General features: G+C 53.0%; 6 protein-coding genes across 7 annotated transcripts; 3 read left to right on the top strand and 3 right to left on the bottom strand.

The window, feature by feature from the left end:
• The first annotated feature begins 20,624 nt into the window (after positions 1-20,624).
• On the top strand, positions 20,625-66,010 carry FAT2 (FAT atypical cadherin 2). Its single transcript, XM_066197450.1, has 23 exons — positions 20,625-23,889; positions 24,304-24,618; positions 31,050-31,111; positions 31,934-32,245; positions 32,901-33,111; positions 35,373-35,512; positions 37,424-37,699; positions 38,112-38,322; positions 39,258-43,310; positions 45,725-45,921; positions 46,554-46,707; positions 47,785-48,018; positions 48,815-49,204; positions 49,975-50,189; positions 50,808-50,945; positions 51,828-51,971; positions 52,220-52,417; positions 53,496-54,303; positions 55,030-55,175; positions 58,258-58,699; positions 61,128-61,281; positions 62,971-63,563; positions 64,354-66,010. The coding sequence occupies exons 1-23, from the start codon at positions 20,625-20,627 to the stop codon at positions 64,884-64,886; spliced, it is 13,191 nt and encodes a 4,396-aa protein (XP_066053547.1). The 3' UTR covers positions 64,887-66,010.
• Positions 66,011-69,937: 3,927 nt separating this feature from the next.
• Positions 69,938-88,431, bottom strand: LOC136297382 (proton-coupled amino acid transporter 1-like). The gene is made up of 11 exons (XM_066197252.1): positions 88,372-88,431; positions 84,886-85,033; positions 84,122-84,212; positions 83,449-83,537; positions 83,124-83,219; positions 82,315-82,399; positions 80,026-80,244; positions 79,685-79,783; positions 78,091-78,257; positions 73,016-73,185; positions 69,938-70,277 (listed from the first exon to the last, which is right to left on the bottom strand). The coding sequence occupies exons 2-11, from the start codon at positions 85,026-85,028 to the stop codon at positions 70,009-70,011; spliced, it is 1,428 nt and encodes a 475-aa protein (XP_066053349.1). The 5' UTR covers positions 85,029-85,033; positions 88,372-88,431; the 3' UTR covers positions 69,938-70,008.
• Positions 88,432-90,480: 2,049 nt separating this feature from the next.
• On the bottom strand, positions 90,481-94,357 carry GM2A (ganglioside GM2 activator). The gene is made up of 4 exons (XM_066197207.1): positions 94,087-94,357; positions 92,086-92,238; positions 91,070-91,252; positions 90,481-90,953 (listed from the first exon to the last, which is right to left on the bottom strand). Exons 1-4 carry the CDS (start codon positions 94,201-94,203, stop codon positions 90,798-90,800), a joined length of 609 nt encoding a protein of 202 aa, XP_066053304.1. The 5' UTR covers positions 94,204-94,357; the 3' UTR covers positions 90,481-90,797.
• Positions 94,358-98,885: 4,528 nt separating this feature from the next.
• On the top strand, positions 98,886-106,659 carry CCDC69 (coiled-coil domain containing 69). The gene is made up of 9 exons (XM_066196977.1): positions 98,886-99,134; positions 104,149-104,218; positions 104,621-104,781; positions 104,979-105,054; positions 105,230-105,303; positions 105,538-105,639; positions 105,803-105,922; positions 106,139-106,236; positions 106,381-106,659. The coding sequence occupies exons 1-9, from the start codon at positions 99,087-99,089 to the stop codon at positions 106,547-106,549; spliced, it is 918 nt and encodes a 305-aa protein (XP_066053074.1). The 5' UTR covers positions 98,886-99,086; the 3' UTR covers positions 106,550-106,659.
• A 1,924-nt stretch (positions 106,660-108,583) lies between these two features.
• Positions 108,584-113,573, bottom strand: LOC136297507 (cationic amino acid transporter 2-like). The gene is made up of 11 exons (XM_066197449.1): positions 113,201-113,573; positions 112,941-113,096; positions 112,531-112,699; positions 112,142-112,278; positions 111,556-111,778; positions 110,981-111,117; positions 110,520-110,622; positions 110,247-110,389; positions 109,733-109,899; positions 109,068-109,176; positions 108,584-108,811 (listed from the first exon to the last, which is right to left on the bottom strand). Exons 1-11 carry the CDS (start codon positions 113,571-113,573, stop codon positions 108,657-108,659), a joined length of 1,872 nt encoding a protein of 623 aa, XP_066053546.1. The 3' UTR covers positions 108,584-108,656.
• Positions 113,574-117,182: 3,609 nt separating this feature from the next.
• Positions 117,183-133,383, top strand: ANXA6 (annexin A6). Of its 2 annotated transcripts, XM_066196839.1 has the most exons (26): positions 117,183-117,285; positions 119,623-119,683; positions 122,313-122,397; positions 122,655-122,749; positions 122,911-123,024; positions 123,108-123,198; positions 123,313-123,392; positions 123,469-123,525; positions 123,675-123,768; positions 123,851-123,946; positions 124,191-124,249; positions 124,526-124,648; positions 124,853-124,911; positions 125,332-125,407; positions 126,301-126,382; positions 126,597-126,691; positions 127,148-127,261; positions 127,685-127,775; positions 128,208-128,287; positions 128,394-128,447; positions 130,233-130,250; positions 131,078-131,174; positions 131,469-131,564; positions 131,833-131,891; positions 132,605-132,727; positions 133,025-133,383. In XM_066196839.1, the coding sequence occupies exons 2-26, from the start codon at positions 119,666-119,668 to the stop codon at positions 133,082-133,084; spliced, it is 2,016 nt and encodes a 671-aa protein (XP_066052936.1). In that variant the 5' UTR covers positions 117,183-117,285; positions 119,623-119,665; the 3' UTR covers positions 133,085-133,383. The 2 variants fall into 2 exon arrangements, with proteins under 2 accessions (XP_066052936.1, XP_066052937.1); XM_066196840.1 differs by lacking the exon at positions 130,233-130,250.
• The last annotated feature ends 4,960 nt before the right edge of the window (positions 133,384-138,343 follow it).

Below are 138,343 nucleotides of genomic sequence, written 5' to 3'. Positions count from 1 at the left end.
AAACAAAACAAAAAAAAAAAAAAAAAACCAAAAAAAAAAAAAAAGAAAAAAAAAGAAAAAAAAAGAAAAAAAAAGAAAAAAAAAGAAACCCCTGAATTATGGAATGGCTCAGCACCAGGTTTGGTCCATGGGTCAGAAGCATCTGTCAAACATGCAGCCAAAAAGGATGGAGAATGCCTTTGGAGTCTTTGCAAAGTTCCTGCAAAGCACCTAGTGGGAGGATTTGCATCTGCTGAGCAAAGAACTGTGCCTGGAGCTGTGCCCCCAAGACCCAGTGGTCCCAGTGGTCGGGGTTGCTCAAGCTCCAGGGTTCACCCACTCTGCTGGGAATGGGGCAGGAGTGCAGGGCGGGGGAGTCACGTTCACACCCTGGCTCCCTCCAGAACACTCACGGATGGTTTGGAGCAGGATGCCAGAACCACCCATCATCATACTTCACTTTTTTCCTTTAGTCTTTGCCTTAATCCTTTAATGAATTAAGTGGAGCAATTAAGCAAGATTTTTTTTCTTTTTAAAGTGAACGCACATGAAAATGGAGATGGGTATTTTTGCCGTTTGAACACTCAATATGATAATTAACGCAAAGCCCCTCAGCTTTGGGGATTCTCCACACCTCTCACCCAGGCCTTTTTCTGTTTATCTTTCTGGCAGGATGTATCTTTCTCTCATACTTATTCCAACGAAGGCTGTCCCTTCCTCTTGCTCACACTATGCCTGAACTGCACAGATCAGGGGAGAAGGGAAGGGTGGATACTCAGAGCTGCTTCAGGGCAAAAGCCCCAGCCAAGCATCGGGGTGGAGAGTCCTGCCATAGCAGAAAATGGAGAAAATGGAGAAACCTCCTTCCTGGGGAAATTCAGAGGGGACCAACCTTGCTATCTGACAATGCATCCAGCCCTCACCTCAGGCAGCTGAGTTGAGCCCTCGTGCCCAGCTCACTGGGGAAGGGTTTGTTGGACAGGGTGATAAGGGAAGTGCCTTCCCCAGCCCTGACAAAACAGGAGGTTTGCCTCTGCAAGGGAGGCTGGATGGGCTCACCTCCCAAGGCAGCATTCCCATATCCTGTATCTTCAGGCCCCACAAAACCTTCCAGTCCTCAGGTCCCTGCTCCCTTCCTCTGCTTCCCCTCATCCATCTACTCCCAGTTTGGCTTAAAATATTTGTATGTATGGCTGAACATCTCCATGCCTCAGTTTCCCCCCGGTGAAAAGGAGGCTAACAGATGCCTCTGCTTCCCTGCAAGGATGCGGGCACTGGGAGATGACAATCATTTGAGGGATGCTGTGGGCCCAGGTCAACACAGCAGAGGCTCTTCCACCTCTGTTCTCAGCACACACCTTTTACCAAGAAGACTGTCAGCCCTACAGACATCATTACCCCTCGTCCCAGGAATGAAGGGAAGGACCCTGGGACTGATACAGATCAGAGCAGCACAAGTCCAAAGGTAAAGTTCTCTGATATTTCTCCAAATGGTTGGACAAAGTGCTTCAAGGACAGGGAATGTCTTACTGTAGCTCCATGAGGTGTTACCAAACATGGCTCACTTGAAAGCAGGCAGTGAATCCCACAAAGATCATCCCAACTGGGCTGGATGGTGTCCCCCAGCACTAGGATTTGGTGTTTGGGAATGCCTCTGCAACCTGCATTTCCTTCGTTTTTCACTCATTTTTTTCTTCCAATTTATCTTAAGCTTCTTCCTTTTTTCATCAAAATACATTTCCTGACAAAAAATGGTCTTGGGAAACGTTCTCTGACTCACTGAACTGCCCAAACAGATCTTCTGCCTCCACAGGAACTGGACCATCCTGTTTGTGGGTACAACAGCCACCCCCAGCCGTGTGCCGAGGGCTGAGGAAAGCTGTTCCCATTGTGAAACACTCCCTGCCAGATGTGGGCAAGCCCTCCCTCACATCTGGAGAGCAGTCAGACATTTTGATTTTCTCCCTCAATTATTTGTTTCCTTGTCCTGAGCAGGGTAAGCCTTGGAGATGAGGCTCTTTGCCTCTTTCAGCAAAGCAGTCCACCAGCTTTTTTTTTCCCTGTAGGACTGTGGTTTTGCAAACCCAGAAGGAAGACAAAAATACCCCCTGAAAAGCAGCTTCAGTATTGGGAGAGAAGTTTATCTCCTCTCTTTTGCTAGCTTGTGAGAAATCAGTAGGATTTTGGACAGGGGATTTGTTCAGTAGCACAAATTCATGGAGGTTTGGGCTGCTGGTATTGTGTCCCTTGGTGGCCACTGCCCTTTACAACACACCTGAGACCCAACCTTTTTCCATGCCAAGGCATAGAGAGCTGCAGAGGTTGCAAAGCTTGTGGTGAGCATGGCCAAACAGAGTAGTCAATAAAGCTGTTGACCTTTGCTTGGTTGTCCAGTCAGCCAAAGGAAACACCTTTCCCCTCAGGCTCCTGTACTAGACGCTTCAGAAATTAGGGAGAATGGTCCCATAACGTCCCTGGGAAATCTCAGGGATTTCCATCCATCAATGTTTTGCAGTCTGAGACAGTAGCAACATCTCCTGCTACACTGGTACAAGCCCAGACACTGTGCTCTGGCTTCCTGTAAACAAAAGCTGTTTAGCACTAAATTCTCCTTTTGGCTCAGGCTCCCCTGGTTCAGTGAGGATGGAATCAAGATAATCATCACAGGGATTGTGTTCCTGGTACAAGGCTCCGTTGCACAATGGCGCCTCTTTATAATGCCCTTGGAGCATGGAACTTCCAGGTTGGTTTCTCTGCCAGGCAAGACTGGGTGTCAGGTCTAAGCACCAAGGCAAAGGAGAAGTAGAGAGCAAGGATCTGAGAGGGGAGCATGGAAGTCTGAGACTGAGGCTTAACAGATAAACATTTATGGACTGCAATGCAAAGCAGAGAGTACAAAGCTTTTGGGCTGGAGTAGAACAGAACTTTTTTATCCCAAAGCAAGACAAAGCAGGAGAGGAGTGGTCTTTCCTAGGGAGAAGAGTTAGTGGTCCGGGATTTTACAGGCCAGACCAGAACAAACACAAATTATTTCCCTATTTCAAAATTAACCTCCACTTTGAAGGAGTTTCTGCCCAAGCCAGGCAAACCGGAGACATCTGAGTGAAGCAAGAGTGTGGGCAGACCCTGCTCTGCCTGTGCCTGATCTCCCAGTGCCCATGCAATCCCCAGCACACGATCCAATGCACTGGACTAAAAGTTAAACATCCAGTCCAAGCTGGTTGTGTGGCATCAGTGAGGGGAGAGACTCATCTTCTGGGAATGGCTCATTCTCCCTGGACAGACACCTGAACTATGGAGCTGTAATTTAACTTCTCATCCTTGCTCTACCCTTCAGATAAATTAACTCACTGTCCTCTATCCTCACCTCCTAGTAAGACCCAAGCAATTCCCATGTTGTCCCCTCCTCTATTATTCACTGCCACCCCCACCAACCTCTTACACAAACACCAAGCTGAAGTTTTGGTTTCTCAGCCAGGGTGGTGGAAGAGCACATCTGTGTTAGTCCACCCATCACAGCCCCAGCTCCTTCCTGCAAAACTGAGCCAGGAGGAGGCACTTACTGGGTCCCTGCCCTGGCCAAAAGCCACCATGCCTTGCAGTGCATGGTAGGGAGAAGGGGGTCAACTGCAGCAACTTCACAAAGACTTATGGTGGCCTGGGACATTCCTGGTGCACAAAAGCATGACCAAGCAAAGTCCTGTGAGGGGGACAGGCTCCTGAGCTAGTCACAACAGGAGGGTAAAGGAGTCTGTGATACACGAGGCATCTGGGAATAGCCAGCAATACTGACAGAGAAACCTCCTGCCAGACCTGGAAGCGAGAGCCTGTTCCCTGGGCATGCCAGCAAGGAATTCACCTCATCCCCCCCCCCACCCACTCAAGTCTGGTGGGCAGTTTTGCTTGAGATCATTTCCCCAAGCCTCGCTGGGACGTGGTGACTCCTCTTCCCATGGCGTCCTGTTGGGGACTGGGGTGACATGGCACTCTGGAGTCAGTCCTGGTGGCATGGCCAGCGATGAGCTCAGCCATCCCTGAGCTCAGCCATCCCTAAGCTCAGCCATCCATGAGCTCAGCACCCGGCACACGGTGCAGGAGCAGTGGCTCAGGATGAGCTCTGCATGGACAGACAGACGGATGGAGGGGGAGGAGGAGACACACTGGCTCAACAGCTCATCCCATGACAAGGGCCTGGTACAGCCCACTGTCCTCCCAGGAAAACGTGCAGCTCCAGCCCCTCAGTGGGGCTCTGCTGGCATGGATGCGGGCAGTGGGGCCATGGCACACCTTGGTACTCTGCCAGCGGGTCTGCACTGCCTTCCCCACGACACCAAACCTTCTCCTGGGGTCTGGAGCAGCATCTCACCCCATCCCATCAGGGTCCCATCTGCCTGTAGAGTGATGACATCCCCTCTGTGGGCTGGCATCCCAGCCTTCTGTTGCACTGAGCTTCTGACTCTGTCCTGGTGCCAGATGGCTTCAGAGGCAGATGACTTCATCTCTTCTGAAGGGGCAAGGGATCTGTCAGCAGTGCCCTGTAGGAATCAATGTGCATCATGCTTGGTGGGAAGCCAACATGAGGAGCATGCCACAGCATCCTTATGATCCCACACAGGGCCCAAAGAGGCTTGGATTCCAGTCCAACGCTGCCAACAACCTCATGTCCTTCACTCTTAGCCATGTATCATGTTTGATCTGTCCCAACAATAAGCTTGTGGAGTGGGGGACCCAACTCCAGCAGGAGCTGCATGGTGATGCCCTCCTGAGCGTCTAAGGGCAGGGACTACCCAGCGTTCAGCCTCATGAGCCAAAGATGTCTTAATAGATCCTGAGTGGAGGGGAGTGGTCTGCAATGCACCAGCCTCTATACCCAAAACTATGGATGATGGGTGGCCTGAGTCAAACTCATTCATCACTGGACTCCTCTTGGACTTCAGGCCAGGATAACCTGGAGCTCAAAGGAAATCCCAGCTCAAATTTGTACTGGGTACAAAGGGCGAGCCTCAGAGTGAGAATTAGGTGTGCTCACAGAGATATAATTCAAGGGCTGTGATTACCACTCTGCTGCAAGGAGAGAGATGGATCCAGCCTGTGCCGCTTGGGAGATTCCAAGCAACCCAAATGTCCCTCTCAAGACAGCACCCCCTCATTCCCCCCAGATCCTGCCTGTCTGGGAGCCGCAGGGTGTTTTGCAGGTCTGTAGGAACAATCCTGAGTCATTGGAGCTGCTTCATCAGTGCTGGTCAAGGCGGCTGCAGTCAGACCCAGCTCAGGGAGCCGATCCCAGCCCGGCACTGGATCCTCCCCGCCCCCAGCACATGCTGGGGAAGCGCTGCCGCCATTCCAGGAGGATAATCGCCCCTTCCCTGGCAAGTCCCTGCACGCTGCCTTGCAAACAGACCCACAGAGCACAGCAGCAGATGCCGGGGCTGAAGGGCCAGACACACAGACGCACTCTATTCTCTGAAAAGGGGAAACAAAAGTTGTTTGTCCCTGAGGGAGGCACCTCACAGATCCCAGCGCACCTCTGAGAGGACCTTTGGTGTAGGTCTGGAGGTGGGCTGATAGATCAGGTAAGGCACTGTGGGAGCTGGGATCACTGAGGAAATGCCCACCAGGAGTCTGGCTTCCCCACCCTCACCAACACAGCTGGAGCATTCCAGTTCCCAGCTCACCCAGACCTTCAGGAGGGATGATCAAGGCGGTCACACCATCATGGCTGTTTTCTGAGGGCAGAAGGGTTTGGAGGAAAAAAATCCAGTGCCACATCTCAACAGCACTGTGCTGACCTCCAGGTCCATGGAGGCAACAGTCCAGTGGGGCCAGTTGCAAGTGTTGGCCAGGAAAGGCACATGTTTGGGAGGATGAGCTGGAAGATGGGCCTGCAGGCATGTCTTCAGGAGACAAGCAGGGCTGGTCCCCAGGGCAGGGAGTCCAGCCATTGGCAGGGAGGCCCCTGTAAGTGTTTCTTGCTGGTCCAGAGAGGCCCATGGTGATTTCCCTACCCCAGCCAGAACACGCTGCTTTGCTGCAAAACTCTGCATGCAGGTAACCCACAGCAGAACTTGGCTTTATCACATGGAGATCTTGGGTGGAACCAGGAAATGAAATCTCTCCACTTGATTAGGGAGAAAGAAGCACCCTTGCCAGCCAAGTGATGGAGCTCTGACATTCCCCACACCCTGGAAAAGGTCCCATTGCTTCTGACAGCGTAAGATCCCGACAGTGGGACATGGTGCCATGAAATGTTGACAGCAGCATATGACGGAGCATTGTTGGCTTGTTTGACTGACTGCCTGAGTGATGTGAAGAAGGACAAAGCCAGGCATCATGCACAGCCCCATCTTCTTTCTTTCCTCCTGGCAAAGTTCCCCTAGCCAAGCCAATCCTCTCTGCTTGCAACCACAGGTAATTCTGCAACCCACCCCTTTCTGCATGGGCAGGAGTTGCTCCTTGGGATAAACACAACACTTTTCTTCCCAACCCAGCCTGACATCAAGTTGAGCAGGAGAGCCGAGGAGGCACAGCCAAAAAGTTTTCACCAGTTCCAGGCTCTCACCCACCACTGATACAGAATGAACAGCTGGACCTCAGGAAAAGTTCTCCTCTGCTTCTTGTACTTCCTGGATCACTGGGATAGCAACCAATCCAAATGTGCTCTAGGAGACCATGTCAGTCTTTGTATGGAAGGCCAAACTCCATCTTAGTATCCTAGCTAACTATAATATGAAGATTTGGGGGGGTTCCGTAGCTAGATTGCTGCTCACCCCAAAGCCATGATTTAATTAGGAAAGGTAATGTTTGTTGTTAAACCACCCAAAAGCAGGTGGGATTTTGGATAACCAAGCCCTCCTTCAGTCATGTCATTCATGTTCTGCTGCTCCATAGCCAAGCAGCAGTTTTTTCTGAGAGCTAAGTCCCCTGCAGCCAACAAGAACAGTACCATGCTCTGCCACCTCTGTGGGAAGGAACACCCAGTGCCACCAGCCTGCTGCCAACAAGGTGGAGTTGTCAGTGGCTTTTGCATTCACTGGGTATTGTACATTTTATGTAAGGAGATCAGGTAATAACCAGCTTACACCCAACTTTTCTGCAGAGCCTGACTGATACACAGTTCTTCCATGAGCACCAGCCTCCCCAAAGAGCATTTCATCAATAGAGCGAAGAAAAGGGGTGAAAGAGGAACCCTGTCACCACCTGGGAGAGTAAGAAGACAGTGCAGATAGGGAGAGCTGGCTCGTGGGTGGCACTGCTGAGATCAGCACTGCTGGCCTTGCTAGCTGAGGGTTCACACCTTGCTACACAAGATGAGACCAAGTCCCCACTGCTCCAGATGCAAGCAGAAGGAACAAGGCACCTGTGCAGTCATGAAAGGCTCCAAACACAGGGAAATGCTGGTTCTTGCAGCAATCAGCTGATGCCCTGAAGCCAGAGGTTTGCTCACTTGCACCTTGGTGTGTCTAAATATAATACAAGTATTGTTCTGAGCCCTGCGTCAGCCCTGCTGAAAGCCAGTCACCAATACCTGATTTTCTTGCCTTCCTCAGCTGCGAGACCTGAGACATGCAGCTGGTGTGGAAGAACTTTTCCTTTCCTTCCTCCCAAATGCACCTCCCATTGTCATCACTGGCTGATCACCTGGCCTCCTCTCATGAGATGTCCTTGAAGAGGAGCTAATTTGCAATTTCAAGGTACTATTACTTCTATTGTCACTTTCATAATCCTCAAAACTTCACTACAAGTTCCCCTAGAAACCATTTGAACAAACCAGCTGGAGAAATGGACAAGCTGCACATATAAATCCAACTAAATTTTTGCCCTCTTCCCATTCAGTTCAAACTGTTTCTGAAAGGCCATGATGAGCTTGAAATCAGTCACTTTCCAAGTGGAGTTAAGATGCTGTGAGCGGAGCACCCAACAAGAACATTTGAAGCACAAAAGCTACAGAGATTTCCTAACCCACCAGTGTCCCACAGATTGTTCAGTCTCACCATGATGGGCACATTTCCTCTCTCATTCCTGGTACAAACTCCCGAAATTAAATCTAAATTCCTGACCAATTTTGAATCCCTCAAAACTGCATTTTCTGGTGAATTTACCAAATTGCTCTCACTCATCTCCACCAACAACTCCAAATGGTCCCAACACATCATGGGTTATCTCCTTCACATCTTTTTGGACTTGAAATCACACGGATTTTCCAACAGATTGGTGTCCTGTGATTTAAATTGACAGCATCTACTTTGAGATAAGTTCCAGTTGAGGCTGTACGTGTGGTCAGAGGATCAACAACCTCCTGTCTTGGGAGGCTTGCTGGTGACAAGTTTGCACCAACCACTCCTCCTCCACTGGGATGTTAATAGACCCCGTCTCTCTCCTCCACTCACTCCTGTGCCATCGTTGTACATAGAGCCTCACAAGGAGCAGCCAGGCACCTATTGGACAGTTTGAAGTGAAAATTGTCCAATTTCCTTTTTTTTTTTTTTTTCCCCTAAAACCATACACAAAGCTTTCTGGTAATTTCATCTGCAAAAATGTGCCAGAGGGGGAGGAAACTTCGCCTAAAGCTGAACATTCACTTCCCATGTTGAGAACTACCCTGTTCAAAGCTCACTTCAGTCTAAAGGGGGGGTGTTAATATTTACTGGGGTTTGGGGTGGAAAGGAAGAGGGGAGGCAGAAGGGGACAAAGGGGACTGAAGGACACTCACAGAAACACCCACAGAAGGGTCGTTGTCCTTTCACCTTTGTCCAGCCCTGAACAACTCCCCCCCAGAGTCAGGATGCTCTGTTTGTACAAAGAAAAATCCCCCAAAGCTCCTGCACGTTGTCTGGTCTCCCCACGCTGCCATCTCTCCTTGCTGCCTCCTGCCTTTTCAGGACAGGACCACCTTTTCATCCTCTCTCTGCCTGTGCAGCACGGAGCACCCGGGGCTTACTGGCGGCAGCCGAGGTTTCTGGGGGCTCCCCCAACACAAACAACAACAACAACCTTCAAAGTGCCTCTCGCATGCAGCTGCTCCGAGGGCAGATTCAGGTTTCCCCCACCCCCTTCTACCCATCCCTCCTTACAACACCCACCTGGCAGATAGCTAAAAACAATCTTTGAGTTTTTCAGGTGTGTTGGAGGGATTTACCTGACATATTCCACCAACCCACCACTCCCCCCCCACCCCCTTGCAGTTGAAGCCTTGGATTTCATGGCAATGCTGGTTAATCTAACAGTAAAAAGCGCTGCGATTATTTGGCTCTAAGGCTTGGGTCCTTGCCCAGCTCTGACACACGCACACATACACACACACACAACTTCACTTCGGCAGCGAGGCAGCGGGCGATGCTTCTCCTCCTCCTCCTCCTCCTCCTCCTGCAGCCCGTCACGGAAGGGCTGGCGCTCCTGCGAGCCAGTTCCACCCCTCGCAACTTTCTCCCTCGCTGCTGCCGACCGGCGCCGCCGGAGTTTCAGCCGGTAAAACCCCTTCTCTCAGGAATTTCTCGGAGCCCTCTCCTCTGATTTGCAAGCGCCATGGACCCCTGGCAGCCAGCGAGGTGCTGCTGGGGGAGAGGATTTTCAGCGGAGGGAGCGGAGAGACAGTGAACTTCAGGAGAGGTCTCTCTCCTGTTGCAACAGGTAAGGCACGCTGCTCGCCGGTGCGGGGAGATGAAATGACTCAGGGAGCAGTCTGTACAGGATGGACGAAGGAAGGCATGGAGGATGCAGAGATTTAGTCCTGAAACTGCTTTTGCATGTAACTTTTGCTACCTACAGAGAGAGCTTTGGGATGCAGAGCTCTTCATCTCTTGTTCCCTCATCTCTTCCTCCCTTCTGGCACCCCTAGCACGGGGCTTGTGGAAGGAGGCAGGAAAAGCTTCATTCGTGTTTGCATCTGGCTTTAGCTGGGGCACGTCAGCAGGCTGCAGCCAGTGCAAGCAGGTGGGCTCCAGGTATCAAAGGCAAAAGTGACGCTGCAGAGCAAGGCAGGTGTGGAGGGAGTGAGCAGAGGAGCACTCCAGGTGTCTGAGCAGGGCAGGGTTTCTGCGGGGAGCACGCTTGTGCTGGAGTAAATGGATGAGCTGTGGCAGGAGCAGTGATGGCGTCTGGCTGTACGCTCAGCTGTTGGCCATGTACAGCCCCACTAACCAAGGTGAGGTGTCCAGACTCTGTCCCCACGTGCCCCACTAAGCCACTTCCACTGTCACCTCCAACTGGGCTGTGCCTTGGGGATCCCTGAGTGTGGCCACAGCGCTGGTGTTCCCCAGCCCAGCTTCCCTGTACACTCAGGTAAGAGCTTCTCACCTGCCCTTGTGCCCCTCCACGACGGGCAGCAGGGCCAGGGAGCTGAAGCCAGAGCCACCATTTGTATCTTCCTTCCCTGTCAGGTGCCTTGTGACAGGATGAAACCCCAGAACAAGCCCAGTCCCACTTCAGGGCGTGCAGGAATTATTTCCTATGTACATGTGCAGCCCTGATAAAAGATGTGAAAATACCGGGAGGGTGGCCTGGGCACTCGGAGCCAACGGCGCACTTCCAAACTGCAGTTATCAGCTAATCAGCCTCCCGGGAAATTGAAGGCGGTCTGGTGGAGCACAGCACTCCAGAGGGGCAAAGATCAGCCGTCACGCGACTGGGGTTGCTTCAGAGAAAACCCTTAAAGAAAAGCTCCTGCTCCGTTTGCGTTTGTGGCTGCGGAGGGCTGAGAGTTTGCAGGAGGTGTGGGAATTCAGGCTGTGCGGTGGTACGAGCCGGGCAGGCTCCGCTGGGCAGGCAGGGCTGTGGCCAACGGGATCCTGCTTCGCCCAGGGTGCCCTGGGTCCCGGCAGGGGGACATGGAATTCCCCCTATCCCGGTGCTCAGATGGGCAAAGAGAAGGCTGGGGATGGGTAGGGAGCTGCCGTGGCTCTCCGGGCTGTAAGCTACAGAGGTCTGGGAGGTTGTCGGAGCGTCGGGACAAAAAGCAAACAGTCTGTACTGGGCTCCTGAGGAAGGCTGGGCTGTCTCGGGATTCGGGACAGCAAAGTCTCCGGGCTTGGTATTGTGTGCTTTTATAATCTCCTAATGTGCGGCACACCTTATCGGGAACGGTTCAGGGACATCCCCTGTCTGCTAAGGGGTTGGGGTTCCTGAGGGTCTGTGCAGGGGAGAGGTCTCTAACCCAGCCGGGGGGTTCGGTCTCTGCTTCCCCCAGTCTGCCTGCTGTGCTCCAGGGTACTCTGTAACACTCCAAAATGTGCCAGCTGCCCTGCCTGTGGAGGGGAGAGCGCAGCAGGATCCGCTCGTCTCCCGAGCCTTTCCCTCGCACCATGGATTCAGTTCAAACCCTCGTGTTCCCAAACCAGTGCATCTCCCAGCCCTGCAAACAAACAAGCAGCATTCATGTACGAAGGGAGAGTTCAAAGGAGGCACGACACCTGGAATCAAACATCTGTTAGGAACTAATGCATTTTGCATCCTGCTCTCCTGCCAACTGCTCCAAGGCAAGTCCTGCAGGATCGTTCCAGCTGCCTGCATGCTACAGCAATGGCATTCCCTGCTCCATGCACCTCACTTTGCTTTTTTGCCACGTGTGGAGCATGCAAGAGCAGCTGCACCTCGAGCAGTTAGCAATGGTCTTCCTCCTGTATCATGGACAAACATGAGAGGATTAAATACCCCTGAGCCCTTTTAAATTTTTTTAAACTGGGTTGGCAGCATGGATGCTGCATTGTCTGTTAACAACCTGATCTGCTGAGCAAGCAATTTTTCCTCTAACCGCACTTTTTTCCTTGGCAATGAGGCAGGTTCTCCTTTATTAGCAAAGAAACTTTCTACCCTAATTCTTGGAAGTAGGAGCTTCGGGGAGGGGCAGGCTGCAAGGGCTGCTAGAAAGGTTTGTAGCTCAGAAATGGACAAGGAACAGGGTTGAAACAAACCAAAGGAAACACTTTCTTTTTCTGTACTGAGGGCATAATTAACTGTAGAACAAATTGTCACAGGATATTGCAGACACCAAAAGTTGTATCTGGCTTCAAACAAGGTTTTGATCCGTTTGCGATGGATGGCTCCAGTGAAGGTTTTTAAATGCAACAGCCCAAGATCAGCCATGTACTTGTACTGCTGCTGAAAAGTGGGAGAAGCAGCAGGTGCCTTCTTTTTTATGCTCCTCCACTAAGTAATCAAAACTGGCCATTTTGGGAGAGAGAACAGAGAGGTAGCCAAGCAGGGCTGTTTTGATGCTGTTCCATTGAGTGGCTATTTTTGAGCGGCTGGGTTGCACGTTGGATAGATGGTGTGACTCAGGCAGCCCGGTTATGCCATGAATAGATATTCCATATGGCCCAGGTTGACAGGGACACTCTGTGCCCAGCCTGGTTGTCACAGGTGCTCCAAGCAGTGTCCATGCACCGTTGCTGGCTCCACAGAGGTGCTGCAATGGCAGGAGATTTCAGAAATACGCTTCCAGCAGAGTCCGGAGCAGGAGGGAGTGACCTGTGCTGGGAGCACAACGAGCTGACAAGGACACACTGTGGCAATGAGACCAGCCTGGGCAAACGCGTGTGTCCCGGGGGTTAATCTTTTCTCCGGTGAAACGCCGAGCTCCCCGGGGCTGGGGCTGGCCTTGCAGCAGCTTGTGCAGCACTTTGGACACGGCACAGGAGGTGGGCGGCTGCGGGCAGGTCTGGGAGCTGAAGGTTTTCTATCAGCTTGCAGCTAACCCTTTGCATCAATAAATACCTGCTGCAGGGGATTTTTGTGGCACGGCTGCTGGCATCCTGGCCGGCCATCCTTTTACTTGGGAGGATGGTGCCCTGATTGTCTCATTCATTTTTTGCCCTCTGTGTCCTTAGGCTGCCTCCAAAGGCAGGAAAGGGACGGGAAGCGGCAGTGTGAGGCAGACAGATGGCCACGGAGCGAGAGGGGCTGCAGGCAGAGCAGAAAGCTGCTCTCCGTGCTCCCCTTCGGGCAGCGGAAGGGAAACACCGGCAGGGTGCTGGGCAGGGGAGGGAGAACATAGTCCGATCAGTGCAGGGACAGGTCTGCGGGTGAATGAGGGAAGGGGTGAGGGAGGAGCACGGTGAGCAGGGCAGGCGGAGGCTGAGCAGTCCCTGTCCTGCCGAGCACTGGGGCTCCTCACCGGCATCCTGCAGGGCACAAGGTCCCTCACACAGTTCTTCATGCCAAGATGCTCTTGGGTTCCTTCCCTAAGAATTTTAGCGATTTTAGGACAACATGCATGGTCCCCACGGGGAACCACGGAAAGGGCACTGGAGGACTACCAGCCCTCAGGTGATGAGGGCAGTGCCCTCATTACCAGCACGCAGGTTGAGTTAAGGTGACAGTGAGGACTCGCAGGGCCAGACAGCTCAGGGTCAGAGCCCCTTCAACCCTGGGCAGAGCTGCTGCTCCCACCAGGCTGGGGGCAGCTGAGCCTTTTTTGGGTCCATGGCTCTGGTGGGTCAGATGGGAGTTGTGTGTGGGGACCTTGGCTCTCCCAGCTTTGCAGCACCTCAGTAAACAGCTGTTTTGCGAGCAGCAGAATTCATGAAGCTTGGTTGCCTGGGGCACTCCCTCTTGTGTGGATTCTCTGATGTCTAATAATCGGGTTGGGCTCACATTAGAGCTTTTTCTTCCAGCTGGGAGTCGTAATTTGGATTTCTCTCCTCTGTCCTGCTGCTTTTCACAAGCTTGTGCAAAGTTAACTCCTTTCAAGTCCTTACCTATCTGGTTAAATTTGGCTGAAGGTGGTCAGTGGATCTGAAGGGTAGCAGGATTGACAATGTGGTCCCACACACCCAATTCCCTCAGCAGTCTGCAGACAGGGGAATGATTATCAGTGTAAGATAACTTATCCCAAGCATGAGAAAAATGTGAAAGGCTCAGTAGGAGTTTTAGCAGGAGAAAGCAATCGGAGAAGAGCCCAGGATCCCTTGTGGGCTCTCACAGATAGTTTGCAGTGACTGAGGTATGAGGTCCTTGGTGCTAAAAGGATCCATGGCAGCTGAATCTCAGGGTGAGTGCTGCACAGTCCCAGCAGCAGCAGAGTGGGGGCACACCCAAGTGAGATCCTGGCATGCTCCACCTGGCTTTTGTGCCAACATGCTTGGGCTGCTGCACTGTGGTGCCCAAGGCCCCTCACACTCTTGCTCTAGAATGATGTTGCAATGCCGAGACAGAGGGAGATCACTGACCCTCAGAACTCTACGGGGAGTTCAAGCATGTTCAAGTTGTCCTGTGCCTAACAGATGAGCTTACAACAGTGACACCTCAGCTGCGGAACATATCTGAGCCAGGCCTAGGTGCTGGCAGCAGTATAAAATCCAGCACTGCCTGAGTTCTTCACAGAGCAGACAGAAATGCACAGGTGGAAAGGCAGCCAGAGAAAGCCTTTGGCTTCATGTGGTGCTCTTGGACAGAGGATGGCTTGGATGCAAAGACACACAGCACCTTCTGGCTCCAGTGAAGGGTCAGACCAGGGCAGCAGGAACAGCATCAGGGCACAGCCAATGCCCCAAGGATGGGCAAGGTGTCCCAGGGGGAAGGGGGTGAATGACTGGCTGGAGGAAGCCACAGTAAGATGTCATGGAGCAAAGTGCCTTTGTCAGTCTGGATCTGAGCATCCAGCCTATGAAATCTGCTACAGTGACAAAGGTTGCAAAAGCATCCAGCTGTAAGGGGGAAGGAGGAGATGGACATCAGAGTAACTAAAGGCTTCCCAGCTACCCTTCCCACGTGGAAGGCCATCCTGCCATCTTCTCTCTGGCTCAACTCATCCATGTCTTGCACCACTCCAGGGACAGCATCCCACCCTGTTCCCACTGTCAGCCCTGAATGGTGGTCCTGGTAGGACCCTCACAGGTCCCCTGGCCACGGCAGGCCAGGCCTGGGGAAGGCAGGGCTGCCTCAGAATGAAGCATTTTTACCAAGCTCTGCAGCAGTACAGAGAAAAAGGTTATCTCTGCCAGATCTCTCCAAGTTCCTTGGGGTACCCAAGCCCCTTGGGTTAAAGCACCCGCCTGGTTCAGCTGGAAGATGATGGAAGAAATATCTTTAGTGCTTTAGGACTGTACCTGTTCTGCTCAGGGACACGTGTGTGACCTCCTGCCATGCTCAGCAGGCCAAGGAAAGAGTCACTGCTCTGCATGCCAGCAAGGGACTCGTTAATCCCATGGCTTTCCATGGCTCTACAGCTGAGAACCCTCAGTACAGCCCACCCCATCAGTACACAGGCACTTTACCCCAGGAACAGAGCTCAGCCATGAAATGGTCATGGCACAGGTCTGGCACTGCCACTCATTGCCGTGACAGCAGTTCATGGGACACTCTGAGCAAGGGCAGTCCTTGGTTGTAAAAGGCATGTGCACCAGGTTCTACATGACCAGCCACCTTGCTCCAGGCTGTCCAGCAACCTGGAAATAATTTCCAAAACTCTCTCCAAGCCATTTGGAGATTGGAAAGTCGAGATGGGAAAGGAACAGCCCAAGAGTGCCTGGATGGAATCTGCAAGTCCAGCAAAAAGCTGCACCCACACTGACACAGCTCCCAAGCAGGCTGGTGCAGGCAGTTCTGCAAACATCAGCCCTAAGAAACCATCCACAGGCACTGGAAAACCCCGAGATACATTGAAGAAGGAAACACCGTAACTTCAGGGGCTCTTTTCATTAGTTTTCTGGCTTTGTGTAGTACCTCCAGGATGTGTTTCTTCTGCTGCACTGCAAAACCAAGCAGAGACTGCACAGTCAAGTGCAGGAGCAGGATCTCCAAGGATGGGATGGGTTTGTTTGGCTTTTTTTTCAAAGCCCAGGAAAACTGTTTGAAAGTTACCCATCTCCACAGAGAATGCAAACCCCACGGGGTGACTGTGAGCAGCCATCAGGGAGCTGCCCAAATGGAAAAGGATCCAATTCCCACCAAAATCACTGTGGCAGAGGAGAGGGCAAACATTAACCAAGCAGCACAACCCCCCTGCAGGGTTTTTCAGCTATTTCAGCATTGGCCAGCAAAACATTTCACAGACATGGCCAGCACAGTGTCCATTTAACTCTGTGACTTTGCCACACTGAAGGCCCAGGGACGTCTTTCTGGTTGATCCTATTTGGCAGGCAGCTCTAAGGACATTGCCCCATCTGTAGCTGGACCACTTCTGCTCCACCAAGCCAGGAGAACACTGTCCCATCTCCTATTACCTTTGCCAAAACAGTTTACTCACCATCTTATAGGATTTACTCCCTTTGCTCTCTGTTTCACAATGACCATTGAAATACATTGTTAAATAATTACTTGAACAGCCAAGCTCATCTCCTGTCTTTCCCTGTTCTTGCAGCCTCTGACTAAGAAGTTGATGTGTCTGGGGGTGATTTTGCTTGGTCCTTATCCTGGGGAAGAGGCTGTTTCTTGTATTGAAGAAAAAAGGGACAGAAAATGGAGGGAGGTGAGGGAAGAAAGCAAGAGAGGAAGAAAGAGAAATTGGGATACATGCTGGCAAAAGAGTAGCAAGGGAATAGTTGTCCTTATTTTCCAGTGAAAATGATTTTTCTTTAGTCTTCTGATCTCAAAACGTTGGGCCAAGCCCCCACCACAGCTCATGAGGGGAATGCTGCTCTGGGTGCACTCAGCACTCACTTTGTTTTGTATTTTGGGTTTTTATTGCTTTTAAATGCTCCTCTTGAAGGGAATCAAAAGGTGGGGCTGGGGCCACACCTGCCTCCTGGCAGGCTGCAGCACTTTTCTGCGATATGGCCAACAAACACAGCAGCCCACACGTTGCAGGAGACCCCTGGGAGGGCCCCCAGAGAAGCCCCTGGCTATGCCCCGGCCACTCACCCCAGCTGGCCAGAATAGCCTTTTCCTGCACCAGCCCCCCAAATCACCCCTCTCCATGGTCTCCCCACGCACACACTTTGAATCTCAGCGCTGTGTTTGTTCCCTCATTTCGAGCCGACAGATTTGGGCATGTCTTTGACAGAGGTTCACGATTTGGATGTTAAATTTAGACGCGCGCTCGGGCTCTGATTAGAGATAGAGCGGCTGTTTACTCTCTTTGTGGGGAGTTTGCATCCACAGGGCTGAGGGCGAAGCCCCCCGAGGCTCTCTGATCCTCGCCTGGTGATTAGGAGAGGAGGCTGAATCACCACATAATGATGCCCTGGTATTTCCCTCAGTCGGGAGCGTGCCCTGCCTTCCACACTCCATCCCACCACGGGCTTCCTCCAGCACTGCTGCCCTCCCCATGTGCAGACAGCTCCAGCAGGCCACGACAGAGAGGAGGGGAGCACTCTCAGGAGTGGAAATAAACGATCCCATGAGATGGAGAGACCAGAGGCAGGTGAGGGTGTTCAGGTGTTGAATGCTTGTGGCTGGTCTGGCAGCTCCGCAGTGCGTATGGCCCTTGCCACGGGTCCCATGGATCGTGCACTAATTGCTGTCAGCACAAGGACATGGGGCAGCGCAGTGCAGAGAAGCAGGAGGGATGGTTCTCTTAGCCTGCATGAAAAGTCTGTTTGATTTCACCCAGTTTCCATGTGGAGATCCTTGAATTCCGTGGCAAGGACCCCTGAGCTTGGCAGCGCTCTCCCTCCTTGGTAGCCACCTACATTTGGGAATAAGGGCCAGTAAGTTGATTTCTTTTTGCTGGTTTCATGCCAGGCATAGCTTTCAACTCACGGAATAAAAGTCATAGAAACCACATTTCTCCTGCTGTCATCTTCCAGGGTCTTTCCCAATAGGATTTTCCCTGGAGCCGAGCCAATTCCCCAGATTTCCCCTCTCTTCAGAGCACTATCCCCTGTTTTTCTGTTAAGCTTCACCCTGGCCCTTGGAAATGTCCCAGTCCCAGTTCTGGATAGTTTTGCATTGTGACTGTGTCATAAATGATTCCAGAAGCAGAGGACAGATTAGGGACAGCATCTCCTGGGAGATCTATTACACTTCAAATTGTACTAAAACCATGCTGGTCTGAAAACAAGACCTGCAGAGCATGATTGCTGCCCAGTGCAGCTTACTAAAGCAGAAACTCCAGGCTGCAGGTAATAGGTGATGATTTCCAGGCCCAGGGTGGGAAGTTGGGGTCAAGAGACAGAGGCACTCTGTGATACTTTTCAATTGGGCACGGTCTTGACACAAAGAGGAACTCTTGAAAAGTTGATGGTGATGCCTCCTAGACAATTCTCCCTAAGTTTTGACTGTGTCTTTCAAAGTTTCAGATCATTTCCAGAGGAAATGAGGCTTCTGCTTCATGCCCCAGACGCGTAGTCACTCTCCATCCCTCATAATAACTGCTGAAGCCATTGATTGCTTCCAGTCCAGCTTGTAATTGAGAGCAAAGCTCCAAGAAATATTGAGGTCACAACAGGTTTTGCAAAATAATTATCTGGACAGAGGAGTAAAACCCTGCTAATACAGAGGGGAAAAGCAGCAATGTTACGTGGAGCCCTTCTTAGATGTGAGGAAGTGTACAGGGAAGAGGGAGGTTAAGTACATTCCAGGAGAGATGCAGACGACAACTTGCATCTTGTTAAATGCCAGAAAACCCACTCCTTGCTCAAGGTTGTCCTCCCATATTGAATTGCTGGTGCCTAGGAAGGCATGTGCTCTGGATCCAGCTTCTCTTGTGGTTGGGGAGTTCATAACGTCTCTGCTTTGTGGGTTCTCTGATGTCTTACGAGAGACGAGTTCACATTGCCGTTTCAGTACAATTCAATTAAAAAGTCAATTAGCCCAGATACAAAGCGATCGGCTTCATTAAGCCTGCTGTTGGTGGAGCAGCTCTGGTTTGGTTGCTGGTTTATTCTGCTGTCTTGCTCCTCTCTGGGCTGTGGGGATTACCCTGCTGCTCCCAGGGCTCACAGACACACGTGCGCAGCCTCCGATCGTCTTCTCTCCGAGTTCAGCAGTTGAAAATGTTGGAAGGGAGCAGCTCTAGGCAAGTCCCTACATGCTGCACAGCTCTGAAGCTCTGTTAAGTAACAAGCAACAGGCAGAGCTTTTAAGAACATGGTTTTCAGCTTCTCAGAAGGAGCCACATGCCTTTCTGGGTCACCCATCCCTGCCCTCCCGAGTTTTTCTTTAATTTGGAGTACATTTGGGACTGTGTTGTGTTTCCTAGAAGTGAAATGATGGCATGAAAAAATGGATCTGAGTTTTGACAAAACTGAGTTGTGTTGATTTCTCTCCAACTTCTGGTAGTTTTACTTCAGCTTCAGACCATTTGATTCAAAAAAGAATGACCACAGAGAGATTCTTGGATGGTTGGCGTCTACTTACCAAGGAGAAAAGGATTTGAAGCAAATATGAAATTGACAGCTTTGTATTTATTGGTAATTAGATACCTCAGTGAGAGTGTATGACACATACTGTTAGTTGGGCTCTAACAATTTGCTCCTAACATTCAACTTGAGTTACAAATTGAACTAGTTCTGGTTCTTAAAGAGATGAGTCTTGAAAAAGTGTCTGGAAAAACAAGTCTTCCCTGTTTAAATTAGGAATGTGCCAAATGACTGGCAGGTACTTGATATATAATTTAAATTTAAAACAGGAAGAAACAGTTCTAGATAAAGATCTCCTAGGATATCTAGGGGAAATATATGCACCTATATTTAGCTTATCCCTGGTTTCAACCCCTAACTGCACACACAGCAGCATGCACTTAGCTTTTGAAAAGAACAGGCCTTGATCCTTTAACAAGCTCTGCAAAGCTCCCTAATAAAGTTACATCCCTGCTAATCACATGTGTGCTCCCCAGTTCCTGCTTTGATACACCTTGCTCACAGAGATGAGCCGTGGAGCCGCAGCTGCTCGGGGCTTGTTGGAGAAGGAAGCTGATGGCGAGTGGTCATGGATGGCAGGAATTCCACAGGAATCCTGACCCTGGGGCTTTGCTGTGAGAAGGCAGGAACCAGAGAGATTACTCAAGGGGTGAGGGTGACATGGGCAAAATGTTGTGCTGGAAATGTGCTCCTTCAGTCAACAGAGGAGGCAGCAGGGTCAGGCCTGTGAATTAGAAGAATTCTAATTCAGAGGTTGACTAGAAACTGAGTGAAAGATGCTGGAAAGGCCACATCGTGGAGCTGCACATTCAGAAGGAATTGATGCAACATGTCATGTGTTCCCCATCATTGCTGGGGAAGGACAACACATCCTGTAGCACAGGGAGAGAAGAGGGAAGACAAACAGCAGAGAGGCATGCAAATCAGTTTGTATTTTGACTCTTGAAGATACTTTGCAGAAACTTCAGTGGAGAGAGGAGTTAAGATGGAGAAGGGAGGCTGGATAAACAAAACAAGAGGGAGTTTGGATTGGGGGTGGAGAATTCAGATTTGCTGTTTGACTTAGGAGAAGGCAGAATGAAGGGAGAGCAAGATTGTCCACGGAGTAGCAAGTCAGCCTGATCAGAGCATGTTTCATGACTTTGCATATTTTGCCCTCTGTAAAGGCAGAAACTGAAGTAGAGAAAGTGAAGAAATCTGAGCCAGCATCGGGATGTGGGAGGACTGATCTCTTATTGGGACAGAGAGAAGAAGAGCTGAGCTAACAATTGTATCAATAAAGGTCAGGACAGACAGAGCAGGGACGTGAGGCTGAGCCCTTGCAGGCCTTTTTCTGTAACACGCTGACCTTGATGAAAATTACCAACATTCTTTCTTTGACTCCTGCAGGGTTCAAGGAGACACCGCACCATGGAAGTCTCCATCAGGAGTCACTTCCTGAGTGTTGCTGTTTTCCTGATGCACTGTGTGCTCCACAAGACGAGCTGTGAGAAGGGCAGCACTTCCCCTCTACACTTCACCCACTTCTTCTACAATGCCACCATCTACGAGAATTCAGCCCCCAAGACCTACGTGGAGAGCTATGTCAAAATGGGTATTTACAAGGGAGACCCTGAGTGGGACATCAGGTACAGAATAGCTTCTGGGGACAACACTGGTCTGTTTAAAACAGAAGAGCACGTGATCGGGGATTTCTGCTTCTTGAGAATAAGAACCAGGAGCAGCAACACAGCACTTTTAAACCGTGAGGTCAAAGACAGTTACATGTTGATAATCAAGGCCACAGAGAGCACCTTTGCCTATGAAGCCTGGGCCAAAGTCTTGATCCATATTCTGGACAGAAATGACTTGAAACCTCTCTTTTCACCCCCCTCCTACAAAGTGTCCATCAGAGAAGACACTCCTCTAAAAACTGTGGTCAGCACGCTCAGTGCCACTGACGCTGATGCTGGCCAGAACGCTGAGTTCTACTATGCCCTCAACACCAAGTCCAACCTATTCACTGTGCACCCCACCACGGGGGCAGTTATGGTCACAGGCAGGCTGAACAGCACCCATCGAGGCAGGCATAACCTGCAGGTTTTGGCTGTGGACAGAATGAGAAAGATCACGGAGGGGAATGGCTTTGGGAACTTGGCTAGTCTCACAATCCAAGTGGAGCCATCTGCCAGGAAACCCCCCTCTATCTCCTCGGTGAAGGTGACATCACCTGATTCAGATGAAGACTTTATCTATGCAACTCTTTCTGTAGAAAGTGGTGACTCAGAAGCAGGGATTGATTCAGTTGAGTTTGTGGATGGAGATCCGGGAAGACATTTCAGAGCCATCAGATCCTACTTTGGGAGCACTGAGTTCATGATTGTGTCAAACAAAGAGGTAAACTGGTTACTTTACCCATTTGGTTTCAACCTCAGTGTGCAAGTCAAGGATAAGAGCAAACCACCACTGTTCTCTCCTGTCAGAGTTGTCCACATACCTCCCTCTAAGTATGTTTCTGCCAGGTTTGAGAAAGAAGTGTACCGGGTCCAGCTTAGTGAATTTTCCCCAGCTGGAAGCCAAGTCGTTATGGTGAAGATCGCCCCAGTTTTCCCAAATCTTAAATACATTTTGAGACCTACTCCTGACAGCACAAGCTTTAAGATCAATCCTCACACTGGACTGATAACTACGGTCAGAGCAATGGCCTTCCATGAGCAGTCCAGTTTTGAGCTTGAAGTTACAACCAGTAACAGTCACACATCCACGACTGTTATTGTTGACATCACTGATTGCAACAATCACGCTCCAAGTTTTACTCAGTCTTCGTACCATGGGGCCTTTGATGAGAATGTTCCTCCTGGTACCAGTGTCTTAACAGTAAGGGCTACAGATGAAGATAAAGGAGACAATGGCTTTGTCACCTACAGCATAGCCAACCAGAAATCAGTTCCCTTTGTCATCGACCCCTATTCTGGTGTCATTTCCACCTCCAAGTCGATGGACTATGAGCTGATGCAGAGGTGGTACCACCTGCGAGTGTGGGCGTCAGACTGGGGCTCACCCTTCCGCCACGAGACAGAGGTGTACGTCTCCCTCACGCTGAGCAATGTCAATGACAACGCTCCTGTGTTTGAGAAGGCAAGCTGCAGTGGCACCATCCCACGGGACTTTCCAGTTGGGAGCCCTGTGGCCACGGTCTCTGCAATCGACAGTGATGAGTTGCAGCATATCAAATACGAAATCAAGTCTGGCAACGAGTTACAGCATTTTGAACTGAATCCCATCTCTGGAGTAATATCCCTTCGAATATCTCTGCGAGATCTTCCTTCTGAACAGCCACTTTTCTACTCTTTGAAAATAACTGCAACAGATGGAGAGAACTATGCTTTGCCAACATCTGTAAACATCACTGTGGTCAGCCAAGGTCTCCCCGTCAAAATGCAGTGTGAGGAAACGGGAGTCTTGAAGCAACTGACAGCAAGCATCATACACTCCATTGAGTCTCAGTCCCAAGGCCATGGGCAGGATGATGAAACATCTCTGAACTTGCATCTTATAAACCATAATGCTCCTAAGTTTGATGACAGCTTTCCACGATCTATTGATATCATGGAGACTGTTTCCATAAACTCAACTATTGCTGACCTTTCAGCCATTGATCCTGACACCGGTTTTAATGGAAAATTGGTCTATGTGATCTCAGATGGAAATGATGACAGCTGCTTTACAATTGACCTGGAACTGGGTCTTCTTCAAGTCCTTTCTCCTTTAGATCATGAACAAACCAGCTTCTACATTCTTAATATTACTGTGTACGACCTTGGCACACCACAGAAATCATCTTGGAAACTGTTGGCTGTGAATGTGTTGGATACCAATGATAATACTCCTAAATTCCCTCAAGGTGCCTATTGGGTGGCAATACCAGAACATGTAGCAGCAGGGACAACAATAGCTCAACTGAAAGCAGAAGATGCTGATACAGATGACAATGGGAGAGTAAAATACTCCCTCCTAACCCCCACGGAGAAGTTTGCCATTAACAGTGTCACTGGAGAAGTGACGGTGACAGGTGCTCTAGATAGAGAATTGTGGCCTTGCTATGTGCTGAAAATAGAAGCTAGGGACCAGCCCAAATCAGGCTTCCAGCTATTCTCTGTTGCCGACCTCGTTGTGACTCTGGAGGATGTGAACGACAACACTCCACAGTGCCTCCCAGCCTTCAACAGCGTGAAGGTCCCCGAAGACCTGCCCGTGGGGACCATTGTCCTCTTTCTGGAGGCTTTTGACCCTGATGCTGGCTCTGGGGGGGAGGTGAGGTACAGTCTCGTTAACAATGAGGAGATGATGTTTCATGTGGATAAGCTGAGCGGGGCGCTCCGTTTGGAGAAGGAGCTGGACTATGAGAAGAGGGACTCTTACAATCTAACCGTGCAGGTCAGTGATGGTGGGAAGCCCTTCTCTCGCTCTTCCCTCTGCCACCTGCAAGTGAACGTCATGGATGTCAACGAGAACTTGAACCCACCACGCTTTGCCTCCTTTGTCTTCAAAGGCTGGGTGCAGGAGAACAGCCCTAAGGGCACGTCGGTTATGATGGTCACAGCAAAGGACATCGACAGGGGCAAAGATGGAGAGGTTCAGTATTTCCTCCGAGAGGGCACTGGCCTGTCCATCTTCCACATCGAAAAGGACACAGGTAAGGACATCTTCATTTAATAGTGAACCTTGAAGGCTTAAACTGCCTGCTGTGTTTGGCCTGGCTGTTTACAATGTTCTGTGCATTCAGGCCTTTCTTGATTGTGCAGGGATTTACTAAGTCTATCCCTGGATCTAGGTAGGAACAAACAGGGGGTTTTCTCCTTAAAACAACAGCAAATCACTGTCTGTCCTCCCCCAAAATACTGAGGTCTTCTCTTTCACTAGTGTACCAAAAATTAACCTCAGCAGAAGCAAGCCCTCACCTTCCACACAATCTCACAGCCACGCAAGGTGGGTGCGAGAGTCTGTGTGTGCTGCAAAGAGCAGGGAGCAGACTTGAGACTGCTCTGTCTCAAGGACTGTGCAGTCTGAGTTTCTTAAATCCCTCACAAACACTCTGTCCTTCTCCCAGGCGTCATACGGACCATGGGATCACTCGACCGGGAGGGAACATCTCACTACTGGCTGACTGTTCTAGCCCTTGACCTGGGAACAATTCCTCTGTCTTCTGTGACTGAAATTTATATTGAAGTCACTGATACCAATGACAACCCACCTCAGATGTCCAGACCTGTCTTTTATGCTTCTGTGATGGAGAATTCCCCACCAAACACATCTGTCCTTCAGCTTGATGCCTTCGATCCAGACTCCAGCTCAGAGGGAAAACTAACTTTTCACATCCTAACTGGAAATCCTCAAGGACTCTTCACCATTAACCTCATTACAGGTAAGACTGACCCAGCTCAGCATCTGTTTTTGAGGCTTCCAAGTGCCCAGAAGATGTTACATATTCAGTATAAACAGCCCACATAGCTGCCTTTGTCACACCTTCCTCCTGCTGCAAAAGTCCCAGACTCCAAATTCACTCTGTGGGGAGTCTGAGGATTGAAACCCTCAACCTGAGGGCTGCGATTTGCATCCAGATGGCTCTTAGAATGACACAAATGTGCTGCTTTCAAAGCCCTGAACAGTTGCTTTTAATCTTCCGCCTTATAAACAACTGCCCTGTTGCACAGCCTGAGCCAAGGAACACCCTTCTGGAGGTGACTGTTCCTGACACAGACCCAGGCAGGATTAACAAAAACGAATTCCACTGCATTTAAAGGCTCCACCCATTCTCCAGCACTATTAATGTAGTAAGTGTAGTAAGCCTCTTCTGCCATCTTCCTAGACTATATCTTTCATCTCAGGATTATTTACCAGATCTTTCAGAGCCATCAAAAACCCGCTGATGTTTTGTGTAAACAGCTTCCTCAAACCATCCCAGCAGAGCTGACATTGGGCCAGTCTGGCAAGGAAAGCTGTGCCGAGCCCTTCATGCCATCAGCTCCTGGGAGAAGAGGGAAGGGAGGGCACAGAGCCTGAGTATGGGAGAGGATTAATTACATGACTTTGATCTCCTGGAGATGATAAAAGCAGTTCAGCTGCTGCAGCGGGATGGAAGCTTGCTCTCGGATGAGGAGCTGGATGTATTGAAAAAGGCTAGAGCTGCTCTCAGCTACGTGGTGTAATGGCTCTCTGGCAGTTCTCTACAGCTGGCTAGGAGGGGAATGGAAGAAAGAAATAAATTATTATTATGAAATACTAAAATCTTTTTGTCACAAGAACCTCACAGGGTATATTTACGTGGCACTGTATAAATGCACCTGGAGATGTCAGCTAACTGTGACCACTGCTGCCCACAGCTGTAGCTGTCTGTGCTGCCAGAAGCCTTTTAGCCTGGTCAGGGCATTGCTCTGCATCCAACTTTCCCACATAATCCAAACAGCTATGCACAACCCAGCCCCAGGACGGCTTGCACAATGCAGGGTTGGTTCTGCAGAAATGTTCCTTCAGAAGCCCGGTTGCATAAAAGCACTGCCTTTTTGATGGGATGTGGAACAGTATCAGGACACTTAACTGACTCCCCTCTTCAGCTGAGCAGCCATGCACCCTGCAGGAAATTCAGCCATTTTTCTGCAGGGAGAGCTTTCAGCCCCATGAGTGCAGCCCTGCGAAGTCATGTTCCAGGGCTGTCATGTTCCATGGCAAAATTAGTGACTCTGGCAAAGTCCAAATGTTTGCCAATGAGACACCTCACCTCTAAGCCAACCCATCCCATTTTAGACAAAAAAAGCTCTCCCAGGTATGAGTCATCTCCTCCCCATCTCTCGCTGTACTCAGGTGATTTGCATGAGAAGAGTGATAAGTTTGTCAGTTCTGGAAGAAACCCATGGGCTGATCTTATCTCTTGGACAGTTGCTGGAAGTCTTGTCTTTAAACCCCAAGCTTGGAGGTTGTTTAAGGTCCTGTTCCCAAGCCTGATGAGGATTCAGTTATCCATTATTTTACTTGCATGTCACCCAAAGGAATCTACAATTACTTGTGAACGTTGGCATAAACTGAGCGGTTATACCCTCATGTTTACAGTATCTAAAGAGAAGTCATTTGCTGCTGCTGCCAGAAGGGATATCACAGCTTGTCTAACGGTCAGGGCACTAGGCAGCTTATTGGAAACCCAGTGGTATTTTCATTCTGCAGGCTAGTGGCAATATTAAGTAGAATAAAATAATAATCTTTGGCCTCAACTTGGTAGTGCAACACTCTAAGATGAACTGCTGGTCATCCCCATTAGTGCAGGATTGTATTAAAAAAAAAAAAAAAAAAAAAAGAGTTATCCCACTGCAGGGCAGAAGACTGTGATGAAGACATCTCCTTTGTGCCTATCCCACATGGTCATTGTTATCAAAGGACAGACAAATAAGTCACACTGGCACTGAAATAAGCCAGAGCACAAGAGGGCCAGAGGTCAGTCTGGGTGTCTCCTAGATAGGACCTTCCTGGTAGTGACCTCTTGGCAAAGGGAGAAGAGGAGGAGGAGAAGGAGGAGGAGGAAGCTTGTTCCCATCCCATGTCCTGATTGGAATTAAGGTCCTGATGTACTGCTAAAACACGTGTATCTACACCCATAATAACCCTGCAGAATAGCCCTGGATAACCATTTAGGGCAGAGTGACACACTACTGCAAGTACCCTAATTGGGTTTTTGGTTGTGTGTTGGAGTCAGTACCTTGACCTGGGGTGGATTGGCCAGTGGAGACACAACCAGCAAGGCCCCTTGCCTTCTCCAGAGGCCTTGCAGGGGGACCAGGAGCAGCCATGATAACTGTCCTGGGCTCCTCCAGCACTCCCAAACTATCACAGGAAAGGCTCTAAGATCTTTGAGCTCTCTGTTCTCTAAAGAGGGTGGAGAAAAAGGGGGGAAATACATGAAAGGCTAATGAGAAGAGGGAACAAAACTGTGCACCGAGATGAAAGCTCTGTGCCATCAGCAATGGAATCTCTCCAGCCCAGCCTGGCAGCTGGCATGGAGCAGTGTTTGTGGGAGACAGGGATAGATAGCTACACAGAGAGATGGGCAGATAGTAGGGTTTGGGGTATTCTTCTGCTGGAAAAGTTTTCAGCTTATTTTGTTCAGGGTTTGATATGAGGGGGGTTCGAGTCCAGACAGGACCAGAAGGAACAGGGAGGATGTGGCAGGAAGAGTCAGGATGAAGCCATTCATCCTGCTGAATGTTTGGAGAATCCTTTTAGTTTGGATTGTTTGTCTCCAGCTCTTATCTAGTGCTTGTTCTTCTGGTGTTTCTTCTGCTGTGTCAGTGTCCATTGGCTTCCCCAGGATGCCTGTGGTTCCAATTTCTCTACAAGGAAGGACATCCTACTCTTTAGGCCCGAGGAATGGTGGCATGGCTGCTCCCCAAATCAATATAACACGCTGCTGAGTGTGGAGTAGTGCACAGCAGGGTCGGAAAAAGAGGTGGGGTGGTAGGAGGAGAAGGAAAAAAGGTTAAAGGGAAGCAGAAGTGAGACAAGAGAAAGAGGATTTCAGGAGAACCACCTCTTCCCTGTTCAAGCTCTTGTGAAAGCCTAAGTGCCTGCAAACCTGATTCTGGCTATTTTAACTATCTTAGATTTTCCCCCCTGCAGCAAGGGCAGGGGGCCAGAAACCTCCACCCCAGCCCTGTTCTTGCCAGCAGAAGTTATTATTTTTTTTTGTTCCCTGACAGCAATGCCCTGGTAATTTTGGTGCTCTTGTTCCAACATGACCAGCCTTCCTCTCTGCCCTTTGCAGGCAGCCAGCAGGAGAGAGGCAGACAATCCTTTCTCATTGCTGTGTGTGGACAGGCTGCTGGAGCACAGTCTATGCCTGCCTGCATGCAGGCAACAGAAGACATTGTTTCTGGACCTTTGTTTGGATGCAGAGCTTGGCTAACTGGCCAGGTGCAATTGGGACCTTTGACAGTTTTGTTCAGTCCCTGTAGGATTCAGGAGAAACCTTCAGGGCCTCATTCAAGAACACAAATAAAGGACACCCACTCAACTCCATCACACATCCCATGGGACAGGCTGGATGGGGTTTTCCAGCAGGGCAGGGTACTGATAACTCACACACATGCACATGCACACACAAAACACTCATTAAAACTAAGCAGGAACTTCCCAGGCCTTGTAGTGGGCAGCAGAAAGAACCAGGGAACTGTGTCTCCAGGCCACAAATGCTGATGGCAGTTCCCCTTTAATAACAGCTTCCACTGCCATTGTAGCCCTCTGGCCTCGCAGGGTGTATAACCAAGCAGCAGCAAATGAAAATGTGCATTAATTCCTGCTGGCTTCTCTCAGGAATCGTGTGCAGTGTCCATCTCCCACCTGCGGGTGCTCCGTGTGAACGCTGCTGTCAGTCTGTGCATCTCAGCCCAGCACCCAGGCTCCAAACGGGAATTAGGGTGATTAACCCTAATTAATTAACCACAAGGGCTTTCAGATCCCAGGGCAGAGTGGTAACTGGCTCCAGAGGGGGGAAGCAGGAGCTGTGGTTGGGCATGGAGTAAGGGACAGAGTTTGCCTGGGGTCAGGAGGAGAAGCCAACCCTTTGCCTTGTGGCTCAGCAGATGTGAAGATAAACCCCAAAAAAATCCATCTGGTGAGACTCCCAGCTGGGATACAGTACAGGTTATGTGACAGAGAGCAGAGTGAGCTCTTACTCCTCAGGAGTTATGAGCATTTTCAGTGGTACAGACATTCAAGGGTGTCATTAAATTCCAATTCATCTGCCTTCACTACAGTCCTCCTTCTCCAGCACTAGCAAGCTGAGCTATGATCCTGCTTTCTTTCATTTTTTTCATTAAGTCATGGAAGAATTTCAGGGTGTGGCCAGGCAAATCCAGATAGTCACTTCAGAGTGGTTGAGTTCCCTTCCATCAGCTGGTGTGCAATAATCCAGTGCAAACAAGGTGTTAGTCTGCTGCACAGGATTTTGCAATCTTATAAACCAGAAACGTCCCCAGGGTGCACATGGGTGTCAGGCAGCTCTGTTGTCAATATCTGTGTGTCCTCTGGGCTTTTTAGGCCAAAATTATGAGGCATTCCCTATGGTGACTGGAATTCTGCCAACCTATTGGCAGTGAGGACAGAAGCATCAGAGATCTCCGTGAGCTGCTGCTGCAATTCCTTCTCCAGGCCCCCATTAGGAGAGTATTTCCATGAGTTTTGCTGCTAATGGACCCCTACAGTCTCTCACTAACTTAGGAAAATTTTAAAAGCTCCCCAGCCAGTGGGCTCTCTGCTGAGTCCTCTTCACCTGCTGAGATGTTAAAAGGATGGTTAGGGAGAGAAAAAAACCAATATGACAGAAAAGCAAGCAGAGTTTTTCAAGCCATCTTGTCATAACACATTAAGGAGTGTTGATTTATGATTGTAAAGGCATCAAATAAATGTTTAGTCCCATGGCTGGTGCCAAATGTGAATGATCCCTGAGAATAAGTGGGAGCGGTGAACAGTAGTCACGTTCCAAGCAGCTGCTCCTTGCTCCCTCCTTCACCTGCCTCGTGTTTCCTGCAGCCATCTGAAATTTCCTCCTGCCTGTCATGCTCAGACAGACATAGACAAAAAGTATGGTACAGCTGAAGACAATACTTTTAATTAAAGCTTTCTGGCTTTGCACCAGAAATGAGAGTTGAGATGGGTTCATGCAGCCAGGATTTACATGACTTTCAGGACACGCAAGGGCACATGCTCACACCACTGCACATGCACATGGCATCCCATGCAATGCATTTCCCAGGGTAGCATGAGCCTGTGTCACTGCCTGCTGTGCTCAGGAGAATTCACCCTGCCTTTCATTGGTGTGAAAAAGCGGAACTTCCCTTCTCAGGCAAGAGGGAGACCTTGATAACTGGGAGTGGACAAAAACACTCACATGTGTCAGCCTTCTTGACTTTCAGGAGGTCAAACATTACATATACAATTTCCACCATTTGCAAAAATGATCTAGAGCTGCTTTTCTCCAAAAGTGAAGAGTTGAGGCACTCAGCAAGGGCTGTTATGAAACCAGACATGGAAACAGAAGCCTCAACTCCATCCTTTCCACGCTTGCATCTACTCAGCTCAGTCATGGACAGGCCGAAAAGAGGCAATTATGATGATTTTGTTTCAGCTCTAGTTTATTATAGCCACAATTCTTCCCTCCTGCATCCAGCCTATTCCCTGTGGTTAAACTACTGTGTATTTTTCAGAAATCCCTCAAATCTTGGAACTGTTGGAGCACTCATTCTGTGTCTCAGCAAGGCTTAAATAATATACCAACATTATTTTTGACTGTGTACCTTATTTTTAGCCCGAATGCATTTGTTCTAGCAGTTGAGGAGAGGGTATTTCCCAAGACAAACTTTTGTCAAAACACTGTAAATTACAAACAGCAAGGCTCAGCACAGGGAAAACAGGAGTAGAGACTTGTTAAGAGACTTGTTAAGAGGCCAGACTTGTGCCAGCACATGCAGAATGTTTCTTACTTAGAGGCATAAGAAAATTTTTGTTTTCGTGGTCCTGCAGCTTTTCTCACCTAATGCCTTGCCAACCCTCAACTGATGCAGGCATCTGGTAGGTGTTCCCCCTCCTCCATGGTCTCTGTGATCAGAAAGCAGCAGCAACACCTCCACAGCGGGATTCACGCTGGGAGGGGATGGGTTACCCTCTGGGGGTATCTGTCTTTCTCCTCTGATCACAAAGGGAACCTGAAACAGGGGAGGTGGGCAGGCTGATCTTGGGCACTCAGGGATCTGATCATCCCTGGCTTTCTTTGCATGCTGAGTCTTGGAGCTCAAAGGGTTTCTTTCTTGGCAGGTCTGATTTCCACGACTTCACGGCAGCTGGATCGAGAATACAAGGCTGAACATATCCTAGAGGTGGGTAATGATGATTGTAATTAGCTTTATTTACCTACAAGTGTATTAAGTCCTCAAAGAGCTTTCCTTGCAAGTTGGAGCACAGAGAAAGAATCTCATCCCATCAGCTCCCAACTGCTGGGAAACTTAATTAAATGGGATGTCTTAACCCAAGAGACAGCTGCAGCAGTACTGTGGGGTTTATTTTTTTCTTGCTGAAGACTGGAGCAAAAGTTCTGTTCTGGAAGCTGTGGGAATGCAGGAAGAGGACTGGAACTGTCCTCTAGCAGGATGGTTTCTACATTATGAGGGAAAGAACAAGCCAGAGAAATCCACTCTCATTTATCTCATTGTATCAGATATTACTGTGTAGCTTTGGTCACCAGCCCCCATCCTCAGCTGCTCACAGCTATGAGTATTCCCATCAGAGGGATCTGGAGGTTTTTGAGTCTATCAGGGTCCATCATTTCTCTCTGCAATGCAACATGCTAGAAGCATGCACAGGCAGGGCAGGGTGAGGATGGCTGGTATCTCGCCAAGCCATTGCAATACAAATGTTTTCAGATGTGTGTTCTCTAATGACCAGCCTGACCCAGGGCAGCTGGAGGCAGGAGCCCTGCAAACTCATCCCCCTGTGCATGGACAGACCCTGCACTGTGCCAGCTACAGCCACCAGGCTTTGTCCTGCAGAGAGGAGCAGTGCCTTTGAAAATGTTGATCTACAAATGCAGACCCACACAAAAACCCCTAGCTGAGTCATTGCCCACCAGGATGGAGGCTGGCTGGTGACACTCTAGGTCACACCTAGGAGCCCTGTCACCTACTCCCTTTGCCTGCTGACAGGTGGCTGTCTCTGACAACGGAGAGCCAGCCCTGAAGTCCACCAGCAGAGTCGTGATCCAAGTCCTGGATGCCAACGACAGCCCTCCCAGCTTCCCCCACAAGCTGTTCATGGTGCAGCTCCCCGAGAGAGAGGCCTCGGAGACCCCACTGCCCGTCTACAGGCTGATCGCCTCCGACCGTGACCAGGGCCAGAACAGCCAGATCACCTACACCATCGAGGAGGAGGAGGAGGGGATATTCACCATCAACCCCACTACTGGCACAGTCTTCTCCAGGAAGGCTTTTCCTGCTTCTGAATACAACATACTCACGGTGAGAGGAGAGGGAAGCACAAAGAGCTGGTGGGAAGAGGCAGGTGGAGAGGGGAAGAGAGAAAAGGGTTCAGAAACAGAAAAGATAAAAGGAAAGAGATGGAGAAAATGCAGCAGTGGAGAGGAGGAGAGCTTGAATAAGGCAAATGTGTTAAGAGGGCGAGAAAGTGGGAGGGAATGATAAGAAATGCAGAAGGTAGGAAGCTACTAAAAATGGACAATAAATTTCAAATTAACTGTCCAACCTACCTTCAGAGAGGAATACAGTGATCCATGATCCCATACGGATGTGGACCCAAACCTGAACAGTCTTTGGGTTCCATCATGCCCTTATATGGCATTCTGATCAGGCCATGGAGCTTGGACATAGGTTCAAAGCATTCCCACAATCTGTGAGTCCTTGCAACAAGACTTGTGATGCAGGTCTCTGCTATGGATACAGCTTGGCAGATTTACTTGACTGTAAAGAGGAATTTGGGTTGTATGGCTCTGCCTTGGAAGCAGCCAGAGCATGGACCACTGGCTCAAGACTTGTTTCATGGGATTTTGGGCACGCTGGGAGCTGAAACTCCTGGTGGGTGGGAGAAGGAGCTTTCCATGGAGTTCCCATGAGCTAACTCAGCTTTCTCCCTGCCTGCATATGCCTTTCTCTGCAGGTCAAGGCCACAGATGGTGGCAGCCCCCCGCTCTCCTCCCACGTGAGGCTGCACATCAGCTGGGTCGCCCGGCCCAGCCCTTCCTCAGAGCCACTGGCTTTTGATGAGCCCCACTTCAACTTCGCCGTGATGGAGACAGACCCTGTGAACCACATGGTGGGAGTGATCAGCATTGAGATGGGCCCCAGCCAAGTGTGGTTCAATATAACAGGTGAGACGCAGGAACCAGAGCAGGGCAGCCGTGTCTGGGAGCGTTTGCTCCGGCTCCCTTGGCTTTCAGCGCTCGCATGCCTCAGCTAATGGGGTTGTTTGCTTTAGGTGTAGGTGAGCTGTGGGGAAAGCTTTCTCACAGGCACCAGAAGGTTTAAACAGCCATTAGACAAAGCTGCCCATCCAAGGCCTCCAGTGTCAAGTGCAATTACCCAACATGCTTTCTTAATGACAGTCTGGAACTTGCCTGTGTTTGAGGTGTTCTCCGATGTCGCACTAGAGGCAGGGCATGCCAGTGCCAGCTCCTCCTGGGAATCAAGTGACACTGTTGGTTTTGTTAGAACTGCCTGCAAGGATCCAGGTGTGTGGCTGAGTGTTACAGATAGCCCCCGATTCTCCCTCCATGTTGAGTCTTGAGTAGGGAACTGAGAAGCAAGCATTTCTCAAAGACCTGGTCTGCCCTAACTTGTGGGGCTCTTCCTTCCTCCTCACCACATCCCAGGGGTGATTAAGAATCACATCATCCACATCCATCACATGGAATGTGGAACTCCAGGGCCTGCTCTCAGGTACACAATTCAGAGGGGACGTGGGCTGTCACCCCAGGGGACTCTCCAGGCAGCGTGTGCAGAACTGGTCCTACCAATGAGGGCCAATTGCGCTCATGTAATTTGATGTTTTGAAGTGGTGCCCCAATCTACCTTACACAGCCTTTCCCTGGTACTGCCTGCAGGGCCTGCCCTTGTCAGACAAAGCCTAAATTGGGCAAGCAAATAGTTTTTCCCCTTACTGTGTTAGGGCAAGGATAATGGTGGATATACAATTAAGCAACAAGAGATACACCACTACAAGGAGCAAGACAATATCAGTGAAAGGTTTATCTGGCATTAGTAGTGTCTACTTGGGTCTGCAGAATTAACAATGTATTCCCCTGAATGCTATTCCATCATTTCCCTGCTGAGCGCTGGAGCATAGCTTGACCTCATCTTTCCCAGTTCCTAGAGCTCCAAGTGATGCTGAAGGCTCTCTTGGTTTTGATCCTGGTGGAAAAGGACAGGATTCTATTTTCTCTGCAAGGGAAGGAAAGCCTCACAGTAGCTGGCAACCACGGGGGTGATGCAGAGATCCAGGAGCCTTTGGTGCCTCATTCAAAGTTCCACATTTCCCACACCACAAACATTCTGTCACTGGGATTGATGGAGTCTGCAAAAACTCTGACAAAGCAACGTCACTCTTCATCTCTTTCCTTTTCTGCTTCTTTCCATTAGGCATTGTGCACAGGAAGCTTTTCTCTCTTTTCTCAAGGAAAGACATCAATGGGTCTCTTTGTCTCTACTTCTTTCTGTCTCCTTCCCAGGAGGAGAGCAGTGGTCCAGATGGCTGGTGAGCCCTGCATTCCTCCAGCAAGGGAAGATATGTAATTTTACAACCAACAAAGATTTTACCAGCTGATAATAGAATAAAGCAGCATCCAGAGCATCCAGTAGCCAGGAGGGAAGAAGTTGAGACCTGAGATAAATTACAGAAAAACTCTTTCAGCTTCTCCATATCACAGAGCAGCTTTGCAGGGTTAAATGTGCAAGAGGGACCCAACAGGTCCCAGCAAGCGAGGCATGAGAAAGGAGCTGCCATGCCAGGGCTGAGCAGCAGTAGGGTGAGGGACAGCCTTCTGCTGCTGAGCTGCTCAGGCCTGCTGTTCCTGGCAATTCTCAGCCATCTGGGTTGGAGGCAACAGGCTCTGCTCACCCTGGAAGCACCGTCTGCCTCCCCAACTGTTGGAGTGTTGGGAATTCAGGTAGCCCACAGGCCCCCAGCCATGGTGATGAGGACCATTGCTGATATGCCCCCAGTGTGACCTTGAATCAGAAGCCAGCAGGAGCCCTGTTCTACCCAGCACATCCCTGATCCATGCTAAGCCAGTGATGGTGCATGGCTGGAAACCTTGTGCCAAATAAGTCAATGCTCAAATGTGCCTGTTGCCAATCTAGCCAGGACGTGGCATGCATAAATGCATCCTTTCCCCTTCTCTGCTCCTCCTCATTTTCTCTAATTCCCCTCACCTTCCTTTTCACACTCCTTTGTTACTATCTGTTATTATTTCTTTGTCCAGCTTTGCCTTGTCCTCCCTATCTCCTGTGTGCATCTATCACATGTTGTTTTGAGTTTCCAGATTTGGGAGAAACTTTTCCTGTGGCACTGTCCCCAATCTAGCTGACTGTAAGTGCCCTCCTGTTTCCCTTTTTTGTCTCCCCCTTTTCCCAGGTGGTGATGATGACATGGATTTTGACATTGAAAAGAGTACAGGCAGCATGGTCATTGCAAGACCCCTGGATGCAAGGAAGAAGTCAAGCTATAATCTGACAGTAGAAGTCACTGATGGGTCCAGTACGATCAAAACCCAGGTAATATTTTTTCTTTAGTGGAGATCCCACTGAGAGGGAGCATATGCCAAAGGGAACCTTTCCTCTGAGTCTGCTGAGCCCTGGATCAGGTGCCAGGCACAGGAGTCTCCTTACACTGTGATCCTCCATTACACAGTGACCTTATACCAAGCTAAGATTGTTTTTGTGCTGTTGGAAACATAGTTGAAGATCAAAGAGAGATGCAAAGTATGAAGAAAAGACTTCCTTTCTTTCCCATTCCCCAGTTTCTCATTTGCAGAGAACTCAAGTCAGTAAACACTAGCAGCACTGAAAGCTGTGGCAAGATGTGACATTGCAGGGAGGATGAGGTGCCAAGAAAGGCATACTGGCCTCAGCCCCAGCATGGCCTCTCCCAGCACTTCCATCCCCATCTGTCACCTGTGCACAAATATGTCCCTGTTTTGGGTCTCCCTGCTACTGTGTAGGAAAGCCTGGGTGTTTTCTGTTGACCCTAGGCAGCACACAAGGACACACCTACACCACCAGCCAAACTGAGGTGGCAGTTCACACACTCAGACCTCATCTTAGTCTCAGCTGCTCAGGCTGAATTACAGCGCATCTGGGACAACATCTTAAGGGAAGTGTGTGCACAGTTAGGTCAGGCTCGGGTCTGTGTTCCCGTGTCAAGGGTTGTTCCTGGGATAGGCTAGCCCAGGTACAGCCAGCACAAATCCATCTGCAAGAGGTGAGGTCAGGCCCAGGGAGTGAGTGAGGCAACTACAGAGATGCTGTGGGCTCTGAGCTGCCACATAAACTAAGTGCTGGTAAAAGGAGGCACTTCACTCTCAGGCACGTCCCTGAGCCACAGCTTAAAATGATGAGATTTTGCCCATCTTTACCTATCCTGTGGAGGAGTGTTCAGGGCATGATCTTTCACTAGTCATTCTCTCCACACATAAGAAGCAGCCAAAAATCCAGCCCTCGATGCACAGGAAGGTCTAGGACGTGAGTCACCTGTCAGTGATGCTTATCATGTGGAATTCACAGTGGGGGATGATGAGTGAGGAACTCCACCATTCCTGTGAAACGTGATGCTAACGATGGCCATTTGTCTCAACTACCTTCAAGTATTGTTCCAAATAAACAAACAAAGCCCCACCTTGCCTAGTGTTCATTACCTGCCACCTTGCATCTCATCCCTACGTTTATTTTGGCACTCAAGGCCTCTAGCAGATGTCAAGAAACCTGCTCGTGTAAAACCCCCATGGCATGCTCAGGTTTGCTAAAGGAAGCAAATTATAACACTTGGTTGGGACTTCCTAAGATGCAGGAATCACATCAGTGGGAGGGTCAGGACAGCCGGGATAGGAGACCACACAGGAGAAAGCAGTGACTTCCCCGGCAGGATCCAGGATTGCTGGCGTGCGCTGTTAAATGCAGAGAGCAAAACTTGGCTAAAAAGGGTAGAACAGAAATTTTGCTTCTCCACACACTTGCTGCTCTTGATATAGGCCAACCCCTCCCTTCTTTTACCAAACATCCCCTTCTGTCAGCTTTCTGTTGAGTAAATAATGGGGGTTGCTGTGTAGGCACCAGCCAGCAGCAAAGCTGGCACCACGGCTGAGCTGCTGCTGCTTTCCATGGCAGGCTGTGATTGTTTCCCCGTGTGCCAAGTGCAGGCACGTTCACTCTGAATGCCTTGCCAGTCTGGAGAGGCTTTAAAAAACGAGAGGAAGCAAACTGAAAAACACAAAAGGAGAAGGCACAGCAGGAGTTCCTTGGAATGAAGGACAAAAGGGCTCCCGGTCATCATGGATGGCAAAGCTCCAAGAGTTGGAAAACTGTGATGGTTACAGCACTCAGAGTATGTCAATGCCCGAGGATTGGTAGCTGAGATTTTACATGGCTGCATGTCCAGTTGCTGCCCTCACTGTGCTGTCTCCCCCACAGGCATTTATCCACGTGATTGACATCAACCAGCACCGGCCCCAGTTTCTTGAGAGCCATTACGAGGTGAGGATTCCTGAAGATACCCCCTCAGGGAGAGAAATCCTTCGAGTCAGTGCAACAGACAAGGACAAAGGAAAGGGGCTCATCTACACCATCCATGGCAGTGTGGACCCCAAAAGCACAAGACTTTTCCAGCTGGATCCAGGCAATGGAGTCCTCACAACAGCAGAAGGCTTCAGCTCCCAGCCCATGCCTCAGCACACCCTCACAGTGATGGTGAGTCCTAACCAAACCCTGCTGAGTCCACCAGCTTGGCTGGGATATATGGGTCACTGGAGAAATTAAAGCGGTTCTAGCCTTCGAGGGAGGATTTGTCTGGAACAATAGGGAAGAGGAAAGCAGGGTGTTAACTGTATGGCTAAATGTAGTTAACACCCTGCATTCCTCTAACCACCTTCTTTGGAGGGCCACTGGATTCTTACAAAAGGAAGCACAATGTGTAATAGTTAATGTTTGGTTTCAAATTCAAGGCTGAGCTTTGCTGCTGAAACTTCCAGGCTCATTTCCAGCCAGGGGGTTGGTACTATTGCAAAACACGCACCTCTGGTGATTTCCTTGGAAGATGGTGCAGGCAAGGCTGGCTTGTCCCTGGGTGTGACTGTTCCTGCTCTCTCTCTCTGCCATTCAGGTTCGAGACCAGGAGGTCCCCATCAAGCGGAACTTTGTCCGAGTCATCGTCCACGTGGACAGCTGCAACCTTCACCCTCCCCAGTTCAGCAGCATCCACTACGAAGCAGAAGTGCTGGACTCAGCAGTGGTGGGCACAGAGGTCATACAAGTCAGAGCTCTTGATCAGGACCAGGGAGCTAATGCTGAAATCCACTACTCCCTTCAGGCAGGTAAGAGCCATGCAAACGAGACAATTTAGGTTATGATCATACCTGCATTACTGTGCTCTAACTGGTGCACCAGCTTTTTCTAGGGCTGTACTGTTCTAAAATGTGATTTTCTTCCTACCCAGAAAAAATCCAGAGTGAGTAGGTAATTTCCATAGTACAGAATATTAGCATCTTTTCTTAAGAAGGCTGCTTAATGTTGAGTCACTGGTCTAAGAAAAATTGTGACTGGACGAGTTAGAACAACCTAAAATCTGCTCCTCTTTGTCCATGGGAACTATCCAGCTGTTAGGCAAAAGTAGTCCCAATTCCCACAGGAGTCATCATCATTCCACTATTTATACCAAGAAACACATCCTCAAGGAATGGTGAGAACCCTCTCTGCATTGACTGGTGGTGGTTTTGAGTCATTCATGGTCAGTGGGCAAATATTTTATCATTCACTATAAAGGTTAAAACTTGAGTATTTATGTCTGTGCCACACGGTCTATTTAGCCTGTAAACTCTTCGCAGGAGACAAGCCATCCTTTGCTTCATCTTTCTCACTGCAATTTAGATCAAGGACTGAGGAATTTAATTGCTCCTGAAGTATTGGTAATTACAAGCATGACAGGGCTTGAAGGAACTAGTACTGTCTGTGCTACCATGTTCTGCACATGAGGCAAAAGCTTCAAGCACATGCTCTGCCACCACTAAATATGCTTAAATTAGAAGGGTGTTTATCGCCAATTTACATTTTGATTGATTCAAATGTTAGCTCACAGATCTCAGTGGGTTCATTTGTTCTTAAAATTATTTAGAAATTAATTATTTTCTCCTAGTAAAAGAAACAGATGTTAATCAGGTCTGCAAACAGGAGAATATATGAAAAAGAGTTTCAGAAAACAAAGACCAGTAAGGTGTCTGCATTCTTCACTCTGTAATTTCTTTTCTTGCAGGTAATGGGGAAGGCTTCTTTAGCATCAACCCATATTCTGGAATTGTTACAGTTGCCCAGAAACTGGACCCATCCAGGCAGGAGCGATTTACTCTTATTGTAAAGGCAGAAGATCAGGGGTTTCCTCAGCTTAAAGATTCTGCTACAGTACATGTCCACATTAGACCCTCGGATCGAACCCCTCCAAAATTTCCAGAGACTGAATACATCACAGAGATCAGTGAATCCACTGCTGTTGGCTCTCCTCTGATCCAGGTTTCGGCCATAAGCTTGTCACCAGTCAGCTATGAAATAAAAGATGGAAATGGAGATGGAGTGTTCTCCATGAACTATCAGTCAGGCCTTATTTCCACTCAGAAGAGCTTAGATTTTGAGCAGGTGTCTTTTTACCAGTTGAAGGTCCGTGGTACCAACATGGCTGGAGCATTTATGGACGCTGTGGTGCTCATCTATGTCATAGATGAGAATGACAATGTGCCTGTCTTTGTTAAGCCTTCCTTCGTTGGCTGGATCATGGAGAATGCCCCATCACAAAGCATGGTTCTGGATGAAAGCAATGCTCCCCTTGTGACCTGTGCAACAGATGCTGATCAAGACTCCAATGCTTTGCTGGTCTATGAGATTTTGGAACCAGAGGCACAGAAATATTTCACAGTGGACCCCAGCACAGGGACGCTGACCACTCGTGCTGATATAGACTATGAGCTCACCCCAGTTTTCCATTTCAGCGTACATGTGCACGACAGTGGAAGTCCCAGCTTGTTCGCATCCAAGCCTGCCAAGGTCACAATCCACGTTAAAGATGTCAATGATTCACCTCCAGTCTTTCTCAGAGACACTTACGACATTTCTGTCCTGCTACCTGCCCACGCAGGGATGGAGCTTTTGTCAGTGCAGGCAAAAGATGCAGATTCGGAGGTGACCTACAGCATCGTGGAAGGGAACCTTGATAATGCTTTCCATATCCATCCACTAACTGGTCTCATCTCCATTCTTAACACTACTGGCCTGAGAAGTTACCGAGAGCTCACAGTCAGAGCTGGTGATGGCTTGTATAAGAGTACTGCTCTGGTGAGGCTAAATTTAACTCGGGCACAAGGTACCAGCCTGAAATTTGATCAAGACATGTATACAGCAACTGTGATGGAGAACTCAACAGATGAGAAGACTCTAACTATTCTTGGGGTCAAAGGGTATCAGCTAAATGAACCCCTTTCCTATTCACTTTTGAATGAAAAGGAAAGGTTCAAAATGATCCAAGCCTCTGGGGTTCTTCAGACCAAGGGTGTGAAATTTGACCGCGAAATGCAAGACATGCATGAGGTAGCTGTGGAAGTGAAGGACAACAGGAAGCCACCAAGAGTGTCCCAGGCCACAGTCAGAGTTTATGTAGAGGATGTCAATGACAACCCCCCGCAGTTTGAGAATGTGCCATACTACGCCTCGGTGCAGGATGGCACAGAGCCAGGGGATGTCCTTTTTCAGGTGTCAGCAACAGACAAAGACATAGGGGCTAATGGAGCTGTTACCTACTCATTTGCAGAGGAATACAAATACTTTTGGATTGATCCTTACCTAGGAGACATCTCCCTTAAGAGGCCTCTTGATTATCAAGCTCTAAATAAGTACAACCTCCGGGTCATTGCTAAGGACAAAGGAGAGCCTCCCCTGCATGCTGAAGAGGAGGTTGTGATCAGTGTGAGGAACAGATCCAACCCTCTGTTCCAAAGTTTGTACTACCGAGTGAAGGTGCCAGAAAACATCCCCCCATACACATCTATCCTCCACATCCAGGCCCGCAGCCCTGAAGGCTTGCGCCTCATCTACAACATTGTGGAAGAAGATTCCCTGAAACTCTTCAACACCGACTTCAAAACTGGTGTCCTCACTGTCACAGGGCAGCTGGACTATGAGCTAGAGACAAAACACACATTCAGTGTTAGAGCCACAGACACAGCCCTCGGATCCTTCTCAGAAGCCAGAGTAGAGGTGGAGGTAGAGGACATTAATGACAACCCTCCTGTGTTTTCTCAGATCATTTACACAGCATCTGTCTCAGAGAGTTTGCCACCACAGACCCCTGTTGTCCAGCTCTTTGCCTCTGATAAGGATTCGGGCAGAAACAAAGTGGTCTCCTATCAGATCATGGATGATGGTTCAGATGCTGCCAAGTTCTTTAATATTGATGCCAGCACAGGGCAAATAACAACAGCTCAGGCACTTGATTATGAAACAAATCAACAGTTCCGCATGAAAGTCCGAGCTGCAGATCATGGGGTGCCTCCACTCAGCAGCGATGCCCTGGTGATTGTAAATGTGACAGACATCAATGACAACCCCCCTGAGTTCAGCCAGCTTCAGTATGAAGCCAAGGTCAGTGAAATGGCTACATGTGGGCACATCGTGATCAAAGTCCAGGCCCTGGACCCCGACAGTGGAGACACCACCCGGCTGGAATACGTGATCCTCTCGGGTAATGACAATAGGCATTTTGCCATCAACAGCACTTCTGGGATAATATCCATGTTCAACCGCTGCAAAAAGGACTTGGAGCCATTTTACAATCTCAGAGTTTCTGCTTCAGATGGAGTTTTCAAGAGCACTGTACCTGTGTATATCAACACCACAAATGCCAACAAATACAGCCCCTCTTTCCAGCAGAATGTGTACGAGGCAGAGCTGGCAGAAAATGCTGAGATAGGAACTAAAGTGATTGAGCTGCTGGCTATTGACCCTGATGGTGGCCCATATGGCACCATAGACTACACCATCATAAATAAACTCGCCCATGAGAAGTTCTCCATAGACAATAAAGGCTGTATTGCCACACTGCAAAAACTGGACAGGGAAAATTCCACAGAGAGAGTCATTGCCATTAAAGTCATGGCCAAGGACGGGGGTGGGAAGGTGGCCTTTTGCACTGTCAAAATAATCCTTACAGATGAGAATGACAACCCGCCTCTATTCAAAGCCTCTGAATACACACTGTCCATCCAGTCCAATGTCAGCAAAGGCTCCCCTGTCATCCAGGTACTGGCTTATGATGCTGATGAAGGTGCAAATGCAGATGTCATTTACTCTGTTGACTCTGTGGAAGATGTGGCAGAAGACCTTGTTGAGATCAATGCTGCCACTGGGGTTGTTAAGGTCAAGGAAAGCCTTATTGGTTTAGAAAACAGAGCCTTTAACTTCAAGGTGAAAGCTGAAGACGGCAGACCCCCGCACTGGAACTCCCTTGTTCCAGTGAATCTCCAGATTGTCCCCAGGGAGGTGACGTTGCCAAGGTTTTCTGAGCCCCTTTATACATTCTCTGCCTCTGAGGATCTTCCAGAGGGGTCAGAAATAGGGTCAGTCAAAGCTTTTGCAGAGGATCCCATTATATACAGCCTGGTAAAGGGAACCACTACAGAAAGTAACAAGGACGAGGTGTTCACACTGGACGAACAAACAGGAGCTTTGAAAGTCAAAAAACCTATAGATCATGAGACCACCAAGTGGTACCAGGTTGATGTCATGGCTCACTGCTCACATCTGGAGACTGAGCTGGTCTCTCTGGTCTCTGTGAATATCCAAGTGCAGGACGTGAATGACAACAGACCTGTTTTTGAGGCAGATCCCTACAGAGCTTTTGTCATGGAGAACATGCCTTCAGGAACCACAGTCATTCAAGTGACAGCTAATGACCAGGACATGGGAAGTGATGGGCAGGTGACCTACAGTCTGGAATCAGAATCTGGCAGCCTCCGCGGGCTGTTCACCATTGACGGTGAGAGCGGATGGATCACCACCCTGAAAGAGCTGGACTGCGAAGACCAGGAGATCTATCGCTTCTATGTGGTGGCCACTGACCATGGCAGGAAGGTCCAGCTCTCTTCCCAAACCCTGGTGGAGGTCACTGTCTCTGATGAAAATGACAACGCCCCGCAGTTCACCTCGGATTTCTACAAGGGGTCGGTCATTGAGAACGCGGAGCCTGGGCAGGTCGTTGTCACCCTGAGCACCGTCGACGCCGACATCTCTGAGCAGAACCGCCGGGTCACGTGCTACATCACCGGTGAGTTTCTCCTGACTTGGAGTCTCCAGTGGGCTGGAGGAGAGTATCATCTCAAAGCGAGGATTTGGTACCCTTGTCTTGCAGATTATTAGTACAGAAATAGTGTGTCTTGGTTTAAAAAGACAGGTGTCTGCCAGGGAAAGCTGGAGCTTCCCTTGGAATGGAGAATGTAAACCCCCTCCCTCCAAATTATTATAATTTTGCAATTAGGGGCTTTCAGGCAAAGATATGGGAATAGGAATAACAGTTCTTCACTAGGTATATTAAAAATACAAATGTAGTAGTACAAAAATGCCAAGCATACAAACAAACAAATAAAATCCTAGAAACACTGACAGAGTCAGACAGTCCTGTCAGAAGCAGGAGATGGAGGCTGAGCTCTGTCACAAGCTGGACTCTGGGGAGCACAAAACCCTTTAGTAACTGCAGTGGGTGGAATGATCATTAAAATAACTATCTCACCACTGAATCATCCTATTTCTCTGGGAATAAATAAATAAATAAGATACATATAAGTAATTACACTGTACTGTAGAAATATTTATTTACACTTTCTTAACAGTGGAATAATTAAGACAGTGTAATTGTAATATCTATTGGAAGGACAGGAGAGGCAGTACAGCAGGAGGGAAGATTTTTCTCACACAGATACTGTGATCTGTATTTAGGTTCTTTGTCCCAGCTTTTTCTCCTGCTGGCAGTGTGGTCAGTTTACACATCACACACATACCTGTAGCCTGTCTGTGTTTTTTAATAACTATATATAACTTTTTGATATTAAATGTGTTTCCTACAAAATCACTTGGAGGCTGGCTTAATAACAAGGCTGCAGTTAGTCACTCTGCACTGGGAATATTTAAGACTGTCATGTCAATCTTAGTAAAGGTTTTAGCTAACAAGGAATACTGAAAATTACTCTTGCATCCCTGAAACATCACATGTGTCAACTGAAATTAACCACTGCTGCAAAATAACAAAAAAGTTACACTGGAATGTTTGCTGTGCATCTGCACAAGTAGAAGCTTGCTCTTACGGTATTTTTTGACCCTAAAGGGTCTTTCTAAGACCTGGAGCAGATACTTCAATTAAAATGTTTGTTCAGACTCAAACAAGGACCCTTCAGGGTCAAAACATTAGGCCAGATCATGCTGCAGCCTGTTATCTATTATTGTAACCATCCAAAACAGGGGAGGAATGCTGGTACTTTCATTTGGTTTATGGCATGTCTAGGTATTTGCAAACCTTTGGGAGGAAAGATTTAATCCATTATATATTCACATTTCTGCCATCTTAAAGGTAGTAGTAACTTCCAAGTGCTTTAAACCTGAGAGGATGCACACTTTATCATAGGGGTGAACACCTTGTGCTCTCTGCTCTGCATGTACAAACACAGGTCAGACTGTACAAATAAACATGGAAATGCAGCAAAAGAGAGGATTAGGTGAACACAGAGCCCAGCTTCCCCCTGTCCAAATTATTTTCAAATGCACAGAAACTAAGTCTGGGCATGGGCTGGTGTTTCCCAGCATCAGAAGAAGAGCTAGGACAGGTGTCATTGTGCCTCCACAACCTCATCACTGCAGCACAAATGAAAGCAGAAAGGGAGTGGATTTAATTTATCCCACTGTGCGAGACCCTTCAGAGTCCAACACAAACAGATTCCACAGCCAGCTCTCTTCATGACTCCCATTGCCTGAACTGTTTCCTCCTGGGTCAGCAGAGAACACCAGCTCCTTCCCAGGAGAGAGGGATTCTCCAGTGGCAGCATCCAGCCCATTTAAAATCCAGCAAATGCAACAACAGTAGGAGCAGCATGAGTCTGGTGGACCAGAGAGCCTGCCTAGTCTGGATTTACGTGTCACTCATCATTTGGCTCTTACAGAAAACAAAAAGTAGCCCCAGAAAACAACGCTATATGTTAAATACCCCTATAGGTTAAGAGAAAGTACAACTGTATGTGGTACCATAACAGTAAGATCCAAACCATGTCTGCAGGGTGTTTACAACTCTCGGATCCCTTTAGGAACGTGCACCAAGAAAGACTGATAGGCTTTGGGAAGGTGAGACAATGTGGTTTTGAGGCAATGGATATGCACATCTGCAGAACTTTTCTGAAGTCAGTTGTTTTCTTCTCCCACTGAATGTGCCGACAGGGAATAACTAAAATGTGCAGGGTATTTCCCAGCTGTACTGTGAGGTTGACCAAAAATTCCTCACCTGCTGGAGGCACCATCAATGTGAGTCAGAGAGTCATGGAATCATTTAGGTCAGAAAAGACCTCTAAGAGCATCCAGGTCCTTCAGGTCTCCTAAAGAACCATCAGTGGACACACCTATATTCCCTTTCCTTATCATTTCTGATTTTCAGGACTTAGTAAATGCCTTTTTTTTTTCTTGCTTCCTGCCCCCTTCTAGAAGGAGATGTACTGGGACAGTTCACAGTTGATCAAATTGAGGGCGAATGGACAATTTCTTCCAAGAAGCCTCTGGACAGAGAAGATACAGAGAAATATCTCCTCAAGGTTATGGCCTCTGATGGGAAATTTCAGGCTACCACCGAAGTGGAAATTTTTGTACTGGATATCAATGACAATAGCCCTGAGTGTGGCCAGGTAAAATGTCTGTTCTGGGACATCAGAGGCATAAAGGGAGATCCTGGGAGGGAAAGAACACAATAGAAAAAGAAGAAAGAACAGGCAGAGCATGTTAAAGGATTTGGCTTGTCATAATTCTTCTCACACGATCCTGTTGCTTTGATTATGCTTAACAATTTTAATTAAGCTGCATGTCAAGCAAGAATATTAAATCTAGCCTCCAAGCATGTTTGCCAGCAGCAAGTGAGAGCCTAAGCATTATGAAGAGTAATTTTTGGAGATAAACAATGCCAGGAAGCCTCCTGGGAAGGGGCATGTAAATTACTGAGTTTTATATCCTGCTAAGCTGGGAGATTCCCATCAGGAGGTTTGTTGCTGTAGAGAGCTGATCGCTGGTGTGGACGTCACCCGTGGTGAGAACGAACAGAGGTGGTTACTTCCCAAAGGAGATTCAAAGGCTTGTGTGAAATGAGCTCACTCGTCCCAGTCCACACCCCAGCAGCCAAGAATGGGAGGCACATTGTGTTCCCCTATAAATCACAGGGTTTATCCTTCTCTGTGAAACCTCTGTGGGTCTGTTCTCCCCCCATACGGGATGGAGGTATTTTGGAGATGGCCCAGATGCCAATGATTTCTTCTGTTCTGTCCAGATACTGTACACTGGGAGAGTCTCTGAAGATGCTGGGCCGGGTCTTTTCATTTTGAAAATATCAGCAACAGACCCCGACGTGGGCAGCAATGCCCAGATAACCTACAGCCTGCACGGCCCTGGCGCCGAGGAGTTCCGCCTGGGCCCACACACAGGTGAGGGCAGGGCAACGGGATGCTTTTATCCTCTTCCTCACACACCCCCGGGAAATGCAAGCTCCCAGCACGGCTCAACACAAGGAGCTGTTCATTCCAGCTGTCCCAAGCTAGGAGGGAATGGCCACAGCATAGAGTGAGCTCCACATCATCCTGTTTGCTGTCGTTACAAATGTTGTTAAAATGAAAGGCAGACACTATTGCTAGCAGCCAGGTCTCAAGGAGGAAAGAGCAGCAAGTATCTGCCTTGAGCCAAAGAAACAAGTTCTAAATCCCAAAACACCTCTTATCTGGTCTTGGGCAGTGTAATTACCCAAACAGACTTGATGATCATTCTAGAGATCACTTGGAGTTCATTACATTGCAGAAAGCTCGGTGCAGTGGGGTTTAGAAGTACAATTTATTTATGAACAGTTCTAGCCCATGATGGCATCCCTTGGATGAAGTTCAGCTGAACTTGCAGGACTGCCCATGTGAAGCCTTGCCAGGGCCCTGGCTGGCAATGATCCGAGGATAGCCCTGAGCAATGTGGCGTGGACACACCACCACTATTAGCCCAATTACTGTCTCCCACGGTTCATCCAGGAAAACAGCTGAACCTCTCCGAGGTCTTGCAGGCTGCAGCTGTGATTGCTGGAGACACGACCACCTCCTGAGGGAGCTCAGGACTTCTGAATGACAGAATCAGTATGATTTCAGCAGAAGCCATTTATTGCTTACATTAAACTACAATTATAGATTCAAAATTGTTTGTTCACACGTTCACGCATCATCTCATTGGCCAGCTTGCCTGTCCACGAGGCAGGCACACGTCCTTCAAGACATCTAATTGATCAGGGTCCATCAGCATGTTGTGCCTCCTTTGTCTAGGTTTAACATTCTTGGTAGACAGTTTCTCAGGCTCCTGGTTCTTATTTTAGTCTTGTTTTTCTCAGTAACCTTGATGAATTCCTGAGAGTCCTGCTAACAAAAGCTGCAGGTGGTTTGATAAGTTTTCTCACAAACGGTTTGGCTGGTCAAACAGAGTGGCCCAAGTTCAGCAAATACATCGCTACAACCTCCTGCCCTTTCCCACAGGGGAGCTGACCACATCTGCACCCCTGGACCGTGAGCAGAAGCCCATGTACCACCTGGTGGCCAAGGCCACTGACGGCGGGGGCCGTTCATGCCAGGCTGATGTGACACTGATCATTGAGGACACCAATGACAATGCGCCAAGGTTCTTCCCCAGCCACTGCGCCGTGGCCGTCTTCGATAACACCACCACAAAGACACCCATCGCTGTGGTTGCTGCCAGGGATCTCGATGAAGGTGAGTCAGATGGGATTTATCTGTTGGTAGACTTCATCTTTCATTCTGAATAGAAGCCTTTGAAACCTAAGGAAGTAGTGCAGCAATGGGCTTAGATGATTGAATCTTGGCGAAGATGTGCCTGGATCTCACTGCTGACATGTTCTTGACTACTGGGCTGGCATCAGCATTTTTGTGACTCTGTTGGGAGAGCTGTATCTGTAGAAACATGCAGACCTTCTCTGAGAATGTGCTCAGTAACTGTAGCTGTGATGCACAGCACAAACTGTGACAATAGAGATCCAAACTGGACAGAAACTTTTTCAAAGGTGGACACTGAGAATGAGTGTAAAAAAGGAAAAAAATAGTTTAAGATAGGGGTAGGTAATATGGATGGAGAGGTCCTCCTGGAGACACAGAGCTTCTCAGAAATATAGGTAAGGCTCCTAAGAAAGGAACTTTCAATAAATCTCTCTAGCAGAGTCTGAATTTAGAGAAGCGAGATCACATTTACCTTCTTTGGAAGCAGATATAAAGAGAAATTACATTTGAAAGCAAGGTAATTAGAAATGGGGAGCACTAGTAATTGCAGACAGCTGACACTGGTGGATAATGGTGAGGGTGGCTAGATGACTGAACCTGCAGATGGGCAGGGGCACACTGGATGTTTGTATGATGTCATACAGCCTGCATTTTCCCTGGGAATTGAAGGTAATTCAGTTCATGTAGTCCTAATGCGTTATAAATAATGCATTATAAACAAACCCAGCAGCATCCCTACCCATGAATTAATGCAGCCTGTCCATTACCCTTCCAGGTCTCAATGCTGAGGTGGTCTATTCTCTGCCTGACTCTGCCAATGGACACTTTTCAATTGAGGAGACCACAGGGGTCATCCGCCTGGAAAAGCCTCTGAAGGATTCCCAGCACTCAGCCTTTGAGCTGACAGTCTGTGCCACCGACCGAGGCACCCCGCAGCCCCTCTCCTCCCTGGGCACTGTCACTGTCTCTGTTGTGGATCTCAATGAATACCTGCCTGTTTTCCTGGCCCCTGAATATGTGGCCATGGTAAAAGAAGATGTGGCTGTGGGCACTGAGGTCCTCAACTTGTCAGCCCTGACGAGGGACAATGCAGAAAACACAGAGATCAAGTATGAAATTGTGAACGGCAATGACCACGGGAAATTTCAGCTCAACTCAAACACAGGTAAAATGATCTTGTGCCCAAGCAGGTCCAGGTTGATCCAACATCAAAGGCTGTCTTTGTGTGCATCTTCTCTGGTTCTTCTCCATTTGGCTCCCACTTCTGCTCATGTCTGTCTTTACCCAGCTAAAGGGTAGGGAATAGTCTTTTCTTCTTCAAAATTTGCCATCCAAGTCACTTAAGGAGTGATCCAACTCTTACTGAAATTAATGGAAAGATTCGTTCTATGTGTCTGAGACCTGAGACAGGCCCATGTGAATGAGGGATATGTGGAGAACAGGATGAGGAAATTTTCCCACTTCAAAATGCAGGAGAAAGTGGTTTCATTTCAAAAGTGTTTCCATCAAGATCCCACGAGGAACCTGCAGCCCAGGGTAACAGGCAGCTTTACTGAGTAGCATTCAATGAACATGGATAATAGCACCCTAACCATGGGTAGGTGTTGAGCCATGATTACCAGCCAAATAAAGCCCTATTCTGTTTGCACAGTGATGTGATAAGGGCTGTTTTCAGAAGGCCAGTGTTAACTCCCTGAAACAAGCCCTTGGCTGTGTCAGCAATGGCCTTCTGCCCTTGGCTGTAACATCCTCATCCTCTCTGGTCACAAGGCTCTTGCTAATTCTTCCACATCAAGGTGATCAGAGTTAGGTCAACTACACTGTTTCAGCTGGCAGTTGGGCAGTTTCCTTGGCATATCTGCAGTATTCCAAGAAATCTCATGTGCCACTCATTCAAAGTATTTTCTGTCATTTCCTCCCTGTCTGCCAACATAGGTGCCTTGTACATCAATGGGAGCCTGGACTTTGAGGCCAGTCACGAGTATTACCTGTCTATCGAGGGTACGAGGAAGGGCTCAGCCTCTCTTAGTGATGTGACCATGGTGGTGATCAACATTACTGACATTAATGACCATGCTCCAGAGTTCATCCAAGATCCCTACTCCACTGACATCCGGGAGGATGCTGCCATTGGAGACATCATCCTCACGGTATGACTGAACCAGGCCAGCTGTCTTTGCCTCTTCTTTATTTGTGCTGTGCAATATTCAGTCTTCCTGTGCACTTTACTTTTCCTTGGACACAGTGACCTCAGTGGGCTTGTGATGTTCAGCATTTAAGATTAAAGCATGACTTTCAAAAAGGATGACTGGCAGAATTCCTGAGACTCCGTAGACATGAACACTTTGCCTTATGAGATACCTTTAAGTGAAAATTAAGGGTGGGCTCAGGAGCTTTGAGAACATCCCAAGAAAACAAAAATGCCTGTAAAAGGACAATGCCCTTGTGACCTGGGGAAAGCAGAGGCTCCTCTGGGCAGAATAGCAGAGCCCAGGGTGATGTGGAGTTTCCTGTCCAGCCTGTTACCATCAAAAGGGTGGTAAAGTCAGGGAAAGGACTAAGAGAAAGCTGAGGAAACTATGTTATCTTAAAAAAACTGTGGGATGACTCTTATTTGAACCACCTTCCTTTCCCCCTCCTCATTTGAGGCAAGCTCAAACCAATATCCTTAAATGGCAAAGTGGTCCCATTTTTCCATGGCATGTCCTTTTTGGCCCAAGGGTCCTAGCAGGGTTGGTTTTTGTTTTTTTTTTTTTTTCTCCAAACAGGTGTCAGCTGATGACTTGGATGGGTCAATGAACAATCAGGTCACATATTCCATCGTGGAAGGGAACCCTCTGGGACACTTTGCCATTCAACCCAAAAATGGGCAGATCAGCATTGCCAAGCATCTGGACAGGGAGGAGGTGAGTCCAGGAAAATGACAATGGGAAGGCTGAAACAGAGGTGTCCCAAAAGACTGAGGGAGAACAGCTTACTCAGCTACCTCCTGTTTCCTGAATTATTTACTCATAATATTGTAGGTAGAAGACAAGGCAGCAATTTGTTTTCTAGACTCACAGATACTGCAGTAGGAAGGCTGGGCTTTAGGAAAGGCAATATAGAATCATAGAATGGTCCGGATTGGAAGGGACTTTGAGGATCATCTAGTTCCAACCCCTTCCATGGGCAGGGACACCTTTCACAGCTCTGAGTTTTGGTCTGGCCCACTGGTGCTTCAGGCTGGCTGGGTGAGAGTCAGCCCCAACCAATACTGGGAATGTTCATTGTGGAAACCAACGTAATTGGGTTCTGCTTCTCTGCATTAGAGAAAACAGGTGTGGGGAGGAGAAAGGTCACCTGGACAATCTCTCATTCATAAAGCAGCAGCAGCTTGTCTCAGCCTGCCAGAGTTCAGAAGCCTTTGGACAATGCTCTGATGCACATGGTGGAATTCTTGGGATGCCCTGCACAGGGACAGGAGCTGATCCTGATTGGTCCCTTCCAGCTCAGCTTATTCTGTGATTCTATGATTCTTAAACCACTACTGACAGGTGTTTCCTGAGCTTAGTTTCATCCATCTTTGCCAAACTGTTTCTCTTCTCTGCAACTGTTGTGAGGCTGATTTGGTTTAGCAATGAGCTTTGAGTGAGATTTATGGATGGAGAGCCTCAGGCAAGGGCAAAGCTGTTGAGGCTGTGGTGCATGTCCTCGGGCATTTCAACAAGCTGCAGCAGAATAAAAATTCAATGTGAAAAAGACACCATTTTGCCACTTCTCCAAGTAATCCTGCACTGCAAATCCTCCAGATCTCCAGTTACTCGCTGACAGTTCGAGCCACGGACAACGGCCACCCTGCTCAGTTCAGTGATGTCCCTGTGCACGTCCACGTGTCTGATGTCAATGACAACCCTCCTCGTTTCTTCCAGCTCAACTACAGTGTGGTGGTGCAGGTAAGCCAGGAGGCAGACTGTCCTCACAATCTCTCTCATGGCACTAAGGAGCTCATTCCTAGGCTGCTGTTGGAGCAAAGTGGGGAGACAGTGATGAATCAGGTTGCTGCTTTGTACTCTGTGTGTTCTAGGGCAGGGGTGGGATTTGTTTTCTTGTTCCTGACCCATCAGCTCCTGGCGCACTGTGGGTTCCCCCTGGCCATTTCTCATTGTTTACCTTCCTCCAATAGCATCTTTCCCCATTTCAGGAGAATGCTCCCGTGGGAACAAGTGTCCTGGAGCTGATTATGAGTGACAGAGACTCTCCAGAAAATGGACCACCATACTCCTTCCAGATCACCCAGGGCAATGATGGGAAAGCCTTTGAAGTCACCCAAAATGGTCTGCTGGTGACATCATCTGTCCTGAACAGAAGGATGAAAGAACAGTACCTATTGCAAGTCCAGGTAGAGCATATGTTTCTGTCCTGGTGTCTGAATTCCCCAGCCAGCTTAAGCAGCAATAAAATGCGATTAGCATGGCCCAGCTGAATGAAAACATCTCTGGCTTTGAAGAAATCCAATCCAGGCACAAACTGTGCAGCTTGGAGCCAACTCCAGAGCTCATTTCTCCACACAGTCTGCCCACAAGAAGCAGGGGGCCAGCTTCTGTGTTGATAAAATCAGATAATATGATCATGAAAAATACTCTGTCAGCAGTTTCCTTAGACAGATGCTTTCTCCATAATCATTCTAGTGAATTCCAATTTAAAGTGAGACCTGGATCTGGTCCTACAAGCTTTCTCTAATTATCCCTGTCATTTAAGAAGTGGTTTCAGTTCCTCTTCAGAAAGGATTTCTATTGTTGCAGAATGAATTCATTGTTTTTCAGTGTTATCAGTAGGGGTAGTCCATTACCAACAAAAGGATAATAACATGTAAAGTACATACTTCTTCAGTCATGGCAGTTGCTGTAAAAGCTGGGTGCTATTATATTACAAACCTCAACCTCTAACTGCTTAGCATTAGGGAGAAATTTATCCCATAATCTGATTATTCACATTTTTCTGTTTGAGGTTCCTTGACTCAATGCTAGACAGACATTGTCAGAGGTGGGACAGGGGCTTAAAGAGCCTGGAAGGTGAGCAAATGTGTTGATGTGTGTAACTGCCTTACATCTCCGTGCACTCAGTTACTCATGGAACCACAAAGGTTGGCAACATCACAAAAAAATTATTAACCCTCAGGAGTTCAGAGCCACTCAGAGGTGCCTCAGCTGCTGCTGAATGCACAGGGAAGTGAGTGTGACCCCACCACTAGCAGAAGGCCTCAAACAGTCTCCATGCTGGAAGGGATGCTGCCCTTTCCCCTAGCTCCAACACTGCTTCCAGTTTTTCCCATTCCTTTTTCATTCCCAGCCTGCTGCCTGAGAGCTTCCACTCACTGTTCCCTGAAAGGCACTCTCCTTTGCAAGACCTCACCAGTCAGGTGAGGTGACAGTAAGTCAGCGTGTGGCTGTAACAGATCCTTCTGTTTTCCTTGCCAGGTCTCCGACAGTGGCATCCCTCCCCTCTCCTCATCTGCATTTATAAATATCCAAGTGACTGAGCAGAGCCAATATGCCCCCTCAGCCCTTCCCCTGGAGATATTCATCACCACCAACGAGGAAGCCTTCCGGGGCGGCGTTCTGGGCAAGATCCACGCCACGGACCGGGACCCCCACGACACGCTGGTGTACACGCTGGTGGCACAAGTGCCCAAGGAGGGGCTCTTCTCTGTGGGGGCTGCAGATGGGAAGATCATTGCTGGGGACAAGCTACCCCATGGCCACTACCTTCTGAACGTGACAGTGAGTGACGGGACGTTCACAGCCACCACGAGTGTCAGTGTCCACGTGTGGTGCTTCACGCAGGAGGCCTTGGACAAGGCAGTGGTGCTGCACTTCCGACACCTCTCCCCCGAGGAGTTTGTGGGGGACCACTGGCGCAACCTGCAGAGGTTTCTGGGGAACATCCTTGTCACCCGGCGCCAGAACATCCACATGGCCAGCCTGCAGCCTGCAGCTGCCTCTGATGGGGTGGATCTGCTCCTGGCTGTCGGAGAGCCACACGGCTCCTTGTACGAGCCGCGGGTGCTGGCCAGCAAGCTCACTGGGTCAGCTGGGGAGATGGACCAGCTTGTCGGGCTGCGGATGAAGAAAGCCATCCATGTGCCCTGTCACGGGTCAGACTGTGCCCACCGTGTCTGCAAGGAAACCATCCAGCTGGATCCAGGCATGATGTCTACATACAGCACTGCCCGGCTCAGCGTCCTCACCCCACGGCACAGCTTGGAGCAGATCTGCTCCTGCAATGGTGAGCAATCCTTCCCGGCAGTGTTTGACCCTATAAACCTGGGAACGTTGTGTTTTCCTTCAGTACATTATAGAGCACCTGGATTTTCCATGGAATGAGGTTGCCCAGTGACCAACACCTCTGCCCACAATTTCAAAGAGTCTTGGGAGCCTGAAAATTTCATGTAGTCTATTTTTTAAAATTAATCTTCTGTAGCACTTAATAACAGCAACATCTCTCTCTCTCATTGAGAAAAGTCACTCATACTTAGCAGGAAATGAAGGTCAGTGATCAAAATTTTTTATCCGTGATCTCATCTATTGATCCTGGACCTGGCAAAGCGCAGAGTAACTGATAAATTTGAGGAAAGCCAAATAAAGTATATTTGTTATACTGGCTGTAGGATACTTCAAGAAATAATTGGAGGGAGTGGGATCTGTAATACTAGGGCAGGAATGTAAGGATGGAGAAATTCAAGGGTGTTGTAGACCATGCTGAGGGCACCTTGAAGGACAGAAATAGCCACACTGATATTTCAGGGTTGCTTCATAGTTGAGTACACAGAAGAAGTACTGGGAGCTCCCAGTGGGACTGTGAGAAATGCAGTGCAGGGATCCATGGGTTGCTCTGGATGGGACTACTTTCTGGACAGTTGTGGCATCAGGCTAGGAAAAGAGGCAAGGCTTGATACAGTCCATAGCCTCAAAGTGCCACAAAGATGAGACCTTTCTTTCATTCTCCTTTCAGGAACAGCTGTGAGGTTTGGGGGCCACAGCTACATTTGGTACCAGCACTCCCAGGCTGGCTCCTGGCACATGCACTTTCGCCTCAAGACCCACCAGCATCACGCAGTCGTGTTCCACGCCAACGGGACTGACCACGCCACTCTGGAGGTGTGTATGGCAGAGCAGGGGGAATTCTCTCCACAGTTACAAAAGCCTTATTCTCTCGGGGAAGGGAATCACAGAAAGAATATGCAAAAATTATGTTCCCTCTAGTAATTTGTGTAGCTGAAAGACTTGGGAAGACCAAATGAGAGCCAAGCACAGTTTGGCAATTGCTGCAATCACAACTGGGAATTGTCCTCTGTACATGTACATGCATGTGTTGGTCTCTGGTGTGACTTCTGGTGAAGTCATCAGACACCCAGAGCAGGTCTACATCACCTTCTTTCCTCCAGCTTGTTTCTTCATTCCTCTCTTGCACCTCACCTCTCGGGACAAAGAATTTTTCAGGTGGAGTTGTGCACAGACCAGTCTGCTTCTACTTTAGCAAAGAGCAAACTTTCTCCCATACCTCAAATTAAAGGCCCTTTACAATAATGGACAGAAAAGACAGAACAGGAATGCTGAATTATATTTTTCACACACCCACCCCTCTTTTCAACCCCCTTCTTCAGATGGTTTCACTATTTTAGACACTTGCAGAGACAGGAACATTTCATTCTGATCACTCTCCTCCCTTCAACTGAACAATGAACTTACAAAAGCGTTCAAAGGTCATCTCCCTCTTCCACTTTGGCAACAGAAGGAAAGCAGCAGGTGACTAAAGAACAGTGGTTTTGTATACTCCTCATCAACTGAATTCAGACTAATTGGAGACTAAGATCACAGGACATGCTACCAGCTTACAGAGATTTGTCCTTGAGACTGATCACATTGAGATCCACACACTATGACCTACCTGGAAGTGTTCATCCTGTCCTTGGATTCCCCCATCCCTTCTCATGGTTTCACAACCCCATCTTCCTGTTGTGAAACACTTTTCTCTGCACTGTTACAAAAGACCCACACAGACAGGGAGCTTCACAGCAGCCACCCCACACACACTTGCCTTTTGCACATATTTCAAGCTCCTGCTGCCACAGCCATCCTCCTGAAGAGCAGGAGCAGAGAAATATCATCCATATGTCCTGTCTGAGAGTGACTTTAGGCTGAACTGTAAAGGGCCAGTGAGAAAAAACTTCTCAAGAAGTGTCTCAAGCTTTCTACCACATCTCTGAGAAGGAGAGTCACCAAAGAGTTCATCAGAAGGAATCCAGCACTTTAGGTGGTGGTCAGGAAGTACAAGATAGCAAGAAACTCCACTGATCCAGGCCAGCACAGGGAGTCAAGGAAGAAAAGTCTCATTATTGGTGGAGTTCAGAGAGTCCATAATCTCCTGTGCCCAAGCTTGTCTCCACAGGCTTTTCAATAGGAAACATTCATAAAGCCTCCTCCATAAAAGTGCCTGTGAATCATTTCTTTCCTGACTCACTTTATTAGCAGTATCTTAGGGATAAAAAGGCTTCTAAACCACCTGTCCTGATAAAATTGAAGGAATCCCTCAAGATTTTAAACTTTGTAGATTGAAGTACTCCAGATATGAGCCAAAGCCTTGAAAGGACAGTAAGTGATGGTTTGTAGATTTGATGAAGAAGATGAGCTCTCCCAAGAGCATGCATATCATCACTTTTCCAGTCTCTAAGCTCTCCTGATGTTCAGAAATAGGTTGCAGCAAGAGGATGGCAGACCAGGCAAACTGGGAAAGGCTTGGCAGCCTGTCAGTTCTTGCTCCAGGGAATCGAGTTCTCAGCTGTCTCCCAGCCCCAGAAATTGATAAGCCAAATCTACAGACTCATCTGAAGTGAAATCATGTTACTGCAGATGAAGTGAAGTGACAAAGTTCTCTGGTGTGCATGCCAATTGTGCAAAGGGATTTACACACGTGTTGCCCTGAGGCCCTTCCATGGCATGTGCCAGCTGCTGCTTGTTCTTCCTTCCTTCAGCAGTTGCTCTCTTCTCCCACTGGTATTTACTTACACCATGGGCTTCTCTAAGAGTTAACTGTTATCCTGCTCTGCTCCAGAGTAGCCCCTTCACGCTGTATGTGCATTTCTCTAGAGTCAGCCTAGCCCATAATCATTCCTGCTCTTCTAACCCCTTCCAAGAAATCTCCTCACTGTCTCTAATGTCCCCCATGGACATCTCTCCTGCCTGCGATGAATTGCTTGATGTTACATAGCAGGCTCTGCAGGTTTCCCACCAACACTTGATTCCATCTCTTTTCTCCTTTTGCACAGGCTCTTGGCTTCTGTGTGAGAGAGGTTTTATCAACAAAGCACTGGGGAGGTAACGGTGAAAACAGGGTTTAACCCTGGCTTTACCCTGAAACAACACAGCTAACTTTTCCTTTCTCTGTCCTATATGATTTTTAAAGGTGAAACCTGGGCCAGAAATAGGAATTTCTGGTGTCCCAGTTTAATGCAGAAGATGTTGGTGTGTTTAACTTTTAGCAGCTCAATACCTTGTCTCTCTCCAGTCTGGTGGAGATCAAGGATTGGATTGCAGAACATATCAGTAACTTTAGCCTGGTTTTCCAGCATGGGTACAACAGTAATTCCTTTCTCTGCCTCCCAAGTCCTCCTTTTTCCTCCAGAGAAAGCTGCCAGTGCTTCTCCTCAATAAGACTCTTTCACCACCCTCACCCCTGCCAAAGGGGCAACTGCTCCAGCACCTTCTCCACCAGTAATGAGACAGTGAGAACAGAACAAAAAGCCACATGGCCCAGAACAAGAGTCCATCTGTGATTGGTGATGCACTTAGGGACAGTCTGAATGCCAGGGCTCTGATCAGGCTCAGGAAGGTGGAAGAAAGGGCAAGCAGCTGCAGCAGTAGCTGTATGATCCCTGTTACATGGAAGGATGAGATTGCCTCCTCGCATGCTGGTCAAAGGCTGACAGGAAGGACCATTGGTGAAATTGCTCCAGAGAGATGAAGGTGTTCTGCAAAATAAAGGAGTTGCAGTCACTTAATTGATCCAGGCATAGGTTAAAAAAGGTGAAAGGGGCTGCATTTGGTACTTCGTGGTATCAGAAAGTTGGGAATCAGTGTGAAGGCCAGGAGAGAGGGGAACAGGCAGCAGGAGAAATGTTGAAGCCCTTCATAAACCGCAGCCTAGCATGTCACAGCTACCTGTGACTTCTTTGTCTTACAGATGGTTAATGGAGTGCCTCAGCTTGGCTACAGCTGCCGGGGCAGCCCCTCTGGGAACGTCTCCTCCTCACGGTTTGTGAGCGACGGCGAGTGGCACTCGGTGTTCCTGGAGGTGAAGAACACTTCTGTCCGCCTGCTCATCGATGGCCTGGGAAACGCCTCTCTGCAGCTGCCAGGCACCTGTAGTGTCTCCCAGAGCAGAAGAGACCTGATTTTTGGGGGCCTCCGGCAGTCACTGCAGTCCCAGAGAGTCACACGGGGGTTCAGGGGCTGCCTGGATGTGGTTGCAATCAACGGCAGAGAAGTGGTTCTCCTTCCTGGGAAAGGGCAATCAAAGGAAGTCTTGGAGGAGGTGGGGATAAAGCAGTGTTGCTCCCCCACCGGTGCCTGCAGCAGCAACCCTTGCCTCAACAACGGGATGTGCTCCGAAACTCATGGAGGAGGTATGTGAACATCCCACACAGAGCTATAGGAGAGAACAAGCAGTGAAGGGGGAAAGATGCAACAACTTTATTCATCCCCATGAAGGGGCTATTCCAGAGGGGAAGCAGAGGTTCTCTATCCCAGGGGACCTCAAGTGACTGAGTGCAGCAGCAGCTACAGGGTGTGAGATCATCATCCTGGCTCTCACCAGTGGAGCATGGGCCCAGAGGGCAGGAAGGTGTTTCTAAGCAGTATGCATGACATAGGAGAGCAGAGTGTTGCCAAAAACTCAAATGCATATAGAAATTCCACCCACCCCTCTGCATCCTTTTTGCTTAAGGAGCTGTTAACAAGGCTGGAATCAGGCAAGATGGGATCATGCAGTGATGGTATCTGGGCAGAAACAAGCCAAGATCTCGGTCTCTTCCCACTGCAGTGAGCGACTCCCCAGGGCTATGCAAAGGGATATGGGAAAACCGTAAGCTCAAATCCAAGAGTCCCAGGCTAACGTGGGGTGCACACACCCAAAAGAGGTTTGATACAGGCTCTGCCCTAGGCAGTGTCCCTGCTGCCCTGTTCCTGCCATCAGAGGGGCTCCTTGCAGTGAGCTGTATCACAGGGACAGGGTCTGTGAGGAGAGGAGCTGCTCCCAGTGATGTCCACCCGTGTGTCACTGCCCTACAACTCATTGTAGCTGCCAGCACAGCAGGGCTGCACCCCACAACACCCTATCTGTGAGATGGGTACTGCCTGTGCCTTGGCCCCTCCGAGGGGCAGTGGGGTGCTTCCCACACTGCTGCACGGGGCAGAAGCTGCTCCTGCAGCTCTGTGCTCTTTGGGACCCTTGCCAAAGCACACCCTGCCTGGCGAGCAAGTGAGGACAGAGGAGGCACCACCTTCTCCTGCCCTGCCTGCTGCCTCTGGGAACAAGATTCCCAGCCCTGTCGACTCAGCAGCTGCCTGGTTCAGGTGAACTTGTTTGACACCAGGTGTAAATGTACAGAACAGTTAGTCTGGCTGGCACTCACACCTCAGCCTCCAGACCCTCTGCACAGAAAATCTCTCTGGCTGGGCTGGAAGGGGCTCAAAGCCCACAAGGGGAAAACACATCTCTGTTCTAAGTCAAGGTATCCCCTGCTTTTATTGCGGAGAGAATAGAGAGGGAGGGGGAGGTGAAAAATCACTCCCTTACTTCCTTCCCATAGTTTCCTTCCAGGATGAACAATTTCTCCTGCAAATGGCCCAGCTGACCATGAAAGAGCCTGTGGGACATGGCCCCAGGCAGGTCACTGCTGCAGGGAAGGGACTGCCCTAGGGATGTTTATTTGTGAGGTTATCCTGGCTGCTTGGCTTCCCTGAGTGCCATGGGCTCAGTCCTGGGGACCCCAGGCAGGCAGCACGAGTTCATGCAAAGCTGTGCCCAGGGATCTCAGGCGTGGGATTACAGCACAGGCAGGGACTCGCCTGTGGGAGCCAGCCCGGGGAACCACGTGGCCGTGTGAGAACACATCTGTGGGGAGAGAGCCCAGCACCACCCCAACCACAGCGCTCAGAACCACAAACACAAGTGGGCCCCACATCCAGGACATGTGTTTGGGCACACACAGCCCTGTGGGCAATGTCCAGCACCTGCTGCACCAGTGTCAGCACGTCCTTCTGGTACAGCCGCTGACACACATGTGGGAACAGGCCCAGGTTGTTTGCCCCATGCTCTAAAGCAGGGTTGTTCAGCTTGTGGATTAATAGCAAACACTTTTCAAGTGTGCTGCAAGGTGGAAACTCTGAATTTCCCGCACAGCAGCACCAGCCAGGTGACGAGCAGGAGCTCAGCACAGCCAGGGACATTCCCATGCTTAGGACTAGGCTAAACAGCAGCCAAAAGCACAAACAGCAGGAGCCCCCTCTGAGTCCCTGGCTGTGCTGGGGTTCTCTCTGTCTGTGAGCAGACATCTCCTGCAAGCAGGAGAAACTGGGCATGTTGAGACAGGCACTTCATACCACGAGAACTCGCAGGACCAAAGACTCCTGAGAACAACAAATTACAGGGGATTGCACTTAACAGAGTCAGAGACTGTGAATCAGCCAGCCAAGTTCCCCTTCCTTTATCCCAGATTTGTCCCTCAGCTTTTCCATGCAATAAGGCTGCGCCCTGAACTGCAGCTCTGATCTGTGTTCAGCAGAGGACAGGCTTGACTTTTTGCTCAAACAGCTCCCTAGTCCCACTGTGTTGCCCCAGACTGGCCACCCAGCCTCCAGCAACCACACCAGGTCCTGTAATGAACCCACCAGGCCTCCAGGGATGGCCTGGGTGTCCCACAGGTGCAGCAGTAAGTACCTGTACTTGGGTAGCTGTGTGAGCCCTGTGTGGGGGCCATCAGCACCAGGCACTGCTCCTCCCTGCTCTTGCCCATTTCTCCACACGGATATGTTCACTCTCACCCTCTCCAGGTTACACCTGCATCTGCCCCGGGCTGTTCTCTGGTGAGCACTGTGAGCTTGGGGACAGTCCCTGCGAGTCCAAGCCCTGCCTGCATGGGGGAACCTGCACCCTCTCAGCCACTGGCTACTCCTGCCACTGCCCTGACTGGTACCTGGGTGAAAGGTAAGGCCTGGGGGGGCTTTGGGACAGGTGACATCCCATGATGGGCTGAAAACATGAGCACTGCACGTTTCTGGAGCTCACCAGATCCACACACTCTGGGATTGATTGCAAACTGCAGGCACCTGAGCATTGCAGCCGGGAGGTGTTGGAGGGCAGGGCTGCGCAGAACAGGACGCGAATAACTCTGCCATCGTGTGGCCATTGCCCCTCTGTGCCCATCTCCTCTGAGCGGGAGGGAAAACAGAAACATCCCCTCTGCCGGCAGATGCTTTGGTGCCTGCAGGTGCTGTGGGGCAGTGCAAAGCCTCTCCTTGCTGGGGAAAAGTCTCTCCCCACACGCTGCTGCTCCCTGTGACAGGAGCTGAGTTCAGCAGTCATGGGAGCACCTTGGCTGTGGTGAGGGAAGCTCAGCTGTGGTGGGGGGGCCTGGCAGCAGGGTACAGGCAGACACTGCACTGGGTGGCAGGAGGGTGCCCTGAGCCTGGGGGAACCTGCCTGGCAGAGCTGTGAGGAGCCCCCTGCTTCAGTAGCCTGAACACCCATCCTGCAGGGCGCTAAAGGGACTGTTTCTATCTGGGACTGGCTCTACAGGGTTCATGCAAAAGAAATCTCTGTCCCAGCTCACAGCTGTGATTCATCCAGTTCAATTCCCAGTTCATAACAGTGGGCATTACCACCCCAGCCCAGCAGTTCCTCCAAAGCCCTCACCTTGCCTCCAGCCCAGCCTGGTCAGAGATGCGCAGAGCAGGCTCAAACAGAACCACACTCAGTTCATCCTTCTGCCTTGCCCATTTAGCCAGGATAGACACTGGCCCCGTGGATCAAGGCAAAGGCAGAAATTATCCGTTCAGCTCTTGGAACAAAAGCCTGTAGCTGAGCATTAGGTGGCAGTGTAATACCTGACATCAGCCAGAGCCTGTGGATGCACATTGCACACACCAGCTCACACGTCCTAAATCACTGACTACAGCAAGTGCAGTGCAACCCTCACAGAGGTTTTGTTCATTTGTTCAGTAATGAGAACAAGAAAAGGGAAGGAAAGCCACTAAAGCACTGGATATTTCCCCCAGCATGGGGAGGTCATTGCTGTTGAAAGGAAAGATCCCCTGTACTGTTGGCAAACATTTAGGTTGTGTGTGGGGTGGAGCAGGACAGAGAATCATCTCAGTTCTGCAGATGCTCCATAAAATGTCGAAACGCCTCTACAGCAAGGGTGTCCATTCACCACCTCACAGGGTAGTCTTTTCCCAAATGTTTGCTGCAACCTGCAGATAACAACAGACTATCCAGAGGCTCCACAGAGCTTGGAGGATGTGGGAGACTTCATAAGAGGTAAACACAGCTCACACTGAACCTGGGCTCTCTAATTTAACAGAATGGGAGCATCTCTCTGTGCAGTGTTAGCCCTAGAATTCCAAACACTCCTCTGAGGCGGAAAGCTCCCCATTTTAATTTGGGCATACATCTGAAAAACAGGACCACCCTGTAAAACATGGTCTCTTGAAAAGCACCATTTTATACTCAAGGATCTTCTGCCAGGATAAGCAGGTAACAAGAATCCAGCGAGGGAGGGAGAGCAGAGCAGGATAGAGCATCCTTGGGCAGCGTGAGCCAGAGCCTAGACAGGACGAGGCAGTTCTGGTGCATCCCCGACTGGCAGGGGTCATCTCCATCCCTCTCTCCCCACAGGTGTGAGAAGCTGGCGGAGGAGTGCCAGGACAACCCGTGCCGCAATGCCGGGCGCTGCGTGAGCCGCCAGGGCTCCGTGCACTGCATCTGCCCATCGGATTACCAGGGGGATTACTGCACCCAGCCCATCATCACCCCGGCCATCGTGCCCACGCAGTGGGCGCTGGGCCCCGAGGAGATCGCCGAGATCGCGGCCGGCGTGCTGGGGGCCGCCATCCTGGCCGCCGCTTTCGTGTTCGTCCGCAAGCGCTGCCGCCACCGCGCCAAGGCGCACAAGCCGGTGGCCCGCGAGGACCCCGACCTGCTCTCCAAGAGCGAGTTCTCCAAGAGCGTGGGCGTGGGCACCCAGCCCGTGCCCCCCATCGAGCTCAACATCCTCAGCGACGCGGCGCACAACAACCTGGACCGGGCCCCGCCGGAGCAGCGCAAAGCCGCCGGCACCCCGGAGTTCGTCACCTTCAACTCGGCCAACGCCCCAAAGCACCGGGGCACCATCGTGTGCAGCGTGGCCCCCAACCTGCCCCCGGTTGCACCCCCGTCCAACTCCGACAACGAGTCCTTCATCAAGTGCACCTGGGCCAGGGAGGAGATGGGTCAGTAGCCACAGCTTTTTCTTGCTCTTACACATCCCTCTTTCCCTCGGGAAGTGGACCTGAGGTTTGCAAACAGGAGGGACAAATGGTGGTGGCTAAAGCAAATCAAAGCAGGGGCAAATACTGCCCCAGCCCTGCTATGGGGCCTTCATTGGCTCTTTCCTCCTGGTTCACCAGTACATCCCAGTTTTCTGCTTTAACCTGCTTAGTTTTGTACACAACCAGCAGGGAAACCATGAATGCATAGCAGGCTGTGATCCTGGGTCAAAAAACCCTGTAAAAGAGAAAAATTGGAAAAAAAAAAATTAAGATCCTAAAAGTGAGTAGGAGTTTTAGTGAAGACATTTGCATCAGTGCTCCTGAGCAGAGGGATCTCATTCTTAGGGAAACACCTTGAATGGCTCTGGACAGCAAGGTTACCCCATGCAGGAGTTCCTCACAAGATTAACTGCAGGGAAAGGGGGAGATACAGGGAATCACTGGATCATTGCCCCAATCCCTTTATAACATGAGTTTCTTGCATCCAAACATAATGATGAAGTGTGTCTTTTGGGTGCTAGAGTAGTGGATATCTTTAGGCTGCTGGGGCCACTGCCTCAGCACAGCCAGGGGTGATCCTTGGTCCCCACAATTCCCACATTAGCAACTACACCTCCCCTCTCCCTACATCTCCTCTCCTCCCCAGTCTGTCACACCTCCTGCAGGCTCAGAGCCTACAGAAGGAATTGGCATGAGAGCGAGAGGCAACAACCACTAGAGCTGCAGCTAACACGACTTTCTTTTGTTCCAGTCTACCCAGCAGAAACGACCTACTGGCCCCCCCGGTACGTGTCATCAGACGTCCAGGAATATTCCCACTACGAGATCATTCAAGGCCCCCCTGCCTCTTCCTCTCACCCTCCTCTCCCTCCACCGCCCCCTCCCCCAGCAGACACGGAGCCGGTCGCTCTCTACGGGGGTTTCCCCTTCCCGCTGGACCAGAGCAACAAGCGAGCGCCGATCCCGCCCCGCTACAGCAACCAGAACCTGGAGGACTTCCTGCCGCTGGGCCCCGTGGACACGGGAGCATCCCAGTGCCAGAACGAGTACACGGCCATCAGCTACTACCCAGCGCAGCTGGTGCAGGGCGAGGGGGTCCCGTACCAGCCCGAGCCGGGCTACAAGAGGGTCAGCATGCGCCTGAGCGTGGCCCAGCCCTCCTACGCCGACTGCGAGCTGGGCCACCAGCCCGGCATCCGAGCCCAGCCCCTCCCACCGCCCAACTACGAGGGCTCCGACATGGTGGAGAGTGACTACGGGAGCTGCGAGGAGGTGATGTTCTAACGGGGCTTGCTCGTGGGATGAGGAGACAAGCGCATCTCCACGCAGAACAGAGTGCGGGGGGCTGGCACACGCTGCTGAAGGGAGGCTTGTGTGTGTCCCCCTCAGCTTGCAGCGTGTCCCGTCCCCCCCCGTCCCGTCCCCCCCCCCCGCATAACTGGGTTGTAATTTTGGCTGGATCTTTCCCCTCGCTGCCCTCCACGGTGCTCCTGCTGCAAATGGAGGGGAAATGCTCCAGCCACTGCTGGGACGTGGAGGATGCTCCTGGGATGCCAGTGACTAACCTGCCTCCTCACCAAGGGGACTGCCTCCAACACCATGTAGGACCACAGCATGCCACCTCCTCCCACCCCAGGCTTCCTGGCCACGGGGAGGATGAGGAAGGAGGAGGAGGAGGGCAAGCACTGTAGGTGTGGCAGCAGTCATGGTGGAGAAATGTGTGAAAGGATTAGCAGTGCACAGCCTGGCAGTGCCCCATGGGGGGTACAGAGGCTCCCTGCTCCCTGCTGTGGCTCCAAGGGCTTGCATCAAGCCAACAGTTTGTTCGTGGAATGGATCAGCTGGTGCAAACCCTCTTCATGTCTGCTCCCTGGCACTGGGAGAGAGAAGAGGGAATGAAGCTGGTCCCACCAGCACATCCCTCACTGGCTAACAGAAGTCCAAGGGGGGAAAAAAAAAAAAAAAAAAAAAAAAAAAAAAAAAAAAAAAAAAAAAAGAGTCAATTTCTGTAGAAAAATCAAGCACCGAGGTTTGTTACAGCAGGAACCGCCCACAGACTCAAACCTGACTGCCCAGCTGGGCTGTGTGCACACAAGTGAGGGGGACCCTGCCCCGAGAATTGTGTGCACAGCCTTGTCCCCGTGGCTGTCACAGTCCCACACTGAATACAGCTGTACATGGTCCTGCCAGCAGCAGGGACTCTCTGCTGTATCCCAGAAAGACTGGCCAGCACTGCCTGGAATCTGACCAGAGAGGGGCACCGAGGCTACTGAGCATGGGTTTGCCTGTTTGTCCTTGTGCTTGGAAATGTTATCGTTTCTTTGTGAGAGGTTTTCTTTGGTTGGTTGTTTGATGTAACTTTTTTTTGTTGTTGAATTTTTGGAAAGTATTAAAAGAGTTTGGATTTTTTTACTATTATGATTTTATTCAGTATCTCAGAGATTCTCTTGTAAATAAATAGGACATCCTTGCCTAGCTCCAGCCAAGGGAATTACAGCTTCGTTTGGGCACCAGAAGCTTTCAGGGAAGTACCAAGACAGCAAGTTAAACACTTTTTTAAGAATCCTGTATGTGCCAGAGGGATGAGGCAGACAGACCCACAGTACCCTGTCTTGTTTGGGGAAACCATGAGTCTCCTGTGTCTCTTAGCTCAGGAGTAAAGGGGTTGAAATGACCCAAAGTGAAGCCTTTGATTTGCATCCCAAATGAACACCATGTGTTTTACCTCTCAAAACTCTAGTGCACTTCCACCAAGTTTTTTCATCAGCTCTGCTCAGCAGAAAGCAGTCCCTGCCTAGATTAGAACCATTTTATCTAGTTGGTTTTATTCTGCTTGGTAAATCCCTCTGAACATCATCCTAAAATGGTGCATTTCTGTACTTTGTTTTGAGGACATTTAATTTTGAGGTATCTCAGCAACAGGCACCACTTTTGCCCATAAGAAAAACAGAAATTGTTCTTCCCAGCAGCAGAAGCAGCACAAATAACAGTGATATTTTCCTTCAGACTTTTTAATTCCTCAGGGTTGCTTTGGCCAATGGTCACAACACAGGGAAGGGCGAAGGCAACTTGAGATGAAGCTGCAGTTAAGTGACACCTGGGAAGGAGCAGCCTCAGTAAAGCCATTTCAAGGGATGGAGACAGCCCTGCAGTGCTCAGCCCTAATAAAGGATGGCTGTGGATCCCACCATGGTGACTCTCCGGACTCAGAAATACCCTGAAGTACCAGGAGTGGCTGTGCTCACCCGTCCCTCTGCCCTGTCGTTCAGGTGACCTCAGATCCCCAGCTCCCATCAGCCTGCAAAAGCCTCCTAGCTTTAGAAAAATATTCTGCCAGAGTTTCTAAAGATGAACTTTTTATAGCAGATTCCCCCAACAGCCCTGTAATGACACACTGCAATGGTATGAATTATTCAGCAGTGAGGATAAGCCGAGCTGCAGCAGTGCTGGCAGAGTCTCCCAGTGTGGGCTGACTTTTGCTTCTTTGATCTCTAGGGCGGATCAGCAGCAACTCAGCATCCCCATCTTTTTTCACATGCCAGGTTCTTTTTTTCAGCTGCAGCCCTACTTTTGGCACTAATAGGGAGATGAGAAACCAAGGCCAAGCTTTGGTGGGGCAGGGAAAAGCTCAGCCCTACAAGCCCGTAAGCTCTGCCCACAACCTACTTGCACAAATGAGGTCAAAAGAAAAATTAAATTTTTCAAGCAGCAAAGCTGGAACACTTTTATTTGAAACCCTCACTAGGAGGGGAAATCATGTGTGCTGTGTGGGGGTGGGAGCAGCACAGGATGGGATCCTGGCTGCCTGCTGGGCTCCATGTCTCCTGCTCTCACTTCTTTCGGAAGAAAAACCCACACTTCACACCCGAAAGCCTTTACACATAAAAAATAGATCATATTTATTGATTAAAGTAAGATACATGATTCAGGTGTGGTACCAGCTCTGCCGCTGGGCAGCCACCTGTGCTGTACACTGACAATATCCATAGGCACAAGACATGGACGTGACCATTGCTATATTTACACAGACAAGTTTCTTGGTTACTGAGCAGCCTACAATACACAAGTATCAAGTTTTCGTGTCCACTGGGTCCTGTGGCAGCTCCCCCTGGCTCAGCAGAGCCCCTCACACCACATGTGCCACCAAGCACGTCTCACCCCACCTTCAAACATCCCTGCTCACCCCAATGAAAGGGAGGAGCTGCAAAACCCATTTAATGCTTCTGTGATATCCCAGTCTCCTTGGAAATGAGGTCTTCACTGCTGCTTGCAAAGTGAGTTTGGATGCCAGGAGCCTCATCAGCAAACCCACCGATGCCCAGTGCCAGGCCGGGGACATGCCTTGGCACACAGCTGTCCCTAAAATGTGGCCAGCCTTCTTAGAGTGCACTACTAGCAGGGCAAGGGGAAGCATCAGATGTCCCCTGCTCCTCACAGCACTCCCTCATCTGCTCGACAATTCTGACTCAAACCCAACCCCAAGGGCCACGCTGGGGTCAGTACACAGAGATGGACATGAATATTGCACTTGTCCCGCCTGTGTCATGCCCTGGAGCCCCTTCCCAGCCCTGGGTGCTTCCTCTCTATCCCCATGGTGCCCTCCAGTGAGGGGATTTGAGTTAAAGCTTTGCTCTGTTCCTGACCAAGCAATGCTGATCATGCCAAAACCTTCCCCGGCACGGCCTTGGAGGAGATGAGGTGAGCCCCAAGAGATGCAGGGAGCAGAAGAGGGGCTGGAAATGGGGCAGTGACATGGCACAGACCCACCTCACACCTGGCTAGGGGTCCATGTACCAGCATGTGGCACTCAGAGCTGCCAGCAAAGGGACACAGTGCAGACACAAGCACCACCCAGGGAGAGGCAGGCTGCAGGGAACCGCTCCACACAGCCTTCTCCTCACAGAACCCAGTCAAACACTGAAAATAACCACAAACCTCACCCTCCACCAAAGATGGGAACGCAGGCCACTGGTGCTGTACTCACCCTCCTTTCCCACCACCAGCAGCCTTTGCCCACCCCCAGGGAGACATGGCTACAGTGGGCTGAGGAATGAAGGCTCCCCAGAGCGCCGGCATTTGGGATGCTGTGTTAGCAGGCATGAGTTCGGCCTGTCCTGTGGAGGATGCATTTGCTCCCTTGTCTTAAAAAAGTAGAAATCCAGCAGAAAGGCAAGGAAACTCTCTAGGGAGGAAGCTTGGCTCTCAGAGAAAGGAAAGCAGCGGCGCCACAGGACCATCCCTGCCAGGCATGCACCAGCCACGACAAAAGAAGCAACAGGAGCACAGGGAGAAGTGCCAGGGAGCTGCACCCTACAGGAGGAAAGGAGCTGGGCAGAAGCAGAGGATGCATGAGGGAGTGGAACCAGGAGAGGAAGAGTTAAAAACTGAAATATTATGGAGTTTTTGTGTGTGATTTGACATTCAGTATTGGCCTGCAGAAGCAGGCGGAGCGTGCCAGGGCCAGCTCAGGCACTGTAAACAAGGTGATGTATTCTTGTGGTGTGTGGGCAGCATGTGGTGACCCCTGGGGATACCCCAGCCCTCCCAACGGGGACCAGCTCAGCCCCTCGTTATGGCAGAGCCTGTTTGCTCCCCACACACCTTGGTTCTGTAAAGCTTCTGAAAGCCAAGCATTGGGTTGTGCGCTGGATGGGGATAAAGAAGTGTCACTACTGAAAGCGTGGGCCAGGGGCCAGCAAACCCTCCCAGGCCAGGGAGGTGCCATGCCCAGTGCCCAGCTCCAGGGCCTGCTCAGACTTCCTGCTCAAGGAAACAGAGCTGAAGCACTGCAGGAGCCAGTGCCCAGGGCTGGGGATCCCACTGAGAGACAGCTGTGGACCTGGCATGCTCCACTCTGCACCTCAGGCTCTGCCCACCCTCCCCGCAAGGCCAAGGTGAGCAGGGAGCTCCACGCTCTCTAACCTGAGCTGAGGTTTGTCTGTTGCTGTAAAAAATAAAGTGCTCAGGGGAACAAAAAAAAAAAAAAAATCAAACTGGCACAAAAAAAAGAGTAGTCCCTGTTCCCCGCCCTGACTGAAGGGACAGGGGAAATATGGAAAGGTTGGGATTTAAAAAAATAATAAAATAAAATAAAATCTACATCCCTGGAATTCCTCACCTCTCCAAATGCCTATTTACAGAGGAACTGTTTGGCTCTACCACCTGCCCTAAGAGCCCCCCAGGGAAGGCACTGCCCCAGCCTGGATCCCACCTTCCAGAGGGAGCCCAGGGCAGGATCCTGCTGCAGCCGGGCAGCCGTGGTGCCGGGCAGCCCCGTCCCCTCACAGACCAAAAAACCCACCACGCTTCCCAAGAGGAAAGGGGAGGCTGTTCCCAGGAGAGCAGTGCTCAGTGTCCATGCACCCCCAGCTCAGCATCCAGAGGGGCCAGCAGGGCGAGGGGACGGTCACTGCACCAGGACAGTGGTGGCGTTCACCACGGCAGCCGCGGGTGCCACCAGCTCCACCAGCGCCTCGTACGTGCCCACCACGAAGCCCACGAAGCCAAAGAGGCTGATGGCGATGTCCTTGGCAATGACAAGGGGGTGCATGCCCTCCGAGTAGTAGGTGGCAATCTCCAGCAGCGGGGGGAAGATGAGAGCCAGGGCGCTGCTGCTGATGGAGCCCACCAGGGAGATGACCAGGTCCAGGCGCGGGATGAGGATGGCCAGCACACCTGGAGAAGGAATGGACAGTGACATCAGTGCTGCCACCTCCCTGTGTCAAAGCTAGCAAAACCCCACCCAGAGATGCCACCGGCTGAGTCACACCTCTGCCCTCCTCCCTGACAGAAGACAAGGCTGCATATTTTTCTGGCAACTCCTCCCCAAGAAGCAATTAAGCCGTTAAATTAACAACCCTTTTTGTCGCCCTGGGCGCCACCAGAGCGGGCTCCAAGGCTGAGCAGGATGGGTGCCGCTGGCTGCCAGCATTCCCGACCCCCCTGAGCGAGCCAGCACGCCTGCTCCCCACACCTGGGGAGCCATAAAGCCTCAGAAACCCCACAAAAGCAGGAGAAGGGAAGAAAAAGGCATCTCCCCCACCCCAAATCAATCCGTGTGGTTTGCGTGTGTTTAGAGCTCCTCCAGCAGCAGCACGCCCACGGCACAGCCCGGGGGAGAACATTTGTTAGGACTCATTTGTCAGGTGAGAACTGCAGCCAAGGAAAATCCCCCTGGGAGACTCCTGACAGCTTGAGCTTAGCAGTTCGAGCTCCAGGATATTCCGGCTCCTCCTTCTCCTCCTGCACAGCACCAGGAGAGGACAGAGGGATGCCACCAGAGCTCTGCACAACACAACAGAACCCCCTGCAAGCAAAGCAGATCTCACTGTTTAACCAGTGACCAAGAGAAATAAATTGGTTTATTGCTTTGAAAGCCTTTCTGCTTAGAAACAGGAGACGCCACGGCAGGTGCAGCCCCTGTGGAGAAGGGACATCTCAGGGCTCCTTATTGGAGGGATTTGTTCTCTCCCTGGCCATCAGCTAAAGGCAAGAGAGGCTGTTGGAGCCTCCCTGAGCCAAAGATCACCTATGGAACTGCAGAAGGAAGGCTTGACTGTGCCACCACTGCAACACTGCTGTCATCTGAATAAGTCTAGAGATAAACCATCCCTTCACCAAGGGAAACAGCCACAAAAGTCCTGAGCCAGTTTATCGTGGTGCTCAGCACTGAACAGAGCCAAAGGAGTGCTCTGCCAGGTGACTGCTGCAAACAGCATCCCTGTTCCAGCAGCCTCTGAGGAGAGCGGAGCAGCTTCCCTCCAACAGCATCCTCAGCACACCCCACACTGTTCTTTGGACTCAGAAGTAAACAAAATTATTAACTCTCCTCTAAAACAAGCAAATTTGAAGCACCAGCTGCAGTCCTCAGCCTCCGGGGAAACGGTCTGATTTCTGTAGGTATTAATTCAAAGGGGTTTTAAGCATGCTGGTTTTGAAGTTTATGCTTGAAAGACACCCATACACCAGATTGCATCCTCTCTTTGGAAGCCAAAGCCCTGGTGGGGGCTCACAATCATCCAATGAATATTCATGCAACCCCCCCTAATCACTTTTATCCTCAGCAGGAGCCACAGAGATCCCCTACATGGAAGGGTGAGGGGAGGAGGTACAAAGGAATCTGCATCCTTCCACCAACACCTCTGCTGCCTCCCTACCCCCAAACAGGAGGGTACAGCCACTGTCAATACCTAAAGCCATCCCATCCCTCCAAGCCTTCACTTCCATGGCTTGGCACAGCCCAACACTCTCCAGGAGAGGCTCCAACCCCACAAGCAATTTCCAAGTTCACCCACAGCCCGAGCGTGGCCAGAGCATATCACCCAGCACAGCAGGATTTCATCCCTGCACCCTCTGAGGACATGAAGGCTTCAGGAACTCAGCACAGAGGAGATGGGCCTTGCCCACCTCTGTAAATGCAGTGCTTCTGGCCTTTCATTAGTGAGAGGCAGAAACAGCAGCACCCTGCTCTCAGCCAGCTGCACCACCCCTGAGTTAGCACCACGCTCCTCTCAAACCCAAACCGCAGCCAGCTGCCCAGGTCCCTGATACTCAGCTCTGGTGCATCAGCAGCATCAAGCCACGGAGCAAAGCTCCATTTCAGCAGTGGACGCCAGGGAGCTCAGTCAAGCATCTCAGCTGTGCTGACAACAGCAAGCATTCAGTCTTCAGGAATCAAAGCCAGCCAAAATCAGATACCACCTGATTTCATTCCACACCTTTCCCAAAGGTCCACCAGGCTCCAGCCAGGAGCCTGTTCCACCAAAACCTCCCTACAGGCACCACACACCACGAAGGGAAGGGAGCCTGTGGGGCTGCTCCAGGCACACCTGCCCAGCAGCACACTCTCTCTACACTGCAGCACTCCAGGGCTCTGGCTGTGGGTCAGCTACCCCTGACAGTTGTCTCCTGCTGTGCTCCACACTGCAGCGAGTGTGTGGGCACAAAAACACCCCATCCCTCACAGTCAGTGACTCCCTTGCAGTCATGCCCCCACATCACGAGGAGCACGAGGAGCCTGGCTGCACACTGCCTACAGAAAACAGCCTCTAGGCTAGGCTGCCCTGGCACTGAACCCTGCTGGGTGTTTTCATGCAAACCCTGGTGGGACTCCACTTCCTGCAAAATTGCCATCCCCAGGCCTGAGGCTCCATGGGGATCTGCCACTTATAAACAATGCAGTTTTACTACTCCTCCACTGAGAAGACTGCTCCCATACAGAGGAGGCAAAGGACCACTGCTGCTGCTCTTTGGAGGCCACTAAACCCACGGGTGTGTATTAGCCAGGCCCAGGGACTGCCAGCTGTGAGGGCTTGAGCAGCAGGGCCAGAGGTGCTGGGGCGAGGTGTGAAGGCTCAGGGGGAAGGAGGTGTCACAGCCTCATGGCAAAGTCAGACAAGGTGGTTTGTACTCACAGGTGACACAGACCAGGGCCACCCTGAGGAGCAGGTTGACCAGCCAGCCCCAGCGCTCCGACACCCGGGCCACCAGGGGAGGGATGATGATCTCGGCAGGCACGTAGAACTGCACGGCATAGGTGAAGAAAATCCCAATGGAGAAGAGCAGCTTGACAGCTTGGTACAGCCTGGAAAGGACAAGGACACCGTGAGACAGGCTCTTGCTCCAGCCCCTGCAACATCAACAGCAGAAAGCAGAAGGGGAACGCTCTGCAAGGACATTTGTGAGCCGGGGGTCTCAGCTCCTGAACACTCCTAGAAAATTAAGGGTGATGCATCTAATTCACAAGGACCTTTACTGAACAAGAGACAGCAAAGACATGTATCAGCTGCAGCCATGATTACACATTCCAGCTACTGCTTGGCTTCTGAGGAGGGGGAAGAGGAAGGCACTGCTGGGGTAAGTCTGGGCTTCCGTGCAGAGTGAACATCACAGTGTTCCAAAAGCAAAGCCATGTGAACAGGCAACTCAGCCTCCTCCATCAAACAAAAAAGAGCAGCTATTTTTGGAATGCTGCAAGATACACGTTTTTGGAGGGGAAGAGAGTTAAAAGAGCAGTTTGGGCTGAGCAGAAGGAAGGCACAGTGCACACAGGCTGTACACAGCACCTTGGGCTCACCCCAAGTCAAATCTCACCATGTCCCAGACCCTGCAGTGATACAGTGTGGCTGCAGGAGAGAGCCCATCACAGGTGACCAAAAGGCACTTCCCAGCCCCATCTCTGCCCTCAGCTTCCCAGCAGCAGAAAAAGCCTCTCCAGAAGAGAAGTAACATCTGGTTATCTCACACGTGGTCCTAACCCCTCCCCAACTCAAGACATACTAACCAAGCAGGAAACATGGGTCCTGGCCATACCACTTGGGTAAATATGGGGTGGATCCGAGCTGAGGAATGTATCTGCCTCCTGCCTTCCCTCTACCTTCTTTGGGCCTGTGCCCTTCTGTATGCTGGGTCTCGGCATCCACCTTCTACAAAAGCCTTTAATCAGAGAAATCCAAGTATTCCCATGCAAGACAGCTTCGAACACTAGTGGCAGAGTCAGACAATTCCCACAGATGGAGTTAGGGATCACCTAAATGAATGGAATGTTACACAGGTCTATGGGACCAGACCAGATGTATTCAAGGCTGCAGCCAACAGGAGCCCGAAGGCACCTTATCATCTTCAAAAGAGCAGGGTGCTCAGGGAGAGCTCCTGCTGCCTTGGGAGAAGGGTAATATCCACCTTCAAGAAGGATGAGGGAAGGCACAGGCTAATCAGCCTCACCTCAATCCCCAGAAGAGTATGGGTTAAGTTCTCCTGGCATCCATTTCCAGGCACATACTGGACAGTGAGCAGCCAGCAGGGAATTGCCAAAGGGCAATCCTGGAAATATCCTCATCAGTGACCTGGATGAGCTTTCAATGACCCAGAGCACATTCTCAGCAAATTCCAAGCAAGATTAAATTGGAGGAAATGGCTGACACAGCTTGGAGCAACAACATGATGTCACAGGCAAAGCTCAAGTGCAAACACAAATTCCCAACACGGGAAGGGCTGGGGCCAGGAGAACAGGACCTGGGGGGTCTTGGTGGGCAGCAGACTGAACATGAGCCAGTAGCAGGACCCTGCAGTGACGAAGGTCAATCACAAAGCAGGCTGTGCTAGCAAAAGCACAGCCAGGAGGTTAAGGAGAGGGATCAAGGGATTATTTTCTTGTTTAGGGCTTGTGCATCTTGAGTATTGTGTCCAGCCCTGACACTGCCAGGACAGGACACTGACTTACTCTGCAGAGCAAGTTAAGTGCAGGCTACTCTAAGATGGTTGGGGCTAGAGCATAATGTACAAGAAGAGGCTGCAAGTCCTGGGCTCGCTCAGCATGGTGAGAAGGTTAGAAGGGGATGTTACTAATGTCTTCAGCTGCCTAACAGGAGGGCATGGAGGAAAGAGTAACAGGCACTTCTTGGAGTTGCACAGCAGAAGAACCAGGTGCAATGGGACAGAGCTGCATCTCCAAAGGATGGTCAAGAGCCAGAAGAAGGGCCTGGATTGGTAGGGAACCGCTGTCCTTACTGATACTCAACATTTAAGCTGGCTCTTCTCTGAGCAGGTGAGAGGACCCAGCGATCCCACGGTGTCCTCTCCAATCTGAGCTACCCTGAGGTTCCAGAGGCAAAGCGAATACAAAGTTATGTCCAGAGTCCAGAGTGCGCCCATGCAGCCACACGCGTGCACAGGAGCCTTGAGCCACCGAGCCACGGCTGCCATATCTTATCACTGTATTCCCAAGGAAGTGATTCTATAAAAGCCATAAAGTGCTCCAGGGCAATCCAAGATTAATAGCTGTTACTAAAAAAAAAGTACAGAAGAAGGCTGTGTACCGGTCCTGCACAGGTCAGGAACCAGGACAATAAGATCAAAGGGCATTTTAAATACCAATAAGAAGAATTCAAGCATTACCCTTGTTCCACAGAAAATACATGCCCATGCAGGGCCTTGGAGAGGCACTCTGCCACTCACAGCAACGCCTGCTTCAGCCAGACTGCCATGCTAGGCCATCCCAAAAGGCTGCAAGAAGTGAAATATCCTCCTGGGGCCATAAGCTCTGTCAATACCTACCCTCAACTGGCCACATGCAACCCAACAGCTTCCCCCTCACTACAACATTTCTTCACCCTTCAGATGGTGCAGTGAGGCAACCCTTCCTAGGAGGCAAGGAGGGATTTCTGCACAGCAACACTGTATTTTGGACACTGTGGTTAGACCTGGGCACTGGGAACTGACAACACTCCTCGTTTGAGGAAGCTGTGGTTTCAGAGAAACGGGACTGAAAAAGTCAAAAAGTCCTTAGTCACTCTGTAACTCAACGATTCCTGAAACATTCACCAAATCTGCTCCAGAGACCTCCAGACAATGGCTGCAGCAAAGGAAGGCTGCAGCACCTCCACCACAATCCTTGCCTTGTCTCCCAAGCTGCAGGGAAACCCCACACATGACTTCTTACCCATAGCCCTATGACCAGCCCCTGCAGCCCAGCCTTTTACTGACAGAAAAAAACCCACAGGCAAGGCAGAATGCGCAAGACCTTCATTTCAAAGAGCAAGTCTTCACACAACACCTGTGGTTTAATCCACAGAAGTGGTAGTGAAAACTTTATCTCAATTATCACAGCCCTTACTTGAGATAACCCATTTCCAAGTCCAACATCCCCTGCCAAGAGGCAACAAGCACAAACATCAAGGAGTCCTGTGTGCTGAGTGACAAGGAACACACCTTCCCTGCAGCTGCCCTGCCATGTGCCCAGGCCTCCCCAAACACGGCTTCCAAAGGGCTATTCTCTTCTCACCATCCAAAAAAACCTATGGTTACTTTTAGAAAATTAACTTTAGAAAACTTTACCTTCAGAAAAGTAGTTTACTTTAAGAAAAGACAAGGTGTGGATACTCCTAGAAACATGGATTTGCACTATTCTCTCTGCAGCCTAGCAGGTCATAGTAATCCCATTCTAAGGACCTGTTCTAAGGGAATGCCATTCTTCAGGGCAAACAGAGCTGAGATTCCTTGCAGAAGCCCGTTTGCAGCATTTCAGGTCAGCAGATGTCATTGCAGGCTGTGGCGTGCAGAGCCCAAACCTGGGAATGACCTGCTTTCCACCTTCAGGAGAAATAGCAGCACCTCATCCCCTCCACACTGTACTTCAGTTTACTGAGCAGAAGGGATTCACACCTTCTCTGTTTGGCATGGTGAGATTCAGACTTCCCTACAACACAGGCACATCCTTCCACCAGCCCCATCCCTCCTCACTGAGAGCAGGGACCTGGCAGAGCTCCCAACCCCTGCAGGGGACAAGACAAGGCTCTTGGCAGGAGCAGGATCTTCTACCACACCAACACCAACATCCAGCAGTGCAGTCACTACACAGACCCAGCATGAATGAACATCCATGTGCTCAAACTGAAAAGAAACCCACACAGCAATAATTAAAGCAAAACCAGGCTCTATTTTTGTCAAATCTTTGCTGTCTCCAGAGCCCCAGCTGCGCAGCTCCACGAGGACAGCGTGTGGAAGCCTCAGTGACTCAAAACTTGAGGCCTGCCCAAATTTACTCCAACAGTGAGACAGTGAGTCACACTGCAAGGTGCTGGGTGCTACTAGGAGCAGAGAGGATGGGCTGAAGTGGAGGACAGGCACCTCCAGGTCTCACTCTGGTCTCTCGCAGGATTTCAAGCCAGCAGAGACCATCAAAGAGAACTGCTTGCATTTCTCCTGTGGATGACTGTGGAGCCATGACACTGAGCAGCCACCAGCCCTGGCAAGAGGAGAAACAACCCCTCCAGGCAGGCAGACAGGCATGGGGTCAGGCCACAGGGCTCCAGACAGAAACTGGAGCATCTCAAGAGGCTTCACCAGATCCCAAAGGACAGACAGGTTTGGGATGTTGCTGCAGAGCTCTGCCCCCATGGAAGAAAGGGGTATCCTCATGGCACCAGTGCTCACAGGCAAAGCACTGGCTCAAGATGAGCCACAATGTGGAGCCCAGAAGTGAGAGTTTGAGCTCCAGGGCTGCAAACAAGGAACACAGCCCACACATGAAGATGTCACATCTCACTCCCTCTGGGAGCTCTCAGCTTTGGGTTGGTTTTTCACGTGCTACATTTGAGGAAGAGAAGCGGGTTTTGCACAATTCAGTGATCTTCTGGAATGGCTGCGTGGGGGTTGTGTTCAACATCTGCTAGCCAGAGCCCTGCTGAGCCTCAAAAAGGTGCCACAAGGCTCCAAGAAAAAGACAAGAGCTGCACCTACCCAGGCAGGGACCATCAGGGACCTTAATGAAGCAGCCTGAGCTCCAAGACCAGGCTCAGACACTACAGCAACAAGCCTCTTCCAGCCCATGCATCCAACAAACCTTGTCAAACTCCCTGAGGTTTGCCTATGGCACAGTTCCTCAAGCTTACCCAGATTTGTTCCCACAAGGAGTGAGGTGTCCCTCTCCCACCTGTCTGGGCCCCTCATTCCTCACCTCCCAATCTCTCCACTGCCCCCAGGGACTCACCAGCAGTTGGGCAGGTTGAGTGTTATGCTGGCCTGGATGTCTGCCCCGAAGCGCAGGTAGCCCAGGACACTGAGGCTGATGTACAGGATGGTGACAATGCTCATCCCCACGTAGAGGATGACTGGGAACTGCCTGGGGTTCTTCATCTTGTTTTCCAGAGGCAGCACCTGGGAGAAGAGGAGGAGGAAGATGACAGAGCAGCAGGTTGCCCGTTCCTCTATACCCCTCAGCCCCAAAAAAGCAGGAGGGGCAGCCCCATGGCCAAGCACAGCTCGCCATGCCAGGGGATGGGATAGTCCCACATGGAGCCTGGAGAATCCAGCTGAAAAAAACCTCTACAGGAGATCTGAGTTCAGTGCTCCCATTGGAGACCTTCAAACTTGGCACAGCAAGTCTCCAACAGATCACCCACGCCCTTGTCTTAAAGATGGGACCTGCTCCCTGCCCTTGGCAGGAGCTGTACCCAGTTCTGAGTCCCAGGCAATGCCAACCACCCCATACACTGGGTGCATTACACTCTGCACCCCAAAACAGCATAGCCATGCCCACTATTTCACACTGTTCTGTTTTCCCAGCAAATCCTGGAAAGACCAAAACACACTCTCTTCTGCTATCAAGTTTGTCTTGACAGATTTCCACCAGGCAGGACAATAAAAAGATGAAGGACAGAGGTAATTATCTCACCTCTATACTACTACCACTAAACATAGGCCTTCAGCAAACAATTTTATAGCTGTCCTTGGGTGGTGTTGATTTCAAGAAGAGACACAGTGGAAGATCAGATGAGAAGGCAGGACAGGAATAACTTTTATTTGCTTCTTCACCTCCAAGTCATGCGAGGAAGAGAGCATTTGTGCCTCAGTGCTGGCAAGAACCCTCTGCCCAGGGCATAGCATTCAGTAAACACACCTCCTGTAATGGATTTGGCCCTCCCCAGCCCTGTGTTTACACAGCCAGCTTACATTAAGAGATGAAAACATTTTTTCCTCCTTTGAAGGGAGCTCCCGGAAACAACCCACAACATCTTAGGGAGTCATTAAGCCCTCCAGCCACCCACCCAGCTTTTTTCACAAACACAGTTGGTCTATTTACAGCATCCTGCATGAGAGGCCCATTTGCATGGGCAGGCTGGGGCCACAGGGCTGCCAAAGGGAGATCTCAGTGCCTCCACAGCAAGGTGGGAAGGAACGGATCACATCTTTTCATGCCACGCTTTTTGGTCTCCCATTTAGGCAACTTCAGGACCCAGTCCGGTAACAAGACTCAGGACAATTCCTCATCTGCAGGTCAGCCAGCAGAGCTCCAGGCAGAGGCTGGTGTGATCCCCAATCTACTGTCAGATAAAGCCACCTCTAAAGCAGCAACCAGCCTCCTGAGGTTTGGAGCACGTGCTCCTCCAGCCTCAGAGGGAAGCACCAGAGTTTGACCCAGGAGACAGCCTAGAGCTAAAGCTAACAGCATCATCCAGAATTTGGGCTGTTGTCAGAGAAGTTCAGCAGCAACTGCAGCTGCAAAGCAGAGCAGGTGCTGCAGCAAGTCCGAGCAGGGCTGAGCCTCTTGTGCAGCAGCCCCACTGCCACATGCCCAGACTTACCACGCCGATGCCTTCAAAAGCAAAGATTGCAGTGCCAAAGAACAGAGGGTAGGTCTTCCAGGCTGCTGCCAGAGGCAGGTTTCTGGGATCAGGAATGTCCTGGAAAAAAGCCCACGGAGAGTTCAGACACAAGGAGGATGGGGGGGAAGACCTGGCCTGTTCTTATGACTCCCTGTCACAGCCCCATGCTGCAGGGAAAGCCCTGCAGAGCAGAGGGAACCATCATGCCCACAGGAACAAGCAGTACCCCACAGCATCCAAATACCCCATTGTCGAGCTCCCTCCACCTGCCAAAACGTGGGACAGCACAGAAACGAGAGAGGGGAGCCATAAACACGTACCCTGACGATGTACTGGTAGATGACAACAAGGCTGACAAGCATGGCCACGTTGGCCAGCATGGAGAAGATGGACAGGACCTTGAGGTTCTGGATAAAGGTGAGCAGCACCACAAAAGGCAGGATGGAAAGCATGTACAGGCGGGAGTCCATGGTGGGGGTCATCACCACTGTCCTGTTGGAGCTGCAGTCATTGGTGGTCCCGTTTGCAGCAGACACAACCTGGGGAAGCACAGGAAGTCCTGGTGAACCCCATCACACAGGTCTAAAAGCCACAGGTCTTAGCAGTCCATCCCAGGTGGGTCAGAGTACTCCAACAGCTCACTTCAAACACAGCTAGCTGATTAAAATCAAATCAATACATGTTTTCAGCTAGTTCTGAAGCAAATCCCTGTTATCTTGCAGGGGGCAGAGGTGAGACTGGCTGTGGCACCTGAGCCAAGAGAACAAAGCCTGCCTGAGCCCAGATTCACCAAGCAGGAGGATTCAGCAGCCAGGCATAGAGAGCAGAGAGCACAGGATGCATGTTTGCACTGCCCACGAGGTCAGTTCAGATGAAAGGAAAGAGGCACTAACTACTATTTCCAAAGGTCCTTTCCCTCTTCTTGCACCAAGTTGTTATCTAAGTCACACATTCTTCAGTTACCCAGCACCCTGTCCATGTGCAAGGACATCTGGAAACGACTGCTGGCCCCCAAGTTCACTTTCTTCATGATAAATCATCCTTTCCTTGGGGTCTTCCATTCCAAAGGCACTCCAGACCATGTGCTCACTTCTAGAGGTAGCTCAGCCCCAGGAACCGGGTGGCTGAGCTATCCCTCCCAAGAGCATGGGCTCACTGAATCACCAGTACTACCATGACCAAGCTGGTTCAGATACCAGGTTCTGTCCATTCACTGCAGCAAAGAGTGGCCTGAAAACTGTTTTAACCTGCTCCAGAGCAAGTCCTGCCCCAGAGGAGAGGCTGAAGAAGTCTGTGTAAACCAGCATCCTCTGTGGGAGAGGGCAGTGCAGGGCCATGCACCCATGGGGCAGTGCTGCTCAAGCCCCAGCCTGCCCTCCCTCTTCATGGCTTGCTCCATTTTCCAAACCAAAGCCCTGCCCAACACAGTGGCACCTTGCCCAAGGTACCACCTGCACCATGGCCCCCCACCTAACATGCTAATCCTCACCACAAAAAGAAACAAGCAACACTCCCCTCTCCCCACCCAAAAAAAAAAAAAAAATTCCAAAGCCAAGGGGTTTCCCACATGTGGCCAAAAAAAAATGGTGTGGATTTGCAGGTTTTTGCAACTTTCCCTTGAGGCTTAAGACAGCCTTCAATCTTTTCTGTGAGGGGCTGAGGAGAAAGAAGCCCACCTTAAAGTGGAGCAGGGGGCTGATCCCAGGGGTGGGGGCCAGCAGCAGCCTGGTCCCTCCTGCTCTTGGGGCTGGTGGTGTCAGATCACCAGTGCTGACCCATTTACTCCTCCTGCCACCCCACAATGGGAATCTCCTCAGCTGCTGCTCCAGGAGCAGAGGAAGAGTCTCACACTGGAGGGACCCCCCCCTGCTCCCCAGGAGCCCCCTCTGAAGCTGATGGCCATCACTGAAGAGCAGATGAAGGGCACAGCCATGGTGGCAGTGACCAGACCATTGCTACAAGAGCAGAGCAGGAGCACATGGGGAAAAAAGCTGAGCATTGCCTGCAAGGCATTGAGCTGGCAGAGGCTGGGAATGGGGACTCATTATTCCCAGTTTCTTACAGAACAGGAGCCAGCCAAGCGGTTCAGGGTTTCTGTTTATTTCCTCCTGAGGCCTGGCAGGAAGAAACTCTTTCTCTAAAGACGTAATTAAGCTCCAGAGCCACAGGATGAGGAAAGAAACTGGAATGCAAACAGTTCCAAGGAAGAGAGAAGAGAGATTCACAGCAGGTCCTGGACCCACACATTACCATCGACACCAATAAACCAATTAACTGAGAGGGACGGGACAGAAAAGGCACAGTCCCTCTTATTACATCCCTTTCCTGTTGGTCCCTCACTAAGTATGGCCCCACTTTTCCTGGGCAACACAGGACACCTCCAGCACCTCTGCAAAATCACAGAGATTCTCAGGAAAACCTGCTCTGCTTGAACAGGAAAACCAATCCTCCAGTAACTGGGCAGAGGAGTGGACTTTTCTGAGCAGCATATCCTACAGAAACCAGACCTTTGGTGGAAAATAGCCACAGGATGCAGGAGGTAAGAACAACCCAAGCACCTTCACACCCTCTCACCTCCCCCCAGCTCATGAAGGAGGTGTAAGTCCAACCTGTTTCAGATTGTCCGCCAGGAAGACAAAGTACACGCAGCAGAAACCCAGCTGAGTGATGATCAGGAAAACTCCCACTATACGCCTGCAAAGCAAAAGAACACCATTTGTCAGCCAGATCATACAGAAATAAGAGCCCACTTGGGTTGCTTTGGGTTGCACTTGCACAGTGCAACGATGCTGCTCTCCTCAAGGTTGGGGTGTACAGGTCAGAGCAGACCCAGCTCACTTCTCTGTGATCAACAGAGAGGACCTTCTCTCCACCCAACCTCACAGATCTCAGGCTCTCCAGTCTCCCCCTCCCATCCCTTCCAGTGTCAGGACCAGCCTCAGGAGAAAAGTCTCCTTTTTGGGTTTAGCATCTGCACAGAGTCTGCTGCTGAATTGTTAGAGCTGGAGACAACTCTCCCTGGACACAGGAAGGGGTGAATGCTCCCATCCCGATGTGCAATGATCTGTGTGATGTAATGCGGGACACCCATGGGGCAGGGAGCAGCCACTGGACATGTTCCATGTCTAGCAAGATGGGCCAGCACTGCAAGACCCTATTCACCCCTTTGTTATGCTGTGGACATTTAGTTATCCCACGCATTTAGTATAAGTCACATCTGGCTGGGGACAGCACTAGATCAAAGATCTCAGCATTACCCTCTGCGGGACACTGAGCATTCAGGGCAGGTGAGCCAAACAGCATTTTGTCACTTGTGCTTATCTGCTGACACAGCTCAGTGACCAGAGGCTCTTCTGTCCCAGCTGCAGCACATGCTGGGCACAAAGACAAGTCCCTGCTTGGGGCAGCAGAGCAGTACCTTCCCCAGATGGCATGTGTCCTCAGGCAGGCACTGGGAGTTGCCTCCAGCCCATACATCACAGCACCTCCATAGTCCAGAAACTGCTTCTGGAACCTGTCCAGAGAATGGAGAAGAATCATCACATCAGCCCTGACTGCTAGTTCCCAAGGCAAATGGTGACATTAAAAGGAAAACAGTTCCCGTGAAAAAGAAGAGCATTTCCCAGCTGAGGTTTTAGCATGGGTAACTTGCTGCTGGGGGCTTTCAAAAAACCCCAGGGCTTTTTGGACAAGAGGGGAGAAGTGTAGGAGCAGCAGGGCCGGGAAGGGGAGTTGCTCCTTACCTGTTGCAGAAGTGATGGGCACATTTCACCAGGATGCCCATGCAGTGCACAGCCACGACTCCCATCACCAGCAGGCTCAGAGGACCCAGCTGCAGGGAAGAGAGGGGGAAGGCTGCACTCTGATGGCCAGAGGCAGAGCTGCACAGTACCTTCTACTTCCAGACAGAACTCCACGGGCTGGGTGAGTGCAAACACTGCTGGAGGCTGAACCAGAGCTCTGGTGCAGCTCCCAGGAACCAGCCCCCAGGACCAAATAACCTGACAGAGCCACGAGCTTGGCAGAAATGATGTAAAAGCAGCAAGCTGGGACAGTTTGGGTGTAGCAAAGTGCTTCCAGGATTGTTTTCCAAACTATCTTGACATTTCTACTATGCAGGTGATGAAGAGGTCATGGCCTGGACACAGCGTCCTGCCTCACCCCAAGCAGAGGAAACCACAAGCCCAGCTCACACACTGAACTCCCTTCACACCAGGCAGCAACAATGCAGGAGCAGCAGGAACAGTCTCAGCAGTGAAACAAAGCCACAGAGCTTGGGGTGCAAACAGGCGCGAGTCACCAAACACTAAGAGGTGACTGGGCAGGGACTCAAGCCCCAACACCGGCTAAGTGAGCTGCCCCTATGGGGTCACTCTGCCCCACAAGCTCCAGCACAGCAGGGCCCAGCTGCCTTACCAGGATGCCAGCATTCTTCACAGCCAGAGGCAGCCCCAGCAGCCCTGTCCCAATATTCCCCTTCAGCAGATGGATCAGGGTCTGGTACCACCTGAGGGAAAGCAGATGCAGAGGTCACTGTCATCAGGTGCCCACACCCACACACAGCTTATCCTGTTAAGGGTCCACAGCAGCTCTGAACTGCTGCAAGGAATGCACATGGAGGTCATGATCCTGTCCCCTGAACTCAGCTCAGCCAGCTGGGGCCCAGCTAGGTGTGAAAGCAAAGACTGAACAAACAGATTTTCGGTGGGCATTTACAAAACCCAGCAAAAGCACAGCCCAGCACCAAGGAGCTGTACAAGAAATGTCTCTGACTTGAAGGAATCAGTCTCTGCGAGGCAAAGACAGCATCCTTTACACACAAGAGCACAAGGAAGCCCCCAAAACAATGGCTGCAACATGCCCACATACCCTCTGAATCTGGGCATGCTGTTTGCTTTTCAGATTTCCCCACTGCACGAAGGTGGAGTGGGAAAATACTGGGAAAAGCATCAATCACTGCCCACTGCCAGCAAGCCCCTCTTCACCAGAGAGCAACACTGGGGCAGCTGCTCACTTGGTGCCAGCACCCCACAGATGCAGAACCACGGCTCTGCCCTCATCCTCCTGATGAGAACTCCCCAGAAAACCACACCTTCACCATCCTCTAGCAAAGTCAGCAAGGAGCCAGCATGACCTCCCCAGTGCCAGGCCAGCCCAGGGAAGAGGGGAGCACCACTCACGTTGTCCCATTGGTCTCCCCGAAGCGCTGGTAGGACTCGGGGTGCGCGAAGCCATTCATGCCGTCGGGAGGGCTCCCCTCGGGCGTGACATCCGTGGAGCTGTAGTCATTGTAGTCCTCGCTGCGGAGGCGCCGGGTGGACATGGTCCCTGCGGGGACAGTGGCATTAGGGGTGCCCAGCTCAACAGCCCCATTCTCAGGCTCCTTGGGGTCAGCCATTGTGCAGAGAGACCGGCTCGCACTGCCAGAGCAAGGTCTCCTCCAGGGCTTTTATACAGCCACACGCTCACGCCCAGGCAATCACAGAGCTGGCATGTCCTAAGGTCAGAGGCGCATGTCACATTCCCACCGGCTCTTCATCCAGATTCGTGCCCATGTTTTGGGCACACCCAGACAGAATGGGGTCAGGATCCTGAAGGCAGAGCCTGGATGTGACCCACTCCATGTCAGGCAAGGGAGCTGCGTGCCCCTGCTCTAAGGGTGGTGAGTGTGACACCACAGGCAGTGGGGTAGGAGGGGACATGCTGGCACTGTGTCCCCTGCTCAGGCACTTGGGACTAGGGCTGTCAAATGGACGGGCCAGGAAAGTGTAACTGCTTTTAACTTGCACACAGTGTGCTTCAAGGGAACGGCTTGCTCTTGCCAGGGAAGGGAAAGTTTCCTAACTTCTCCTTTTTTTTTTTTTTTTCCCTTTTTTCCCTTTTTTTTTTCCTTACTGAAGATTTTTTATTAAAGAGAATTTTTACAAAAATGTATTATACTCCCATCAGAGAGGAGCACAGACCATGTGCTGACAGCAAAACACCTGCCCTAAAGGTTTTACAGGTTTTATAGCCAAGGAGGTGCCTATGGGAAAAAGAGGCTTCCCAGGATGAGGCACTTGCACAGCCTGGAGCTCTTGCTCCAGCAGAAACTCCAACAGCGTCCAGCAAGCCAGGAGCACCAGCACAAACCTCACCAAGAACACACACCTCATGACTTTATCTGGAAAACAGTCAGCTGTTTCAATTCCCACACATGCCACACCCAGCACCCCAAACACCCACTGGGAAGGAGCACCAGAGGCAGGGAAATAATGTGTAAGGCTCTTGCGCCACGGACTGGTGACCCAGCCCCTGCCCCACTACTCCTCTGGGCTGTCTTGGCCCAGGCACCACACCTGCCCCAGCAGTCCTGGTGCTCCCCATTCCAGTCCCCAGCACTGGTAAAGAACTGGGAGCAAGAGGAAGCAGCAGAGAAATGCTACTATTGCAGAAAACTGCCTCGTTTCCTGCCAGAGCCCTTCATGCACCCACCGAGTCAGACAAGCGCCTGCCAGATGCAGCCTCAGCACAGACCAACACATCTGGCTGTGCAGGGAATGCTCAGCACAGACCAATACATCTGGCTGTGCAGGGAATGCTCAGCCCAGGTAACCCGGGTGCTGCTTCACCCCCAGAGCACCCAGTCATTCCCCAGAGCACTGTTCTGCAAATCTGGCTGCTACACAGATAACAAGCCAAGAGCTGCAACCACTGGGAGGGTCCAGCCTGGAGACCAGAAAGGTAGCAGGGAGCAAGGGGTTTTCCTCAGGTCTGGATGCCCCAGATCCCAGCTGTTCTGGAGCAGTTATCCAGGCCACAACAGCGGTGCTGCTCTTCCTGCGGCACCAGGCAACACCAGCAGCAGGAAGCAGCAGTGTGTCCCATGAAATACCAGGCTCTGGAGCAGCAGTGAGGCTGGCTGGCTGGCTGGCACTCCAGAGCCAAAGGCAACACATGCATCACTGCTGCCCAGCCTCTTCCCTCACAGCTGGGACACGCAATCGTGTCCTGAACCGGCTCCGCCGCGGGCAGGGCGATCCGGCGAGGCAGGGACCAGGAAGAGCGGCAGCAGGAGTTTACACAAGGAAAGTGTTAGAAGCTATTTGTCATCGGTGACAGGCCCAAGGGGCAGGGGAGAAACCTGGGAGGCTCTGCCAAGCACCACGGGCTGGTAGAGGACAAGGAGAGTGGGCAGAGGGGGTGGAGGAGTGGGTCAGGCACGGGTACCCTTCCAAAAGATGGCCCACGCAACATGAGAAGCACCCAAGAGCAACGACTCCAAGATGAACACAAACTGGTGACATCACTCTGCCTGATCGCTCCCTGTGGATTTTTTTTCCCCCTTTCAAGCAGGCCCGTCTGCTTTCTGCTTTGAAGAGCCAGGGAAATGCATTCATCGTGACTTGCCTGCCTTGTGTCTGGATTAAAGGTTGCGTAGCAGCAGGCAGAGAGCACTCTGCTCTCCTGCAACCAACAAGAAAAAGCTGCAAAACTTGTCTCATCCACACGACAAACATTTTAAACCAAAGCAAAACCCCACTATGCCATTTCCTCTTCATTGGAAACAGCAAAGATGGGAACATCTACATTCGGTTTCCACTTCAAACCCAACTCCTCAGCCACTTTCATGCGCTTTTTTGCCACCCACACACAGAAGCGATTTCATCCTATTAGGAAAGCTGGCGGGGGGGGGGGGGGGGGGGGGGGGGGTAGTGACAGCAATTTGTCCCTTACAGTGACTGCTACATGCCAGAAGTCAAAAGCAAGATGTGACTTGCTGCTGATCCTGACAGCTCTCCCCAGCTGAGCTGGGGCTGTGTGTAAATCAGGAAATCTTCTGGAAAAGCGAGCTTCACAGCAAAACTCACTGCCGCTTCCCACCATGCGTGTTGAATTCCTCATTTCCAAAGCACGACTTGTAATAACCCACCTCAGCGTGACACAAGGAAGAGCCAGGGCTGCCAGACCCCCTGCCCTGCCTGCAGGGAGGCCACAGACAAGCCCCTTCCCCAGGCCACCATGTCCATGCCAGCCTGACAGCTTCCAGTCACAGCATCAGTCCCCTTGTCCCTGTGCTCCCAGAGCCTCCAGAGAACCCCAGATTCACCTTTCCAATGTTTCACAGCATGGCCTGGTTCCCAGAGCCCGGCTTCCCCCCACAGGGGGGCTGCTGGGCACAAACCCCACCAGTCCCCACAGCTCCCACCCCAGCCAGGCTACGCTGCCCAGTGTGGGGCTCCCTGCAGCCTCCCAGTTCCACGCAGCATCCCGCATCCCTCCCAGCACCTCACATGGGGGGCTGTGCCCCCAACACTGCACGGCACGCCCGGACACTCCGAGAGGAACCCCACGGGGGGCCAGCCTTCATGCAGGGCACCGCCAGCACGCCCCGGAACACCCATGTCAGCCTCCAGCGCCCATGTCAGCGGCCAGGACCCCCATGCCCTGAGCACCCGTCCATGCACAAGGACTGCCAACGAGGCCCCGGAGCCCCGAGTCCCGTCAGCGCGCCCAAACTGCCCCGAGCACCCACGCGGGACGGCGGCACTGCCGGCACCCCGCGCATCCACCGCGCCCCCCGGGTCTCTGGGCACGCCGCGGGCTGACAGGCGGCTGACAGCCCCCACCCCCGGCCCCCCGGTCGCCGTCCCGCCCCGGTGGCCGTCCCGGGGCCGGTGCCGCACCTCTCCGCCGCCCCGCACCGCCCGGCCCCGCCGGGCCCGCTCGCTCGGCCGCGCCGTCACGTGACCGCGGCTCAGCTGAGCGCGGCGCGTGCGCGCGGGGGGCGCGCGGGCGAGGGGCGGGGCCGGGCGGGGCCGGGGGAGGCGCGGCGCGGTGGCGCCCCCCGGCGGCGGGAGGGCGGGCTCGGAGCGCCGGGCGGGTCCCGCGGCCGCCTGTGGGGAAGGGCGGGATGGCCGAGCCGCCCGTCCCTCCGCGGGCAGCCAGCGGCCGCCGGGCCGGGAACCCAGCTGGGACACGGTCTGAACAAGAGTACTGTGAGCGAACTGAGGGTGTGCGGCCTGGAGAAGGCTCGGCGGTGGCTATATCACTCTCTACAACTCCCTGAAAGGAGGGTGAAGCCGGGTGGTGTCGGGCTCTGCTCCCAGGCACCAGCGATATGACAAGAGGACATGGTGCGCCGGGGAATGTTTAGATTGGACATTAGGAAGACTTTCTTCACAGTGAGAATGATTAGACATTATAATGGACTGCCCAGGGAGATGGTGGAGTCACCATCCCTGGGGGTGTTTAAGGAAAGACGACATGGCACTCAGCACCATGGTGTAGTGGACATGGTGGTGTTCAGTCACAGGTTGGACTACAGAGTGAGGTCATGATCACAGAGATCTTCTTCAAGCTAATTGATTCTGTGCTTCTGTGATCCCCGCAGCAGGGCTGCAGAGCAATGGGGATTGCCCTGGGGCAAGGCATGCAGAGCCATGCAGCTGTCAGGGTTATTATAGAAGGTCACCAGGATGACCCTCAAAGCCGCCCAGCATGGGCTGTGGCCCCCTGGGCCATGGCTCTGTCCCTGTGCCCCCACATCAGAAATCAGCATTTGCAGATCTCTGCCCTGCCCCTCACACAGGAACTGGCCTCGGGGCTGCTCAGCTCCGCTGGCCACAGCCTCCTCACTGCTGCCCCCACACCACCACCTTCACTTCCCCCAGCTCACACCCACATCCACACTGTTCCCAGCGAAACAAATGTCACCTCCATGTCACCCCCAGCAAAAAGAGGCACCAGCTCCATTTTCTGGTAAAAAGATTTATTAAGAACCTGCAGAACCTGCCCAAAAGAAGGTTGCTGCCCTGGCACTGAAGGGGAGCAGGGGTAGAGGGTTAGTGCTTCTCCAGGCAAAGCCACAGGGTGAAACAAAGTGAGTGGAGGGCACAGAAAGGCAGCGGGAGCACATCTGCGTGGTGGAGGAACACCTGCAGCAGTTAAGGCATTATAAAGTGCTTGTAGAAGACCAGCCCTATCGAGGGGCTAAATAACACAAGCAGGCAGGGACAGCAAGGGATGTGGGTGGCTGGTGGCACCTGGCACAGGGGAGTGATGACAGGCTCACACCCTGCCCAAAGCTGCAGGAGGAAGGATGCTGCCTGCCCACATGACAGTCCCCAGCCACAGCCAGGATGCCCCCCAAAATAGGATCTAGGCTGCTGGTCTTCATGGTCATCTTCCAGTTATCCCATGTTCAGGATGCTGCTGTGTTTGGGTGCCTCTGCCAGCACAGAGGAAGGATACTCCCAGTGCAGCATCCTGCCTCAGCTCACTCCCAGAGGAAAAATGAGACAAGTGGGACTGGTCCTCAGCCAGGCTGTGCCCCAGCAGCTCATCACAGCCTTGTGTCCCTCTCTGGAGAGAGCACAGCCATCAACCAGCAACCTCTTCTGCTGCTAGGAGTGTCACCAGCCTCTTGGTCCCCCCTAAGTGGGAATGTCCATGTGGGGCTAGGGTGGTTTCCATCCTCTTGTGTTCCTGATGTTTGCCTCAGGTGGGGCATGGGAAGGTGCCTTCACAGGTGCCTCATGCCACCAAGCTGGTTCCCCATGCAGGATAGGGATGCAGCAACAGCAGGTTCAAAGCTGCTGTGTGGGGACAAGTCTCCTGCAGCCCCTTTAGGGACACTTCGCAAAACAGCCCTGTGCTCAGACCAGAGATGGTGGGAAGCAAGGACACCCTCTGCAACTAGTGCTGCATCCCTCCAGCCTGCCCCAGCACTCCCAAACACACCCTCATCCCCACAGACTGCTCCAAGAAATACTGCTTTTCCCTGGAATGTTTTTGTCTAAAATTGCCCTGATAGGATTAAGAAAAAAAAATTTAAAAAGAAACTGGATAAAAAATAACAACCCCAGGTCATGCTGGGCTTAGGCTCCAAGGCCACCCTGTCCAAGCAGGAGACACCCTGGTGATGGGTTTGGGGACAGCAGAACAGCCAAAGGGGCCTCTCTGGGTGTAGCAGAGGAGGAGGCACTGGGGAAGGGGGACAGGGTCTGCCTCCTGACAGCAGGAGGGATGGACCCACAGGGATGGGTTGGGACAGGGTGGGGTGGGACAGGGGACCAAGCTGGTGGGGACAGGAGGGACAGTGTCCCAGCCCTCAGCGGGAGTGCAGGGAGAAGGCCAGTTTGACACAGCTGAGCTCCTCCCCGCCATTGCTGACCACCACCCGCACACGGTAGTTGCCGTTGGTCATCCAGGAGGGGAGTTCCACATCGGGCACGTCAAAATCACTGGCTGGCAGGGAGTAGGAGCCCTGTGGAGAGAGGAGACAGATAGGCAAGAGGTCAACCAAGAACCCAGCCCAGCACCAAGGGGGGCACGGTGGCACCCACTGGCACCGCCAGCATCACCACAGGGGCTGGGCCGTACCGCTTTGAAGGGGCAGTGGCAGGGGATGCCGTAGGTCAGCAGGGGCTCCGGGCAGGGCGTGCCAGGTGGGATGAGCTCATCGAGAATGCTGCAGACGTCATCGTAGGTGCAGCTGCCCAGCTGGTCGATGCAGGGCAGCTGGATCCAGAGGTCGCCCAGGGCCTTCTCTACCACCAGCACTGCCTGGAGGGAAGGTGTTCAGTACCAGCACAACCAGCAGGGGCACCCACAGCTCCTCACCAGCCAACTCCCTCAGCTCCGGATCATGCAATCTTTGGGATGTCCATGTGGTCACTGAACGCCCTCCTGCCTCCCCCTCCTGCTTTCAGTTCCTCCCAACCTGCAGCTTCTGTTCCTTCAACCTCAGTTTGACCCCCTCAAGCTAATACCACCCAGTATCTCACATCCCCACCTCCTCTCCCTCTCCTCTACCTGTCCCAAAACAGGATGCTCCCATCCTGCAGCTCTGGCTCCATGCTCCCCCAGCACTCGCCCCACAGTCCCAGGCCCAAACAGACACCACAGCATTGCTCAGGACAGCCCACGCACACTGGACAACAGACATGTTCTGTCTCACTCCAAAAAACTTCCCAAGAAGTGGTTCAGGCAGCTGGCATGGCCCAAGGCTCCCAGAGCAGTGCTGTGGCATGTCCTTGGAGGGAGCAGCCAGGTTGGCTCCTGAAAAACAGCTGCAGTGACCTCCAGAAGGACCCACGGCACTTGGGTTTCACTTCCCTTCTGGAGCCATTACATCCCCAGGACATGAGACAACTCAGGTGGTTTCTGTCCTAGGGTCAAGGTTGGGAGGCTCTCGCCGAACTGTCTGCTCCCAGCCACCACAGGTCTCCCCATGCCCACTGCCCTGTTCTGGCTTACAGAGCCCAGTGTGCTCAGCCCTGCACCTCACTCCCCAAGGGCTGCTCATTCCTGTACCCAGTGACAGGCATTTCCCAGCTGCCAGTGTTTTGGGGAAGCTCTGCCCTCCCTCACCACACAAAGGCACATCTGGAACTTACTTTCAGAGGGGAAGCCATGGTCTTGCCACTCTTGACAGCAGCGCTGACACGCAGGCTCCCCGGGATGCTGATGGGGTCGGGTGCCACAGAGAGGCTCTGCAGCACCACGGGGTCCCTCTTGTCACCACAGTTCTCCCAGGCAAAGCCACCAACCTGCAGCACCGAGGGACAGGAGGAGTTAGAGGCAGGGCAAGCCTTGCCTTGTGTTTGCAGGAGGTTTATCCAGAGCTGCACCTCTGACCCCCTGCCAAGCATCTGCTCACAAAGAGCCAGAAAATGACCTTCAGCCCCTTCAAATGCCAGTTCTTGAACTCCCAGCTCTCCGAGGCTGAGGACATTGTAGAAACCCTCTGTCCGTGTGCCTCTGCATGTACTTTACGCCCAAAGAGGATTACCAGGCTGCAATTTCCAAACTTGCCTTAGCTCTTCCTCCAAACATTTCACACGTAACCAAGACAAGATGCATCCTTCATGCCAATGGCACCAAGCAAGGTGTGTGGGGACAGGTCAGAGCAAGTTGAGGCCCAGTAGTGGCTGTGCTGTCCAGGTGGATGGTGGGCAGGAGTGTGGGGATCCCTTGGAGGGGCTGTGGGGTTGGCACAGCCTCCCACCTCATCCAGGACCAGCCCTGCTGTTGTGAGCCCTCATCCACCAGTTCCAGCCACCTGGTTCCACATAGGAGCAGGAATCACACTTGGGGACCAGATGAGCTGGGCTCATCCTCTGCCTGGTACACCCCAGAGGCCTGATCCTGAGCTGCAAAGGAGTACAAATCCTGATCCAGATACAAAGGAGCCAGGGCAGCAGCATTGCCCTATGGGATGACGAAAATCCACATGTTAGGAGATGTCACCCGAATGAGGGACATCACTTATGTGTCCTGAGTTAAGAGTCACGCTCAGACATCTCCCCTGTTTCCTAGAAGCCCCACCAACCCCTCCAGCCACCACCAGTAAAGACCCTCCGATTCAAAGGTGGAGGGATAGCAGTACTTGTCTGCAACAGCCACCTCTGAACCTGCCAGAGGCAAGTGGCAAAGAGACCAGCTCAAGCTCCCTCCCCGAGCAGGTTTGGCCGGAGCATCCCGTGTGCCCGTGGCACAACGTGGGGCTCTCCCTGCCTGCTCGCAGCCGCAGAACCGGTGGAGGCTGTATTGCCTGGTGCCACACGGCAGCCCCAGCGGGCACAGCGCAGCCCACGCAGCTCAGCAGCCCAGCCCACCGTCCTGCTTGCCCGCCGGGAGCAGCCCGGGGCAGGACACAGGGCTCAGGACAAGCCAGGTTAAGGGTAGGCTGCACCCCGACACTGAGCAAAGGCTGGGAGCCCCCAGCCAGGGGGTCTGCAGGCAAAGAGGCTCCAGCGAGCTGAGCATCAAGTGTGGGGCTGCAGATTGCTGCCCACCAAGCCCCCTCCAGCCTTCCCAACCGGTTCTCCCTTCCCTCGAGCAAGCGCAGCTTTCCTGGAAAATAAATTGCGATATTTCCCTCCACGCTGCGTGAGAGTTACACGTGGTAATCATCTGTGTCTTAATCAGCGCGTGTTAATGAGCCCGGCCCAGCACTCCGTGGGAATAGGGAAGAAGAACCTGGACTGGAAAAGACTCATGGAGCAGCAAAATGAGAGCCGGGATACGATCAGCCGAAGGACGAGGCCGCTGGGTTTCTGCGTTGAGAAGTGTTTGTAAACACCGGATCCTACTTGCTCCGAGCTGCCCCCAACCTCCAGCACTGTTCCCCAGCGCGGGGGGCTGCGGGGCCCCGGGGGTCCGTGGACCCCACTCCCCTGCCCAACCTCAAACACCCACCCACCAGCGATCTTCCACCCTGACGGGACTGGAAATGCTTCTGGTCTCCTGCAGTCCCAGCGGGATGACGGAGCCTTCCCCCTCTCCGCCCCGCCGAGTCCCCCCGGCAGCCCCCTCGGTGCCCGAGCGGTGCGGGGTGCGGGACGCGGGGTGCGGGACGCGGGGTGCGGGACGCGGGGTGCGGGGTCCCCCCTCACCTTGCTGAGCCGCCGGGCCCCGCTGCGCTCCACCAGCAGCTGCGGCTGCGGCCCGGCGAGCGCGGCCGGGACGAGCTGCAGCGCGCACAGCGCCAGCGCCAGCCCCGCGCACAGCATCCTCCGGGAATGCGCCGGGAACGGTCCGCGATGGCTCCGGGGAGCTGCTCCGAGCGACGGAGAGGCGAGCGGAGGACAGGGACCTCGGAGGGACAGGGCTAGCAGCGGCCGGTCTATGAACCCCGAGCAAAGGGGATGAGCCCTCTCTCCGAGCCCGGCCCACATCCCGATTCCCCTCCCTCCCCCGAGGACGATCACATTTTCCCTTCCCCTTTTTTTTTTTTCTTTTTTTTTTTTTTTTTCCCCTCCCTTCCCCGGTTTCGCTGCCAAGCGCAGGACTGGACTCGCAGGGATGCTGGGACGGGAAGCACGGCTTTCCCAAGCTCCCAAAGCGGGGGGCGGGGGCTGCATCCACCACCCTCGGGCAGACACATCACCCCGCTCCGGTGGGGGAAGCACGACCATCTCCCCACCACCCACTCTTATACCCAGGGCTGCGGCTGTGCGAGGGTCGGTTCCCTCTGGGCAGTACCCGGGACCCCCACACTCCCCCCGCGCTCGGCACAGGGCAAGTGGCAGCTGAAGAGCAGAGATATTTGAGATATTTCAGATATTTGAGACCCTCGAAGCCAGTGCTGTATGAGCAGGGGGGAGGGGACACTTGGCATCGGGTAGCCCCTGGTTGGGCAGTTTGCCACAGTACCCCTATCACCCGTCTATCTAAAATGTTGGATCTAACATCCCCTCTTCCATCCCTACCCCCTGTTTTGTGGATCATTTTCCAGACAGAGCTGCCCCAGGCACCCCCATCATGCTGGAATGGCCACACGAGTACCCCTCCATCAGGATGGCACAGCAGCATGGATTTTCCCATATATTTTGGTGGACAGATGCTTTTATCCTGCAGAGGGGACTGAGCCAGCTGAGCACACAGGACACAAGTGTGGCAGGTCCCAGACCTTCCCCCTGCCACAGCACGGTCAGGAGCCCCTTGTGAGACCCTTCCCCAGAGTCAGCTCTGCTCTCGCTTGCACGCAGACACTGCTTGGCCTCCCCATATTGCTCCCAGCCCTGGGAAGGGTTGTCCAAACCTCCGTCTCAGCTCTATTTTTAGCTTTTCGTCCTTATTTAGCAGCGAGGCCGGGCAGGAGCGTGCAGGCAGGGCGTGGGAGCAGGCAGGGGACGTGGTGGATGCTGCTGCCCACCCCGAGCCGGCAGCGACAACTGCGCCGCTGATGCACTGCCGAGGCTTAAGGGTGAGGAATAAATAGCCCGTCCCTCCCACCCGGGAACGGAGCGGAAAGTTATCCCCTGGGATTAGTTTTCACTTTGAGGCTCTGGAGCAGCCGGAGGACAGGGATAAGGATAGGGATGCACGGGGAGAGGCACGGGCACAGAAGGAGCATTGTATTTGGAGCTAGGAGGGGAGCAGAGCCCCTCACCTCGAGCCCCTGGTATCACATGCTTTTCTGCTTCTCACAGCCATGGTGAGTGAAGGTTTCACTTCCCTATTCCCATCCTTTTCCACTTAATTTTGCCATGGGGAAAAAAGAGAATAAAAACCTGCAAGAACAGGTTAACCCACATCTTTTTGCTTGGAAAAGCACGGGCAGGGACAGGAATGACTTGAAATCGTTGCACTACCTCAAGGCAGAAGTATGTGTGACCTAAATTCCCACTAAAAGAGCCTGTGACTTTTTGGGGGCTCCAACACGTGTGACAACTTCTCCAATCAAAGAGTTTTTTCAGCTATCTCACACATGCAAAATCGAGTCACAAGGTCTCAGCAGACCTGGCTAAACACCTTGGATTTGCATTGAAGAAAAGCACCCGGCATTTCATTGCCTCTCATTTACAAAAGCAAACAGATTGCAAATGATGAGCAGGGCCGAAGGGTGTAACCACGACCACTCTCTGTCCACTGCTTGGGCTGCAGCTCTACCAGGCATCACCACAGGCCAGCTCATCACCCAAAAACCTTCCAGCAAAATATCCTCCACCTCTCTTTTTGGTTTTTTTTCCAGGCTGGGTTTCTGAAAATAAGATGTACAAACAAGAAAAAAAAAAAAAAAGGAATGACCCCATCTGCACTCACAGAGCCACTCTGCAAACAGACCATGCAGGGCTGGCACTGACACTGCCTTGTACCCATCCTGTTGTGCCCAGTCCTTACCAGCTGGAACCAGAGAGAGCCACAAGAGACACTTAAACAGTTTGCACAAATGCTTTTCTTATCCATAAGCTCTGGCAAACACTTTAAATGACCATTGGTACAAATTAACTCGACTTTCCAGCTGTTATCCCATTTACGGCAATTCAGCCGAGCATGTGATAAAGCCTCCTCGTCTCACTTTTCTAGACAAAACCCCGGAGATGTCTCCAGCTGCTGTCATTCCTGGGAAGAGATCAAGATAACACCAAAAAAAGACATTAGGGCAAACTTCAAAACAAGCTGAAGCTGCCTCAGGTGGGGCCACCACACCACCTCTGCTTTTCTGTCTTTGCCTGGGCAGAAATCCCCTCGTTGCCACAGTCCCCTTTTTCTCCATGCAGCCTCCAGGCCCTTGTGCTCTCCAGATCCCCGGGGTGCTCTGGTTACCCCTAGGATGCCATGGAAAGCCCCCACTGTGCTCAAAAGCAGCTGAACAGAACAGTTTCTGGCTGTTTAAGTGCTGCCATGAAAAGAGAACAAGTTTTCAGTGTGTTGGGGCAGAGGAAGATAAAGCAGGGCTGAGATGAAAGACCTGTCTGACAGGCACATATCCCATGCAGTTTCCGCAGGAAAGACTGGAGAAACTGAGGAATTGCTAAAATCAAGCTGGAATAAGAGAGCTTTGGGGTAGCACAGGCAAAAAGGTGGGCAGCCTCAGAGATTCACCCACGGGCTGAAGGAAAGATGTAACATGGTCTGGGCAGCTGTGTCTCCAAAAGTCAGTGATCTCTAGAAGCACAGGGTTGTCACGCCAGAGCCTGCAGCAGAGTCTGGGGATTGGGGTGCTGGAGCTGGCCTTGCTGCACAGGCCCATCCCCAAGCCCCAGTTCCTCTCTGCTGGCTCGATGCCTTAGTCTGATGTGACCAAACTGTTTGTTGTCCACCACTGTCAAGAGAAATCCTGCCTGGAGCCCCACTTTGTGGCACGGGGGCATCCCCAAGCACTCCCTCAGCACCCCGCAGTTAAAAGCAGAAATTTCCATAAGCACATGTGCCAACTACTGGACCTTTGTGCACCAGCAAGACGTGATGGCAGCTGGACAGACTCCTCATCAGCTGCCCACACAGTTGCTTCTCTTTGCAGCCACGGCCCCAGCAATGCAAATTCAGCCTGGAAATGTGCTTTGTGCTTGCCTCTGTAAGCCTTCAGTCTCTGAAGTCTGGACCGGGATTTTTAATTAATCCTGGAGAGGTGGAGACCGGCACCTTGCACTTTTATCCCACAAACCATCTGCTCAGCCCAAGTAAGTACTCTCATGTAGGGAAGGAGACTTGCCCCACTCTGAAGTGCTGGGAGAGATAAGAACTGAGACGCTCTCGGTGGTTTCTGAGCAGTGAGAGCTGATGCCAGAAGCTGCTGTGACTCACAAAAACTTCACTCAGGTTAAGCAGCACCCACCCAAGAGGACGCAGGCAACTGGTCCCACCAGTCCCCGGGAGACTTGGAGCCTGCCCCTCGCCTTCTCCACCCTCCCATCCAAGTGGTGTTTCACAATTTCCCCCATCCCAGGGTTACCAGGGCAAGAAAAACACCTCCAAGTCAAACGTGACAGGACGACCAGACACCTCCACTCCCTCGCCGCCCAGGCGAAATGCCAAGGTGTTGGCATCCCCAGAGCCGCGGGCTGCTTGGACTTCTCCCAGGGGATATTTGGAAAATGTCAGAATAGAAACTTGTTGACAAAAACTCGCAATGTTTCCATACAGGCATGGCCTCGTGACCAGGTTCAAACACTCCTATTTCGGGAGTTCTGGGGAGCACTAATTGGTTTTCAAGTCAAAATGTGTGGTCATTCCAAAATGCATAAAAAGATATATTTTTAAAAGCATTTTAAAAAAATCATCAAAATCAAAACATTTGGAAGAACCTGCCTTTCCTCACATTATTTTTTTAGATGGGACACTTTCAAATCCATGTGTTTGCCTACATGTTCAGGACCCATTTCCAAAGTGTAGGATTTCCTCCTGGAAAAGGGCACCGTGGCTCCAGGCCCAGCATTTGGGGTGTTTGGGATGCTCAAGAGAAGGATTGCCAGGGTGCAGTCCCTCAGGCAATATGGATCAGACTGAAAGCCCTCTCCAGCCAGCACAATGATCCCCAGAGCAGAGCTCCTGCCAGGAAAAACATCCCAAACCCACCATTTTTCCACAAGTACCCCCATAAAAGCTGATACTTGAGGGGGTGATGCCAAAAGCCAGATGGATTCTGCTTTCTCACCCTTATCTCTACTCCTAAGGGGGCTGGGGTGGGTTCAGCAGTGGAAGCCCCCTGAGCAGCTGGTCTTGCTCCCACCCTAGCTCTGCTGCAGGGGTCCTGTTCCCCTTTCTCCTCACCCAGGAGAGGACACCTCCAATGCTGGGGTCCTGCTCTCCTTACCCCACACCCACAACGGAGCATCCTCAGTGCAAGGACCCCTGGGACAGAGCATTCCCGAAGCACCCCGGCCCAGGGCGGGGACACCCCGGGGTGGAGGGGGCCCAGGGCCAGCCCCGGGGGCGGGCAGGCTGCGGCCGGGGGCCCTGCCCGCGGCTCGGGGGTGCAGAGCACCCTCTCCCGGCGCTGCCTGTCAGCAGCTGCCGGACTTTTTTATTACTTTTTTTTTTTAATTATTTTTTTTTCTGCCTGCCAGCTGGGGCGGCTCATCCCGTCCCGTCCCTGACCGGTGCCGCTCGCCGGGGGATGCCGCGCCCCGCGCCCCGCGGCTGAGCGAGCGGGTCCCGCCGGGGCTCCATGGGCTGCACCGGCAGCGCCCTGCGCTGCTGCCCCGTCGGTGCCGAGGTAGCGGGTCCGGGGGCTTTGGGGCTGGGCTGGGCTTGGGCTGGGCTTCGCTCGGGGTCGGGGTTCGCGTGGGGTCGGGGCTCCGTGGGGTCGGGCTCTCGTGGGACCGAGTGTACAAACTGTCGGGTTTTGATGGAGTTGGGGTTCGCGTGGGGCTGATGTTTGCGGGGAGTTTTGCTGGGGACGAGGGGTGCGGGAGCACCCGGCGTGGGTTCCTCCCTGCCCCGGGGAGCGGTGGGGCCGGGCGGTGTAGCTATCCCCGGCTGCGTGGGACCCCACCGGCATCGCGGTGGGGGAGGTGGCAGCGGGGACAATGAAAGCTGGCAGCCATCCACCCGCCTGCATCCTCCTGCACTCTCCTGCACCTCTCCAGGCTCACCCCGACATCAGGGGAATTCTGTAATTAAGGGGGTGCAGCATCTGGGATGATGATGCCTGTTGGAAATGCTGGTCCCATAGAAGACAGGGATGGGTTACCCCAGCTAGACTTCTGCCAGCCTCCCACAGCATCCTCCCTCGTTCCAAAGGTTGTGTCCCCTTGTGCTGAAGGCATCACTCCTGTAGGAGAACACTCCTATAGGGGAACACTCTGAGTCCCCCCAGATCTCAATACGTTGCTCTGTACTGAAGACCTCCTTGGCTAGGTCTGAAATTATCTGCTGATTGTTATTGTCACTATTATTGTTATTCTTTGATGTGCTCATGCTGCCCCGGTGTCACACCATTGACCTCGGGAGATGTTTTTGCTGTCAGATGTGCTGTGCTTACTGGTGTTGGGTGCTGTGATCACTGGAGGGTGGCAGGGGAAGGAGGGGAGGCAGAAAGACCCCGTGGTGCTGCCGTGCCCCCAGCATGGGTGGCCCTTTGCAGATCCAGCTGTGAGAGTCCAGCCACCTGGGACCACTGCTGGATGTGTGGGGGGAGGAGGCACGGAGCTCACACAGCCCTGCAGCCAACAAGTGCCTTTATTTACAGCACTTGCAGGCTTGGTCGCCTCTCCACATCATGGAAAAAATCCCACTCTTTGCTATGTCAAAAGATCAGATATTTCTGAGCTGATTTGTGACTCTGAGAGCTCTCAAGAACGGGCATAGGACAGGAAGAAACCACAGCCCCAAGGCCCCAGGTGTTGAGAGCCCCACATTTACCGAAACACGGAAATTTGTCATTTGCCTGCAGATGCCTCCCTTCCTGCACTTGCCCGCTCTCGACCTCCTCTGCTCAGCCCTGTGTCACTGCTCACCAACAGTCATTACCCATAAAGCAGCCCTGCTGCCGTGACTGAAAGTCATTCTGAAAGTAGCACTTAAAATTCTCATTACGGCTAAATGACATAAGGGCAGGCGTGGGGCCACTCCGGGCCCATGTTCCCGTGTCCGGAGTGCCAAAAGGCAGGATGGGAGACCTCCACCTCCCACTGCTGATGGGTGGACTTGCAGAGTTGGTCCCTTGAGGCTGCTTGAGGTTAGAGACTTCAAACCTCAGGGGAAAGCCCAGCCAGAAGCCATGCACAGGTCATGGGTTTGGGGACTCTAATGGGGCTGGGGGCTGCAGAGGCTTTTGAGGCCAGTCCCAGGTTTGAGGTGACCTTGAGGAGCTGTCGCTGGGCTGGGTGGATGACATACCAGGAGCCACTGTGTGCCCTGGGGGAGGTGCCTTGGCAGCCTCATCCTTCCCTGGCACCAGTCTGCGGGCAGCAGGGTGATAAGGGAGGCACAGAGAGAACTCAGCCCTGAGCTATGGGCGCTGTCCCTGGGGCTTCCTTCCCCTTCAGCTCCATCCACCCATGCTTGGCCACTCACAGTCACCACTCGTGTGACCCGTCGCGAGAGAGGCCAAGTTGCCTTCCCAAAAGGTCAGGGCTGAGGCTTGGCAGCCTTCCAGAGCTGGGGAGGATTTATTTTGAAGTGCTAGGAACTGAGGTAACACCAGGAGTCAGGGAAGGGTCAGAATGCAAAACTCGGGGTAGTCAACAGTGTGAAGTGTTTGCCTACAGTCTTCGGCACAGATCTGACTGTAGGAGAGGTGATAATCACCTCCTAACACAACCATCACTATCACTGGAGGAAAGACAGCAGCAGGGTTAGAGACAGGTCCCACGGATCTGTGCCAGCATTGCTCTGGCAGCACTGAGCATCTGCTGCAGGTCCTGGGGGGTGTTATAGCCATGGACCAAATCCTGGCCCCCTTCTCCACAGCCACAAAGCAAAGCCTCCTTCCCAGGAGCAGAGTCAGGATTTAAATACTCATTTCCTGACTCTTTGTGATTTCCTTTGCTAGGTTACATGGTCGAATTGCTTAATGTACTTGTAAAACAAGAAAAGAGGAAGAAAAATACAGCCCAAACCACACCTCACGCTAAGAGCTGAAGCAGAGGCTGCAGCCACCTCGGCTGCCCACACTGTGCCAGCTGCTCTGCACTGGTGCTCCCCACACCAGCACCCTTGGAGATGACTCAGGTCCTGCTGGAAATCCCTATTAATCCATCCATAAACATTTCTGCTCCAGACTATTAGAAATATTTAGTTCTAAGAATGTAGATACTTTTGGTTTTTTCATAGCTGGAAGGTATTTTTGGCAGAGGTTTCCCAGACCTTACAGGATAAGCTACGCTGTGGATGGCCCCCACCTGCAGGATGTATCAGGCTGCTTCTTCCCCTGGCCAAAGCTGTTCCAGCTGGAGCAATTCCCAACCTGCTCCTTCCACACACAGTGGATTCCAGGATGATTTCCTAGCTCTCCAAAATGCGCCAGGCGATACCAGAGGTTCGGGTGTCACAAAGCTTCTCTGGAAGTGACAGTGGAAAGTCCCTCCATATTTCAGAGCTTTCGGCCAAATTTTTGCTGTTCACACCAGAGGTGGAGCTATTATCCCAAAGGACAATTGAGTTCTTATGACTAAAATAAGCTCTAGACGCTATTTTAATTGTTCCTAGAGGTGGGAAGGTGCCTCAGTCATAGCCTCAGGGCAAGTATTTAGATTTGTCTGTTGATGCTGGTGAGCTTGTTGCTTGCTTCAGCTATTTCTGAGTTCAGTGCAGGTGTCTCAAATCATCTTCCTCAGAGTCTGAGGGGCTCTGAGGTCCCATCCTGCTGGATTTGGGGTGTGGGGGAGAGGTGAAGATTCGCTGGGTCTGTGCTATGGAGGTGACCAGTCCTGGGCTCTCTCTCCTTAAGCATCACTTTTGCCAGAGAGCAGGACAAATGCAGCAGAGGTGGTTTGGTTTGGGGGTTTGGGGGCCCTCCTGGAGGTGGTGACAGCATCCTGCTCTCAGCTCTGCTGAGATCATCAAAAACCCTTGAGGTCTGTGTCACACCCCCCCCCCCACCCCCCCCCCCCCGTGTCAGGAGGGTCCTCCTACACAGTCTTTGCTTTGTTGCAGTGAAAAAAGCGGGGGATATGGGATGTGGGTCTAGGGGATGAGGCCTTTTGGGACCCTTATGATGCCCTCAGGACTGCACAGCCTCGACTGTCTCAATCATCTCTCCCCTTGGCCCCTACCCCCGACTTCAAAACCCATTACAGGACACGGGTACGTTAAATGCCAGGGAGATGCACACTGGCATCAGGTGTGTCAGGGGACAGGCGGGGATTCCTGGGGACACTTTGCAGTCAGGTGTGCCAGGACTCAGCAGCATCCCAGGGCACCCCACGCCTTCAGGGTGAGCTGTGCGGACAAGAACAAGCCCCGCGAACTCTGACTGCCCGGTGCCTCCTCGCCCCCTCGCCTGGGCCACGTTCAACGCCGCGGCTGCTCATGCCATAGAAGGGAAGATAAAGCCGTGGCTTCCCAGAGGCTTGGAGTTCTCCTGCTCTCTGGAACTGCGCCTCCCTCCAGCTCCAGAAGGGGGGCTGCAGGGGAGGCGGAGACAAGGACGTCTGTTTGCTTTCCCGTGCTTTTCTCCCAAGCCAGGCTCCCTAATCCGCGCTGTCTTTGGCCGCGCCACTGTGCGCGGGGCCGAGCCGGGGAGCGGCCGGCACAGCGGGTCCCCGGCTCCCCGCGGGCAGCAGGGCTGCTTTCCGCAGGGATCGCTGTTTTTAGGGGCAGCTCTGCGGGGGCTGGAGAGCAGCAGCGAGCCTTCAGGTGAATTTTCTCACCCCTCACGCATCCATGCCCTTAACCAGAAGCTCAGCTCAGTGATAGGCATCAGGGACCAGATTTGCCCTGTGCCAGCGAGGCCGAGCCCTGAGAGCCTGCGAGCTTTCCTTCCATCTTTCAGCAACTGATAAAAATATATCCACTTTTTTTTTTATTTTCTCCCCTCCAAGTGACTAAATTAAACCCATGCAGGACTGGAAGGCATCCCACGGAGCTGTGTTGCTGGAGGCAGCTCCCGGCTCTGGGTTATCTCAGCGCCGTGGCAGCAGTGGGAGCGTGCGGGAGCGTGGGGCCGTGCAGCGCATTCCTGCGCTCCTGAGGTCATTGCTTGGCCGCCGCCTGCTCTCGCCGGCTGCCAGCCCTGCACAGGGGCTGGATCGCCTCTGATTTATGGTTATTTTTCATTTCTCACTCCAGCTCCAGCTGTGTCAAAGCCCATCTGTGTAAGGCCCTGGCAGAGGTGTGTGTTTGGGGGCGCTGCAAGGTGCCAGGGGCCAGACTGAGCTGAGCATCCCAGGACAGGGGGAGGGTGGAAAGGGAGTGCCAAAGCTGGAACCCTGCCAAGTGCTGTCTGCTCTCCCCCACCAAATATTTTGCTGCTGGAGCCCATTTTGCACCAGCACCGTGTCAGTGGGATGTTGTGTGCGCACCCCAGGTTTTCCAGCTGAATGTTACATGGTGAACTGTCTGGGATGCGGGGAATTGGCATGAGTTTGAGGCTGCCTGATGGGCAGTACATGCATATCCATGGGTGCTCAGGGCTGGGAGAGGGCAGGGAGCTGGGGAGGGACCACTGCTCTCCGAGGATCTATGTTTTAGCAGAGCTGATGCAGGCTCAGTGCAGGGTGTTCTCTGCCTGCAGCCACCTGCCCCTCTCTGTTCCCCCCTGCTCCAGCCCCCTCTCTCTCTGCCAGAGACAGCTAAAAGCCCAGCAGCAGAGGGGACCAGCTTCCCAGGAGCTCTCGGCCTTGAAGACAGAGAATGGTGAGCAAAAATTGTATTTTCCCCCTGCTTTGCTTTCTCGGAGTGATATTAAGGAAGCAGTGGACAGCCCCAGGATGCCACAAGGGAGGTGGGGATGATGTAGGTGCATGCTTGTGCAGGAGGGCAAACAGGGCATCCCGGAGACAACAGCATCCCCTCCTCTCAGATAGGTCATCCCCAGCACAGGAGACCTGACAAGCTCTGTGTCCTCTCTGAGCCTGCCAGCACCATCCCAATTAGTGCTAATTTGGACTACTGTGATGGAGGGAGGTATTTCTCCAATGGGAAGAGGGCAGTGCAGAACCCAGCCCTGGCACTGGCAGGTTCAGCTCCCCAGGATGTGCTGGCAGCCCAGGCAGCAGAAGGCAGCCAGGGCTGTTTCAGCCGTTGTTTGTCTTGCAGCCAATGCCTCCCTGCTTCCTGAGGATGGGGAGAAGGCGGCACGGCCAGAGGAGTGGACAGACAGTGCAAGATTCCTCCAAGACCAGGAGGAGGAGAAGGAGCAGCTGCGGGATGCTGGCCAGGCAGGCACTGCGAGCCTCTCCCAGGACACTGAGATCCAGGTCAGCTGGGAGGGCTGGTGCAGCTGGAGGCAGCAGCTGGGCGTGGAGCGTGTCACCAGCCAGGTCTTCCCTGGCACGGGCTGGGCGGGGCTCTCCCATTTTGGGGAGAAGAATGGGTTTAAGAAAGGCTGAGGAAGCCCATAGCAGTGAAGCTCTGCATCCCTTACACTGCAATTTCTCATCCGACTGCTTCCCAGGTGGAAAAGAGAAAAGAGCTGGAGCTGAAGGAACAGCTTGATGCCCTGAGGAGAGAGCACACGGAAACCCTGCAAGGTGCGTGCCAGGGCTCCCTGCACTCCCCTCCCCTCTCCCTGCTACTGCCAGTGTCCCTTTGGCTGCCTGAGGGGACATTGGGATGCTGTTCCCTGCTCTCCAGCACTGTGGGGCTCAGGTGGGGCCTGTCCCAATGTCCCCACGCTGGTGGCACTCAGCTCATGTTCCCCCACAGAGCTCCAGGGAGCACATGAGCAGGAGAAGCTGCTGCTGACAGAGTCCCACCGCAGGTCTGAGGCAGCCTTACAGGTACCAGCAGAGAAATCCCCAGGGAGGGGGGGCTTGTGGAGGGCTTGAGGACCATCTGCTGGTTCTGCCATGGTGCCCCACGTTCTTCAGTGGCCACCCCAGTCCCTGGTGTGCTCACAGACCATGCCAGCTCCTCCAGCCCTGGTGTTATTTGGGTACCACAGCCCAGCAGTCCCCAGGCTCAGAAAGAAATCCCAGATACCTCTCATTCTGCTTCTTCCCTGGTTCTCCTAGGAGACAATTCAGGCACTGAATTCCCAGCTGAAATCCTTCCAGGAGAGGATGAAGCGGGTGGAGGAGTCACTCCTGAGAACAGACTACAAGAAGCACATCCAGGTGCAGGGAGGGGTGCCAGGGAGGGGACCTGCTCTGGGGTGCTGACCCGAAGCCAAGGGGCCTCTCTGATAGACCCTGGCGGGGTGGGGCTGGAACCAGGGGGGAGCAAAGCCTGTCCTGGGGAGGTGTTGAGGTCCCTTGGACACGAGTGATGGCCCTGCAGGAGCATGGGAGCCCCAGCCCCTTCTGGGAGCAGGAGCTGGAGAGCCTGCACTTCGTCATCGAGATGAAAAATGAGCACATCCACGGCCTGGACAAGAAGCTGCTGCACCTGGAGACCGTGGTGGGTTGAAAGGGGCATCACAGGTGGGCTTTCCTCTTTTCAGCTCCCCTACCCACCTAAATTCTGCCCAGAAACTGCAGCTGGAGCAAGGGTGGATGGAGCCCATTTCCTCTCTTGGCGTGGGAAGGAGATGTGGGAGCAATGCCCCCAGGCCAGAATTTCAGGGGGCTCAGAAGTGCTTCCCAGCTCTCTCCTCACCCTCATACCCCCTTCCAGGAGGAGAGGAACCTTCTGCTGGAGGAGAAGGTGAAAACTCTCCAGCAGGAGAACGAGGACCTGCAAGTTCGCACCCAGAACCACTTGGTCACGTCGAGGTAAGTGCTGGTCCCACCCCCGCGGTGCACGGGCGGCATCTCCGATGCGGGGGGACAGGTGGCAGTGCGGGAACACCTGGCAGCCTGTGGTGCCACCGGGGGCTTTGCCCGGCGGCTCCGGCAGCCTGTGCCCTCTGCCCGCAGGCAGCTGTCCGAGGAGCTGCAGGCCGCCCGCGGGGCGCTGGAGAAGGAGGCGCAGCTGCTGGATCAGGCTCGCCGGGAGAAGGAGGAGCTGCTGTACCGTGTGCTCAACGCGGGGGACGGCACCCCCTTCCCTGTGGCTGCCGGCGAGGTGCCGCTCATCGCCACGTAGCACCGGCGGCACCGTGCGCTGCCCGGGGACTGCCGGGGCTTCCCTGCAGCCCTGGGAGCCCAGGGCTGCTCTCACAAGTGCCCCCCAGTCGGGGCAGGGCTCCGGGCTGGCCGAGCCCTCGGGGTGCCTCACGGACCGGAGCAATGGAGCATTTCACGGGACATTTATTGCCTGCGTTTCCCAGCCCGAGCGGGGCTGCAGAGGGACTCTGGCCTCACACCCGTGCAGTCCCTGCACCCCTTCCTGTGGCGAGGGGCTGTCTGGGGGGGGAAAGGGGTCAGCCAGAACAGGCAGACTTGCATTGGGCCGGATCTGACCCAGCGCTTGGCACTGAGTATAAACAGCACCAGTGCTGCCCCAGGGCATGAGGACAACGAGGAGGCCACTAGGACAGGATAGGGACAAGCACAGGGAGGATGAGGGACACTGGGGACATGGGGTTAACCTCAGCAGGCAGGGCTCCCACCCGTGCCCTCCTATTCCCATCACCTCCTGCACCTTCAGCAAATGTCTGCCAGGTACTGCTCCTGCAGCTCAGGCATGTCCCAGCTCATGGCCACAAAGACCCCAAGCCCTGCTTGTCCCTGCAGCACCACCAGTCCCATCTTCTCCCTAAATGCTGGACAGAGTCTGGAGCTGCACATCCAGGGAGCAGAGCATCCTCCCAGGGGGTATCAGGCTTTGGCAGGTCACATCCCTCTGCTCCAGCCAATGCATCCCCATCAGGGAAGGTGCTGCCAGCATGGCTGGGGGTCAGGGCTGGGTGCACACGAGCACTTTCCCCTGGGTGCACGAGTGTGGTGGGAGTCACTGCTCTTCTGGGGCTGTCACAGGCCTGTCCCCTCCCCAGGGCTGTTTAGCCAGGGCTGTACGTGTGTGTGTGTGTGCGCGCGCGCGTGTGTGTGTGTGTGCTGCTGGCTAGATTACAAATCTGTAAGCAGCAGCAGCTCAGGAATCCCATGTCAGTGGTTTGAGGGGCTGATGCAGGAGTGTCCCAGAGTGGGGCTGTGTGCTCCAGACCCCATACAGAAGGGGAAGGCTGGGAGCTGGCACCACAAAGACTCAACAAGGCAGCTCCAGATGAGGCCTTTAAAGCCGATCCCCATTTTCCTGCTCCTTCCCTCCTTTCCTTCATTTCAATGGGCTCCCAGCTCAGGGCAGACCCAGACCCTCCCAGCATCAGGGCCACTGCAACAGCCACTTCCGTCCTTTGTGCTGACCCTTATCAGGAGCAGAGCAGCTGAACGGGCAGCCAGAAAGGCAACGTGGATGTGGGGTCCAGCTCTTACCCACACACCTCCATGGGGTGGCCAGAGGGGGAAATGGGGGAGCCTGCTGTGTCAGAACCGTGTCCTGCCACACACATCATCTGTGCCTCCCCCAGGTGCTGTAGCACCAAAGCAGGGGATGCCCCAGGAAACCCTGCCTGGTTATGGCTCAGGGGATCAGGATTTCTGGACAAATGGATATGAGGCTGGTGGGGTGTGGGATCCTGCTCTGGACACCTGGTACCATGTCCCAGAGCCCCAAAGGCAGATCCTGCGTGGGACTTGGAAGAATGTGCCCGACTCTGGGAAAGGGGACACTGGGAACTGAGGAGGAGGAATAAATGAGTGCAGAAAAGGACTTGCACACTATGAGGAGGGAAAAGCCTGGACCAGGCAGTACCTTGGCAGTCATGGGGGGAATGATAGGTCAGCTCAGGCTGGGTGCCCAGGGAAAATGGAGGGTCAGGGCAGCACGAAAAGCCTCCATCCCATTGTGAGCAGCTGAAGGAGCAAGGTGGGCAGGGGCAAGGGGACCTGTGGGGAGCTGCAGGGAAATGTTTCAAAGGAAAAAAAAAAATTTCAAAGGAAAAAACAAAGCCACAGCCCAGTAACAGCAGCAAAAACACTTGTGTGCTTTATCCTCTCCAAACAGAACTGCAGGGGCTTGCTCTGAGGATTTGGGTTGCTCAGGGAGGTTCACCAGACTCAGGGAAGCAGCTCCTGCAGCTCTGGCAGGGGCTGGGCCCCTCTGTGGGACAGGGCCCACAGCCCAAGGGGCTTCCTTGCCCCCTGGGCACAGGATGGAGGGAGCCCGACACTCAAGAACTGGCCACCCCCTTTTACTGCCCTGGAGCTGATGGGCACAGGGCAGTCCCACGGGGCTCCAGGGCCACCTCCCCGGCTCTGCTTCCTGGCATCTCCCAGGGACCTGTCCCTTCAGGCCAGTGGCTCTCAGTGCTGTGCCAGATCCCATAACCAAAGTAAATGAGGAGACCTGGGAAAGGGCAGAATAGGGTGTGTATGGAGTGTTTCTCTTCCTTCCCCTCCCAGCCACCAAGTGCTCGCCCCTTCCTTTGGGCCACTTATCAGGGGGCACGGTGCTCCCACCACTGCTGGACAGCAAAGGCCAGCATCTCCTCCCTCCCCACCACCGTTCAGAGCAGCATTAGTGCCACGGGCTCTCAAACCTCCAGGGCTCCACCCAGGTGGGCTGGTGCCAGCTCTGGGAGCTCCTGAGTGGCTGTGCTTACCCACGGCCATCCAGAGCAGGTACCGCAGCCAGGCGGCCGCGCTGAGCCGGGACACCAGCACAGTGTTGATGGAGATGCTGAGGAGAGGCAGGAAGGGCAGGCAGGGAACCTGCAGGGAGCACAAGGGTGAATTCCACAGCTAAATTCAGCTCGTTGCTGCTTTGGCTAGTTGTCCACAGGCAAGGGGAAGCCCAGCCTGTCTGTGAGGCTCAGAGATCCAAGCTGGGACTGCGGCCTGTGCTGGAGAGGGATGCTTGTGGAGGGTGTTTTGATTGGCAGGTCCTGGCACTGCTGCAGGAGGTACTGCTGGATTTGAGGCAGCAAAGCACTCATAAAACTAAGCCAAGGTGTTAAGGCCAGGTATCTTTTTACTGAAGAGCAGCTCTGATTCCCCAGCAGGCACAAGGCTGGGCTGGGAGATGCCCCTTCAGCCCTCAGGTCATGGGGGGAAGAACCCTCATGGTCCCTATGGAAAACCCCACGAGCTACATGCTGCCTCCAGCAGTACCGTATTAATGTGGATGCAGCAAAGATGTGCCTGACCTAAAGCTGAGGCAACACCCCCAAATGGCACCCTTTCCCCACAGGGCTGCAGCACTTCCCTGACCTCTGTGCCCCAGGTCCTTCTTCCTGGGTACATCCCAAGGGTTGGGCTGGGTGCTCACCATGAAGGATGCTTTGTCCTGGCTCTGAGGCTGCCTCCAGATGAGAAGAGCTGCTGCCAGGATCCCCAGGAGAGGCAGGGCCAGAGCTGTGATGCACCAGGCACCCCCAGCCTGAAGGCAGGGCAGCCCAGCAGTGCTCACCCAGCTCAGGGCACAGGCCAGGGCAGCTGCAGAGGGACCATGGTGTCAGGGCAGCTTCCCTGGGCTGGGCCCATCCCTCTCCCAGGCTGCCATGGTGGGACAAATGACAATCAGGGGACACGGTTGTGTGGCTTCTCATGGTGGGTTAACTTTTCTCTCCAGCCTGGGAAGCAGAGGGAGCAGGAGGTTTCCTGAGGTCCCATTGGGGCAGCCAGCTGTGTGGCAGCGGGGTGAGGGCAGGAAGGAGCCTACATCTGCTGCTGGGTGGTGTTCACTGGGCAGGAACCTGCCAGGCCTTGCCTCAGCAGGGATGCCCCCATGGGTCCCCCCACGCCAGCTCCCTGTAGAGGCCATCCATCATTCCCAGACATACCTACAGCTGTCAGAGCCCAAACCACCACAGCAGAGGAGAGAGGGGTGGGCTGGGGGGGTGGCTGGACCAGATGGTGCCACCAGGGCTGCACAGCTGGGACCTTCCCTGCAGGAGTGCCCCAAGGGCCAGGCTCAGGCCGATACCTGAGGAGCAGACATCGGATGCCAATGCACATAAACCTGCACCTGCAGTGCACCCAGGCCAGAGCCTTGTCCCAGGCATGGCCCACATCAGAAACTGGGTGAGCCCTGTCCCTTGTCCCCGCGGCCTCACCTGAGCAGCAGCACACAGCCAGCCACCATCGAGTAGGCCAGCAGTGTGCCAATGGACATGGTGTCAACCAGGGCTTTCAGGTCGAAGAGAAGGGCCAGGAGAGCTGTGGGGAAGAGAAGCCCTTTCAGCCTCTGAGCACAGCTGGCAGTGCTGCTGTGCCCACCTCAGTCATACTCTCCTGGCCTCCCCATGTCCCCCTGACACCCACTGCAACAGAACCTCGATGAACTGGTGACGATTTGGTCACTAGGACAAAGCATCCTGTCACCTCCTGCCCGGCAGTGCAGAGAGGCTGAACCAGTGTTTGGGACACCATCGAGGCCCCATGGTCCTCACCCACCATGAGGAGGTCTGTCTCTGGGTGAACAGACACTGCTCAAACAGCTGCAGTCAAGCTAGAGGGAACGAGGACACCCCCCAAGCCCTGCTCACAGTCAAGGGTAGCCCAAGCACTCACCCACCTGCCACTCCCCCAGACACCAGAGTTGCCACCACTGGGCACTGACGGCGACTGACTCTGGCCAGAGGTTTGAAGAGGAGCCCATCTCGAGCCATTGCATACACGATCCGTGGCATGGGGAACATGGAGCCCAGGAGGCTGCATGACAGAGGGGAGGAGATGCGGGAGAAGAGGAATCCAGGAGGCACCATCCTGCCTTTTGTCCCTCCAAGGGAGCTCCCATGCATCTGTATGGCCCATAACCTTCTCAAGACCATCTAATGAGACCATCACCTTCCTCACCATCAGATGAAGGACAGCATCACAGAACAGATGTCTACAGTCACCTGTGCATGCCAGAACTCTTGTGGACATGCTGCCACCTGACCACTTCTTTCAGTGGCATGCCAATGGGTTTGGCTGCTCTACAGGAAGGGCCAGGGTGGGAACACTAGGATTTGTGTGGAAGGGGTTTTGACCACGCAAGAAAGGCAAGGAGGAATTCAGGAGGAAGGGGTTGGGGATATCTCCTGGATGTGTTACAGCTCCAGTACCTTGCTCTGAACCCCAGAACCGCCATCAGAGAACGCCCCTCACCTGGTGGTCAGGGCACACAGTGACCCCACAGCCACTGTGTACTTTGCACTGCTCCAGCCAATATACTCAAAAGCCACTGGCAGTGGGCTCATGGTGTCTAGGAGGTAGTAGGGCATCATCAGGGTGAGGGCAGCAGACACCCCAAAGTAGGCCAGGAAGCAGATGAGGAGGGAGAGAATGATGCCCATGGGGATGGATCTCTGCGGGTCCCTCACTTCTTCCCCTGGGGAGGACAAGCTCAGCTGTAGGAACAGATGCTCATTTAATGTGCATGGCATGCTAAGAGCCTAGCTCAGGCTGGAGAGCAGATCCTGTATTGCCCCAAGAGAGGACAGAGACCTAGCAAGGACCACTAGACATTCTGGGCCCCAGGGATATTGGGATGGAGAATGTCTCTGCTTCAGGATTAGCCCAGACATTCCATGTGGACTCTTAAAAAGGGCAGGAGAGAGTAGCTGCAGCACAGAGCTGAGAATGTGCCCATTTCCCAGCCATACACTAGTTCCCAGAGCTGTGGGGCCAGTCACTGCCACAGCCCCCCAGCCCGCAGGGAGGGTCCCACCAGCAGCACCCTCAGGTCACTTACCCGTGGTAGCAATGCAGTCAAATCCAACAAAGGCATAGAAACAGGTAGAGGCTCCAGCCAAGGTCCCAGTGAAACCATAGGGCATGAAGCCTCCCACCCCAAAGGCACTGGTCGTGTTGTCAGCCATGGACTGGTTCCTGGGAGGAGGAAGAAGAGTCAGGCAGTGCAGTGGGGTCAGTGCAATGGGATTCCAGGATGGGGTCAAGCTGAACAGTCCATCCAACCCGCTCAACACACAGCTTCAACCCAGCAGGGCTTACGCCTTTGTCTCTTTGACACATTGCCAACAGGGAGAAACGGAGAAATGGTATCTCCTGGGATAAAGCACTGGGGGGTTGACTCCCCACCCCAGTCTGAAGGCAGCACAGGGAGAGTGAAGCCCCTCATACCCAGCCTCAGGGACAGCTGCCTGTGGCAGGTCGTCCTCCCTGAGCTTCCAGTTGTTTGTGTCGCCTTTGATGAAGCCGCTCACTGTGACAAAGAGCAGGATGAGAACATTGAGAGCTGTGAAGGCTTTGTTGACCATGGTGGACTCCTTCACTCCAAAGGAAAGAAGCCCTGGAGAATAAAAAATCAAAACTGGATGAGCCCCCTTCAATGACACCAGGGTAGACATTAGTGAGAAGGGTGGGAAAGGGGAGCAGTGGTAAATTCAGGACAACTTGCAGGTTTCCCCAGATTCCCTTTCCATTCCCCATTCCTTGCTCAGGAAAATAGCAAAGCCTCTGAGGGGTCAGCCCCATCCTGGAAAGCCCACAGTGGAGGGTGATGGAGGGTGGCACAGGGGGAGGCATCCTACCTGCCAGCAGGACCACCAGGCCAGTGGCAAAGGCATCTGGGTGCTCTGCCAGCCCCACAGAGCTCATGGCTGCGTGAGCACTCAAAAACCTCCCCATCTTCTGGCCGAGGAGCTGGTCAAAGGTAGCACTCCAGGCCCGGGCAACACTGGCTGTACCTGGGGAGAGGAGATGGCTGTGTCCGGGTGGTCCTGCGAGGTCTCAAAGAACACCCAGCAAAGCCACCGACACAGTGGTGGGAGGGATCAAGAGGGCCTCATACCAATGATGTAGGACAGCAGCAGGTTCCAGCCAGCGAGGAAGGCCCAGAGCTCGCCCACTGTCACGTAGCTGTAGAGATAGGCAGAGCCAGCCAGGGGCACACGGGCCCCCAGCTCGGCGTAGCACAGCCCTGCCAGGGCAGACACCACAGCTGCAATCAGGAAAGAAAGGACGATGCTGGGGCCAGAGCTGGTCTTGGCCACCTCCCCTGCCAGGACGTAGACACCAGCCCCCAGCGTGCTGCCCACTCCCAAGGCAACCAGATCCAGGGTGGAGAGGCAGCGGCGGAGGCTGGAGCCCTCTGAGTTGCCTGGGACTTGTTTTCTGCGGGAGAGCAGCTTCGGGACAGAGCGTAAGTGGCCCCAGCACGGCATCTGTGGGGGAGGAAAGCAGCAGGAGTAAGGACACTGCTCCCCCACGGGCACTGACCATCCTGGGGATGTGACACAAACCCAGCCTCAGCGGTTGGCTTGCAGCTCCCACCATCCACACAGTGCTCCTGGACTTGCTGGGTGCTGCCTGTTCTCTGTCTCTGCCAGAAAAATTTGGAGCAAGATGGGGCGCAAGCAGCTGTCCTGCTCTCTCATCCCCAGTGACAAGTGGAGCTACGCATGACTGGGGTTTGTTTGGCTCTGCCCAATTTGTGAGAGGGGACTAGGACACATGTTTGTCCCCCTACCAGCTCAAAAAGCCCTCTTGCTCCAGCAGCCTCCCCAGCAGGGACACAAACAGCCAGGATTATCCCAGCTTTGACATTGAAACTATTTGAAATGCAGAACCCATGCCAGAGAAGGAAGGATGGGACATGCTCTGCTCCTGGAAATTGCCTTGAAGAGCACCAGGAAGGGCCCACCTGATAGCTGGAGATGCTCCTGCAGCACCTCTAACTGTGGGTCAGTGGCACAGCTCAGGAGGAAACTGGAACCTCTGGGCCACCAGCCTGTGCAGTAATTGTGTAAAAGTGCTTTGGCTTGCTGGGGGCACCAATGTCGATGTCAGTCTGGCAGAAACCCCAAATTGTGTGACATCTGGGCTTGGGGGAAGGTGTGCTTGTTATGGCGTTCCTGGGATTTGTGTTTTCCCCCATCCTGCACATCCTCCAGGACTGGATAACTTGCCTTCACATCCCACGGTGCTGCCAGGACCTCCAGGTTACCCCACAACAAAGCAAAAGCCATGCCACACACTCCAAATGCCATAATCTGCTACTTACATGTACAGGAGGTGGTGGAAACCCTGTCCAGTGGCACATCCCTGTGGCACAGGGGACATATGATCCCTGCTGTGGCATGGAACTGGAGGGGACAGGGGCAACCCTGCCTGGAACCATGACCCACAGGATGAGGTGCTCCTGGTGGAACAGGGAGCTCCAATCTCCAGGACAAATGCTGTGCCTCGGGGGTGAGAAGGCGCCGTCCTCCACCCCCCGCCCCCCCAGCAGCTCCCACCCTTCGCACAACCCCAGCCCCGCCCAGGGCACCTCGCCCCGGTGATTTTCCCTTCTCCTGCAAACAAAACACTCACCCCAGCCATCCTTTGCTCCAGCGGCGAGCTGGTGGGGACAACGAGCACCGGGCAAGCCCCCCTTACGCTCTCCCCTTAAATCCCTTTCGGGAGCACCCCGGCGCTCCCCCCGCTGACCACCGCTCCAGGCTGCACAATGGGAAATCTATGCGGAAATATTTTTCCCACAACGCCTTCCAAATCATACACACAGCCTGCAATGCTAATAGGCTCAGAGGCATTATTAAGGGAGTTTAATTCACTTTTCCGAGCTCCTATGGCAGGTGGAAGGGGGAACCCTCTCCCTCTGTCTCTGCTCCTCGCACCAGGACCCACATCTCAGTCTGTGGAGCTGGTTTTGGAGGAAATTCAGGCAGAGAGGAGCAGTAACAAGGCTGGGTTGGGGTTAAGGGGTGCATGCACCTACAGCTGTGACTGACCCCAGCTGCCCCTGGGGAGCACAGAGGGAGGTGAACAGGTCCCTAAATGGACTGCAGCAGCAAGGCAGAGGAGCACAGACCCAGCTCCATGGGATGTTTGCAGCAGCATGTCCAGCTGTAACTCCCCAAAGCAAAATCCTGAGGCTGTTTGCACTTCCCTGGTATCTGGGCATTCCTGGGGTGCAGCTCACAGGGGCTGAGCAGCAAAGTGCAAGCAGGGGCAGGGCTAAGTCCAGAGCTGGGCTTGAATAAGGACACAGGGCTGTGTGGATGGGGGTCCCAGGTGAGGCTCCTTGGGGCCGGTAAGGCACATGAGTGTCCTTGGGCACCAGCACGGCTGCTCTGCACGGCTGCTCCTGGCAAGGGGAGGCCATGGAGGAAGTGATGGGGTCACCTGGTTGGTCATCAGCATCCTGGGAGAAGAGAACCAGGTCTGGGCTCTGAGGAGAGATTCGGAGAGGTGCTTTGGCATGAAGAGCTAACTTTGATTTTATTTAGTAGGTAGCACTCAGGTTGAATCTGCTTACAATATTTTGTGACAAAAAACTCTCAGGCTGTGGCTCAGCCCATCCTCTGGCTTTCATCTTGCAAGTAGCAGAGGGAGGGAGCAGGAGCTATGCAGGAGGAAAGCAAGGAAGGATCCAGAGCATCTAAAGCATAGATGTGCAGTCTAACCACAAGGCTGCCTTGTCCTGGCTCTATGGGGCAGCCCCATATCTAGAGACCCAGTGAGCTGCTGGGCACTGTGAGCACCTCTGGGGCAGGGGGGGCTCAGCACACCATGGCACAGCCAGGGGCACCAGCAGGAGAGCAGGGCTGTTGTCCCTCACTGCAGCACAGGGTGAACAAAGCTGTGCTTGTCACCCACGCCATCTCACATGAGCGAGGTCTCCAGATACCAGTGCCAGCCCAAGGGAACATTGCCCTGAGGGAAAAAAAAGGCCAGGAAGGAGCAGCCAGTGCTAGGAGGCCGTGAGGGTCTCACCCTGTCAGGCTCCTCCAGGGGAGCACAGCCCTGTGGCTGCATGCCAGCCATGCAGTATGTCACACCCAGCCTGGGGCCCGTGCTGCCCAGGACAGGCAGGGCTGAGCAGCTCAGCTGCCTTGCAGCCCTAGAGAGATGCTTAAGCCAGTGGGTACCACCAGGATGGGATGCCTGAAAAGTCACACAGCAGCAGCCTTCAGCATCTCCAGGGGTCCGTGAGTTTATCTGCTCTGGCTGGTGTCAGACACCATTGCCCGTGGCTCCTGGGAAGCCCCCCCCGCCCCTCCAGCCCTGCCGTGGCCTCTGTGCTGCTTGGGCAAAGGGTGGTGGCAAAGGAGCTGGGTTACACATCGGTGAGGCAGGGAGGGAAAGGGCCTCAGGGCACTGCAGGAAACGGTGCAGCCTGCCAAGAGCATCCTGGAGAGACCCAGCCTGCATCTCATCCGTGTCTGCAGCATGCAAAGAGAAGACTGGAGGGAAAATCTCATCGTGGCAGCTCGGGTCCTGCCCCATGGGTGCTCGCTGTAGAGCCTTGGCCAGCACATCCGTCCTTGAGCAGGTCCTGGGGGACCCAGGTCCGGCCATTTTTCCCTCCTTCGACTTTTGCAGACAGCCAGGGGTGGAGATTTCCCAGCCATGAGCAGGGAAGGGGTGATTCGGTGCAGGAGGAGGTGGCTGGCGGCCGGACCGGGAGGCAGTGGGGTACTCTGCGCCTTGGCGTTTACCAGGAAACCTCAGCTGGGGGGACAGAAGAAGAGACATTTCCGCAGCTGAAATGCAATCGCCGGTATTGCCTGGCAGTGTGCATGTCACCGCTGCTGGCACAGTGCCCCTGCAAACACCATTGGGGCTCCTGCGCGAGGCGAGCCCCTTCTCCACAGCCGGGCAGCGTAGGGCACAACCCTGCGGTTTCGTCACCCGATTTTGCGGGTGACATTGGGCGCCACCGCACCGCGGGCACCCGGCGGAGGTCTGGCACGGTACCGGGGGTGGGATGTGGCCCTGGCCGTGGCAGGCGGGGACTCGGGGGCGGTGACGTCTCGCCGTGAGCAAACAGCTGCTCGCCAAGGACGAGCGCTCGGCCGCAAGAACACCCCGGGCGCGGCGGCGGCGGCGGCGGCGGCTCCGTGCGCGCACCCGAGAGGCTCGGCGCTGCCGGTCAGTGCCCGCCGCGGGCCGGGGCACCGCGGGGCTGCGGGAAAGGGGCTGCGGGCCGGGGGCCGCACGGGGCCGGGCACTTCTTTCCGCAATGGCCCGGGGGGAGGAAAAGTCGTGGAAAGCCCTGGTTGGGTTGGGCGGTGAGCTGTGCAAGCGGAGGCTCTCTCCAAGGGGTGGCTGCAGGGGGAATCCCCTGGGGTTTTTTCTTTTTTTCTTTTTATGAAAAATCTTTTCTTTCTTGACAAGCCCCCCGGGGGGCTGCGCTGCCGGTGGGTGCTTTTTGAGGTGGGCACTGGCGGGGCTGCGGGCCCCGCTGGGTGTGTCCCGGCCGGGATGCGCCTTAGTCCATGCTTTGGTGCTGCGGCGGTGCGGGAACACCCATCCTTCTTTCCAGCAGGGATCCAAGGTGAGGATCCCCCGGTTCGGTGCCCGCCAAGGTTTGCACGGGTACGCGCACCCCACGACAGCCCAGAGCTCGGCGCTGCTGAAGGCCCGGGAGGCTTTTTTGGCAGCAGGGTGGGGCAGGGCATTTTGGGGACGTCCCCAGCCCCGCCAGGAGGATGGATGCCGGTATTTTTTTAACCCGGGGAAGCTCCCTTAGCTTCAGGACAGCGGGTGGCGGGGCACTGGGTGGGAGAGCCCCGCTTGGCAGTCGGGCTCTCGGGGTGCAGCCCCTGAGCTCAGACCTGTAGGGGGCTTTGGAGAGGTTGGAGGGGGGCATTGCTGGTAAAACAGGGGTTTCCACAAAGGCTATGAACATCATCTAGGATTTCTCACGGGATCCCCATAACCCACATTTCTCCGTTGTTGGGTGGGGGGCAGGTGTACCCCCATGCTAGGCCACTGCTGCCCAAATGGATGGGGTGTGTTTGTGCGGGATATTCCCGGGGCTGCTCTCCCGGCCCCTGCAGAGGTGTCAGCAGCAGTGGGGGACAAGGACGGGGCACGACGAGGACATGTCGGGGACTGGGTGTGGTCGGTGATTCTCCACTACTGCAGAGATGAGTTGGGTGGTCTCAGCCCCGCTGCCACATGCACGGAGTGACGGAGAAGGGCTGTGCCATGCTCGGATTTCTCCACTTCCAGGAGGGCACACAGCTTCATGTACAGGCTCCAAAGTGGCATTAAGAGGCTGCACGTGCTGGGAGTGGGATCCCTTGGCACCCCCCCAGCATCCGGCCGCAGTGCGGCCCCACTGCGTGTGGGGTGTGTGGGGGCTGTCCCCCAGCCAGGAGCCATGTGAAGGGGGTGAGGCTCACAGCCTCCCCAGCTGAAAGGGGAAGGGAGGTGAAAGCAGCTCTGGGTTTTTGCAAAACTGTCTGCCCTCAGCCAGGGTGCCTGTGGGTGCTAAATGCTTCCTGTCCCCAAGCAGGGGGACCCAGCTGCACAGATGGTTTGCTGGTCTGGGCCTCCCCTTGCATGGGTGCTCCTGCAGGGATGTGCAGCTAAGGCAGGGAAGTTCATGTGATAACTCCTGCTCACTCCATGGCATGAAACTGAACTCCTCTGGGGTCAGAAATCCCCCAGGGTGGCCCTGCTCTGCTTTGAATTTTTCTGCAACGTGTCTCAGAGGGAGGGTGAACGGGCCAGGCGGGGCCGTGCCTCATGGCTGGCCTCAGCTGACGCTCGGCGGTTCATTCATGGCTGGGCTCCATTTTCCAGCTGTTTTTCTCCCTCTACCAGCTTCCTCGGAGCAAATGGCGCTGTTGGGGGACTTTCTTTGGTAGGGTGGGGAGAGCCCACACTGCTGTGGGTTGCAGTTATAAATGGTGCTGGTGTTAGAAAACAAACTGTAAGTTACCCTGGAAACCCGGCTGTGTTTCCTGCTCTGCAGGGATGTGTGGGGCTGATGGTGGCCTTGATCGCTGCACAGAAACTCAGATAAGAGCTGTGGGGATATTGTGGGGGCTGCCCAGCACCGTGTGACAAGGAAATGTCCCCAGCAGCTGCTAAAGCTGGGATGGCCCCAGGGCTTGGGGCTGCAGGGGAGCAGAAGGGACATTGCAGGGTGCAGTGAGAAGGCCCAGCCCTGCGGAGGATGCTCAGCCCATTTCCACATATTCAGCACATTTTTCCCTCTGGTTTCTCTTGGTGCTGGCAGGAAGCTGTGCAGGCTCTGTGCTGCCCCTGGCCTGTGGGGTCCTCTCAGTGCCAGATACCAAAGGCTCAGTAACCACAGGGTGGCTGGCAATGCCCCTCTCCCTGATCTATCCTGCAGCACCTGGCAGTGTTCTCTCATGGGTACCACACCCCTGGAGGGAGCAAACCCTCCTTTAACTAACACAACCTGCAGAGAGGGGCCTTGGCTCACACTGACCTTTCTGTTCTCTTCCACAGCTCCTCCTTGCCCTATCTCCAGTGATTTCCAGCTTGGGAAGCCATGTCACCCCAAGGAAAGGTAAGGGTGACCTCCACATGGCAAGGATGGGTCGTGGGTGGCAGCAGGGCAGACCCCAGAGCTGGGGCAGTATCTCCAGCAGCAGCAAGGATGTGGTGACGTTGCATGGACACCACGCTGCCCAGAGCCTGTTTACATTCCTGCCTCTCCAGCCAGTGCTGTCTGGATGTGATGCAGATGGGGGAAGTGCTGGGCTGGGGAGCAGGGACAGCAAACAGCAAAAATCCTTCTGGGACCACAGTGGGATGCGGAAGAGAAGTGGGTCCATGGGAAGGGGAGAAGTGATGTTGCACTGGGGGTTTGGGCATTTGAAGGAGAAAACTCCTGCCCGAGCATGCTGCAAGGCCTGCAGCCCTGTTTGGGCCTTTCCCCTCTCCCTAGCCTGGATTACTTCCCACTCCAGACTGGGGCTGGTGCAGTGTGGCAGCTGGGTGAGCAGGTGCTCCCCTGCAGGCAGGAAAACATCTCAGTGTGGGTGGAAAACCCAGCCTCAGTGGGCAGCTGTGGCTGGCTCAGTGCAGCCTGCCTGCTGGCAGGGGAGGAGTCCCAGCCCAAGGCCTCCCTTCTCCACTGCTGGGGCCAGGCTCTGCTTTCCATTCCCTGGAGAAATCAAGCAATTATCTCCTCCAGCCTTACTACCCAAAGCTTCCTGCCCAGCTAAGGCAGTGTTTGCTCTAGGTGGGGAAACTGAGGCACAGTGCAGGTGAGCACTGTGAGTGAGTCCAGGACCCCAAGCAGCCATGGGGTGGAAGAGAGCGAAGCCATGCTGGGAATTTTGCTTCCACCCTCCTGGCCCCAGTGTGGCTTATTTTTAGCTGGGAGGTCCCGGACAGGCCAGGATGACTCAGAGGCTGGAGGAGGGGAGGCGGGAGGCCCCTGGCAGCTGAAACAGGATGGAAAGTGGGATGGGGGTATGAAGAGTATGCGGTGGGCAGGATGCTGTTTCCATCCTTACTGATGTTCCTGCACTTGCCTGGGACTCATTCCCACAGCGAATGCAGGGAGTGTGGGGTGATGCAGAATCCTGAGCTCCTGCCTCAGTTTTCCTTGCCCCAGCAAGGCAGGCAGCTCATGCTTTAATGGCTCAGCAGGCAGGAACACAGCCCTGCTCTTCCTCTCCATTTAACCACAGCCAACGTCTTGACTTCCCAGTGCCCTCCAGACACTCTTGTTCACTCCTGCTGCCTCCAGGCACCTCCTTTGCCTCCCAATTTATTTCCATCTCTGCAAGGCATGTGTGTGGGAGCAGCTTGTTCCAAGCCAGGAGGGTCTGGGAGCTGCCGGGAAGTGGGGCTAAATCCAGCTCTCCAGATGAATCACCTGCAATACGATCTGTCCTGTGCCCGCCTGGTTCCCTGGAAGGGCAGCATCTCCTCTTGGTCTCTGCCACATGGGACACCAATGCCAGCAGCTCCTCCCAAGAGGGCCTGTGGGATGTGCCCAGTTAATCTCTGGAAAACAGGAGGAGAGAGGCTGGTTTGCTGCTGGGTGGGATTTGTAGCAGAGCAGTTGTGCCGTGACATTGGGATGGACTCGGGAGAGTGGTGGGTGTGGAGCTGCCCTCAATCCATCTCCTTGGGCTCATTCCTGGAGGCATTTCCTGGGTCAGAGACATTAATGCCCATCTTCTCCGAGGATATGCTGGCTTTAGATGTCCATGCTGGCAGCAGGCCTGGGCCTTTGTACAGCTCCTGAGGATCTTAAAGAAGCCATGCAGCAGATCCTGAGCAGATGAGCCCAGGGAGGTGCACATACCCAGCTGGCACAAGGTACAAGCAGAGCCAAGGGGGGATGCTCATTTTCCCAGGGCGCTGACACAGCTGACAGCCCAACCCCAGCTCAGCTCCCAGCCCTCCTGTTTTTCGGCAAGATTGCTAAGGAAATGCTGCTGCTCAGTTCTTCCCACTCTGTGCCTCTGGTGGGGATGTATCCCAGTTCCTTATGTGGAGCCAGGATGGTTTCACATCTGCTTCCACCCAGGGTGGTGCTGATCTCATTCAGAGTCCAGCTCCAGGCTCCCATGGAGTAAATTCCCCTGGACAAAGCTGACCAGGGAAGGGGGATTTTGGTCACCCCTTTTTCCTGAGGTTTCTGGAGGTGTCATTCCTGGGCTCCCTTTTGTGCAGTCTGGAAGGGGCAGAGGAGCAGATAGACATGGATTATAACCACCTCCAAGATTTTTCAGGCTCTCAGGAAAGTCTTTCCCAATACCCAGGGTCTCTGCCCCAATTCCTTGGATCAGCCTGGGCCCCATGGGAGTCCATGCTGGAGCAGGACAAACTGTTAGCAGCTCTGGTGCTTCTCAGTGTTTTCCACTTAGCAGCCCATTTGTGCCTGTAAATTTGTTTCCTGGCTTGGAGGCCGTGCAGAGCCTGGGCATCCTCAGCATCCAGAGTGGTTCCTTGCATGCAACAGGCAGTGGAAAATTAATTCCCTCTGCAGGGAGAGCAAACAGGAAAGGAAACAAACTGCAGAGGAAATAACTGTTTATGTCTGAGGTTGAGCTTTACCTTGGACAACCTGAGCCACAACAGATCTCACCTCGATCCTGCTCAGCTTCAACTTCTCCTTCCCCCATCCCACTGGAGCTGCTCCTTCCTCTTGTACCTTCTTCTCTCCTTTCCCATAGGTCTACAGGGGCTCTGTGAAGGATTTCCAGGGCTTTGACGCCAACCAGGATGCAGAGGCCTTGTACAATGCCATGAAGGGATTTGGTATGGATGCTCCTCCAGACTGTCCCAGGGCTACCCCTGGTGTCCTCTTTTCCTTTGGTTGACCCTTGCACAGCTGGGTGTCCTGCAGCACTTCCCCTCTCAGCTGACTGACTGCTTTAGCAGTGTGCTAAAGCTCTCCTGGCTTCCTTTCCTCCCTGGAGCCAGCTTGGCTCTGCTTGTCCTCCTAGCCCCAGCTCCAGAGCAGCTTTGGGCACAGCAGGGTGGGTGGCTGTGGTGACTGCTGGCTCTCCCCATAGGCAGTGACAAGGAGGCCATCCTCGACCTCATCACATCCAGAAGCAACAAGCAGCGGGTGGAGATCTGCCAAGCCTACAAGTCCCTCTATGGGAAGGTAAAGCCAGGAGGAACACTCCGTGGCCCATACCCCCACTGCCAACACAGGTGGCCATGGCTGCCACCACCCAGCCCACACAGGGACCCACTGCTCCCTGGACCCACCTGGAGATGCTGTGGAGCAAAGCATCCCCCAGCCCCTTTCTCCCCCTCCACCAGGACCTCATTGCAGACCTGAAGTACGAGCTGACGGGGAAGTTTGAGCGGCTGATCGTGAGCCTGATGCGGCCCCCAGCTTATGGAGATGCCAAAGAGATCAAAGATGCCATCTCGGTAAGGGGTGGGCACACCCCAGGGCCCCTCTGAGGCCACCCCAGCCAGCCCCACAGCTCATGGGGCTGTGTCTCTGCCCACAGGGTGTTGGCACAGATGAGAAATGCCTCATTGAGATCCTTGCCTCCCGCACCAACCGGGAGATCCATGATCTGGTGGCTGCCTACAAAGATGGTGAGGGCTGAGAAAAGGGTGGGGGCTGCCCTGTGTCCCCTTGGGCCACAAAAAGGGCAGAAGCAAAGGGACCCAATTCTCCAGGCCTGACTTCCTCCCTTCCTCTTCCACCAGCCTATGGGAGAGACCTGGAAGCTGACATTGTTGGAGACACATCGGGCCACTTCAAGAAGATGCTCGTTGTTCTGCTTCAGGTATGTCCATCTGTCCAGCATCTGCAGGTTCTGGGTGCCTGTGCCCTGCAGGGCTGAGCCCATCTCTCTCCCACAGGGTGCCAGGGAAGAGGACGATGTGGTGAGCGAGGACTTGGTGGAGCAGGATGCCAAGGTGAGGCTTGATGGGTCACTGTGGTAGGTGGTATCTGGGCAGGGATGGGGCTGGTGGCACTGGGACATCTGAATTTGGGCTGCAAAAGGTGGGTTGGTGCCAAGGGCAGCAGCCTGAGTCAGACTGTGCCACCTTCCCCATCCCGCAAGGACCTGCTGGAAGCTGGGGAGCTGAAATGGGGCACAGATGAGGCACAGTTCATCTACATCCTTGGCCGGAGGAGCAGGCAGCATCTCCGCCTGGGTGAGCATCACCTGCGAGCTCAGGGTGGGCCCGGACATATCTTGGCAGCTTCTACAGGCATCTCCTTGCTCTCATCCCACAGTCTTTGATGAATATCTGAAAATTGCTGGGAAGCCCATTGAGAGGAGCATCCGGGGAGAGCTCTCTGGTGATTTTGAGAAGCTGATGTTGGCTGTGGGTAAGCCAGCCCCACGTGGGGATCCTGCCAAAACACACCACTGCCCTTCCTGGACCGGGAGGGCTCATCACGGTCAGGGCTGTGGCTCTACCTGGTATCAGGGAGCTTGGGGAGGCTCCTTCACGATGGGTGGGGATGCTAGATCTGGTTCCCATGGGGTGTGGGTGCTCAGAGGTTGAGGGCACTGGGGGCACAGGTGAAGCTGGGTGCTGGCATCCCTCACCACACCTCAATTTCCCTGCAGTGAAATGCATCAGAAGCACAGCAGAGTATTTTGCTGAAAGGCTCTACAAGGCCATGAAGGTGAGTGGATTTCCCCTTCTCTACAGGTTCCCCCCAGTGTTGCAGGGATCTGGCCAGAGGAAGGGTCCCCTTGCCACGGGGTGCTGCTGGAGAGCAGGGTGACACAGGTCCATGAAAGCAGGACTTGTGTGACCTGGGGTCTCTGCCTTTCCCTCCAAGGGAGTTATTCCTTCAGACCCAGGGCTGGGTAGAAATCAGATAGAGGGTCCCACGTGTGATGGGCTAAGCAGAGTTGCTTCGCCATCCCAGGTTTGATTGGGGGCTGCTCCATTGCAGGGTCTGGGCACGAGGGACAACACGCTGATCCGCATCATGGTGTCCCGCAGTGAGATCGACATGCTGGACATCCGGGAGGTGTTCAGGACCAAGTATGAGAAATCTCTCTACAACATGATAAAGGTAACTGCTGGGGGTCCCCACTCACCCCACCCTCTGAGCAGCTGCTGGTGCTGCCTCCCTCATGATGCCAGCGCCCCTGGGAGGGCTGTGCTGGGTGTCCATCTCCGAGGACAGGGTTCAGGGAGACCCCTCTCCATGAGCCCATCCCATGGCACTGCCTTCAATACCTACTGCATGGTTCTCTGTCTCCATCTGCCTTTCCAGGAGGACACGTCTGGGGAGTACAAGAAGGCTCTGCTGAAGCTGTGTGGAGGGGATGATGAGTAAGACCACCTGTCACCCCTCTTTGTCCCTCTCCATCCCCTTGGTGCTGGGTACAACCTCTGGGTCAGAGCCTGGTGGAGCACCAGGACCAGCAGCACCCACAGTGACTGTGGTTTGGTACAAGGGGGCCTGTGGCACAGCCAGCCACAATGTCATGGTCCCTTCTTGGCACATGGGAGCCCTGCAGGGCAGGGCTGAACCCCTGGAGGGAGGATGCTCCGGTGGGGGAGGTTGGGATTCACCACACATTTCCTCCCATTCCCACCCATCCAGCCCCACAGCAAGCACCTGGTTCCTGCCCCTGTGCCCAGTGGATACAAAATGCCCCTCGTGGAGGAGCAAGACAGGGTGAGGGGGGCTGCTGGCAGGTGCAGGGCCCCCATGGCTCACTGTCCCCTGTCCTTGCCCTCCCATTGCAGTGCTGCAGGTGAGTTCTTCCCCGAGGCGGCGCAGGTGGCCTATCGGATGTGGGAGCTTAGTGCGGTCAAAGTAGAGGTCAGCACCCCCAGCCCCCCTGCACCCCTCTGTGCTGCCTGCCAGCTTGGGACCCCTGGCTGCTCCTCTCTGCCATGGGGCACAGCCAGCCCCACACCTCTGCTCTGACTCTCGCTACCCAGCTTCTCTCGATGCCATTCCCTGGTTTTGGGGTCCGAGGGTCGCAGGATGTAACCATGGCAGGGCTGGCCGCCCCCCGTGGGCTCTACTAACCCACTCCTCTCTCTGAGGCCTTCCTCCCTTGGGGCAGTGGGTCCTGCATGTCTCTGCAATGCATCACATGCAGCCCTGGCTCCAGAGCCCACCAAAGAACTCTTGCCCCCTGGGGTAGCCCAGAGCTGGCCAGGGCATAGCTGCAGTATGGGGAGGGGCAACTTGCATGCAGCTGAAGCTCCCACAAAAGGGTGCTTTGGGATGTGCAGAAAATACACCCTGAGCCCTGCATGAACACTGTGAGGATGGAGATGTGTTTGGAGCTGTAAGGACACAGGAGGGTTGAACTGTAGGGCAGAAGTGGGCACCCTTTCAGCTTTTCCTCTTCTGTCTCTTGGTGACATGGCCAGCACAGGCTGAGATGTTCCAGGCTAGGGCAGGCAGGTGTAACACTGGGCAGGACACCGAGACTCCAGGGACTGTCTTTTGCTGTCTTCTTCCTTCTCTCTGCTGGTCTGGCTATGATTTGCCCCTTAAAGGAAGGGGTGACAGTGGTGGGGAGATCCTCACTGATCCCCAGGTGCTTGCACTAACACAGAACCTGCTTTGGCCTCAGCTTGCTGGGTGGCACCTTCCCTCCTCTCCATCCCTCCATCTCCTCTCCATCCCTCCCTCTCTTCATCCCTTCCCCCCTCCCTCTCATCCCGAGAGTGAACATAAACCCCTGTCTGCATCCACAGCTGCGAGGAACCGTGCAGCCTGCAGGAGACTTCAACGATGATGGGGATGCACAGGTGCTGAGAAAGGCAATGAAGGGCCTGGGTAAGTGGGATCCATGAGTTTAGGCCCTTCCTGCTGCTCCTCAACAGCTCCTGGGGCAGAAAATCCACCCTGGCCCACACAGGGCTGCATGGAAACCCCAGGGGGAATAGAGACGGAGCTGTGGGAGTTCTCCCTTCCCAGCTTACCCAGTTTGTGGGGGTGGTGATGTGCCCATGATCAGGGGTGACACAGTGTGGCTCTGCTGTCATTGCAGGCACGGACGAAGGGGCCATCATAGAGGTGGTGACCAAGAGAAGCAACGCCCAGAGGCAACAGATCCTAAAGGCTTACAAGGCTCATTATGGCAGGGTACTGCAGCCTTTATCCTACTCTGCTTCCTCCTGCCCACATCCTGCCTCCTCCCACATGGAGATCAGCCCCTCACTGAAAGGAATCCTGCCCAGGGAGCAGTGGGCAGCTGGGGCATACCCACACACCCTGGCATGACTCCCCCAAGGGAAACAGAGTTGTCACAAAGCAGCTCTTTTGCTCCTTTGCTCCAGCAGCCTCCCACTCTGGGTGTCCCACCAGCCCAAGCTAGGGTATCCCTTCCTCTTCACTTGCCCCATCCTCAGCTCTGCACAGAGGACTCCAGAGCCAGAATGTCCCCAGAGCGACCCGAATATGTTACTTTAAACTGCCCAAAGGTTTTCACAGATGTCTCCAATCCCTACGCTCTCCTCCCCATTTTTTTCTTTCATGTTGGCTCAACTGGTCCGTCCCTGCAGATGCAGCTGGGGCCTGAACCCTCAAACACTTTTGCAGGACCTGATGGCAGACCTGAAATCTGAGCTGTCTGGCAGCTTGGCCAAGCTGATCCTCGGCCTGATGCTGACACCAGCGCAGTACGATGCCAAGCAGCTGAGGAAGGCTGTGGAGGTAATTGTCATACTGCTGGTGGCCTGTCAATGCCCACAGCTTCACATGCCCCAGGGTCTCGTCTCTTATGGAGAAGAAAAGATCAGAAAGCACCAAGACAAGGACCTGGTTTGCACTCAAGACTTGCATGCCTCTTTGAAGCCCAGCATGCTCAGCCAACTGGTAGCCACAGGAGAGCCAGGGTAGGGGCAAACCAGTGACATGCACTGCTATCCACCAGTCACACCAGTTGGGACCCCACTAGCTGTGTACTTGGACACTTCCATGTTGATTCCTACCAGCCCTTGGGGCCATTTGCTGGATGTAGACTTTTTGCCACATGATTGACTTGGACCCCTCCTTTCCCTGGCACTGCAGGGCAGTGCCATCATGTCCCCATGTGGTGTTGGCACCTGCAGCACCCACCATGCCACTCTCTTGCAGGGGGCCGGCACAGATGAGAGTGTCCTCATTGAAATCATGGCCACGCGGAACAACCAGGAGATCAGGGCTATCAACGAGGCATATCAGGAAGGTAGGGCACAGGAGGGATGGGGGAGCACCCGGGTTCTGGGCACAGATCACACTGTACAAGGCCCTTCAGAGCCCAGGCAGAGTTTTGTCTCTGGGTTGGGTCCATGGCTTGGTGCTGTGAAGGTCTGTTAGTCCCTCCAGCAGAGCGCTGGTCTTCACCTCTCTCCATCTCGCATGGTGACATGCCCCAGCTCTGCCATCAGTGTCTCCTTCCCTGAGCTCTTTCACAATGATCCTATTTCCTCCAGAGTACCTGGAGCAAGAGGTTGTGCTTATGCTCAGGGCATTAGAGCTACTGGAGTGATCCCCTCTTCCCTGAGTTTGAACTCAGCAGATGGAGGCATCTGCTTCAGCCATGCTTCCCATGGGGACCATGGGCACAACAGGTGGGTGGGAAGCTGAGCTGCAGGACTCAGCCATCCCTTCTCCACAGCCTACCACAAGAGCCTGGAAGATGACCTGAGCTCTGACACATCGGGGCATTTCAAGAGGATCCTTGTCTCCCTGGCTCTGGTAAGGGCAGCACTCACTGGGTCTTTCCCTCTCCCTGCCACAGGCTCTCCCCTAGGAGGGGGTGGCAGAGATTTTCCATCTCCATGACTTTTGTATCCAACCACAGGGCAACCGTGATGAAGGACCAGAGAACCTCACACAGGCACAGGAAGATGCCAAGGTAAGACCCATATTGGCATAATGCTCTTATGGGCTTTGCATTAAAAAAAAAAAAAAAAAAAAAAAGACAACAAAACAGAGGATGTTGCATGCCCTGGTCTGGAATTGACATTCTCAGGGAAGCAAATGCTGCTGGGGCAGGGTCTCTGTAAACTGCAGGGGGAAATGCCAGGTGAAATGACACCCTTGGAAGTAAAGCTCCCATGCCTGATTCCTGAAGCCCTTGGCTCTGCTGCTCCGTGCCCGGGGAGAGCAGCCCCAGGGCGTTCCCAACCAGTAGGCTGCAGCCTTTCTTGTGCAGAGCTGCCACTCTGGGGTTCAGTAACACACACGGATGCTGAAATTTGGCTCCTGAGCTTCAAACGCAGCTTTGGGCTGGTCTGCAGGACCCACCCACCTCTTTGTGTTGCACAGGGGGAGCCCTGACACACTGGGGTGCTCCAAACCTCTCCTGGGCTGTGGTGAGACAAAACTGAAGGGGGAAGACTGAGCAGCTAGAAACAGTGCAATGGAGCGTGGAGGCCCATTCCCTGGCTCAGCTCCTGGTCCCAGGAGACCTGTGACCCACGGGCTGTGTTCCCTGGCCTCCTGCTCCTCAGGGCCGCATCTTTTCTCTTGGGCTGGGAAGATCTGTGCAGGGTCAAACCTGAGCTCTTGCTTGGCTGTCCTGTGCCAGCACTGGGTGTTCCAACGCACGGGAGAGCACCACGGCATTCCCAGCAGGGCTGCCGCCAGCAGAGGGAGCGGATGCTGTGCTGCCTGTGTCCCTGTCCCTGCACTGCTTGCACCCTGCCACACTCTGCCTGTACCTCTGCCCGGGCACTGCCTGCACCCTGCCACACTCTCTGCCTGTCCTTCTGCTGATGCCTTTCGGGACTACCTGAAAACAGAAGCTAAACAAAATTAAGAGAATAAAAAGTGGGTTTATTTATTGAAGGGCCTTCAGGTACATTTAGGGCACACGTGGCCCTCCAGGGGCTACACCCAAAAATTGACAGTGGGTCATGGGTTTTCATACTTTTAAAAGTTTGGTTCATTTGCATATTGGGGGTTAATCTTCCAATTACAGTTTCAGGTAATGAAGTCATTTACCCCAAGTTTGTTCCCTCCCAACTCACTTTTGTTTACATTTCTCAGGGCCTGAGACAGTGAGGTGTCCTTGATTCCCAGGCCTTGAGAGGAATTGTTTTGTCTGACTAAAATGGGAAAGCAGTAGCTAACACTCTATATGGAGTTCAGAGTTATACACTAAAGAATTGCTGGATTACAAATTCATGAAAAATATAAAAGCTAAAATCCTAAGGCGTCTTTGCCCATTCGCTGTCTGCACCCTTGCTGCATGTGCTGCTGCTCACCTCACCCTGCTGCACAGAGAGAGCCAGGCATGACATGCACAGGGATGAGCCAGCCAGGTGCCACCTGACCTGGCACCACGCTGTGTTTTGTCAGCAAAGCTGCCCTTCCCCTTGTCCTACTGGCAGAGTTGGGCAGGCTGGTGGGAGCCAGCCTAGAGCCAAGCAAGGATGCTCCAAGAAGAGCAACAGGCTGGCACCCAAGCTGCAGGGCTAGGGGGACCACTTTGTTTGACCAAAGATCACCCTCTCAAGGTACTGGTGTAGAGGCCAAACTGGAGCAGGACACAGGTCCTACTCATGGGGAAGCAGGGGACCTGAGAACAGGTAGTTTTAAGGGATTTTGCTAGATTTCCCTTGCGTTGTCAGGGAAGGATAAAGGTTGAGCAGCACCTTCTGACCCTGTTGTCTTCCTGTCTCTCTCTCTCCACCAGGTTGTTGCTGAGACCCTGGTGAGTGCCTGCCCTTTCGTTCCTTACCCTTCTGCTTGTTTGAAGGGATGCTGCAGTCCTGGGGTGCAGGGCTGGGGCTGGGAATTGCAGCCCCACAAGCCAGGCCTTTCTGACCACATGTGCTGTGCTCACTGGCTTGGGACTCTGGTGTCCTTGCATCAGGATAGGGAACAAGGGGACGCATGGAACCTGCAGTGAGAGCACTTCCCTGCAGCATGGGGCAGGAGAGGGAGAAAGCCACCTGCCCTGCCCTTGGGGACCAAGCCTGCCCACTGCCTGCATGCAAGACCTGTGTTCCAGGCAGTGTGGGACTCAGGGCTGGCTTCCCTGGCTCCTCCAAAAGTGGGAATTGGGGAAGGGGTGACTTTGTCCTGCCTAATGGATGAAATGAGCACAGCCTCCCACTGATGCCCACAGAGGAATGGCAGCTGTTTCATTCATGGGCAGCACTGCTGTGGCCTAGGGTGGCTTTTGTGTCTGGCAGCCCTGAATTTCCTCTTCAGGTGGTGTTGGTCCCCCCTGAAACATCCTCCACAAAGTACAAAAAAAGTCTTAACCATGAGCATTGCAGAGCTTTTTCCATAAAAACTGGAAAGCATCTTTTCTTCGAGATAATCTGTGAGTGTGCAGCTTCACATCTGTGCAGAGGAAATGCCTTTTTTAGGTGGAAAAAATCCCCAGCTATTTTTCTGCTCATAAAGGCGACGCTCTTTACAAAAGCGTTTCCAGACAGGACTGGCTGTCCCAGGAGGAGCTGTTTGACACCTGTGTCCCTCTTTGCTGTGTCCATCTCTCTACCTCCTTCTTCACTCTTTGTCCTTTCCCAGAAACTTGCTGATGTCTCCAGCAACGACTCCAGCGACTCCCTGGAGACCCGTTTCCTCAGCATCCTCTGCACCCGCAGCTACCCCCACCTCCGCAGAGGTAGGATCACATTTCTCCATCAGCTGCAACTCAAGTGCTTGGATTTGGGCTGGATGGGACATGGGGGTCCTCTCAAGGCTAAGGTTGAGCCCTGTCTCCCCAGCTGTGGTGGGGATGAGGCAGTGGGAAGAAATGGTTTGTCCTGGCATTTGAGGTGGCTTGTTGAAGTCACCCAAGCCTGCTCTGGTCCCACCTGGTCCAGAAGTCTCCACAGCTGAGGCTCGAGTCTCCCAGGTGCCCAGGGCTTGGATGGAACAGCTCAGCAGTGACCCTTTTCCTCTCCCCCATCCCCAGTGTTCCAGGAGTTCATCAAAATGACCAACCACGACGTGGAGCACGCCATCAAGAAGCGGATGTCGGGAGATGTGAGGGACGCCTTCGTGGCCATCGGTCAGTGCTCCCTCTGAACAGGGCTCCCCAGACGGCAGGCAGCCCCTTTCGCTGTCACTGCCAAGGGAGTGTGGCGGATTTCCTGCTGCTGTTGGGCCATGGAGACTCCCAGTGGGGCATTGGGGCACTTACAGAGTCCCTAGAGAGGGCCAGGCCTGCACCCTTGTACCGAGGAGGGCTCGTGGCTGAGAGTGGTGCCTCAGCTCCTTGCTGTGATGTGTCCCCTGGGTGCCATGAACCCACTTTCTGTCCCCTCTGTGTGTTGCAGTGCGGAGTGTGAAGAACAAGCCAGCTTTCTTCGCTGACAAGCTCTACAAGTCCATGAAGGTGAGGACAGACCCTCGTGGGGCTGGGCTATGGGAGAAGGCTGTGCTGGGATGCTTTGGGACTGCTTTAATCCCCTGAAAGGGATGGGCTTTGTCTTCTGGCTGTCCCCTAGGGAGGGCTGAGCTCAAACCAAGACCTGGGGTTATCAGGTGATGTGTCAGGCTGATGTCTTGCCGGCAGCAAGTCCAGCATATGCCCAAGGAGAGATCATACAACAGTTAGGGTTGGAAGGGACCTTTAAAGGTCATCTAGTCCTGTTCCCTGCAATAAGCAGGGACATCTTCAAGACTGCTTAAGGTCCCATCCAACCTGGCTGTGAATGTTTCCACAGAGGGGAGATCCACCACCTTTCTGGGCAACTTGTGCCAGTTTCACCACCCTCATAAAAAAATTCTTCCTTGTAACTAGGCTGAATTTTCTCTTAAAACTATCACCCCTAGTCCTATCACTACAGACCCTGCTAAAAAGTTTGCTCCCATCTTTCTAAAGCCCCTTTTATGTATTAAAAGTCTGCAGTAAGGTCTCTCCAGAGCACTCTATTCAGGCTGAACAGCCCCAGTTCCCTCAGCCTTTCCTCACAGGAGAGGTGTTCCAGCCTCATTTTTGGGGCCCTCCTGTGGGCCTGGTGCCCAGCTTGGACTGTGCTGGAGATGCCAGGAGCATCTGTGAGCCCCTGTTCCTGCAAGACTTTTTGTTCAAACTCCCCCTTGCAGGGTGCTGGCACAGATGAGAGGACCCTGACCCGGATCATGATTTCTCGGAGCGAGATTGACCTATTCAACATCCGGGGCGAGTTCATAGACCTGTTTGACAAATCGCTGCACCACATGATTGAGGTGAGGTGACAGGGACATCCCTTCCCGGCTCATCACCTTGTCTGGCTGAGTCCTGGCCTTGAGGGGACCTGAGCCATGAGCAGCACAAGGGCTGAGTATCACCTGGGGAGGGGGAACTTGCCCCCAGCATCCCTGGTGTTGGCTGATCTGACTGTAGAGAGAATGCTCTGGCATCTTCCACTGCTGCAGGGATACCTGCAGGGTGTCCAGGACATGGAGCTGTGCCTTCCCTATGCCCAGCACCTTGAACCAGGCTTCCCCAGGGCTGGTTCTCTGACATGGCTCTCCCTCTTGCAGAAGGACACCTCTGGCGACTACCGCAAGGCTCTGCTGGCCCTGTGTGGCGGGGAGGACTAGGTGGCAGCCGGGGCCCTTTGTGTCTGAGCCAGCACACAGCCACTGCCTTGATGTCACCGCAGCTTCGGGGGCTTCAGGGGACGCTCAGTCCCCTCCAGAGAACAGCTCACTTTGCGCTGGAAAGCAGCACCACATTGCAAGCGGGGGAGTCTCGGGGAGGGGAGCAGAGGGGTCTGGGTAGGGAGATTGTCTGTCTTGAAGCAAAATAATTCATACCTGAACATGCCACTAAACCAAGGAATTTACCCAGATGGAAAAGACAATTTTAAATCTGATAAATAAAACCTCACTGTTGCTGATCCTGGGGCAAGAGCAGTTGACTTACTGGGGCAGGTTTGGGTGGGACTGAGAAGCCTTGGTGTCTCCTTGTTCCCGTAGGCAAACTCGGGTAAGAGCCCAGCTCCAGCTCCAGGGAGGGCCCTGAAGACACCACAAAACCTCTCTGAGCAACGCTTCTGCTGAGAAAGGGGCTGAAAATGCATGTAGGGCTGGCAGCAGTGCAGGGACTTCACCAAGGGCTTCACTTCATGCCTCTGAAAATCCCCGGCAGGGTTCATGCCGCTGTGCGGATGATGCTTTCATAAACCAGAGATACAAATCAGACTTGATGGCATCCACCCGGCCTCGCACGCGGTTTCCTGTGCTTTCAAGCTGCTGAAGAAGCAGTCGAAAGGCACATGCCATAGAGGCTACACCCCCAAACAGTTTGTTTGCACTTCCCCCAACACTCGGGAGAAAAGAACTGGAATTTCCAAAAGCGGGAAATTCCAGCACTTTCAATTGTTTCCAAGCCAGAACAAAAAGTTGTGAATACCCTAGTCTTCCTCAGAACAGCTGGGTGAGGAAAGCTTCACCTTCAAAATATCAAAGCAGTGTTAGGAATAATAACACAATATTATTACAACACTTCAAAACCAGCCGAGGTCAAGCAGCAGCAACATGTAGAGACAAACCAGGGAAGCTGAAACAACTCAGCTGGGTATTATCCCACTAAAAATTCCCTTGATACCTTCCTGTAAAACATCCCCTTGTAACAAAATAGCCTTTTTTGGGGGCAAACAGTCTGGTTGAAGCTTTTTCACCCTCCCCATACTCCCCACAGAGATTTGGGTTCCTCTGTCTAGCCCTTGTATGTAATTGGATTGGGCATCCCTGTCCAGACAGCATCTGAGGGGCTGAACATACCCCAGGCCTGCAGGAGCCTAGGGGTCACCTGCTTGGCCAGAAACCTGCTGCAAAGACTCTGAGCAGCTGCAGAAGTTGTTTTGAAGGGAGGATGTAACCCCAATCTTCATCTGCCAGACCCTTCCTGCAGCTCCGCACTGCAGCTCCGAGCTTTGCAGCAGAGGCTTCTGGAGACAAGGGTGGCACAGTGACTGCAGGGAGCAGAGCTGGCCACCTCCCTGCAGCTGGGAACACGGCTCAGGAGTGAGGGAGGCCCAAGGACGTTTTGAGGCTTGGGTGACAGCCTATCGCTCCGGGGGGAGCCAGATTTGGGGCAGCAGAGCCCTGTTACTACTCCAGAGCAGGGGGGAACTCGCTTGGCCTTAGCACAGGGTCACAACACGAGCCATCATTGCTTCATTCTTGTTGCCAAAACAGATGCTCGAGGGGTTTGTACAGGGGGGACAGAGGTGTAAACACTCCAGTGAATTTTCTGGCTGTACCATGACTGCTGTATGCCAATAGCCAGGGATTTCACCACCAACAGCCTGGATGTCTTGGAGTAGCACAGGACCACAAGTCAGCCTCTCGGGGTCAGTCCCCAGCCCAGCACAGGTTGATGCCACCACCAGGAAGACTGGCTGACCAGAGCACACTTGTCCCAAGGCCAAGGATTTCCCTGGCACCTGCTGCAAATACTCAGCACAGTCAGTACCACATTTGGGCACAGGTTATTTCAGCACCTGTCCCATGCTGGGGGTTGGGTCTGCCCTACAAAAAACCACTAACTGCCCTGAGCTCAGCAAAGCTACCTATCCTAAGGCAATGCCAGGAGGGTGATGGGATCTTGGGAAGCACTAGCATGGCCTCTGGGACTCACTCAAAAAGCAGTTTCATCCCTATTCCTGCAGCACCCTTGTCTCCAGAGAAAATACACTCCAAAGCACCAGTGGCCAGGAACACCTCTCCTGCTCCCTCTGTTGGCTCAAATCCACCCAATCTGGGAGCAGTCAGTGACAAATCCCATGCCTAACCTCTGTGATCAACAAGGAGGTGAGCATTTCAAGGAAGGCTAGGAAAGGAAGGGGGAAAAATTAGCAAGGCTATGAGCAAGGTGAGGGCTGGAGGGAGGTCTGTGCTGGCCATCCACGCTTTAGCTTTCAGGGCTACTGCAGGGAAGAGTCTGGGATTTACACTTTGCATGTTGACCAGCAATGTCGGAGGCAAGGGCTCACTTCCAGGCAAAGCCAAGGCCAGATTTCATAGGTTGCAACATCCAGAAAACCCCAGGAGCCCATGTTTGCTGTGCAGAGAGGGCCGGACCTCTGCTCTGAGTCAGCCACTGCAGATCCTCTTTGCTGACAGCCCCTGGAGAGGAGGAGCCATGAAGGCAGATTGGATGTTGGAATTAATCCCTAACACAAAGCAAGCCACTTCCATCCCACCTGCCGTTCTCCCCTTCCTCTGAGGGGAGAAACCAAGCCTTCAGTCTTGGGAGGTGGCGAGCTGGGGCTAGGGAACCAGCTGAGCTCTCCAGGACTCTTCCCAAATCTCTGGAGCAGCTCTACAGGACATGATGACTGCTTCTGAGCCCTGTTCTCAGGCATTGCAACTGGATGAGACACAGCCTGGGGAGAGAGGAAGAGGGGAAAATCCCCTCTGTGCCTATTGCTGGTTTTGTACATTGAGACTCCAAATGATTCAAAGCTTAAGGCATGCAAGGAAATCCTCTGAGCAATCGCAGACCTGGTTCCCACAGTTTTTGGCCCCACTATGGGACTGCACCAGGTCCCACCACAACCCATCCCCTGCTGACTGTGGAGGAGGGAGAGGATGGCAGCAGGTGGTGATCTCCTGTGAAATGGGTGACACTGAGTCCAGCCTCACATGCCAGACGTAGAGGAAGAAGGGAGCCCTCATTCAGTGAGAGGGTAAACCCAGGAAAGTGAGCACAGCCCAATATCCCTGGAAAGCCAGGGTGTGATCCAACCCCCTGTGAAGGCAGGGTACTGCAGAGGCTTGGTGGAGCAGGAATGCTCCCCAACACCTCCCTTCTCTCCTGTCTTGATCCCTTCTCACTCCATTCTGCCCTCCCAGCAGCTGATTATCCCAGGCTCCCTCCCCTGCCTCTCCTGTGCTCTCCATCCCAGAGCCCTCCCATCCTGCTAGGTTAATTTGAGTTTCTGATTTGCATAAGCAGCAGATCACAATGTTCTGGAAATCCCCTCCTGCAGCCAGAGCTTCCTCCCCACTCTCACAGCGTCACTGTTGGCCTTCTGCTTCCTTTCGCTGCCGGAGTACCGGAGTACCGGGATGCCTCCGACCGGCACAGCACAAACAGCAGGTCCCAGCTGCTGATGCCATGAGGGATCCATCGGCAGCCCGCTGCAGAGCTGAGTTCAGTGTGACTCTGGAATGCTGTGCCAAATCAGCTGCTTCCACGGCCTGCTGTGCTCCCACCTTGCTCCAGGGCCACCTCCAGGCACAGCCATCCATGACAACCAGGTCCTGGCTGCCCCCATTGCCCCATCAGGATTCATGTGAGCTCCGTTTGCCCAGCAGCACAGAGGGCAGGGGGATTTTTGGGGCAATAAGAGCTGTTGAGCCAATGCCACTTTGAATTCACACAACTGGGGCCCACCCTGCTCACTCCAGAGTGGGATCAACTTGAAGGAAGCCAGACCTGATCAGAGACACGCAGGACCTGAGGACAGGGGAGTTCCACTACCCCCCATCCACAGCCTGTGCTCCTTCTCAGCCCATTTTCCACAGAACAGCAGCAATCAGGGCACGTTCACATACGTAAGCTGCAACTGAAGGTGCTGAACCCAACTCTCTGTGACAAAAAAAAAAACACCAAAACCCCTAGTGTGTCAAGGTGTCAGCTGTGAACACACCCTCACAGCCACACATAAACCACACAGCTCATAAACCACAGCTGCCATCAGGGGAGTTTTCTCCCCTGGGAGCATGGTGGGACCAAAGGAATGAGGAAGGACCAGCAGCACCAAAAGCCTTTCATTTTCATAGTGAAATTCATGCTGGCATTTGGGCCAGCCTGAGCTGGCAACCTCAGGTAAAAACACAAAGAGTAGCTGGCTAGAGAGGTGGAGAGGCACCAAGTGAGGGCATGGCATCCAGTGGTTCCCAGGTGGAGACAGACCCCAGACCCACTGCTTCTCATCTCTCATCCTCACACTCCTGCCATCCAAACCAGACTAAAGCCGGGCCCTCTTCAGGCCTTGCAGTTCACACCTGGTAAGTGCAGACCAAACACCCTGTCAGGTACCACTGTACCTCCTGGCAAGGAGCTGGGGAGCTGGAGTCAGCCTCTACAAAATAGAAACATATAAAGCCTTGGTGTTTCTTCCAGTACCAGCTGGCTCCAGCCTTGGTTCTGACCGCCAGTTCTCCTGGTGGACGGTTTCCAGGGATTCTCTGCAACCCAGGAAAACCATCACCTATGCACCGCCATCAACAGACCCAGCTCTTCCCTGGTCCCTCAAGAAGATGCATCCTGTTCTGACTCCAGATAGGGACAAGGAACAACAATGCCTCTTCCCAGATGCAGCAGTTTCTCTGAGGAAAGCACTTTTGCAATCCCAATGAAGTTGCCCAGAAACCAGGCAAGGAAAATGATGTAACGAGGCTCTCCAGTTGTCCAAAAGTGAATCACAGCCCCCACGACAGCTCCCCCCCTCCCCTTTTTGCTGACTAATACCTGACACAATGGGCCCCTGGGAGGAACGGCACAGGAGAGCCCTTTAAGTGGTGCCTGGCTCCACATCAAAACCACACAGAGGCTGTCTGGGACCTCCATCATGGGGAATTCCCCTTCTCCATGCCTAAAAGTAAGCTCAGCTGGGCCAGCCTTCCTGCAATTGGGGGATTGCAGGCACAGAGCTCCTGCTCTGAAGGGCTCTCCCTCCCCCCCAGCCCCTCTAGGACCCAGCCTGGTGAGTAATGCGATGATTTTTTCGGTGCGAGAGTGCCTGGGATGGAGCGACGGGAAGGCAGGCAGCTTCTGGGGTGCTGCAAAACCAAACCACCCCTTTTGCTCCTCACAGAAATAAGCAGGGTTTTGTTATTTCATGC

This window comes from Chamaea fasciata, unplaced genomic scaffold (genome assembly GCF_029207755.1).
Source record: "Chamaea fasciata isolate MVZ Bird 193981 ecotype frontalis unplaced genomic scaffold, bChaFas1.0.hap1 SCAF_15, whole genome shotgun sequence".
Classification (NCBI taxonomy): Eukaryota; Metazoa; Chordata; class Aves; order Passeriformes; family Sylviidae; genus Chamaea; species Chamaea fasciata.
The sequence above is the reverse complement of the archived record's forward strand: the minus strand, read 5'-3'. Positions and strand labels throughout refer to the sequence as shown.

Excerpts from the sequence above, each read along its gene's own strand:
- ANXA6 (XM_066196839.1), top strand. Across the intron at positions 123,393-123,468 it reads TGCTCGTTGTTCTGCTTCAG|GGTGCCAGGGAAGAGGACGA; the intron begins GTATGTCCATCT and ends TCTCTCCCACAG. Across the intron at positions 123,769-123,850 it reads CAGGCAGCATCTCCGCCTGG|TCTTTGATGAATATCTGAAA; the intron begins GTGAGCATCACC and ends CTCATCCCACAG.
- LOC136297382 (XM_066197252.1), bottom strand. The coding sequence starts at position 85,028 with ATGTCCACCCGGCGCCTCCGCAGCGAGGACTACAATGACTACAGCTCC. Across the intron at positions 78,258-79,684 it reads CTTTTGAAGGCATCGGCGTG|GTGCTGCCTCTGGAAAACAA; the intron begins GTAAGTCTGGGC and ends CTCTTCTCCCAG. Across the intron at positions 73,186-78,090 it reads CTCAACCTGCCCAACTGCTG|GCTGTACCAAGCTGTCAAGC; the intron begins GTGAGTCCCTGG and ends TGTCCTTTCCAG.
- GM2A (XM_066197207.1), bottom strand. The coding sequence starts at position 94,203 with ATGCTGTGCGCGGGGCTGGCGCTGGCGCTGTGCGCGCTGCAGCTCGTC. Across the intron at positions 91,253-92,085 it reads CCATGGCTTCCCCTCTGAAA|GCAGTGCTGGTGGTAGAGAA; the intron begins GTAAGTTCCAGA and ends CCTTCCCTCCAG. Across the intron at positions 90,954-91,069 it reads GCCACTGCCCCTTCAAAGCG|GGCTCCTACTCCCTGCCAGC; the intron begins GTACGGCCCAGC and ends CTCTCTCCACAG.
- LOC136297507 (XM_066197449.1), bottom strand. The coding sequence starts at position 113,573 with ATGCCGTGCTGGGGCCACTTACGCTCTGTCCCGAAGCTGCTCTCCCGC. Across the intron at positions 111,779-112,141 it reads TGACTGCATTGCTACCACGG|GGGAAGAAGTGAGGGACCCG; the intron begins GTAAGTGACCTG and ends TGTCCTCCCCAG. Across the intron at positions 109,900-110,246 it reads TTGGGCTCTGACAGCTGTAG|CTGCCCTGGCCTGTGCCCTG; the intron begins GTATGTCTGGGA and ends GTCCCTCTGCAG.
- CCDC69 (XM_066196977.1), top strand. The coding sequence starts at position 99,087 with ATGGGCTGCACCGGCAGCGCCCTGCGCTGCTGCCCCGTCGGTGCCGAG. Across the intron at positions 104,782-104,978 it reads CCCAGGACACTGAGATCCAG|GTGGAAAAGAGAAAAGAGCT; the intron begins GTCAGCTGGGAG and ends ACTGCTTCCCAG. Across the intron at positions 106,237-106,380 it reads AACCACTTGGTCACGTCGAG|GCAGCTGTCCGAGGAGCTGC; the intron begins GTAAGTGCTGGT and ends CTCTGCCCGCAG.
- FAT2 (XM_066197450.1), top strand. The coding sequence starts at position 20,625 with ATGGAAGTCTCCATCAGGAGTCACTTCCTGAGTGTTGCTGTTTTCCTG. Across the intron at positions 33,112-35,372 it reads AGTGTGGTTCAATATAACAG|GTGGTGATGATGACATGGAT; the intron begins GTGAGACGCAGG and ends CCCTTTTCCCAG. Across the intron at positions 63,564-64,353 it reads CTGGGCCAGGGAGGAGATGG|TCTACCCAGCAGAAACGACC; the intron begins GTCAGTAGCCAC and ends CTTTTGTTCCAG.